A 111145-nucleotide genomic window follows, 5' to 3' on the forward strand; every position below is an offset into this window, starting at 1 on the left:
CTTTGCTACGTCCCCAATGGATATACCAGGGTTTGTGGACTTGATCTTGGGGCGGAACTCTGAGCAGAACAGGAAGAAGCCAGACCTGGGGAGAAGCACCAGAGGACAGGGATCAGCATGGCAGCACACCCCAGCAGCAGCCCTGCAGCACAACATCCTCACCTACACCTACGAGTGGACAACAAGTTGCTTTTTTAACTATTACTTTTTTGTAGTACGTATTTTGGTTTTACTGTGGGCCAAACATGCAGCCTTAGACCTTATTTTGTTTCTACTATGCTCTTTCTATCTGTAATTCCACCTTCGATGTACAAGTCTCACTGCAGCCCTGCCGTCCACATCCTTCACCACCGTGATTTTAAGGGTATGAGTATCGACAGCTCCGCCAGCATTCCACATGCTCAGGGTTACAGGCAGCCCAGAATCTCACAAAACACCTATTTACACCACTACTACTACTTCAACACCCACAGTATGTCCCACTCAACTCTTTTATCACAAGCAACAGGCAAGTTGTAAGGGCTGCAAGATGAAGCATGGTAACACCTTGTGTTACCTCAGGTACTTACGGTGGTCGCTTTGGGGCGTTGGGGTCCTTCTTCTTCTTGCCACCCTTAGCTGGGCCATAGTCCTTCATTTCTCTATCATATCGTACCTTATCAGCCTTTGCCATTTCATCAAATTTAGCCTTCTCCTTGCTTGACATAGTCTAGAAAAACACACAAAAACCACAAGACACCGAGCCACGTGACCACCCAATGTTCAATAGCTGGCAAACTTTGAGTACACAAGCCAACACATGCCAGCTCCACAGGGCCATTTCAGAATGTGTTTGTTTTCTAATGGACCACTGTGGGGACCAAGGTCCTGGCCAGGGCAGTGGCCACAGCCAGCACTGTACAAGGGAGGCGGCCAGGTTGGCACAAGAGATCACAGCTCTTACAGGGGACAACAGCAGAACATAGGGCAGGGACACAGCATGCGGACCAGAGCAGCAGTAGCAGCATCCCCCTCTGCACTCAGATTGGCACAAGCAACACAAGTGGATAACAGGACAAGTCATCACTTCCAATTAAGTACCTTCCACCTCTCCGAGCACTTCTTAGAGAACTCTGCAAAGTTGACGGGAACCTCTGGGTTCTTCTTCTTGTGCTCCTCACGGCACGTCTGCACAAAGAAGGCATAGGCAGACATCTTGCCCTTGGGCTTCTTCGGGTCACCTTTAGCCATCCTGACTCTGTGAGGCAGAAAGGAGAATGGAACGTATGAGCTTCAGAACACTCCAGTGTGTGTACAACATGCACCTGTTTGTACATCAGCACCCCCAGAAGCAACCTGCCCTCACTCACACCTCTTCCCACAACACCCCTGGCTCTGCAATTATTCTTCCTTGGGCTGCAGACCTGAGCCAAGTGGAACCCATCATGAGTGAAGTTTTACATTGATATGTTTACATTAAGCCAAAGGATGGGAGCTGGGCCATTAGGCTCACAATACTGCTGCCCATAAAGCACTACACGGGAACCAGTAGGAGGTGTTTGAGTTGGTTCCCACAGCAAGACTTGAGCCACATGTTCGGCACCAGCTCTGCCTCATCCCCATGCTGGGGGCAGCTCCCAAAGTGGAAGGGCACACGGATCCCACCCCACAGGAGTGGGATCTAAGCCCTAAGCCCTGCAGACAGGGTGGTACGGGTGGGTGCAGGCAGGCGAGCGTGCCTCAGCCAGCACAATGCTGGGAGCAAGGGGCAAACTTTGGGACCGAAGTCCCCCACCCTGTCTGCTTTTCCCTCGGGGAATAAACACATTCCCACAGCCACGCTCCCTGTTCACGGCTTTCCAGCTCTCTGAAAACCCGGTGTTTATCGGTGCGACACGGCGAGGTGCCGCCACGGGGCTGGAGGGCCCGGCCCGCTGCTGCCGCCGCTCGGGGCCGGCGGGGCGAGGCGAGGCGAGGCGCGGGACGGGCCGCGGCCTGGCCGCCAAGTTGGGGGCGCGCAGGCCCGGCCTCCTCCCGCCATCTTCTGCCCCCGCCGCCAAGGTCACCGGCGGCGGCCGCGGGCACCCGCGGCGGGGCCGGGCCGGCGGCACGGCGGGCGGGCGGAGGGGGCAGCGGCGGCGACGGACACCGATAATTCATCTTCCATTTTGTGCGCCGCCTCCCGATGAAAGAAACTGCCCCTGAAATGCGGCGGGGCGCCGGGCGGGGGGCGCGGGGCGGCGGTCGGGGGCGGCGGAGCGGCGGCACGGCCCGCGGCGGCGGCGGGGCTGGGCTCGGAGCGGGTAGCGGGAGCGTCGGCCGCGCCGCTCTCCCGGTCCGGCCCCGCTCGCTAAGATGGCTTCTGCCGGCGCGGCGCGGCGCGCTAACAAAGCCGCGCTCCCCCTCCGCCGCGCTCTGCCCCCGCGCCCGCCGCCCCCGGCCCCGGCCCCGCCGAAACGCCGCCCCCGGCGGGAAGGGGCTCCGGGGCGGCCCCACGGGCGCGGGGGCGGCCGGGCCGCGGCGCGGCGGGGGTGACCCGCCGCGACGCGCGAGCGGGGCCTCCCACTTATCCTACACCTCTCATGTCTCTCCCCCCCCCCAGGCTGCCTAGCGCAATGCTCTGTAACAAAGGCTCCCGTGCAGCCATTATAGCCGCGGCTCCGCTCCTCCGCGCCGCGAGAAAAAAGTGCCGCGGGGCTCCGGGCGGCCCCCGATGGCCCGACCGAGAGCGCGGGGCCACGGGGGGGGACGGCCCGGGCCGAAAGCGAAGGGTTCGGGCTCTCGGCGGGGCACGGGGGGGGGCAGCGTTCCCCCGCCGCGACCCCCTCCCGCCGCCGCACGTCTTTCTTCCCCGCGCCGCGCTCCGGCGCCAGCCATGTTATGCGCGGCGGGCACGGCCGGGCGGCCAACAAGAGCGCGGCCACACGAGCGGCCCGGGCCGGACCGGGGAGCGGCGGCGCGGGCGGGCGGAAAGGATCGGGGCGCGGGAGGCGGCGGCCACGGTCCCGGCGTGGGGCCGGACGCGGCGCGGCTCCCTGTCACCGCCGGAGCGACAGCCATGTTAATGCGGAGCCACACGGCGACGCGCCGAGCGCCTGCAACTTTCCCCCGCCGCTCCTCGCCGCGCCGCTCCCAGCCGGGGCACACACACGGCGACACACGGCCGGGGCCGAGCGGCGGCATCGGGCGGCGGGAGGAGCCCGGCCCGGGCGGGACGGGGCGGCGGTCCCACGGCGGGCAGCGGCAACACGGAACCAGCGGGTGGGCGCGGGGCGACCCGGGGCGCGGGGGAGGGGGGGGGTCCCGGCTGGGCAGCGCGGGGAACGGGGACGGGGCGGCCGCCGCGCCCCGCTCCGCCCGCAGCACCGCGCCGCGCCTTATGTATCCCGGCCCCGCCGCGACCCGCGCGAGGGGAGAAAGTTTTGGGGAATTCTTTTTTAATAAGGAAAAAAAAAATAAAAAGACGGAAGAAAAAAAAAAAAAAAACGAAAAAAAAAAAAAAAAAGGAAAAAAAAAAAAAAAAAGGCTCGGTAGAAGGAGAGGAGCGGGCCGGCAGCGCGGGGCAGCGCGGGGCGCGGAGCACAGCGGGCAGCCGCCCCCCGAAAAGTTGCGTTGGGGCCGCACGTACCTGTATTGTTCGCGGCAGTGTGCGGGAGCGGAGCGCAGGGCACGGCGCGGGCTCGGCGCGGCTCAGCCTCGCGTTGGCTGCCTACGAGAGCGGCCTGATTGGCTGCGGGGCTCCGGCGTTTAAAACAACCTCCTCGGCCGCCGATTGGAGCCCCGCGTCATGAATATTAAGCGCGGCCGCCCGGCGGTTGGCGGGCGCGGGTGAGGTCAGGCGTTCAAAACCGGCGCCCGCCGGGGAACGGGGAGCGCGGCCCGACCCGCACCCCGATATATAGAGCTACAGCCACGTGGCTGCCACGGCCCCGCCACACGGGTGACCCCCGTTAGGATGGGGCACAGCTCGGAACCGCCGGCCCCATGTGCAGAGTTCGGTTCTGGCAGGTAGCACAGCGGGTGAGCCCCGTCCCGCTGCTGACAGCATCATTGCTGCGGTACACGCGGCTCCGCATCACACAGCCGGGCTGGCACCGCACGGGCCACCAGAGCACCCAGAACCATAAAGAACCTCAACACACACCACGCCAGCGCACGGAATCCCGCTGCCTTGAAGGATGGAAGCTTCCTCCGCCGGTCTGCTACTGTGGCCGGCTCGGAGAACCGAGCTGTTGATCCAGGGCTGGGGTGGAAGGCACGTACAGATAACCAGAAGGAGCGGTTGCCCTCTTTAAGGCACAGATAGTGACAAGGAGCCCCGCCAGACAGCGGGTTCACTGCGAGCCCTCGTGTGTCTCAGCACACAGCTGCAGGTTGACACTATCACATCAGCCTCCTGCGTGCTGACCCTCTGGGAAGGCATAAAGTATCACAGAGCCAAAGTCCTGCTCCTTCTCAGCCCAAACCCAGTTATCGTCTGCACTCTGAAGCTGCCAAGGTCTACAGTGACCTTCCATGCTGCCCTGGGTCCTGCAGAGTGCCCTGCAGAACCAGCCCAGCTCTTCTCTCGCCCTAGTTCCACGTTCTCAAACCAAAAGCTCAAAACAAGGGGCTCATTCATGAACATTAATGAGCCCACCTGAGGGACTTTATTCTGTAGCATCATCATAAAATAACACAAGCAACACTACTGCGGGATGATCTCTTTGTAGCTGACAACATCCCTCTCACCTATTTTTAGGGATACTTTAAAGCATTTCAAACTAGTTGAATAATTAAGGCTTTATTATTTTTTTCTTTAGCTCTGGAGTTGTATGGTTTTTTGCTCTGGAGCACCTTCTTCCTCGAGTTATGACCGGCCTACAGAGCACGCCAGGGTGGAGCAGCCCTGCTCATCACCTCCTGAGCATCCCTCCCATTTCTCATAAGCCAAGAGAAACAGCCCCTGAAATGCTTGTTTTAGGAAGGTCAGGAAAATTCTGACAGCTGGTCAAGGGGCAAAGGAGACACTGGTAGCTGGGGGACAGCCGCGTGGAAGGCTTTTGTCCCAGCACGGTTTTGAAAGCACTGGAGGACTGAGTAATAAACAGGTGAACATAACACCCCAGGAAACACATCGACTCACCCCAGAGCCGCCACTGCCAAAACAAATACTCCCCCAGTGCACCATGCACTGCATCTGGCCCAGCATCTGAGCACCTTCCTGTGGTGCACCAAGAAAGCAGCACAGAAAATTAGCTGAGCAAACTTAGTGTTTTTCCACAACACCTTCCAGGCCACGTGATCCCGCTTCCTTCTGCAGCCCGGCTCTGGCACCTGAGCCCTGAGAGCCAACATAGCTCACTAACTTCACAAAAGCAGAGCCCCACACTTCACCTTTCTTTCTTAGATGAATTTTTTGCTGGTTTAGTGAACCAAACCAACGTAACGGGGAGTTGGGTGAGTCTCAGAGTCAAGGCAGCAAGGCTGCAGCTGTGTACAACCAGGACCAGACAGCAGTGGTTTGGATGGCAGCTCATCCAAGGACCAGCTCTACTCTCCTGCCCAAATGCATCTTAATGAAACACCCATGTCTTAGTAACTGGGATGAGGAAAGGGAAGGAGCCATTCCTTGTCTCCTAAGAAGTATGGGTTTGGCAGGTGCTAGGGTTCTCCATTTTCTTTTGTTAAATGCAGACTATCATGTCCTTATGCTATAGTAGACATGAGAAACAATTCAAAACCAGAAGAGACATCGGGATGCCTGACTCTTGAAAGGCTTGCAATGATGCCAGGATGCAAAGAGAGCTCAAAGCACAGCCTTGTACCCACCCTTCAGAAAGGTTGACCTGACCCCCACAGTCGCTACAGGGAGGCTTTATTCTGCAAAGATATGCCACATTTTAAAGCAACTCTAAGCCATACTCTGCATTCCACAGCAAGACCCAGGTCAGGAAGTATCTAGAACATAAGGACTGCAACATAAAATTGAAGGTGAGGTCCCATAGCAAGCAGACAGCGTCAAACACTTGCCGAGAAGACTGACTGCAAAGTCTTGTCCCAGCTGGCACTGCCAAATACTGAAGGCTTCCTTTCCCTGTAGGTCGTGTTGGTGTTTTCCAGGAAACAGCAGAGCTGCAAATTGTTGAGGCCAAGTCAATACCTGCCAACATGGAATGCCATCTCAGCTAGAGATGATTAGAACAGGGAGGCTGCTGTGAAAGAGTCTGGGAGCTACTGATGACTCCTTCAACAAATCAATGGATTATACAGCTACAGCAAAGCCATCCACAGTTACAAATGAAATTCTTTCTTCTGTTCCCCAGAACTGCCTGAGGTCCAGGTTAAGTTCACCTGCTTTCAGCCAACAGCCAGATCTTGTCTGAACACCAGCCACAGCTTGGTGGGGACGGGCATCTCAGCTCTGTCTGTCCTGTTCTAGTCGTGTCAGGACGCTGACAAAGTACGGCCCACCATGCACATAAGCCCCTCAGAAATCAGAAATGTTGAAAGGGTATTTGTGGAAGTGCTCATATGATGGGTGGAATACGGAAGCTGCATCTTCACCAGCACCAGCTCCATGGTTCAGCCAGCCATCCTTACAATGCACCTCAATCCCTTCTCATCAGTGAATCCACAAACATCTCAGAGGGATCTCACGGGACAACAACTGAATATGAAAGATTATTCCCCAAGACTTTCAGTGACCTTCTCTCAAGGCAGAACGTTTGCCCAACACTGATTTCCACTTGACCTCTGGCTAGCTATGCCATGCTTTGCTCAGCACTTGGGATGATTTCAGCCCAACAGAAGGTTTGAACTGGTGCCGTGTCTTTGTTGGATTCATCCAACAGAGGTCAGAGTGCTGCTTGTGTTGGCCACCTTCATCACAGGTAGCATCACCCGTAACACCAACAAGGTGCAATGGGTCACAGGAACAAGACAAGTACACACACTGCTGCTCACAGGGTGAAGCTCATGAATACACTCTGATAAACATTCAGTCCTATCAAGCGTGTAGTTCCTGTGACATGTTTATTCAAGAAACCTGGGTATCCAACATCAGCATGCTGAAGACGTGCCCAGGGCTCCTGTAGAAACACCAGCAGGAACTGCTCACCTCCATTGGGGGGTTACAGGTGCTGGCAAATGGTCCCTCCCATTAGTCCTGTCCCAGGCTTGAAGGTTCACAGTCAGTGTCACCCCAGCTCTGCAAAACACTACTGGTATGGATGCTGCAGTCTTAGTGTATTGCAACGTGCTCCTCATAGCGGCACATCAAAACCACCCTGCTCTTAGCTCTTCCCACTGAGGTTAGGAAGCTGCAGTTTTCGCGGTGTAATTACAACCATTTGGCACTTCCACTTCTGTCTGGATCGCATCTTTTCATAACCCTTACCCACTGGCAAAGTCCTCTAGTGAAGACTTGACCTGAAAGGAAAGGCTGATATACACACATCCGCAGGGTGCTGCCAGTAATTAGAAATGAAGGGGGGGTTGGAAATCCCTCCTAGGAACCTAACAAAGCCAGGAAACCTTTTTAAGCAAAACCAGCCTATCAGAGTGACAGAGCTGACATTTAAGGTTGGATGGACAATAGCGGCAAGAAAAGTGCTAAATGACCTGTTCGACTCAACAGCATATTCATTAGGCTAGTTAGGGAGCTGTTTGAAAAGCCTTCGGTCTGGACCTAGCTTCTCCTGTCTCTGACCTTCCGTGTTAACATGCAGTAGAGATGAAGAGGTCAGTTAACCATTCTCTAACTGGCATAGCTGAAAGCTGTTGGCAGAGATTTTAAGTTATAAGAATGTATTTGTTTATGACATCAGCAGTTTGACTGTAGTAAAAATGAGCAGCCATCCCCTCCTATCCATGTGGAACTTCCACGCGTGGGTTTTCTTATGCCTATAGTCTCTAAGGTTGAATTCCAAGTCCTGTAACTATTGTAAAATATTTGTGATTGCTCGCTGGGATCTCAGTGAATGAGACTATTTCCCTCTAACCTATTAAAACTGAAGAGTTATCTTAAATACATGCTGAAAACAGAAAATAAAATTAGCAATAGTGTTTAAGGAGCTTGCCAGCACCTAAGTTCAGAGAGACAGAGGTTAATCTGACCCACTTCAACTCTGAGAAACCTAGTGCTCCAACAATTAAAATATTAGACCAGATGAACAGATGACCCTCCAACCCCAACCCCCCGATGGGGCGGCGCAGCCTGTTATCCTGCATAGCCACATCCCATTAAGCTGACACCTCTGCAGGAGTAGGATACATTCCCAGTTGCACACACAAAATTAATTATTGTCAAACTCACTTCATGGGGACTGAGGTGAGAAACACAAGTTAGAATAACTGACAGTTGTATTAGGCAGCAGTTCAAAACCTCCTTGCAGCACAAATGCTGGTAAGACAAACACAAAAGGCTACCTTTGCAGGTGGGTTCTCTTCGCTTCTCATCACATTGTTCCTTCTCTTGGCTTTCTCTTCTTCTTTCTCTCCCTTCTTCCCTTCTCTTTTTGCTTCCCTTCACACCTCAGACCTGGCTCTTTCCCAGCACAAGCTGCCAGGCAGCGCAGGGGGTGGCAGCAGGCACCTTGCCCCTGCACACCTGCTCTGGGAGATTGGCTGCCGCAGCACAGCACCTCCCACACTACCAGATTCCTGGAAATTGCATGTCCCCTCATGCTGCCTCCTTACACTCCTTGTGCCTCTCTGCTCCCTTACCTAACACATCCCTCCCCCCCACGACAAGATTTGCTCAGTAGCCTCCTCCCATGCTTGGCTACCACGGGACCACATGTTTCCACGTATCTCTATTTTAAAGAGGTTCTACCCCAATGAGCAAACTCTTAACTCCTCCAGCTTCATAAGGGAGTTTTCTGCTTCCACATAACACCACAACAGAAAGTTAAAGGTAATGGAGGGGAGAGAAGGAGGGAAAAAAAGAACAAACAAAATAAGCACCCACCTACCTAGCCCACCAAAGCCAAACACTACATTAAGAAGCCAGGACAACTGGAGATGGGACAACTAGAAACATTTCCCATCTCTGATGCTGTTGTTGGTGGTTTCAGAACATCTCATAGCTGCTTCTAAAACCCCCAGCCCACACCCGCTCCCCCAAGCAACACCTGGACACAGGAGTGCAGCCTTCTTTCCTTGGCCATCTCACCACTGCCCACATGTCAAATAAGGACTAGGCCATTACACGGAATGCAGACCACCATCCACCAAAACCACCAGTATCCAAACTGAGGGACTGTCCCACAAGAGGCAGGCCCCCTCCAAAGGAAGCTCTGAGTCTGGCCGTAGCCTATTGCTGGTGTGTAACTCAGCTAGAGGCACACTGCCTGTGTGCCAGTGACTGCTGAGGTCAGGAGCTCCTCATGAACTCCTTGGTCAGGGAGAATGAGGAGGGAGCTGTGTCCCTCAGAACTGCAGGCTGAAGTAGACACAACAGGAGGCTGCAGTGTGACAGCAGCCCATGGGAAATACACTGCCCACACTGCAGAGTTTTAAGGCAGGTAAAAACGTAATTGTCAGAAAGAACAGACAGTGCTGGTCCTGCAAAGGGGGAGAGTAAAGCGCTTTTGTTGACCTGTGACCAGCACAACACTGCTCTATGAGACCAGCTGGGAAGCTACAAAACGAGCGCACTACCCATAGGCACTTACCCACATGAAATGCAAGGAAAAAATGCAAGCAAATTAATATTTACGGCTCAGGAGAATGCATAATTGGCTGTAAAAAGAACCTGCCACAGTAGTACTGCACAGGATGGTTCTTGGATCCTCTTCAAAGGGCTTGGTGTGCCTTCAGGTAAGCAGAAAGACAAGCGCTGGCTTAGGAAACTCCTCCGTATTCCTTAAGCTTTTATTCTTCCTTCTCTTTCTCCCCCATATCCTTTTTGTCCCCTATTTCCACTTCCATCTTGCTCGCCCCTTATAAATCTGTTCAGATAATATCGCATCCTTTTTGGTATCAGTTTGGTGCTATCATTTCACCATAGCAACAGGCAGAAAAGAGCAGCTCCAACAACTGGAAGCCGCTGGGCGGTTCAGGTAGGCCTCCTGTGGCAGCAGACTTGAGTGACTGCACTTCTGAAGGACTATCAGTTGCCTAACTCTAGATTTAATAATGCTACAAGATAATACACACAGTTAACTAAATGCCACCAATTAACCTATCAAGAAGGCAGGAATATTTTCAGTAACCGCACTTTGTGTGCAGCTAAACTATAATCAAGGTGAGGTATGACAGCCTCCAGCAGATGCACCAAGCTACACCTTTCCAGTAGCTGCTTCAAGTCCTGGAGATTGACACGGACCACAGATCCCATTGGAATATGCAGGTGAATCCCTTCATGTGTGCTGACACGGGCCAGACTGCCACAGCACCCAAATGCCAAGGCTGAGTGGAAGACCACAGCTCCAGGATGCTCCCAAGCAGCGCCCAGCAATGAGCTCAGGTCTGAACTGAGCCACCAGAGTTCCCATTTCTGTCAAGTACTCCTGAATTATTCTTCTTGCTTTACACTTGTTGAACTCCTGTTTTGTTAACATATTTAACTCCTGTTTTGCATAGGAGCATAGAAGCATCACAAAGAGCAAACAAACTTTCACTGTAACTGCTTGCTAAAGTGATATGGTTTGGGTGTGCACACTCCTTACAGAGACACAAATACATCTGTGTACGTACACTATGAACCATCATCAAGAAAAGTAAGCTTCCTCCCCGCATTTGCAACTATTTCAACTTTCTTTCAGGTTTATTAAGCCATTTCAGGTTTAAAAGACGTTTCCTATTGATACCAAGGGTTCATATTGTATATCCATCATCAAAGACTCCACTGAAGTCAATTAACAATTTTTTTTCTATTACTTCTCTTATCAAGATGAAGGCATTTGATAAAATCCTTCCAAAGCGTCTCAGCTTTGTTCTGTTCCCCAACTCAAAAGTAGATGCCTTTCCAAGAAAAAAAATAGCTTCAATCATAAAAGGAAGACAAAATGCTGAAGAGATTAAAAGGAAAAACGATATCAAAAAGCTCCCAAACTTCCTTCCCCGTATCATTAGAGGCGGCACACTTTCAGGACAGCAGCATCTCAGCGTATGTGGCATTTAAAAATACCCAAACAGTTTAGACCGCGTCACAATCCTGAGCTCCAGCTACAAAAGCCCAATTTAATGGAATTCCATAGGTAAAACATCCTATTTTCCTTGAGGAGAAGGGGAAAAAATGAAGAGAGGAGCAGTTATCTGGAAACGCTAAAGTTGTGTGTTCTTGCTGTGAAAATGGTACCTGTGCTCTCTAGTTCACCTTGCACTTTTTTCCCCTGCTTTTCCATCAGCTCATTTGTTTTCCATGTGGCTGCTTGTATAGATACAATTGTCTGCAGTTATCATACGTTGAATATTATTGTTATGCGCTCAGATATACTCCCAGCATGAAAATTATTTGAAAATGGGCGTAATGAGGGGAAAAACACAAACATCATCTGAGGAACTCGCACGGTAGAGCGTTCAAGAGCTTGCTTTCAGATTTGCCTTCCCTGCCAAGAAAAGGCATTGTAGTGACAGCCGAGAGGCGTGTGTTATAACAGGAAAATGATACGGGATGCAAAAATCAGAATCTCAATCACAGGTGACAACCGAGGCGGCTCAGAAGCATATATACAGCACTGCTCTTTTCTCCATGTCTCCCACCAAAAGTTGCAAGTGCTTTATCCTTCCTAAGGGGACGCGGCAGCCAGAGCCCTCCCAGCACTGGGCAGCACATCAAGCAGAGCACTGGCCCCCAGGCAGCAGCCGGCTTGAGGGCCATGAACCCAACACAGGTTACTGTACCTGTGTTTTCAGCCCCCAAAGGTTGGGCTCAGGGCTGACACCTATGCCCAGCTGAAGGCTCAGATGATGCCTGGTGATTTCAGGATCAAGTCAGTGCAGGTCAGACAAATCAGGTAAGACACCACATATACAGACAGTTATTTCTGAATGTCAGGTTACACACCTCAGCTTCCTCTGCTCTCAGCTACTAAGCCTTCCCTATCTGTTGTAGTAATTCCACCAGCAGTGCTTACTACTACTACTACTACTACTTTCCCTCTTAGAATAATCACACCTTACAGTACCTCTTGCAGCCTAATGTTTTACAATGAAACCTGAGCAGGTCTGAATATTCCTAACAGCAGTTCAGCAGCGGCACTCTCACAATTACTGTATAAAAGGTAAGTGTGCTCCTACTAGCTCTCCATTTAAATTTATAGTGATTGGTTCCATACAGTAATATGGTAAATGAGAAAATCTCATAGCCTTCATTTAAGAGGTCTGTAGTAAATAAGAAATGCCGAGGGTTGCACGTTGGCCCCCAGCCTGTCAGCTCGCTGTGCAGCAAGGGATTCAGGCTCCCTTTCCCAGCCAAGCATAAAATGCCGGGTGATATACTGCTCTGCGAGCACAACTGCAGCGACAGCAAGAGCAACTCACGCTGCTGGTCCTAAGGAAGGCTTCTGAGCAAGCCCAGGCTGGTATGGCTGAGACAGAAATCACACATGCTCCCCAGCAGCCTGTGTTCCCTGCAATGCCCCCACATCTTCTCAGGGCTTGGCACTGCGCTGTTTCCCAGGCACGAGGCTGCGTGGAGTCGAATCCCTGATTAATTTGGCGCACAGCGCTGTTACCGTATTGAACAAAGGCTGCCAACTCTGTCAGATGCGGCGAGTATTGTATGAGTTATTTTTTTCACAAGGAGCACAGACCTTGAGAAGGTTTTTAAACTATCTCCGGAGACTAAAGGCCACGCTATTATTCCGCACTGAGGCTGCAGTGGAGACAGACCCTTGTTCATGAGATTTTAATTTCAGCAGCCGCATGAGTAACTTCGGAAAATATACCCCGGGTCTGACCCTGACTCTTACTGAAGTCAAAGCCGAGACCAGTGCAAGTTAATGGGAGGAAAGGTGAAATTCTGCTATACGGAGCAAAATGTCTGGGAGTTATTCAACCCTATTCAGCTGAAAAGTTTGTCACTCCTGGGTGAAAACAGTGGTGGTGCCTCCTCCTTCATGCCCCTCCTCACCAACAACACATTGGGCAGAGGGAAAGCCTGCATTGCCTTTACATCACCTACGTGGCCTGGACCCTCCCTTGCCATGAGCCTGCAACATCTGCTTCAGATGGGGAAGGAGAAAGATGGTAGATTCATGGCAGGGGCTGGAAATGGGTGATCTTCACAACCCCTTTTATCCCAAGCAACTCTATGAGCCTGCTGTTCAGTTTTTCCTCATAAACACCCTTTTGCCAAGCCACAAACACACCTCCATCAAGCTGTTCCTCCAGCGGCACTCAGCACCCTCACACTGCTACAGCACCTCCACTGAGATCACAGGGCCGCCACCACCAGTGGGTGCCTCCCACCTGTGCCTACCTGGGCCCTGCTCCCCTCCCTCAGGGATACTTAACAGCAGGTGAACAGACGGTGGGATCAGCCCAAGGGAATTTGGCTTGCTACCATCAATGAAGATGGTCATCCCCCCCTGAGCCACCCTGTGCTGTCACACAATGGCACGTGGACCATACTGCCAGACTCTCCCCTCATTTATTTAGATTGCACTGCAGGACATGCATTTGTTTTTAGGGGGAGAGAGCCACCACCCAAGGACACACACCAGCCCTTGGCACAGCCAGCCCTGTGGGCTACCTGACAACCACTCTGCTGGTGTATTTTGAGACTCACTCCCTACTCACAGAAATCCCCCCTCCCTACATGAAAAGGCAAAGCAGAAGCAGCCGGCTTGCATCGTTTGAGCTGCACCAGGTTGGAGGATCAAAAGTGAGCCTCATGCAGGAAGGGCTCTGCAGAACTGCACTCATAGATCCATCTGTGGGCGAAGTTGCAGCCCCCTCCCCCTGCTCACAGCCCCTGTACTGACGGTTCGCCACTCTGCCGTATGCTCCCAGGGTGCCTTGCACATCTGCTGAACTAAGGTAAAACCGGACACTGCAGAGAGGTGATTTATATCACCAGGGAACAGCGTTGCTGGAGAGCCCCCTCCCTGCTGCAGGAGCACACACATGCTGTTCTTCACCTTCTCATGTATCCTGCCTTTACAACCACTGTTGGTCTGAGGGAAGCCTGCTGTGAGGACGGCAGCGCTCCCTCTGTTTCCAGCACCCCACAAGCCCGAGGCTGCTCTTCTCAAAGACCCCAGGATGAAGAAGAGCCTAGGCAGCCCCCAGCCCCTGCATGCATTACCCCATGGCCCTGGTGCGTGCAGCTTTCCTCCTGCAGGATAACGGGATGCTGAGGGCTCCATTCAGCCTGGCTGCCTGGAGAGCTGACACGGTGGGAGAAGGCAGAGAAAGGAGAGGCTTTCCTTTCTCCATTTGTTAGGCAACAGGTCTCGCACGCTTCAGGCAGATCCCAAAGCCTGCCTCTACTCTCACAATCCCTCTCTTCCTTTCCCTGACACTTTCCTGACACATCCTCTTGTGCACTTTGCTTGGCTTTCAAAGTAACACTCCTCTCTGCTTGTTCTCCTTCCCACTCCCTGTCACTGGAATCCCGGTGCTGTCATCACACTCCCATCAGACTTCTCCTTTCAACGGTGCGTTTCCATGCTGTCTCTCCCAACTGTCACATACGCTTCTGGTTCAAACATCTGTTCCTCCCCCTCCCAGGGATGTTGCTCCAAACTGTGCTGCTTTCTGTCTGAATAGCAGGAGAGATGTGTCTGGTTGTACACGTGGCACTACACTACCATTCACGCTCCGGAGTGAAAGCCTTCTCTTTTGTGATTCACTTACAGCAGTCCCAAGGTTACAGGCTCAGCCTCTCCTCATTCAGCCAGGATCAGAGCGAGAAGCACAGGACCAGCATCCTGCAGCCTGGCTGCTCAAGAAACCAGGCAGGGAAGCAAAGGAGGGAGATACCCGCTACCCCCCTCAGAAAGGTCTGCACTACACTTTTCTGCAAGGGGGGGAGCCGATGCCCTGCAAAAACAACTTGACATGGTGATGGTACAGAGAGTCGACACATTTCACAGTGCCAACAAGGCCGTGGCCATTTACAGAACAACACAACAGCCCACAACCTAATAACATCCCTGACCAATGCTCTGCAAGGGCTTGCATCATGCTATGGCTAGGCTGAGGTGCTGAATGCCGATGTGAGAGTTAGCCACTGAGCCCTGTGAGATGTGCTGCACTGCCTGACACACAGGGCAGGCTTGCAAGCATCGTAGGGCTCAAATGGAGCTTGTTTCCAGGTCACAGGCACCACAGTGCATGCACTGCTGGCTCTGCTAGCAGCCCTGATGTGCCCACCCTTGCTGACACAATGGGGCAACAAGGAGCACACAGGCAGTCCCTGGCCTCCCTGCTGCTCTGCTCTACACTGGCTGGAAGCAGGACTGTTGTACAGCAGCAGCACCATATCTCAGCAGCACTTTGTCTCAGTTCTTGGACAGACAGATAACTAAAATCTAGGCCAGTGCAAAATGCCTCAGTAGAAAACATTCCAGTCCTTGGGCCCTTCAATCACTCTCCAAAGCAGTTTGCATCACTAGGCAGAGACAGCAACTGGAGCAGCCAGGCTTCACCTAGCGAGTTTCTGCTTCTAGGAGGCAAACCTGAGCTGTGCATCCACCATCACAGCAGCAGGGGCTCCTCTGACACTATCCCTGCTGGCTCCTTCTCAGTTGCTAGCATTTTCTCCTTAACCAGGCAACTGCACAGGCAAAACCTTTGATCAAGCAGCACAGCTGAACACAAACCATTTGAGATAATGCAGGCAAAGCGCCTCTCGTTATCAGCACAGTCACTGATAGTCCCCCCTTGCAGAGGAAAAAATTGGTCACCTGGACCTTAAGGCACATCCTCAAACCAGGTGTCAGAACTTAAGAGCTGGAGGCTCAGAGGTGTTTTGTTAGCCGTGAAACTGGTGAGCTCTGACAGTAGTTGAAACCGCTGTGAAGAAACTGATAGTTAGTTTCTATCCTATTCCCCCTTCATCTGCTTGTAAGTTTCTCAAACACATTCCTATTCAGGGTGAAATGTTCAGTGCTTGGTCTCAGCTCAGAGATGATTTCTTTTATTTCCCCCTGCAGGAACTGTGGGCAAAATACTAAATGCAGTAGATTTGGAGTTTGGGGAGTGTGAGTAATCTGATATTTCCCCCTTGTTTCCTCTGATACCATATGTTCCAATTGGAAATTTTACACTTGCATACTGGTAACTTGTAAAGGGTGGAGATGATGTACTTCAAATGTTCTCACTGAGAGGCTGAAAACAAACCCAGATTTAACAGAGTAATTGGTTCAACACTTTTAAGATGAGTTTGAAATATTCTGATAATGCTTTTCCCTTCCCGGTGGGGTGGTACTGAAAAGCTGCCCAGCCCATCTTGTTTCCCCCACTCCACCCAAGGTCCTGTCCACAGCCAGGAGCGTGATCACCTCTGGCAGTTCACAGGTAACACATGCTCATTCAGCTAGTAATGTACCCTAATGACTCATGATTGTTACTTAAGTCCCACCTGCAGGCAAGGAAACCCCCACAGCAGCCCAGCAGCACTTTGGGACAGCTGGAGGCTCACCTCCCAGCTGCTGCTACTTCACACCAGCCTCACAGCACGTTAATTCTATGCCACTGGGAGGGGGAGAATGATCAAGTCCTGTGCCCTCACCTTCTCAACCACCAGTACTTCTCTGCTCTTCCTCAGACAGTACTTTATTCCAGTTAAGTTGGCTTGTGCATCCTTAAGCCCCACTCAGCCTTTGCTGCAATTCCTTGCAACAACTCCTGGAAAGGTGTTTTTCCCCCCCTTCCACTCCCCACAACAAATGAGCTTGTCACTTGAAATATACTGCCAATGCGTTCCATGTCCCACAGTGTTTGTGGTTATATTAGAAGTGTTTGTTTATAGCACCATAATTCAGCAATATCTTGATTACAGGAGAGATGGTGTTGTAACTCACTGTGGCTACACAGAACGTTATTTTTTGCCTTACCTTTAATGTAAAATGTTGATTTTTTTTGTCAGTGCATCAAAAGAAAAGAAGGGCAGTTGTTGCTCTAGTAACTAGCTGCCTTGTAAACCAGAAGATGTAAGGAACACAAGGTGTTAATCGTTCCAAGGGCTGCTTGTGGTCAGGGACAAAAGCTAGGATGATAAAAGCAAGATCACGGGCAACACCCGGGAAGATGAAGTCAGCAGGGAGAAAGGATCCCTGCACAGTGTTTCCTGCACGGGAGCAGGCCGAGATGCAGCACCCTCCCTGTCACTTACCTGCCTTGCCAGCGGCGATGCTCCTGGCCCGGCTCCTTCGGGACCGAGTCTGTAGCTCCAGCAGGATGCACGCTGGGAAGCAGTACAGGAGAGTTCCTTCTGCAAAGTCATTTACTTGCTCTGGATGCCCCCTAAGCCCGCCAGTACCTACATTCCCTCCGAAAACGAGGAGTGCAGCCAAAGCATCGTATTTATATGGTATGCCCCTCCCAGGGGCAGGGTTAAGCTAATCGGGAATCTCTGTCCCTACCTGGTGCGAGAGTCATGCACGGGGCAGTAACATCTGGTGGGAAAGCCTCAGGTCAGCGGTCTGGTGCTAAATGTGCCATGGCCAGGAGCAGTGTCCAGACACACAGCCCATGGGCACACGAGGATGGGGACAGGGCCAAGCTCCTGCTCTGACCTGAAGAGCAAAACAAAGCAACACCGGTGTTGGTACCCTCATGGGTTCCAGAGATATGTTACTGACATATCATTAGCTTGTTGGATTTCTCCCCCAGCTGCTGGAGTTTGTTCTTGGCCATAAACCCACATATCACAGTGTGCCATACCACAAAGAGCTCTGAGCCACACCACACAGCCAATGATCCTGTATGGAACCTATCAGTACTTTGTTATGCTGATGATGAAGGCTATGTCTAACTATGCTGTTGTGATACCAAATGAGAGTTTATTTCATCTCTCTTGCTCTCATGGTACAGTTCCCTTGGATAATGCAGCCACCTCATTCCCTCAGCGCTGCCCAGCGTAGACCTCTGCAGCTGACCAGGGCTGGGATTTCTGCCATGCATCCTTTACACTAAGAAAACACTGTCTGAGCTGAGAAACTGTGAGTGCTTCCAAGTGGAGAGTGTCTGGGCAGCGCTTCACATAGCAGAGCCGTGTTTAAACATGGGTCTCAGGGTAAGGCTGAAAAATAAAGATGAATGGGTTGGGTTGGATAATTAGATAATAAAATTGAAGGCTCTGGAGTTCAGCCCAGGAACATAATCCAGCATATGTGGCTGGCCAGTCTGCTCCCATTCCTACTGCTAGCAGCAGTGTCTTAACCTAGCAGGGAGTTTCACCCCCCAAAGAGTCCATAAACAGAAGTGCATATGGATTGCACAGCCCGGGTACAAGCACAAAAAGGGAAGCAGCTGGATTTCTTATCCTGTGCAAGCCAGAGATGTGTGTGCAGGACATTGGTGAGCTTGAATGCTTCAACAGTGCCCGTCATTCCATACAGGCAGAACAGACCCCAGGCCAGGGAACGGGCTGCACAGGATGTTTTGGGGCCGGCAATCTGGCTGATAGCCTGGGAGCTCCACAGGGCTGAAGGACAGCCCCAGTCACTGCTCAGACCCCACCTGTGTAGGGCTGGCTCAGGCTCAGAGGTGTTTTTGGATAGAGCCAGGGCTAATCCACAGGTGTACCTCATCACACAAGTAAATACTGGAGGTAGCTTTGTACAGGATGGTGTCCAAGGGTGGAAAGGTCACTGCGCTCAATCTGAAATGAAAACTGCTGCTGGCTTTGCTTTCTGAAGAGACTGCTTTCCTACCTTCAGCATTCAGATTGCTGCAGAACTGAAAAGGAAAGTGGAGGCAAATTCTTCTTAACTTGGGAAACCCTTCAAAACTAAAGCAAACCCATCTGAAAGGCAGACTTTGTCAGCTGCCCTATTTTCAGGATTGACTCCTACAGGTCCTTCCTTCTACGATAGCAGTTTTGCCTGAACAATGACTAGAGACTGCAGGATTGAGGCTTTTAATAAAGCAATTGTGTAATTAAAAATAAATGGGTCTCTAGTGTCACTATTTAAAAAAAAAATAAAACTTAGATCAAATAAGGCATTTCTTTCTTTTTGGTTTAGTCTGCTTGGATCATGCAGAGCTTTAATGACGCAGTCACAAATGTTGTATTTAAAAGGCCTCTTAGTTGCTGAGAGGAGCCCCAGGAGAGGGCTATTAACTGGCCAAATTAGGCTATTTATTTTTGTGAGTTTTGCAAGTTTGAAAAAGAGAGGCACATTTTCACTTAGGAGTGTGATATTTCAAATAGGTCACAGGAAACTCTGGCAGGTGGGGAGCAAAGCGGAGCGTCGGTAGGAAAACATTAACCAGAGACATTTTGCAAGTGTAAGCCGACATTTGGGTTCCTAATGGCTTCTGAAGTCCATTCAAAAATCTTTCAATGGACATAAAATAGGGGCAAGATATTGCAGCTGTGCAGGAGACATGGCCTAATCCTGAAAGCCTTTAAACTGGCAGAGCTGTAGCTGTGGGTGCTGCCGTGAGAGGATCCAGTGTTGTCAGCAAAGCAGAATGTGTTTGAAGGATGTGGGCTCTACCTGTTGGCTAGGAAACAGCTGGTGCTTGCACAGAACACCAGCCAGCACCGAAATTTTGTCGCACCTTTCCCTCCTCCACTTGGATTTCAGTTCTTCAGAGAACTGATAACTTTCATTTTAATTAACTTGAAGTCTGCTCAGGAATGATTCAAGTGAAGCTGTTTCACAGGGGACTGGCCTGTCTCCCATTGACTTCAGCAGCTCTGGATGAAGAAATTCGGGAGCTGATGAAACCCACAGGGCAAGAGCTGCCATTTGGGCCTGTCCCTTCTCCAGCAGCACAGAGGATCTGCCACACAAGCAACAAGCACCATTGCATTTATACCTGATTGGAAGGCTTTGAGGCATCATGACCAATATGAGAAATCATACAATAAGACATTAAAAGTGGGGTTCCTAGAAAGTAATGTCTAATGGATTCTTCTCAATGAATCATAAATCCCTACGAGCCATACATGTCAGAAAACAACATGAAAGCTGAACAATAGTAAGAATACACCTATTAGAACAGTCTTTCTCTTCCACAGTTTTTTTCCCTATATTGACTAATTAACTTGGGTATGTTGGAAGCTCCCAGCCCTCATTATTTGTCACATCAGTACTTTGGTCAATGAGCAACAAACCTCTGTCAAACACCTCTGTCAAACACCTTTGTCAAATGACTGTAGTGGGCCGGGCTGTCAGTACCCCATTCTCCTCCTACAGCTGGGTAGATGAGTGCAGCTGTAAACCCTTTGTGTCCAGCACTTCCACAATACCACAGGTTTTTACAGCACAGACAAAACAGCGTTTACCAGATGAGAATGAGGGAGTTGACAGTGGAGATGAGAGCCGAGAGGGAACAGTCTGGGGACACGGGTTTGTTTTTTGCACCCATATAAACAAAAGAGCAGTCATTGTTATATATGGTTTCCATAATGGATTCCACAGGTTTTAGCCCTGGCAGGAGCAGAGGAGGCTGCAGAGACACCTCAGCTCCCCACACCGGTGTCAGGACAGCAGTCATGTTGCCATGAGGTGAGCAGCAGGCCCTGGCCTACATCGCTCACAAGATGGCAGCTCCTGCCCCACCACCACTTCAGAGCGTCCAGCCTGGCACGGGCACCTTCGCCTTCCCTGTCCAAGTGTGAAGATGCTAATTCATGGTTGTGTTGCTGGCAGTGCCCCCCTCAGAAACCTCTCTTTGGCCTGTTTTCTTTTTGTCTCTGTTTCCCCATTCAGCAAAATGCTTCTATCACAACAGCTGCTGATTCATTTTCTGACTTGTTGCCGAGCGTGCCAGACATAACATTCGTTTGCTGCCAAAGTGGTAAAAACAATGACTTGCCAGCTCATTTTTCTTCAGTTGATTATGTTTGGTGGGGGAGGGGAAGGGGGAAAAGCATAATTAAAATTACATAAGGAAAAGAATAAATCCAGTGAGATGCAGAGAGTAAGGCTCCATACGGCATGAGAGGGAGAGAGCATCTCTGTGGGTGAGGTGACATTCATCACCCGACAAAGCAAAACAGAGGCATCCCTAGGAAGGGTGAGGGCATCCCTGGACATTTGCTGCTGTTCATGAACCTCGATTTTCTCACTATGTTTTTTGCTGTTCAGATGATTCCTGAACCAGTAACTTGGATGCGATATGATGTTTTGCAGATAGCTCCAGTAGGGGCAGATGATTATCTTTGATCTTCCCCACCTTTATTCCCCACTCCAGAATGAAGGAGTCACATTCCAGACATCTCTTTGCTTCTTAAAACACCCACTAACAATTTGCCTGGTAGTTAGGCCCTGCATCCACATCCATCCCATGTTTTGGAGGTGCTGGGGACAGTGGTGACCTGACTGAGATTTTGGATCATCTCTTAGAGGGGGGTAGATGTTGGAAACAAAAGAGCCAAGTCTGGACATGATGAACGAAGTCTGACCCGTTAGACTCTTCAGCATCTTTCTCAGTATTTGACAGAGTGTTTTGGACATATGGGAACAAAACTGATCCATATTCTCCGACCTCAGTCATTTGCCATAGGTCATATTTAGAAATGGCTCACCAGGTCACTAACTCTCGTGGCAGACATCCAAGGGACACTTAGATGCCAAGAAAACAATGGCACATGTAGCCTGACCACAGTACTGTTCAACAGGTGCTCAGCAGCAAATTAATTCCCTATCAGACTGGTCCTTCTGCAGCCAAGATGGAGGAAGCAGCACCCTGGCCCAGTTCTGCTAGCTAAAATGGATGGAAAAAACATTTAGCTCGCTTATTTAATTTCTAAAATCCTTCTATTGGGAGCTAGTATAGCTAATATAGCACAGTGAAATGTTTATCACCTACTGGAAGATGGAAGGCTTTTAGCTCCTCTGCCTTCAGAAAATGTCCAAAGTAAGCTGCTGTCCTCCAAATAATTCATTACTATAGTTGTTTCAGCTCTTATTGGGAAGAGGAGAGAGAGTCAATCATGTCGAGGAAATACAGAAGAGTCATGGTAAACTGTAGCAAGGTGAAGATCAACTATGGAAGGATCATCCAAAGCTGTTATCAAAGCATTGCTATTATCACCATGTCTAATGATAAAAGAGGTTACGTCATTCAGACCACTAGAGGCTGTTGAAGAGAATTTGAAGAGAGCTGAAGAATAGGCATTCCCAAAGTCTCTAGTGAGCTGTGTGGTGAAATAGTACGATTTAAATCAAGGGCTCATCAAAGACTACTGATCTAATGTCCAGTAACCAATCCAGACATGTGGGGAGGAAATGCTTCACCTCCATTGTTAGGAAGCCCTTGTATTCTTTGCTTTAGAAGGCTGTTTGCCCTCCTCACTTGAGGGGAATACAAAGAATAGCTATTAGGCAATGCAAAACGTAACATCAAGGAATTGTTCTTGCTCACCAGAGAAGATGAAATGGACACTAGAGAATCTCTTGAGCAGGAATGAAGGATTTTCAAGAATCCCAAACAAAGCACCTAGTTACCCCCCAACAAGGCATTGAAAAAGGCTGTCCATCTCCTCGGAATAGTTTTGGAAATCCATTTCATTATTTCAACTTCTATTCCAAGCCTGAAGGGAATATTTTTGCTACCATCCATTCAAAGAACTGTGCTGAAGAGATTAGAGAGCGCTCTTGGTTACTCTGTTCTTCCCTATGCCACACAAATAAATCACTCTCCTCTTAACTTGATTTACCTGTAAAATTTCACAGGGGCTTCTACACACTGTCCCTTGGATGACATTGCTGAACTAATTTGCTCTAGCAAAATATTAGTATTTTAAGAAAATCTCTATCTCAACCAACCATGTTACGACAACACCCTCTCAGAAAGATGTATCCCTCCAAACACCTTTTGGTGATGTAGATCCTATGGAGTGCAATGCTGTGCTACAGAAGCAACCCTCATGCTGTGAATTAACATTTCTGACCATCCAAAGACACCTTGATTTTCTTGGCTTCATCTGGACCTATAGTTTCTCAGCACTTTTGTGTAGTAAGCCTAGAAACTAGTGCATTAAATTGTATTGCTATATAAGGACCTTCATTTCCAGGCTTTTATCTGCAGGAATGATATTGCCATTCTATACCCTAAACCTGTTTTTGTAATACTATGGTTCATCAGAAGTTTTTTATGCTAATACTGAAACAGAAATAATACACATGTGATTCATAATAATCTAACTGAATGGCTGCGCTGAATGTATTATAAGAAATTCTGGTTAGGAAAAAAACTCATTAAAGAAATAGTGACTACTATTATCCCACTGTATACATTGTTCTCCTGGAAAGTTTCCTTGAATATTTTCTTTAATTAGCAATTTGATATTTTGAAATAGTGGAATCTCCACCACACGCACTTTGTAGAGCAGACTTGGCTGCCAACACAGAGGAAAACAAGCAATCTTTTCAGAGTTTGCATCTCTAGGGCATATCTTGTCATTTTCCAGCTATTCAGCTTCTGGATATATGTGTATAACACAGTGACACTGTTCTTGTGGGATTCTGATTTTTAAGTTACATAGATAAATAGCAGTTTTTACTGGACAAGTATATATTGTCTTTCCTCCTCTTCTTCTTCTTCTTCTTCTTTCTTTTGAGAAAATCATCATAAAAATATTTGCACGACTTTGGGCTGCTCAGATAGAACGTGTTTGACCCCAGCAGTATTCTAGTGAATGAGTCGTTTATGGAGGAGCTCATTGCACAGAACGTATGGTATTTTATCTTTGCTGGTGTTCTGCCAAACACAGACTGTAGCAATTTTTCCCCTTTGCCACATTTGCCGCTTGATATCCTTTAAAATATACCAGCTCCAAGAGTGAGAAAGCCAAATAGACCATGGGCTGCTCTGGATGAGGTCTCTATGTGCACATAGTCCCGTGCTGGCCCTGCAGCCCTGCTGCCGTTGGTTGGAGAACATCGCTTCCAGATCTGGTATAGCCTCACGCTGAATCCTTTAAATCCTTTAAATCAACTTCACTTGAGACTGCAGGGAATTGCAAAAGCCTTGGAGCGCGCTAAGAAACAAACAGGAGCTGCCCCAAAGCAGAGGCATCAACTTCCACTTCTCTCAGGCTTCCTCAGCTCTGTAGCTGCAGGGAAAGACAGGAGGGAGGGAGGGAGGACATTTCTGCCATAGCTGTAACTCCATTACGGCTCACCTCCAGGTGTCACTTAAGTGGTATTTTGGTGAGATATATTTCTACCCACAGTGGCAGGGAACATGATTATTTCATTAAATTATTGAGGCATTGCACGGCCAAACCCGCTATTATACTAAGTTTGATGTGAAACAGTAAGTGAGAGGTCAAGTTCTCCCAACACTGATCTCCTGGGGGAGAAGAGATAAGGTGTAACACAATGATTTCCACACTCCCACATGTGCAGATAAGATCTGAATGAGCAGTCTCAAACATAGGCTGCCTTCCTAAACATTTTTTATAGCTTACATTGGAAACCCTCGTACCTCTCTCTACATTGATTCCCGTAATTACGGTTTCCACGAGAAATTCAGAGCAAGATCTCCTCCCACGAAATTTCCTCTCACCTGCACTCCTTTCATCACCAGAGATGACTGTTTGTCAGCAGTACCTCTGCTGCTCAGAGAATTCACATGCAGACCAGCTCAGCTGCCAAGGCAGGTGAGAATATTCCCCCGCCTGCAAGCTTCTAAAACGCTCTGCCATGACTGTGTGTGGAATGAAGGTCTGTATCTGCATATTAGGAACTGTTTGTTCAGGATGTGCTTCCAGTCCTGGCGTCTTCTCTCCGTCGGATAAATGTTTGCTTTTACAAAGTCTGCTCCAAACGTAATGCCTCCTGTTTTATTCTGTCGGCCCACAACATCAGAGGCGGATATTGGTGGGATGGCAGTAGAGATCGGACCTTCCCAAAAATATCCCGTTGCATTGTGTTGCTGTGCAAGAGATTGAAGCAGAGGGGTGGTCTGACAGAGTGACACATGACATGGAAGCATGTGTGGAGCAAGGGTGTGTCATTGAATTCCTCCATGCGTTGACATCCATTGATGCTTGTTGAATGCTGATGGAGACCGAACAGTAAGGGCTGGGTGGTGTATTTAACAGTAGTGATGACAAGAGGCACATCTCTGTTGGTGCAGATATGTATGAGGGTGGCATGCAAGCTCTTGTTCATCACTGGTGAAAACATACAACTAATGGTGGTGACTATGTTGAAAAATCATGCTTTGTTGCTGAGAATTTGCTCTGTCAAACAGTGTTATTGTGCTTTGTTTCTGTTGTAATTTCCATGGAAATAAATAGGAGGCATTACTTTCTCAGTGACCTACATACAACAGACAAGATCCTCAATTGGGAGGTTGCTTACCAGTTTCCCAGATGCTTGCTCTGATGGTGAGTGCGGACATGATGCTGCCCCACAGATCTCTGTCATCTCAGCTTCTCCGTCATAGCAGGATCCCACTCCTTTACTCCCTTCCTCCTGTGTGGAGCAGAAATGTCACAGCTAAACTGACCACAGTTTACTGAGTTATACTGAGTACAGGCATGATGCAACTTTAGAAGTCATTGGTTAATTCATCTTTCAAAAGCAGATTATTCCTGGTTCAAGATACTTGCTCCCATCCCTCAGATACAAAAGCTGGTGTTTATAAGCTGCTCCACATGGCTCTCGCTGAGTGACCCAAACATTTACATTGACACATATGCCTGTGTTATAGGCAGAGTTAAAACACTGCAGTAATTACAGCTGACTATTGTACAACTCTGTTTTTGTTGCTCATAGCTTCATCTATAATTAATTGTTTGGGCTGAAAATTTCCTCGGCTGGGTTTGGCCTCAGGCTAAGCCTTTTCATTTCAGCTGAAATGGCTCAAGTCTTTCCCAAGAATATGACTGAGGAAAAAAAAAATTGTTTTCCCATGCTAAAAGGCCTTTTTGTCATTTACTGAAACCCCCTCACACTCCACACTTCTGAAAGCATTACCTTGAAACACTGGCAGGCTTGGCTGCTGTGACATACACATCTTCCCATGTTCCCAAGGGAGGAAAAAAAAAGATCAGAGTGTGGTTGTTTTCAGCTTCAGACTCATCTCTCTTTACATATATGTTTATATATGTACATATACACACACATGCATACATATATATGGACCTGTATTTGCTGCTAACATATGTGCAGCTGCAATCCAGCAGCCACTGTGATTTCCTTAGTGCTGAGACTGTTTAAGCTGAGTTCTCAGCACTTATAACTAACCCTTGAACAAAGAGATGAAGCTGGCTGGACTTTATTGCAGAGAAAGCAAAGTATGGCAGGAGGTCAGAGGAATGAGATGGTAATAGCCATGCATAGAGAGAATCCAAAGAGAGAGGAAAATCTTTTAATTTAGGTGAACAAATCCTGCACTTAACTGAACTCTGCTGATCCCTTCCTTGCACTCCTCTGTGATGTATGGGGCACTTAGCCCAAGGCTCTCACTAATGCACTTTCAGTTCTCAACATCCTCCTTCCTGAATAAGGGCCTCACATGGGAAGCTACTTAGAGCTGAAGTCACTGAGAGCTGAGCTTGGAGCTGTGGCATCTAACATCCTTGTACAGACTCTGGAAAGTGAGGTATCTGTAAGGGGGTGAGCCTTGCGGGCTCTCCCTGTGCCCCACCTCCCCTGTGAGGATACGGACACTGCATGTCACTGAACACCGGGGCACAAGTGAGTGCAGAAGGAACAGAAATGCTGTGGTACTGACAAGGGGGAAAAGAGCCCTTCCCTCATAGATGTAAACACTGCACAGAATCCATCCCCTTGCAGCAGAGACATGGGCTTTGATGTAGCAAATGCTCCCACCAGGGACAGTGCTGGCTCTGTGGGTGACGGGGACGGCAGGCTCTGCATCTGGAAAGCAGCTGGCTCAGCACAGAGCTGTCCTAAGGAGTCACAGCAGGCAGGAACCTGTAGGGCAGCATGTAGCATGCTATAGTCCTGATGCAACTAACAGCGAGGGGCCTAGCACAGGCCAGGCTGTAGCAAGATGCCAAGCAGGGCAGAGCCACAGGGAGCGTGGCTCCAACACCTGCATGGCACTGCCAGCCCCCCCTGCCTGTATGAGCAGTCTCTGTGCTGCCAGCCACGGGACAGCTCAGACGTGCACCCAGAGACTTACACTTAGAGTCACCCCTAAGTGTTTCGCATGACAACAATAAGGAAAACACAATCCAGACCGATAGTTTCATGTGGATAATATTCTAAAATCTGCAGCGCTCACTAACAGCGAGAGGGAAAGGAAAAGAGTTAAACTAAAGACGGGGAAAAAAATTCAAAGCTGTATGAGCTTAAAATGCAATCACTTCAAGCGTGTGTCAAAACAGTGTCAGATCTTTTTCTATTCATTAAGTTGGCGTTTAAACACCCACCAGCTCCTCTTGTTGCTCACCTGGGGCTCAGCCCCACCCGGCACGACGTGCCATAGGGCTCCATGCTAGAGCAGCTCCCATCACTGGGGCTGGGAGATGGTCCTGTTTTTAGGTGACGCAGTATAGCAATCCTCATATGCCCCCCATGAGCTTCTAAAACCCAATGACCCTCAAAGTTCAGAGTTAGAACCATCACAGTTGTACCTATGCAGGTAACGTGGGGTGTGCAGCCAGCACTGGACACCACCTCCAGCACTTGTTGGTTCTTGCTCCCTCACCTAGTGGTGTTATAGCGCCAGACACATAAATGCTTTTCCAGAGGGTTTTGAAGCTGTTACAAAATGTAATGTAAAATCACTGCCAAGCTGCAAAATGTTATGGCAGGTTTGGAAAAAGATAAAATAAAATACAACTGTAAGAATGACCCCAAACTCTTTAGATTCAATAAGCTTCGGTTTCCTTTTTTAAACTAACTTCTATTCACTTTATGGGACCTTTCTATTAAAAGCAGAATGACTAGCAAGTAAGCAAGCAAATCCTTCCAGCAAAGAGGTGACACTGTACAAGACAGAGTGTGTGTATTAGGCTGAGAGCACAGTCATTTCCTAGGGCTGAAATTAGATGAAATCTGTCCGTTTTCTTGAGGTTTTGGCCTCAGCGCCCTCCCCAGGGGAGGTGCTCAATTCAGCTCCATTCAAGGTCTCTTTTAGGCTCAGGGCCTTCCCAGTGGTCAGGCTGTGCCAACAGAACCACCTTCCCCACCCTCCAGTGCCCTCTGCACCAACCTGCCACACAGGTCACTCCTGTCCCACACAAGGGAAGGAACAATTCCAGCTCTGCCCAAACGCTGCCACACTTCTCAGCCCAAATAAAGCTGCATTATGCCCCATTTTATTATGGCAAGTCATGCTGCATGCTCTCAGCGACAGGAACCGGGCTTTTTGTGGAAGGTAGTTTGTTTGTCTAAGGCTTTTATTTCTCTCCTCTTTTAAAAACTAAACCCAAATGTCGCTGTTAGTAACTCTGAGCATTCCTTGCCAGCCCTCGGTCAGCCAAAAAACACACGGGGTCTCTCTGTAAAAACTCCATTCTGTGCACAAAGTTATTAACTGCTGGGAAAGGCAGAGAGTTCTTTTGCAGCTGTTGGCCAAGCTCTGGACGTCACCTCACACTCCGTCACCCCTCTGTGTTCTGCAGGCTGCTGGAGGCTGAGGAAAAGCGGAGAGCTTGGCCAGAGCAGTTACGCTGCTGCTCGAGACATGTTTGCTTTGGGTTCGGCCCCAGGTTCTCAGGCAGCGCTTTGAGTCCCTAGTGGGAAATTAAAGAAGAAAAAAAAAGAAAGAAAGAAAACAGCAGGTTGTGCCGCTTTTCAGGAACTCACACCACATCCCCCCAGCTGCCCTGCTTGGACATGGGGCACTGCCATTCCCCTGAGCCACCCTGAGCAGGGGCAGCCAGGCTGGCAACCACAGGAGATGCCTGGAGGATGCCCCAAGAGACGGCCCCAAACAAACACGCTCTCAGGGAATTGCCATCCCAGCACTACTCAAACTCCTTCCTTAAGGAGTGGTTTACACAGGGTGAGGATATTTGCAGCAGCAGTTCCACACAATGGGGAATATTCACAAGGGAATATTCATAACCACTCTGAGCACCTACTGGAGGCGCCCGGGGCCTCTGTATCAGCACAGATTCCTTCGGGTGTGACTCAGAGCACTACATTGGCTGCCTGCCTCTCAGCTCTTGGTACAGCTGCGGTCTGGACATCACACAGATCACAGAATCACAGACTGACCCGGGTTGGAAGGGACCTCCAGGATCATGTAGTTCCAACCCCCCTGCCTGGCAGGGCCACCAAACATACACCTTTACTAGATCAGGTTGCCCAGGGCCCCGTCCAACCTGGCCTTGAACACCTCCAAGGACGGGGCATCCACAACCTCCCTGTGCAGCCTGTTCCAGGGCCGAACCACTCTCCTAGTAAAGAACTTCCCCCTAACATCCAACCTAAATCTTCCCTCTTTTAACTTAAAACCATTTCCCCGTGCCCTGCTATTGTCAGCATATTGTCAGCATTGTCAGCCATCTCCTGCAGGTAGGGCAGTAATAAAACAAGCCGGTACGAAGGTCCCCACACACCTGCTCTGCAGAGAGCCGGGCTGGAGGCAGCCAACCCCAAACTACCAAAAACAACGGTATCATTTCACAGAACCATAGAATCGTTCGAGTCCGAAGGGACCTTTAAAAGCCCACGGCTCCGCACTGCGCAGCCCCACTCGTGCCGTGCCCCGCAGCACCCCGGCTCCACGCCAGCGCCCGGGCTCCTCCCCGCCCCGCCCGGCGGAGGCAGCGGCTGCGCCCCGCGGCACACGGCACAGCCCGAGCCATGGCCGCCCGCCGCCTGCTGGGGCTGCTGGCCGCCGCCGCGCTGCTGGGCGCAGGTAGGGCAAGGCGGGACGGGGCGGCGCGGGGCTGGAGCGCGGGGGCGGCCCAATGCCGGTGTGCTGCCGGTGTGTGCGGGCCGTGGGGGCGCCGGGCCCGGGCTGGAACCGGGATGGGCCGCCCGCCTTCCCGCTGCCGGGGCCCGGTGGGGATCACCGTAGCGCAGCGCTCGGTGCCGGTGTCGGTGTGACACAGCGCTGTGGGGCTGGGCCTCGCGTCCCGTCTCGAGATCGGAGTGAGAAAACGCCATTAGTCAGCAGCGAGGCTGTCGGCGTTCGGCGCTGAGGGGAAATGCCCCTGCTGCCATTCCCGGCTGCCGGGCTGCGGGTTCGGCTCCTAAACCTTTCCGGGCCGCTGTGCGTCAGCACGATCCCCGCTCCAAGGTTCCCCGGCCGCAATGGGGGGATCCGCGGCTCCGACCCCCGCGGCGGTGCGGGGCGGTGTCCGGGTCAGCGCTGCTCCGCGGGGCTCCGGCCGGGATGTGCGGGATCACGGCTCCTCGGCTGCCGCTGATCCGGGAGCCGGACGGGACAGCAGCGGGGCAGGGCCGGAGCCGGAGCTCCCGGCTGAGTGTTGGAGCGGTCGCTGTGAACTGAAAGCAGCGGGGCGGGTTGTGCTGCGCAGAGATTTACCGCAGCCAGGGATCCGCTGGAGCGGTGCTTGTAGTGCAGGGATCCGTGGCTTTTCCAGGAAGCGGGGAGGCTTGTAGCATCCAGTTGGCACAGGGCTTGTCAAGGTGATGCAGAAGGCAGCTGTTCAGGGGCTGCAAGCACTGCTGGTCCTCTTCTATATCTCCTTCGTTTCATAAGCCCGTACTGATAGCGCTGATGTGCTGCCATGGAAAGGTGGCACATCTGGTGGCTGAGGTCAGTGCACCCACGGGGAGCACAAGGTTCCCCCGACAGAGCCATCGGAAGGGATGCACACAGATAAGAAGAACCTGGAGCAAATCAGTGTGATGACAGGCGTGCAGTGGCTTGGCACATTGGTGGAGCTGCGGCACAGGCAGGCAGCGTTGTGCATCCCAGCCTGCATCTCACACAGCCTTCAGTGCCACCCCATGGCCCCGCAGCTGCTGATCGGGGCTAAAGCATCACAGATGTCTGTGAGCAGAGCTTTGGATTCAGCTGATTTCTGTACCTCTGTCTGTGTTTTAGGGCTTTTCTACCCCTAGTGACAGCGTGCTCGGAAGTGACCATCTAACTTTTGCTTAGTTTCCCTGTATGGAATTATCACTTCATGTAGAGAAGTAGGATTAAACAACTATATTCTGTCCCTTAAAACTATGGAAGACAGAGGGATGGAGCAGCAGCCAGGACAGTGGGGATGCTGTGGAGGGAGGCAGCTGTTATTAGGGGGCAGGGGGTAGCGGGAGAGGCTGGGCATGGAATAACTTCCACCCTGTCCCAGGGAGTGGTGGAGGCACTGTCCCGGGAGATGCTCAAGAACCATTTAGATGTTGTACTGAGAGTTTAGTCAGAAATATGGGTGGTAGGTGAATAGATGGATGATCTTGTAGGTCTTTTCAGGTCCTGCTGTCCCTATGGGTGCTGGCGGAGGTGGAGCTGCTGGTGCTGCTGCTGGCAGGTGTGGGACACGGCCGCTATCAGCCTCTCTGCAAAGAGAAAGTCTTCATTATGCAAATTCTCATCTTAAAGCTTTATTCATGTGCTTCCTGGCAGGCTTTCCTTTAATCTCAAGAGCAAGATTGCTTGGAATTACCATATACTCCTGTTAATTGCATGGGAAAAAAAATAATAATACAGCAGAGGTTGTTTTTGCCATAATCATTAGTGATTCTGATTAGTACTTCTGGAAATCAGAGTGTTTCCCTTGGAGCAGAGAGCTCGGCCACACCAGGAGCAGGGCAGTGCTGCATCCCACCAGTGCACATCTCACCTCAGCAGTGGATTCCAAAGGGGCCGGTGCTGCATGGGATGGTGCTGAGCTGGCACTGGGAATGGAAAGCAACACGCTTCATGTAGTGCAGGCAGTGAGTTACGGTGCTGTGCGCTGAGCTCTGCCAGACAGCGAGGCTTAATTAGATCATATGTAATTGTATGAACGAAAGGGCTGACGAGCACAGCCATGCGCCGGAGCTGCCTGCTGCAGGAAACAATGAGGGGAGGACACATGGTGGTGCAGTGCCCTCTGCCCCCAGCCTGCAGCCGGCTGTGATGGAAGCAAGCGGCTCAGCTTGGGATGCTGCAGTATGTGCCCATCCTGGCAGTGCTGCCCTGCTGCTGGCTGGTGTTTGCTGGGGCAGTGGCACAGCTGGGCTGCACACAGGGCAGGGGCAGCACAGCTTCAGGCATTGCTCTCCGTGAAAGTTTTCCTGCTGGTGGGCGCTGCCTCGTGGCTGCCATTGTCCTTGTCAGGAGGGCCGTAAATTTATTCATGAAGCACCACGGAGCTCAGGTGGCAGCAGCTAAATCCATTTAGCGATAGGAATGAGAGGAAAGCCATTTTAATGTTCTCTTGCGGTGCCGCAGCGCTTAGCAAACCCAAAGGATATTAATTACTCAGCATGCTCTGAGATGTAAAAGCATGAATTTATCAAGACAAACACATTCAGAAGGAGGGTAAGTCAACAGTAATTAAAGCCGGTGCAGGAAGAGGCGGAGCAGCAGGGCAGGCCGTGTTGGGGCTGGGCTGGGGTGCTGCGTGCCCCCCTTGTGGGCCACAGCACATCCCACTGCTGGATGGCACTGCCCAGCACAGCCCTTGGGAGCTCAGCCCTTTCACTGAGTTTATTTACGCTGCTCCGAAGGCTGCACGATGCTGAGCCAACGTACAGCTGTTGGGGAAGGCTGATGTCTTCCTCCCCGCTGGCGATGGGTCACGGTGAGCAGAAAACCCTCTAAAACCAAAGCAATTCAGGCACGGGCGCCTGGCCAGGCTGCTTGTGGAGGTGGCTGACGTTGTGTGGAGTGAGTAACTCCTGTGCCGCTTCTTTGTCTGCAGGTTGTGGGGATGACCCAGGGGAATTCAGCCTAGAAGATGCCCTCGGCCCCATACGGCGTAAGTCAAGTTCATTTACTCTTTACACAATAAGGAGAAAAATAAGATTAACAGGTGCCATTTGCCCACTGGGATCTCTGGGCGAGGTGGCGGAGGATACAGGCCGGCCTCAGTCCGCTGGGTGCAGATCACAAGGACACGGCAGCACCTGGGTGCAGCAGAAGCGTGCCAGCATTCAGATGGAAATTAATAGGAACGGAGCGGCTGCAACTCTCACTCATCATTTATTCATATACTTCATAAAGCTTCATAACCGCTGTTAATGGAGAGTGGTTTGCAGGGAAAATAAAAATTATGACAAAATAAATATAAACCACCTCCTGAAGCTGACGGCAGCTTGTTTTGCCCTGGGAGCAGTCGGGGCTTGAGCACTGGGGTGTCTGCAGAACTGCTCCAGCAGACTCTGGTATGTGGTACAATGCTGGACCTCCCTTGGGCTCCCACTATTGCATGCAGTTGCAGCTATGGGTGTCACAGGGACAAAGGCAGGGCATGGAGCTCTGTGATGCTGTGATGCTGGCGGGCTCACCCACCAAGTCCTAGCCTTGTGTTCTCAGGACAGAGGCAGTGTTTCTGGTGATGCATGTGGCTAATGTGTTCTTCCCCTTTCTATCACAGCCACACCCAAGAAACCCAGCAAGCCGGCCGGTGGGACAGGAGGGAAAGGTGAGATGTTCTTGGAACTTGTCATTTCAGCAGGTGTCAGCTGTGTTGGCAGGGAATCACCTCTTGGTTGGCCATAGGCTGTGCTCCAGCGGCTGCTTGTGCTGCCTGAGCTTCCCCTGCCTGCACTGCTTGGCGGTGCTTTCTCTACCATCACCACGCAGCCACTGTATCGCTTGTATCTCCCCTCTCCATCGTCAGCACTGCGCACCTGTGCCTAAGTAAATGCAGTATTGATGTTTCTATCTGTTGTGAAGGCAGCCGACACGAGAGCATTTATGGCCGCGACCGAGTTCTGCACACTTTGCAGTATTGTAATGGATTTGACACAGGTCACGGCTGAGCTCCATGAGGGCCGGCATTTCTGCTGGCTTCGATCCTGGGGAGGAGCTTTTGCTCCAGGACATACCCGGCTTTCACCGAACAGTGCCAGGGAAAACCAACTCCTATGGTGGGAGTCAGGGCCCTGGCTGCCCAGATCCCAGCACCAGCCCCACTGGAGGATGCCATGCCTGGCCCTGGCTGCGTGTCCCTGCTGACAGGCCGAGCAGTGCCATGTGCCATGTGCTGCTCACACACTGCCCCAGCACTGTGGCTCGTCCGTCCGCTCTCTCTGCAGAATTTGACCTGGCTGATTACTTCGACAACCCGGTGGAGCCCACCAACAGGCCAGCCAGGCCCACCGCCAGGCCCTTCCCACGGCCGGGGAAGCCAGGTGCGTCACCCTGCCCATCGCTACCCTATGGGAACTGGGGCTGCGTACAGCCAGGACCTTGTTTGGTGTGCCTTTGGGAAGCTAACAGCGTTTTGTTCTCTCCCCTCTGTGACACTTCCAGACAGTGGCTTTTGGGATGTCATCCATACCACCACCACCAAGCGGCCAAAAACAACGCAGAGCCCCCGCAAACAGAACCCAGGTGAGTGCAGCTTCCTGGCCACGCCGTGTCCAGCCCCAGTTTGTTCAGGTGAGAGCTGCAGGCAGGCTGTAACCGTGCTACTGCAGCAGCACTGGAGAGGAGCATTTCCTTGTCCAATTACTTGTCAGCATCAAGGAGGTTGCTAGAGCTGCTAACCCCATCTTGTTCTACAGGGAAGAATCCTTCGGATCTGGACTTGGCTGATGCCCTTGGAGACTGGGACGATGCGAGGGATGGCAGGCGGCCAGCTGTGAGGCCGGAGGAAGGTACGTGGGTTTCCCTCTCTCTGCTGCTCTCACCACCATGTGTTCCTGGGCCCTGTGGGAGCCCCCGAGCACTGGGTGCTCACTGTGGGGCACCCCCTCCATTAAAGTTGCCAGATGCTGGGGTTTTTTATTTTGTTTCTTTAAAGTTTGCACTCATTACTGAACCCCTAAATGGTTCAGAACCCCCCCCAGCCTCGTTCCCAGTCCCCTGTGCTCCATGGAAGCACCCATAGATGCTATGACAGGGACATGGGGCCAGCTGGCACCTGGCTCTCTGTCCCCTTGCACCCTGAGCAGACCTGCACTCTTTCCCTTCCCATTCCAGTCGTTGCTTTCTGTGTGGCAGCAGCACTCACCCCCTGCAGGGCAGCAGTAGGGGATGATTCCTCTTTGCTCTCCAATCTGAGTTTGTTGTTATTTTTCAAGGATTTTCGGACAGTGACCTGGAAGGCATTGTGAATGATGGCTACAGCCCCGACAAGAAGAAAGGTAGGGACGGCCCACAGGCAGGTTGGTGCCCACAGCATGGGGCAGAGATGGCCACAGCGCAGGGACCCCAGGGGGCATCTCCCCATGGCAAGAGACCCCATAGTGGATCTAAGGGGATTGGCAGGGGTACGTGCTGTCCTGGTAGCAGTGGCTGGCACTGGTGGCCCTGGCCAGCCACCTCATGCTACCACCACCAGCAGATGCCAGGTTGTCCCTGAGCACCTGGCAGAGGGAGTACAGCTGTAGGGATGGAATGGAGCTTCTTGGCCCCCACCCCCTGCTGTGCTGACCTTGTGGGGCTGTCACCCCGCTCCTCATGGACACCGTCCCTTCTCTCAGGATGCGACTGTTGGTTTCAGGAACAGGGAACCAGCTGCACTTGGCTCAGCCTGCACAGAGAGCTGCAGTATTAAATATTAAAGGCAGTCGAGTTAGAAATGGCGAACACCACCAGCCCGGTCGACATTTAATGAATCACTGTGCCAAGGACAAACTGCACTGGAAGCATTAATACAGTACTGACCTGCTTCTGTAATGCGGGTTAAGCAACTCGCACGGAGCTGCAGCTTCCAGCAGGAGCCATTTCTCCCATCTTGAGCTGTGCACAGTTGCCCTGACGTCATATGCAGCTGCCCCAGTGTCACGTATGGACACCCCCATGTCATATACAGGTGTGCCAGCTCACTGCTCAGCTGTCCCCTCTGGTGGTGTGAGGATGCCACACTGCAATGAAGAGCATCTCTGTGCCAGCGTGGGCTGTGGGGCTGTGTATGGGCTGGGCTGCTGATACATCTTTTCTCTTACAGGATCTGGAGGCAACACTGACAGCCAAGGTAGGGCCATGGGGGCTACGGGGGGAGCAGGGCCTGGGCTCCTCCCCACCACTCAGTGCCTTTCTGTGCCCTGCAGACAACCGGGTAGAGACGGGCACCATCGCTGGCATTGCCAGTGCCCTGGCCATGGCGCTTGTGGGGGCCGTCTCCAGCTACATCTCCTACCAGCAGAAGAAGTTCTGCTTCAGCATACAGCGTAAGCAGCTCAGGGTGGGGCTGGGAGGGCTGCAGGGGGGAGGATTGCAGAGTGGGACTTGGTGTGTGAGAGCAGTGGGGAGAGTCCAATGAATGCGATAGAACAAAACTCCCTTGTATTTTCCCTCCACTTAAATGATATTTTGGTAAGAATAAATAATTTTAAAAGAAGAGAGTGAAGGCTTTGATGAGGGGAAAGCTGAGACACACAAAGTCCCAGAAAGGCAGCAGGAAATTAAAGTTAATTATAAAGGAGGATTAATTTAAGCCATCAGACACGGCACGCTGGGCTAATGTCAGGCCTTAGATGCCTCGCAATGCATGACAGCAATCTGCAAGCCGTCAGCCACTGTGGAAATGGCTTTTCTCTCCAGAAGCACAATGGCACTGGGTGTCATCCCAGCAGAACACACGCCTGGGGACAGCAGTGGGCCTGATGTGTGGCCTTGCCCCAAAGCCGCGTCCTCCTGTCCGGGGCTGATGCAGGAGAGTTGGGCTGGGAGCTCTGCAGTGCCTTGAGAATACAGCACAGCTTTCTCAGCACCAGTCATGGTTTACCGATGTTTCTATGCTGCTGTCAGTGCAGGGGAGTATGCAGAATTGTCTCTTAGTTTCCAAAGGTAGGCCCGTTACCATAGGTTTTAAGCCATCAATTTCTGCTTTCTAACCTTCCATCTCACTTTCTTTATTGTTGCTTCTCAGAGGGACTTAACGCCGAATACGTGAAAGGGGAGAATATGGAAGCTGTCGTAAGCGAGGAGCCCCAAGGTGAGAGCCTGGCCACAAAGGGAGCCGCTCCGGTGACTGTGGGAAGGCACCGCTTGGGTTATGCTGCAGCTTTTTGTCTGATGGCCGCTGTGATGCTTTTCCTACATCATTATACACAAAGGGGAGCCAGGATGAGAGACCAAGGGTCTCATTCTGCAAACGGCGGCAGCTGATGTTGAGCTTTAATGTGTTCAGACGTGTGCTCCCTCCTTCAGCCCCAGATAAGGGTGGCTGCTGTAAAGGCTGAGATGGGATACAACCGAGTGGCGCTTCGCACCTGTTGCTTGCAGTCCTGTACAGCTGCGTGCTGCCATACTAATGACTTCTGTTTTCTTCCCCAGTTAAATACTCAGTACTGGAAACACAGTCAGCAGAACCGCCGAAACACGACGGTGCGAAGGTGTGAGGGCAGGGCCTGCCATCTCCTCCTGCTGGGAAGGGACCCGGCGGCAGCAAACACCAAGATCTCACCTGCTTGTAATTTAGCTATTTATTTCATTTGAATCCAAAGCTGTTTGATGTGTACTTAGGCTTGAACTGGCTTCTTACTGCACTAGGCTTTAGGGTTAGGATGGCACTACGTACGTGCTTCTTTTTTTTGTAATGAGATATGTTTACATGGAAGGAATACTGGAGGTTTGACTGCAAGTCGTATTCAAACTAACAGCAGGTGCTTCAGCAGCGATCCCGTGCAGGTTAAGGACGAGGTCTTTTGCAAGGACTGCTTTGTAAGAACAGCAAAGTGCCTGTTATTAGCAACCCAAAGCAAACCAGCCACCTCCCTCATCAGTCTCCCTGTGCCACAGCGCTGCTGCCCAGGCCTGCCCTCACTGCCTTGGTGCTGCTTCCTCCTCCCCGGCCCTCTCACACTGATGCCAAGACATGGGGACAGACACTTGCTGAGGCACTTTCCCAAAGCAATGGGAAGTGAAGGGGAAGTGACCGCCCAGTGTAAAAGGAACTCCCAGTTTATATGTAGCCCTGAAATATGTGCATTTTTGAACCTGTTCTGCAGATCCCAGATTGTGTGAATGTACGTGGACTACCAAAAGCATTTCTTTTGATTCAGAGCTGTCAGGCAAACTCACTGCCACAAGGCCTTGCCATGATCCCTGAGGTCCCTCCTGGCTTGAGCCATTCCATGACTCGATGAGCCTTCTGTCCCTCTAAAAGGAAATGGCCCAGTCACGTTTTAAGTGCTTTGCAACAGCTGCACAGTTCTTTATGCTCTTCTTAACACTTGTGTCTTTAAAGCCTTACACTCGCTCTAGCAGAACGACTACAGCATTTTATAAGGGAGATGAGTTCTAATGATATATGGTGCCTCACGTATTTACAGCACTTCGTCTACGATACTGCAATTAACCGTCACTCCTTTGTGTGTGGATTAGAAAAAGTAGTTCTCTCTTGTTCTGAGACTGTGACTCTCTGCTCCTGTGTAATTAGCAATAGCACGAGAAGGAAGGGCCTCGTATTGTGCCAGAGGAGGGTCAGGTTGGACATTAGGAAATAGTTCTCTGAGAGAGCAGGCAGTGCTGGAACAGGCTGCCTGGGGAGTGGTGGAGTCGCCATCCCTGGAAGTGTTTAACAACTGCGTAGATGTTGTACTGGAGGACACGGTCAGTGGGACATATCGGTGGTAGGCTGGACTGGATGATCTCAGGTGATCCAGCTTTACTGATTCTAAGACAGGTGCAGGATACGCTCCCTCTGTTTGTGTACTCAAAGTGCCAGATTTACCTGGGGGATGGTGGCTGGAGAATTCTGCTGGGCACAGGCAGGAGCTCCAATGTGAGGAAAGCCACGTCCCTGGGGTCAGGCTGTACTTCTCCCTTTCCCACACCATCACCTGTCTTTTCTCTCTTAGCTGAATGGATTTGAAAGCTGTAGCATGAAAAATGTTTTTACAAAGTACAGAAGGTGTTGCAATACGGTACCAATGAGCACTGGGAGGCATTTCAGATTAGATTAGCTGAAGCAAATGCAATCTCATTTCTCTTAGCTGATAACCAGTGTTGTCTGCAGATGCAGATTGTCAGCATGTTTCCATGGCCCTGCACCTTCTGCACACCCAGTGGATGGGATGGAGGGTGCCCAGGATTGCTTACAGGCTGTAACACTTAGTTACCGTCCTTTAGGGAATGGGTACAGCAGGACGTAGAAGAATCACACACTTAACTCACAGGTACTGCAGGTGGTGGTTTCACAGAGGAAAAACAGCCCTTTCAGAATTCAGAAGCGGACAGCACTTAAAAGTGCTCCTTTCCCAAAAGCCTTCTATATGACTTACGCCTTAATGTAACTTCAGGCTACTTGGTATATGGAAAAATGTGAACACGCAGTGAAAGAGATGACATTTCAGAAGCTTAAAGTAACAAAATTAGAAATCTCTCTCTTTGGGATTTCAGATGGGAAAATATTGGACAAATATCGCAGATAAGAAATTAAACTCAAGTCTTGTCTTCAAAACTGGACAGAAACCAAAGCCACGATGTGCTGAGTGCCAGCTAAGGCTCAGCTGGCTTCATGCAGTCTGCTTCCTCCTTGTCTGCCCAGCAGATGGGAGTGAGATGTGGGGAGCTCAGACCTTGCACCTTCACTGCTTGGGCCATTTCAGTGATGGGGTGCTCAGCTGTGTTTTCCTGGCAGTGAAGCAAGTGCTGAAAGAACGGACGCAGTGCTCGCCTCCATGTGTACATAGAGCTGACTTGAGAGCTCACGCGAGGCTGCGCTGTGGGCTCTTTTCTCATGACATCTCCAGCTTTGCTAAAGCTCCTTCTCATGTCATGGTTCAGAAAAGCTTTCACAATTACATAGAAAACAGAACTGAAGGAACTTAACCAGCTCTTATCCCACTGTTTACCAATTGCTTGCGTTTCCCTTTGGCAGTACTGCAGCAGGTTCTTCATTTTAGAATACCGTGCCATTGAATCCTTCGCTTTAGAATAACCCCGTTGTGAATTTCCTTTTCTTTTTGGTGCTTTAATAAACTCAGTCATTTTCTCGCAGCCTCATTATGGAATCCCGACAAGCGCTGCGCTGCCACTGATGGCTATTCATTTGTTGTGCTAACAGCGGAATTACTCCACAGTACCATTTCAGAGTCTGAAAAAGCAAAATGACGAGGCAGGGTAAGGCCTTCACCTTTGGTTCTGTAATAAAAGTGAACACAGGAAGCTCAGAAACAAAATTCTTGTGAAATTAGAGTCGTATCTTGTGAGCGGAATTCTGATCTCAGAGCAAAGCGTATTGCTTGCCCATGCAGGAAAAATCTATGCCAAATGAAGGCTGACTGTTGTGCTGTGCAAAGACTGATTGTGCTAACACTGACACATGTATGTAAGGGTCAGCGCGGGGAAAGGATCAGAATCTGACCACCTTTGGAAAACATTAAAACAAATTGTCTACTAAGGCATTTTGAGAGCTTTTTTTTTCTGTGTCGCAAGTCAACTGCAAATAGCAGCCCATGGCCTTTCTATACATAACCTCTTCTACGACACCACTAAAGACTTCATTAAAAACACAGCAGAAGAAACACCCTTCCCAACGCATCCCAAAACGGTCTCTGTGAGGGAATATGTATGATTGAGGGGCTGTAATGTAATGGTAGTAGTGTGTAAGTGCACACACTTAGTCATCATCCCTCTCCTCCTCAGGCCCCTGGTTTTTCTGAAACCAAAACACTGACACTTACCTACAAAGGAGGAAAAAGTGTAATTAAGCCCCGAAACAGGACTGAAGTGGCAAAGCGATGCTGATGATTCACTTAACTTCACAAGCAAAAACTCTTTCAATTGTTTACCATGCCTTCAGTTTACTCTGGTATGCCAGGTTCATGTTGTTTGCTCTCTTAAGTGTCACTCAAAGATCAAACTGAACTGCTTGCTGTCCTCCTGCACGTCCCCTTTATGACAACTCAAAACCAAACAAGTGAAGCAAAAGAAAATGCAGCGACTGAATCAGTTAGCAGTTTGGTACAGGGTACATCAAACAGGGAGCAGCATTCTGCTCTTGCCTTCAAACAGTCCAATACCACCTTATTAAAAATTAAAAGGGGAAAAAAAAGATGGACAGTTGTTAAATCGATAGGAAAAAAACATTTGAATATTGGGAAACATACTGAACGCATTCTGCTGCTCACCTCTGCGGTACACAACTCTGCAAACCACCCGTGCCATGTACACGTTACAGCAGGATCCTCGCCTTTCCGCTACCCCTGCAGTCAGGCAGATGCCCTGAGCTGTGCTGACTCTGATTCTGGGACCCGCGGATGAACTGGCAGCAGCAGAGGTACGTGGGAGCCTTTGTGGCACAGCGCAGTTCTCACACAGCAGCTCCAGGAGCGTAAGCTTTTAAAATCTCACAATGCCTAAGCTAATCCGGTCATCGCTTCTACAATAATTATAGAGGAAACGTTGTGACTATGAGCACCAATAAAGAGGAAAACTTCAAAAGATTTCCCTTAGCGCTGCATTTTAGAGATAAAATGCTTTGCTTTAATGTACAGTCAAAACGTCAAGGAAATCTGAGTTACGGTAGTTCAGTTGAATACCAGCTCAACATATTTTGGCAATGTAAAATTTACTGCTGGCATACAGTTTAGCAGAACCTTTAAAATAAAAACCCTAAAAACCATAGGAACATGAGTTATGTTTCTATAAAAAGCATGAGGTTTGGTAGGAGAAGCAGCATCCCTGTGCTTTGTTCCTGTAGGCAAATACCTGTTATAAAATGCTGCATCACAGAAGACACCTCCTGCCCCACAGGGAAACTTAAGAACACACAGCGCATCCACCTTTCCAGGCAGAGCTGCAGACTCTCACAGCTCACCTCCATCATTTATGATACGCTGTGTATATTAATGGAGAGAAACGGAAAAGAGCTGCCTCATATTAAGGGCAAAAGCATGGTAATACATTGTCTACTCACAGTGAGTAATGCACGCCATTCGCATACAGAACCGGCATGTTCTTAAGCACAGGGTTTAATTCCCAGCAGCAGAACTTGAAGCCGGAATTGGAAAGCACACCTGCAGCACTTCAGCACCTCAAGGAGAGGAACCAGGATCTCATAAAACCAGGAAAAGGAACAGGAAGGTTTTTGGCTTCCACCACTTCTACACCTTCTACAGAGGCCATTTCTACACCTGCTAAAGAGGCCACAGAGTCATCGCCTTGAAAAGCTGGATGTTCCAGCAATCAACTATCTGGTATTAACACCTTTAGGAAGGTTTCTGTTTTTAACAGAAAAAAAATGCTACCAAGTGTTTAAAAAACAGCCAACCGGCTTTATTTCAAGCAAACCAATTAAGCTCATATTTAAAAAACTTTGTCAAACAAAGTCATTACGAGTTAAGGTCTTCCAATGTGTTTGGGTAGGCAGGATCCGTTTTCTGAACTCAGAGCGTAAGAACCATCAGCGTACGTTGAACATCACATACACGTGTATATGAATGGACACGGCTCTGCATTTTGTGTGTACAGCTTAACATAAAACATGGCTAACAGCACGTGGAGCTATACAAACTATACAATTTACACAGCTGAGTGTCATTTCAACCCCCCAGTGCTACCATTTGCTAGAAAACATACCTGTATTCGAACAAGACCTTGATGTGATTATATCCACCCCTCGCTCAGGAGGCTGAAGCTGAACAATAAACTAAACCGTCAAAAGACTTTATTGCAACTTGTACAAAAGGCATTAAAAAAACTAAAATACGTGCTTCACCAAATATATTACATCATACGAGTCAGCATGGTGTATCTGACAAACCCAGTTTATCTTCATCCACTTTTAATGGCATATTTAGTTGAAATGCAAAACTGACTACACTGGAAAACATTACTTTAAAATCAATTTCCAAGTGCATCAATTTCCTTAAAAAAAACACAATTGCTCTACCAAAAATATATATCTATTGTATTACCGTGTGAAATACAGAGCTCCCATTCAGAAGAACGTTCTCAGTGTGCTGTGTAAGCATTGGGTCCATTTCATCCCATTCTCTCTAGCAGGCATGGTACCCTAGGCAGTGTGAGAGGCATCTTTCTGTCTGCTTGGCAGATGGATTCCCTTTTGAGGATGGTTAAATTGTTAGTTGCTCAAAACAAGGTTTAATCTCACAATTGATGATTTAAGTAGAGATGTCAAAACATGTGGGGACTGCCAACAAGACAAGACATCACATCTACTGAAGCTCTTTTTGGCCTCATCGTGGTAATATCAGACACAGTAAGGCATGTAGATCATAGCAATTACAAGCCACTCACAATCCCTGCGTGACAGGAAAACATTTTGCCCCCCTCTCTGTATTACCTGACCTGAATTGTTTCGCACAGCTTTAGTTACACATCACACAGAAGTGTGCACAGGTGTGGCTGAATGGGACGGAGATGAACCTCTGTCAGAGGAGGAGGAAAGGGACCGTGTAGCTGCTTCCCGCTGCAGATCTTCAACTTTCTTCTGAAGCTCAGTCCGGATGGCGAGCAGCTCCTTGAGGTTCTGATGGATTGGAACCTGTGGGTGAAGAAAGAAAAGGTTTACTTTGATCCATAATAACAAGTTATCTTCTCAAGTAATGCTTCCACTGTGTCCTGTGGTAACACCATGAATCCAACGGCTATGGATTTCTGTGTGTCAATATCTGGGGACAGTGTTTAGCCATATGAAAGGGAACATTCTGACAAACTGTTCCTTTCTAGCAACACACACCATTGGCAGGAAGCCTGTTCAAAACACTGTTTGCAAACCAAGTTGTTGGGATACCAAACATGCTCTGGTAAGTGTATCCCTATCCCTTACCATCACTTTCAGTTGAGCTTAAAATGCCTTCATAGAGAACTATTTTCCATGCCTGCTGGGACAGAACATACTAGGCAGAACTCACAAGGCTGGCTCCGTAGGGAGCATCTCATTACTGTTCTAACCAGGCACCTTTCCAAAAGCCTGACCCCTCCAGCACACTGGTGAGAAAAGCACAGCAGCCAAATGGATTGTGCTTGTGCTGGATCTCCTAGAGCCAGACACCGATACACCTTTTGTACATGTGGCTCACATGGGTTCTGCCTCTGCTTCTGACAGTGGCATCAAGAACACCAGAGACTTTGGCCATGGATCTGCATCAGAGTTCTGTGTGGTTGTCAGGTTCCTCCACATCATTAAAATCTGCTGAGGACAAAGGAAGACTCAAGTCATGTTGCTTTTTAAACAGCTGGATCCTTTTTTCTCAGATGAGCAGAGAGAGGCCTTCCCTTATTTCAAATGCCACAGAAAGGCCAAAAAAGTTTGCCTATTGCTTTTAATTTACCTCATCCTCCATCATCTCCAAATTGTTCACAGCTTTCGGAAAGCACAAGATGGGAAAATAAATTAACTGGGCTGGCCAGGCAACCATAGGAAGATGCAACATTGGGAAACTTGCAGATTGCTTAGGGAAAGCAAGTGACATGTCAGGCTTCTAGAACACCTTCACCCAGGAGAGCAGGGCTGACATGCACACCTGAGCAGGATGTTCTCATTCAGTGTTATGTAAAGAAAACCAGAGGGTTTCTCGCTACAAACACACAACAGAGTCACAACTCACAAGCCTTCCTCCTCACTACCCGTGCCTGCACTGCCCACACAAATTCTTTAGCCAGTGAGGCCGTAAGTCTGAATACAACAGCCTCCTTCACTAACCAAATGCAAAGCATCTCCTAGAGAAAGCCTATGTCTTTTTTTCTAAGGTGCTCTACAAAAAACCAAATACTCCTGAAAACATAACACTGAGCTCGGTTGTGAAGTTTCTCAAGATGCTGCAATATGCATTACAGATAAGACAAATAAGAGGTCTGGATGACACCAGGGCTGCCCAGAGCATTCCACTGCACAGAGCCCAGGCTCCCACAGAAGCAGCTCCATACAAATGCCTTCTGGGAACCAAAGCCACTGCAGAACGTGGCAGGCTGTGTATGTGCTCAGGGGAGGGTTGGAGTGCCTGCACTGCTCAATCCATCTGCATTCCCCTACGACTTGATTCAACAGTTCACATCTGACTTGCTGAAGTGCCGTTTTCCCCAGACTTACATCTCAAAGAACAGGACGGTGTTAGCATAAATTCTCTAAATAACAATAACAGTTTTAAAAGACGGTGCATATTTGAGTCACACAGAAAACTCTTCGATGCAAAAGCTGAATAATTATGCACTCAAAAAAACAGGGTGTCAGATTATTTTTCCAAACTTAGTTCAGCTTTCCTGTACACTTACATAGATAAACATTACAATTCTATTTTCTTTCTTGTATTCCTACTTTGTTCAGTGCAGAGTTTGATGCTACTCCACTAGAGAGCAGCTCTTCAATATTCTGTTGGTTTTTATGCAGTTTCTGACTCCACCCTTTACTTATCCTTCTGAAATTAAAATGCTCTTTTCCTAATGGGCTTCTCCATCCTTTCATCTCACAGTGAAAAACAGTGCCCTGCAGGTTTATGTTCCACAGACACCAGCATCGTTTGTGACACAGCCTAGATCACCCCAAAGAAAACTGCTCCACAGAATGAGTCAGAAGGGCTGTGCAGAACATAACGTACCATTACAGCTTAACAAGATAGCGTCTCTACCAAGAGACGAGCTGAATGCTGTCACCTTCTCCTTTTCAAGTGCTCAAGTCTAGTTCTGTCTAGCAAACAGTAATTTACTCACTAGTGATAAGGGTCCATGCTAGGGTCACATATGTGTGGGGTTGGAAAGAAGTGATACAGGCAGTCGAAGGATAGAAAATATACAAGTTCTTCCACTGTGCTGCTTTTCAGTGGTTTTGTTTTGCTCGTTTTTTTAAATAAGGAGCTGTATATTCTGCCAGATATCGTTAAGGCTGCTCCTGTAATTTCCCTTTCTTGAGAGAAATAAGCAGTTTACTTCCTTCTCATCATTCCTCCAGACTTACCCTGGGGAAAGCTGCTGCTGCCAGCACTTCCTCACACCACCTTGTGCAAGTTCTTGTAGATAAGTGACTACCCATCTACAGCTTTGCCATCTCACACCATTCTATTCCCACATGGCTCCTCTCTTAAATAAAGCTTTCTATGAAAGGTAGTGGATCCAAACATCTTCTCAATAACAGCCTAATGGTTTGCAGGAACGAAGTTCTTTGCTAAAAGGAAGAGCAGCAGGATTCTCCAAGACCAAGAAGCTCGGAGAAGACTGCTTATTAAAAGACCTTGTTATCACCTTATCTCTATAAGCGTATCCTCACACAGCACACGTCTTGCCTCCATGACAAGCTTTTATTACAGTCTTGTTAAGAAATCACATTTCTGACTTGACAGATGAATTTGTTGGCAGTCTGAGAGCAGATACTCTGCATCCTCTTTCACTGTGCCTCTCAAATCAGGAGAGGGAGCTCCAAAGATATACCCAGGTTTTGCTGCTTTACTCCATGGTAGGCTTTCAGAAAGGCATGCAACCACTCCTTTGCAGTGCCAGCTTCCCAGCCTATCACCTCAGTAATGCTGCTAGGCAACAGCAGGCCACAAGGGATGGCACCTAATCATCTGAGTTCCACACTCCAGGTAAAAGAGTTGTTTCTGCACGAGCAGGTTAGAAGATGATCAGTCAAAAACAGCACCGCCATTTACATCTAATACAGCTAGAAATACCAGCCAGGCAGGGACAACAGTGTGGACGTCAACATCCCTAAGCAGCAGAGATAAGGGACGGATCTTCAGAAAGTCTGTCCTTGCTCCAGACATTTACCAAAAAGTTGGTTCTGTCCAAGTCAGAGAATTTCTCTTGCTTCTCACTGGCATAAGCATTCTCCTTCTCTGATAAGCCCATACACGATTCTCTCACTGCAAGTGGTACTTGCAATATGTGGCATCCTCCACCCAAGCCAATAAAAACCAGCAAAACACTGTAAAATGGAGTGAGACAAGCAGAGTTCTTGACTTGGGAAGAGCTGACTGTAGGTTCCCACTGACAAATTTCATGTTACAGTATGAACTTGTTAAAACCGGTGGATGTTTATTTTCCTCATCAGCTACAGTTTCATTGCCCGTCTCATACAAAACCAGGCAGTTGCCTCTCCTACATCATACATATAAGGTGCCTACCACCAATCACGAGCTGAAAAATATTTACAGCACCACTGAAGAAACATCCTTTATTGCTCAAAACACCACTGATATGAGACCATTTCTAACTGAACTGCACACACCAAAGGCACATGTAGTGTAACTCTCACAACCCACCACTCAATACTTAGAATAAATTACTCTGCCAGGTAAGGACTTGAGGAAGGAAAGTGTTTGTGTGTTTTTTACCTTTTTCTTTATTTTAAAATATTTATAGTCGCGCAGAAGCTACAGCGACACTATACAATCTACATACTATAACACAACAACTATCTATGGACATAAGGCAATGTTATTTCCTAACAGTTCCAATCCTTCCTCTTCTCAGATTGACTACAGTTCACTTTCAGTACTGATTCTCAGGTTTTCATTTCCAAGTAACCCTTCAAGATCCTGAAGTGCTTCTGGATAACAAAATTTGTCAACACAAGGAGAGTTATGAAAGAAATTATAATAGCTACTCACTCACTGTACCGCCAAGTCTTAATTGGATATCTACCGCATATCACTGTACTAGCTCAAGGACAGTCATTCACATGAAAATTGTTCAACGGTGAATGCATTTTGTCTTGTTCAGCGAGTACACTTTATCTATTTTAGCAACAGGGAAGAAAGGCTGCAGAGGAAAATGGTTATTTTAAATTCATTGCTTTTCTCGAGACTGTCAGTATTTCCAAAAACCTGCTCTGTGCACTGCAAAGACAACAGTATCTTTCACTCAAGCTTTTTGTTCCGCTTCCTGACGAGCTGGAATTCTGACTTGCCTTTAAAACCTAGTTAACAGTACACTCACAGAAAAAGTCAATCTCAAATGATGAAAACAGCAGTTTCCTATAATACTATTTCCATGCTTACTGTAAAGGTATGCTCCCAAGAAGCCAACCAAACTCTCAGGCCTCCTGGAAAAGCAATGACTAGTAAATAGAAATTGCAAACCCTACTGTGAAGGATACACACTTGGCAAACAACTATATAGATTTACAGGCGCAGGAAACGCGACACGCTATGGACCGATGCCATTACTTGTTTAAACATACACTTCATTTAGCTTTTGACATATGAAAGATCAGAGTGACGTTTTAAGGGCTTGCTCTTCAGAACGTTAGAAACTCCCCAGATCATTTATACCATGTTTGTTTTTCCATCTCTGCACATGTTCTGATGCAGGGCTTATTACAAAATACCTTTTTTTTCCCTCTCCAATCACTACAGATTCTCTCAGAACATAAGATAAGCAGTTAGTCTGTATTTTACTTGCTATCAATCAAATGTAGAGGGCTCTACCTGCTGATGTAAGTTATATGCACAAGTCAGCCTCAGCAAACCTTGACTTGGACATGCAGAAGCGAGAAGTGATCAGGCACCGAGAGACACTTGCCTCACATCACAAGAAACTCTGTAGTAAATGCCGGCATGAAATCCAGCTCTCTGTGGCTCTCTCTCAACTACCCAATCCATTCAGCATCTCCTCTTCCTGCCATCTCCAGCTTCACTCTTCTATGCAAAAACAATAAGCTCAAAACCATGGGTTGTGGCCAGCAATGCCATGCACTTCCAGAGCCGTAGAGTGGCTTTGTCCTGCCACTAAATTATCTTGCATCAGATGCATCTGAACTTTGCAAGTATTACAAGCGATGTCAACAACATCAGCCAAGAACCCGCAGGGAAACTTGTCTGAAGGCAGGTGGAACTGCTACAGGCACCTTGGGGCCGCACTGTATGTCCTGTCCAGTACAAAGCAACACAAAGCACTCTGTAATTATGTTTTTCATTTTAACCTAAACTGTTTTTCCAGTAACACGTAGCATCTTATTTGTTCCTTAACATATGTGAATGCTGTGTTGACTGACACTGAGGTCCAGCTGACATTTAATCACTTCAATCTTTAACAAAACTAAGCCCCCATGGCAGCCGCAGGGACTGCCCACAGCAGACAGTCCTATGGCACCAGCTGGCCTGAGTTCCCTTGTCACACAGACAGTGCTCATCTGCAGTTCTGGATGAAACTCCACACACACAAAGAAAAAGGAGTGTATTTGAAAAACTCATAAGCACTCGTGAAACATTCTGTCTAGCACAGAGACCCATAAATCTATGGCTTTAGATTTATTTGCATCATTTAGGTGATGCAGATTTGTCAACTGAAGTACACTTCTGGGTACAAAGACTGAAAGAGCTCATCCTCCCCACGTCACACAGAAATACTCACTTCTCCAACCCAAGGAAAGGGCAAATAAGTAAAAACCCAGAAGGAAAAACAAAAAACCACCTATGCCTCCTCCCAGTCAATGAATTCAAATACAACAGGACTGAAATCTAATTTTCTTAGGACAAGAAGTCAATAATGATGTAACACCGCCAAACCAAAACCGAGGAACATTTCACTTCACTTAAGAATTAGAATGACCTTGTTGAAGCAGAGTTTAGCATAAAAAGGAATCCACAGAACCCACCCACATTTAACCTCAGATTTTCTGGATACCTAACAAAGGACTACATCAAGAAAACAGAGTAAAATGTGGGGCAACAGGGAAGTTCAGAGGAAATACCTCAGTGAGCAAGCAAGCAACCCACATTTCTCCAGTACCTTACAGGGTATTGCTCAGATGCTTGGATCTCTAACAGCGTACTGTCCTTGAAACACATCTTTTTAAACAGGCTCTGACTTGTGGGTGTCTAATAAATCTGAAACTCGTGTCTCTTGCTAACTGTTAGAAGATGAAAGCAGCTTTCAAACAGTCACTCAATGCAGGTAATTTATCATTAAGTCGCTTGGGGATACCTTGAAATGTTACCTTAATAAAGAGACAGAGTAACATCCTCAGATATATCACGGCTGTGAAACAAACATAACGTACACTCTCAGAATTCTGAAGATAAAACACAGCATTTTTCTGATGAGACTTAGAGATTTGTCTGAATAGGAGACATTACTTATAAGAACAAATCCTGGATGAATCCAGGAACACACTACAGGAGCGTTTAATCTTTAGCATGCCAGCCTGAAAACAGAAAGGTCAGTGAAAAAACAAATATCTGTAAGAAAGCTTAAAGAGTCCGCAAATGAGTTGGTATGTAGACAATTCCTTTAAGAAACTGCTGTTGTGTTTTATAACATAATTGCTGAGCAGCAAAACATAATCAAAGCTACACTAAACTGCACAAGAAGGTTAATGCAACAGATGCACTGGAAGTGTTGTAAAATATTACATAAGTGTTGTAAAAGTAATCTTCTGAAAGGAAAGAATGCCTATGTCACCTTTCACAATTCAGTAAAGGGATACTACTACTATATTCCACTGGTGGGCTTAATGAATACTGAACATCTTGCACTGTTTTAATATCTATCTCAAGCCTTGTTTTAGAAAAAACATCTTTCTTCCCCCCATCAGCAACAGACAAGAATACTTTTCCTGGATGAATTGGACCTTATAGAAAACAGTAATTATACCTCTGTACTTTCAGGGAAACATAAAAGTAGAACCTCGTACCTGAGGCCGCATCCTTGGGTTCCATCTGACGTAGTAGCTGACCCACAGTTCCAAATGGTTCAGACTGGCAACAGGATACAGGACGTGGTTCTCATAGTTGACATAGAAAGGATTTGTGAATTCATCTAACTGGCTGTTTATGTAGGACCACAGCGATACAGTCCTGGTGCTTAACTCCTGAATTAAAAAAAATACAGAAAAATAAGTACATGGATTGCAAAATGTTGAAACGTGAGGTTATTATCTAGCTATCAGTATCATTGTGAAAGTCACCTGACTGTAATTACACTGTCCTGTATTAGCTGACTGTAATTACACCTGCTGATGACTAAACCGGCTTAAAACTCCAGCAAAACATTGAAACCTTGTTCCCTTCCAAGGCTAAATGAGAAGGGAGATTCAGGTATAACATTTTCAAAGACACCGAGTTCTAGTTGAGGAAGAGAAAGCTGTCTTGGTTGTAACTTACTGCAACGTCTGTAGCTCCTTAAATCTACAATTATATGTTGACCACTTCAAAACGATTTAAAAATAAGTTAGCCTTGAAAAGAAAAATCAAGGTTTCAAAACGTGAATCTCAATTACATTCATCTTGTGATTTTACACCCCTACAATGAGGTTAAGCATGTGCTTCTGCTACCTCTATGTCTCAAAACTGCATTTCTTTATTGAGAACTGCATACGACTAATTTATTAAGAAAGATGTTGGGAAAGCCTGCATTTGCTGAGAATATGTTATTCAGCTCCACCTTGTGGTGTCTGTGTGCAACTTTTTCCTCTACGGAAGCAGAGACAAACCTGAAATAAACAGATCTAACTGCCAAGGTGTTGCTACTGGCTCTAACGCAAACGTGAAGTGCCACAAACAAAAAAGCATTCATGATGTATTCCATGGAATTACATGTCCGTCATGCCCTCAAAGACTACACAGCAGTTGTATCCAAAAACACAGCTTAAGTTTTTTTGGGCCGTATGTCCTAAGCACTTCCACACAAAGCCAACAAATTAGGATGCGTATGTCATCAATCATTTACCTCTTTTAGCCTTTCCTTTTCACAGTTGCATAAGAAAGTCCCAAACAGACAGCTATAAAGGTGATCCAGAATGGTGATCAAAAATAACTCGTTGAATTCAAAGGCTGCAGGAAACTTAAATAAAAACAACAAAAAAGGTAAAAAGATTTTAAGCTGTATTTTAAGCAGCAGGAAAGGAAGAAACAAATAAGAAATAGCCAAAACACTTAGATAAGATTTTTTTTCCCCTCTTATTTAGTGATTATTTTCAGGAAAAGTAAGAGGTTTCCTTAACTTCCATTGCAATAATACACTTCACCTACATGCTTCTTCATAGTCTTCTGAGACAAACCTTACATTCATCATGCAAGTACACAGGGTTGCAAGCACAGAAATGTTAGCTAGTGTGAAACTGGTGACACAAAGCAATTCATTGTGAGGAGCCCTATCTAACAGAATAAGCTTTATTCCTCTATGATGCTTAAGAGCTTCAGTTCTAACATGCAGTGAGGTGGATAATAAACACAGATATATTTTAAATGTTTCTTATACTTTTTACCCAAGTTATGCCATTTTTCTTCATCTCACCCCTTAAGTTTAGCATTGGCTACATACAGTGATCTTTTAATCCCTCTTCTTTCTATATTAGAAAGTAAATTCTGGATATCCACACTGAAAGAAGCGTTATTCCTCTGATACCACCACACATTACATTCAAAAGCAGAGGTTACCTGACGCACTCTAGAATAAACACATGGAAAATCTGAAAGCACACAGATTACTCAGAATGCATCTTAATCCGTAGTACTTCAAAAATCAGATGGGAAGAAATCAATATAGAAGTGTATGGGCTGCTATCTATTCAGATGGAAAACGTCCTTCAATCATATTCATGATAGGACTACATATGGCAACTGCTTCATGTGTCAAAATAACTTTTCCATCAGAATGAGAAGGTTTAAAACACAGATACGGAATGATGAACATTTAAGAGAATAAACAAACTTTAATGACTCGAAGAAAATGTTATAAGCAGCATTTCCCCCCTTGCCATGAGAACGAGCATCTTAGGAGACACATTTTTAGGACAAATGAAAACATTTCTTCATTTCCACCAAAGGAGTGAATATCTGCAGAAGTCTAGAATGTAATACTGCAGATTTACCACCAGGAATTTCCTCCTCTATGTAAAATTCTCAAGTCAGAATTTCATAGAATCATAGAATCACAAGGTTGGAAAGGACCTACAAGATGATCTAGTCCATCCACCCTCCCTTTACCTACAGAAAAAACACTAAACCATATCTCCTAGCTCCCTGTCCAGATGCCTCTTGATCACTGCCAGGGATGGCGACTCCACCACCTCCCTGGGCAGCCATTCCAGTACCTGACCACACTGAAGTTCCTTCTTATGTCCAGTCTAAACCTCATCTGATACAACTTGTGGCCATTTCCTCAGGTCCTGTTTGTTGCCTGGCAGAAGAGGCCAAGACCCTCCTCGTCGCAACCTCCCTTCGGGAAGTTATAGAGTGCAAAGACGTGAAGAAAGCAGCAGCCTGGGTTCAGTTGTGTGCCACTAAGCAATACCATTGCCTTGGCACCACTTTGAGAGAGACTTTAAAAAGAAAAGGGCAAGTGTAACTGGTAGGAATAACCTAGCAGTCATGGCTGGGGATGGAGCAGCTGATCCAGAAACTCCTCTTCAGTGTCACCTGTGGTTTGTGACATGATATTCATGATGAAAGTAAGGAGTTGAATAACATGCAACAGTTGTGCTTGTATTTAAACCAGAAAGATCTATGCTTTAAGCAATATTATTTTAAAAGAAGATTGTTCTTGCAGTGTTTGACTTAAAACCTCCTCCTTCTAAGGCTTCTCAAGCTAAGACATACCAGCTTTCACTTGAAAGTTCTGAGTAAGGAAATCACCAATATCATGACTTACAGAATAAATGGAGCCTCTTTCCTTCTGACCCTGTTATGGATAAGGTACTGTACTGTTCAACAGTGTGCAGTGCTCACAGTAGAGCTTCCTATATAAACCAGCAGTTTGCTTTCCATCACCAAGCCATTTTTTTTAAAGTAAAACAAAAAGGATATTAAGAAAGATGTAAGATAAGATGATCAAATTCTTTTTTTCCATCGAGTGCAGAAGTTATCGCTAATGCCCTCACTTTTAGGAACTCATGCTCAAACTCTACTACAGTACAACAATATTAACAACACAGCTATCATTTAAACAAAAACTAGGAGTGTAACCTGCTAAGCAGGTCATCTGGAACTAGCCAGGGGAGAGCCAGCACCACTTGGATCTCAATCTCCCACACCCGGCCCAGTGCAGCAAGCACATACATAACACAAAGATAACAGGCAAAGGATCAAAACAATGTTTGGAAGGAACTTTGAAGACAAAGCCTCTCCTAAAGGAGCTTTCCTTAACCAAAAGCTCTTAATGAGCCTTGTCACATTAGCGTTCTGTGATGGCTCCGTCTGCGCTAATCAGATGGATGCCGACATGGCCGCTATTCCGACCTAGCGAAGCATATTCAAAATTCCATACATCAGTGGTTGTGCTCCAACTAATTTATTAATAAGTGATAGCACTTTATTGAAACGCCGTCTTGAAATACAAGAGTTGCACTGTTGGAGCTGATGTTTCAAGACTGCAGAGCTTCTGTTATCGCTGCTGAAAAATCACTGACCTAAAAATTCTTTCCTCTGTAGTTCCAAGCCCATTAGTGTCTGTTTGAAGATTCAGGTGGAAAAATTCCCCAAATGAAAATTTACTTCCTGTCAAACCCACTAATTGAGAGAGAACATATGGGTCATTAAAATCTCCCACTTGATGCTTCTGGAGGGTTTGTTGTTCGTTTTTCTCATAAAGGAGGTATTTAAGAGAAGAATTCTGTTGCTTAAAACGTCTGATGATGCCAAGTGATATCTGACTCAAAGAGATGCAAAACAAACGTGTTTTTTTCATTTCATAATCGATAAACCAATTCTGTATCATGGCAACACTCAAAGTTTAAACATTTTACTGAACGGTGCTTACTATTGCAGAATTGAACTGACCCAGGTTAACTGAGCAGGGTATCATAAACGGTATTACTGAAATCAATGCAAAATGAACCTCCAGAAACTGGTGGCATCCAATAATGAACACAATACACCTTTTTAATCAACCTGAAATGTACCTTTTCCCCTATGAGGGAACCATGTGTTAAAGGTAGGAATGTAATAATTGAATTGCATTACTACCTGACAATTTTGCAGGTGTTTTTCATTTTCATCAGGTAACGTGGCCATTCCAACTTGAAATCTGCTTCTTGAAATCATTAGAATTTACAGACAGCAGTGGGAAATCAACTTATTTTTTCAATCTGCTCTCAATGTACTTCTCTCAAACTCCCTAACACTGTATCTGTTGTCATGAAGCCTGTAAAAATCTGGGAAAATATCGGGCTGTCAAAAACTAAGTTTCATTGTCTGAAACTGTCCAGAGGTCTGTATCCCAGCTCAAGTTAAAGAATCTCATGCTATATTAAGCTGCATGTTTTGAGAATGAAATGCTTAGAGCACAGAAGTAAATTTGCTTGCTTAGAGCCCACGCCCAAGCACGAGCCTGAATGCACATCCCCTCCCAGTCGCCGATTCTTATTTGAGCTTTGGAACACGTCACACATGTTTGCCACAGATTCAGAAGCAAGAAACTTAAAACTGTGTTATAAGTAAGCGAGCTACACAAGGATGAAATAGAATTCTGCTTCTCCCAGGTGTATGCCAAGGCAACCGCAATCTTCACACACATTCTCTAGATGCTAAAGTCAACTAAAAACCAGTGGCCCAGAACTTTTAAAGAACGATGTTTCCTATTTTGTTGTACTGTAACTTCAATTACTTTCCAGCATCACTGCTGTTTGAATTTCCCAACAGTATTTGGATCCATGTTTTGAACAGATGTGGTATTGGCTAAATGTTCCATAGCTCCGCTATTATTGTTTTTATCTCAACAAGAGGCAACTGAACTGTTAATAGCAAGAAACGGGAGGCAGACAGGGAGAAAACAAAAACAGAAGAGGCTGCTCTTAATTACGGATCTCCCCAGAGGGCTTCTGTTGTTACCAGGTGTTTAGAAATCTCTCTCTTTACTATTGTATTAGCCTTCCCTTGAGAGAAGGGCAGAATTCCACATTTATTTTTCTCCAGCCATAATAAACAGCACATTAATGCTGAAATACAGATACACAGAAAGTCTTCAAGGAACTCTGAACAAGGGCCCAGTACTGCAGCGGGAAGCTTTCCTAATGCATGTAGGACAACTGTTTCAAATACACACTTTAGAAAGCATGATGCAAGATTTTTGAGCACCACGTTCACTAGAACAACACTGAGGTGTTCTGGGAGCGCTCACATTGTGTGGAACCAGACCTTTATCTTCCTCGCCTCAAAACAATTCACACACTACGCAAACTTCAGTACAATGTATTTAACCAAGACAGCACAAAGACCTCAAAAATATATTCCTAGACACCTTACCTGCTTTGTCATTTGCCAAACACAGTCAATGAACTGAAGGAAAATGGGAGATCTGTCTGCATCCGCATGATCATCACCTCCGTGTCCTACTCGCTGAAAGACAGAATGAGGTTTTCACTCCTGCCCAGTGTATTTACAGCATTGTTTAAAGACAATACATTACAAAGATGAACAAGACAAGCAAATTTTCCACAACACCAACCTATATTTTTCAACTGCTAAAAACACACCCCAGTATTCACTTATTGACATGCTGCTGTTGTTTAGCAAAGCTCTCTCAGTTGTTTCATCCATCTTCAAAGTGTAGCTGCTTATGGGATCAGACTGGTAGGTTCAACTAAACTGAATCAGTGATGAAGCTCCCATGTCCACATGCTTAAGTATGTATCACTTCTCCTGAAACACTCTAAAGTTAGATGCCAAAAATGTCACTATATTATGCTTTAAAAAAAAATAATACAATCATGGTATTATGCCCTAATTTCCTGCTAGCCCTTCAGTCAAATGAATACTGCAGAAACTAAAGAGCAAAGTGATGTGAGAAAGCACACTATACAAAATTAAAGGGCTGAAGGTGACAAATAACATATGAACGCTTTCACCTTACCATTGCAAATCGGTGTCCAAAACTTATCCATTCCTTTTCTATAAGGATTTCAAAGCCCTTGATAGTTCTGTAATAGCTGTCCAGCATAAGCATAGCTAGTGCAGTAAGCTGTGCTGTTCGATCCCAGCCATCGCTGCAATGTACCACCACAGAAGTTTTACCAGATTCAATTTTATCTGCAATTCTTACTGCTCCGGCAAGAAGCATCTTAAATAAATAAAAACAAACATATTAAATGTGAATCAAAACTCCACCAAAAGGTATGATTCTATACTTTTAAACACCACATACTTGAAATTCGCAGATTAATTACGTAGTTATCTGGACAACACTGCGTTAAATCAGAGACTTTCCAACAGCAAGATGTATACAGCTGGAGGGACAAAAGCCAGTCCTCAAGCATATAGAATATATGTGAATACAGACAAAAGCCCTGTAATCTACCCCAAAGACAAAGGGTACAACAAGATCAGAGTTCATCTTCACAGGAAAGAATCACTCCTGTCTTCCACAGCTTTCAGTTCTCAACTGCTAGCACTACAGGAAGGGACTGGGCTACTACACTAGGCTGATCTCAATCAAAACACAACCCAAACAAAACCAGGGACTGCTGGCTGGGAGCCTACCCTGATCTGCTGATGCATGAAGCACACAGCATGAGAAACACAAGCCATGAATAAGGCCATGAATAACCTGGACTCAGAAGCACGCTGGGGGAACAAAGGACAGAGATGGCAGAGAACTGAAATTCACTCGTGTGAACCTGCTGTTTCTGTCTCCCACATAAAACATTCTCTTAGCTCTCTCAGACTGCTCTCTAGTTGTTTTGTTTTTTTAATACTTGAATAATCTCTCTCCTCTGGAGGTCTGCCCTAAAACATGAAACTGATAAATACGTGGGGAAGAAAAGCACCAGAATAGGACCTCAGAAAAATTCCTCTCTCTGCATTCCAATGTGAGAAAACAGAAAGTTGCTAAACACTTGCATTCTTCCCCTCCCAAGCATGTAACATGTCTTCTGGGAAGGAGGAAAGCTGTGCTCAATGCAGAAATGCACAAGACCAGTCTTCAAAGCAATTGCAAGACCATGCTGCATAGACAATCATCACCAACTGCATCTTTTATGGAAAAGGAAATATCACAAAGCACTACAAAAGCTTGTACAAGAGAAGAAAGCTTGCAAGAAAACAAGTTAACTGCCATTTACTTCAATTATGAAGCTGTGGAGTTACTCAAAGATTTTGGTCTTCAATGAAAGCAGGAAAATTATCTGTAAAATATACAGGTATGCAACAGTTTGCTCTGTGCTACCCTTACATAATATAGGTGGTAAAGCTGTGGATCTGTTAATTGTTACAAGTCAAATGAAACTGGAAAGGAAGGTAAGCACCACACTTACTGCAGCAATGACAGCTTTTAGGTAATCAGTTGCAATTTACACTGCTCACACTTTAACACTAAGTACTGTATAAGGGACAAAGTCATGTAGACTACAGTGTATGTACCAAATCTTCTAAGTAATATAAGTAAAGTTTCAAACTGCTATACTGTCATCTGTGAAATGATGGTATCACAGTTCATTTCTGATACTGTGCAAGCCCAGAAACGCCCACTGAAATCACTAACAATGAAAGGTGATCAGTGCATAAAAATCCACTTTTAAAACTTGATGATTATATTTAAGGTCAGGCTGGTTATTAAAAAAAAAAACAACAAAACAACAAAAAAAACTTTCCAGATACTCAAGATTCCCAAATCCCCTTGAAATAGACAACTTCAAATGAACACTGCTCCCAAAAGAACATTATGTTTGTTTAAATCTTGTGTAATAATGTAAGCATTTGCTCCCTCTACTGATTTTCCTGCAGCAGATAGTGCTTGCTATCTACTGAATAAGTCTAACTGATTAATTCAAAGCATGTTTGGCGTGAGTGACATTTGAGGCAATTGCTAATAAGACAAATTCCACTCCACCCATCCTCATAACAAACAGAGGAGTGAATATGATAATGAAATAACCTATTCTAAAAGCATTGCAGAGGTTAATGAATCAGACTGTAAAACTGTGATTTATTTTAATATTGCATTAACTAATAGAGCAGATTATTGCTCAGTGCAACACAGACTGTAAACAGCCCAGGAAAATGTAGGTGTCCAACACATGAACACCAACACTGCACTGAAGGATGAGAAAAGCCTGCTGCATTTACAGTGAAGTCCTCTTGGCACCAATTCAAACACAATCTGAAGTTCCCAGGGCAGTTTTCCAAGAAGAAGGGATAACCCTGGACTGCACACAAACATTTTCTCTCAAGAAAATAAAACCTTGTCCAACACCAAATATGATACTGAGGTATAAGGAGTTAACTCATTACCTACCAAGACATAGAGCCAGAAATGTAAAGTTACCAAGGTATGGATCTACTTCAGCTAAAATGCTAGGTTATTTTAAAAAAATAACACTGATTAAAGGCCCTAGGCATTATTTTAATAAGGTTTTCAGAAATGCAAGTAAATAACACAATTTTAAAACTATTTTTTCATGTTGAAAAAATTTTACCCTTATATATTCCAGCCAATGTGTGGAGTCCACGTTTGATAACCACCGAGTCTCATCAATAGTAGGGTAAACTATTTCTTTAAGCTTACGCAAGGATTCTCTCATTACATGTATATTATGAATTTCCAGGAAGACCAACTCTGCGTTTGGGTAGGCACTTTCACTCTCATATCCTCCACCTTTTGCCTGTCATAAAAGAAAAGCAAAAACAAAGAAAAGAACACATACAGGACTTCAGTATAAGGCTGAAAGAGTTGTTTCAGTTTGAGTTCAGGATTTTTTTTGAGAAAAAGGACAATTCTAGCACTATTAAAAACACCTTCTTGGTTTTGTTTTCTCCAAGAAGGGCTAGGAGTAGATTTTTTAGACTGAAGAAATCCTGTATTGTAGTGAGCTACATTTGATAATACAGCTATGTGCTTTCCTCTTGTTACTATTGAAATCTTCGTCCTTCTGCTGGTGATACTGAATTATTTCTCAGGAACGTGCTCATCACGCTGCCTTCAACTCCAAAATACACCAAACAACTCACTTCCCATGCTATGAATAGAGATCCCTGTTTGAATTTATTTTCACATCAAATTCCCTGTATCATCATCTCTTGCTCAATTTTCAGCCCTGTGGAATGAAGAGTGAACCATCACTGCTGTTCACAGTACCAACCTACCTTGTTCGTATCTGCGACACTATTTTGTCTGGCATCAAAGATGATAAGTTTATGTGACTGAGCATTGGCATCCATAATTGTCTGCAAATATTTTTCATCCTCTTTACAATGCTTATCATTCGGGCCTACCAACGGCTGGCTGCATCGTGTTATTGTTGCTTGGCTCTCCGGATGAATCCAGGATAACACCTGGGATAAAGCAAAATTATTTCATCTTACTGTACTAATATAAAAGCAGCAAGCCAGAGTACAATTAGACAACCACTGCCTACATGGCAAAGGAGGTTCATATTGGACATTAAGAAAAATTTCCTGACTGTGACAGCAGCCAAACACCAGAACAGGTTTCCATGTGGAAGTCTAAGGACCCGTTACAGCACTTTGCTAAGCAGACCTACAGCATGAACACTGTCACCCCTTCATGCATTTAAAAGGACTTTCTCACTACCTACAACATGAATCTGTTCTCAAGAAAACTGCTGTGACTGTAACACATTCCATACTAAATCAGAACACAAGTTAATATGTGAATTAGCACCAAACAATACTCCAAGCCTAGAAGCATTAACTCCAAACAAAAATGTATTACACAGCACAATAACCAAACAATTAAGACTCACATCTGAGCTGCTTTCTTCAGTTCTAAACTCATGAGGCCTGATTCTTCTTTCTTTGCCCCCTTTTCAGAAAGGAAGTGGGCCAACTGATGTTAAATAAAAGCACCCAGAAGAACTCTGATCATTTCTTACTAGCTAGAAAATATACAAAGCACTTCTAGTTCCTTGCACAAGTTTTACTTACTGGAACTCTGCCTTTTGCTCTGAACGCTGCCACTTTTGAGAGGTCATCATCCTTTACGCTGGTTGGCACAACAAGAACAGCAGGATACGTATCACAAAGCTCATAGGTGCTGTTAATTTTTGATATTTTCCAACTCTCATTGGGCAAGCCCTGGAAGAAAGCAAAATATTTGTTCTATTTTTCAGGCTAGATCTATACTTATCTGGGTTCTGTGATGAACATTTTGATATATTACACTTAAAAAAGTATGCCCACATTTTTATCTTAAATAAGCCATAAGTTTTAGGTCTATAAATTTTATTCTAAGTTAATACAATGAAAGACTTTCTTGCTGACTATCTTTAAAACTGCTATGCAAAACAACCATTTCAACAGACTGCACGCTCAGGTAAAAAGTGATCATGCAATGAAATAATAATGTTGCAACTGGGAAACTAGATTTGCTGTGACAAACTGAGGTTACTCCTTTGTTTAATCCCGCTTATTCAAAAGCAAATCTTTACAGAGCCTGTATTTTCTTAAAAGAGCACTTGGAAAATGTAGATTCAGGAACATGTTAGCACAAATCAGTTTGCTCAAGAAGCTGTTGTGACCATCATCTTTAGCAGGTAGTCAACATTCTCAAAGTCAGACCGCTTGTTTTTATGATCATAGTGTGAGACTGAAATAGTCTCTGTAGGCAGCCAGAGCTGAAAACTTTCCTATGCAACTTACCTGCCTCTTGTATTCTGACAACGGATCATATACTTTCCAACCATTAACAGGAAACTTTTCTTTATAGCTGAATGCAAAAAGAGGCTAAAGATAACAAAGCAGAAGTATAAATTATTATCTGAGGGGCTGTAAGTACAATAAGCTCCAAAACACAGAATCCTATTTCAAATGTCACATTTCTAGAACTCTTTAACAGCAGGTACAAACTTTTCAGACAAGAATGGACAACATTTTGCTAGAAAGTAAGTTAAAGACAGTTCTTGCTTTCAGTACGTGCCATGTAATTAATAAAATCAAGAAAGGAAAGAGGATGTTGCGTATTGTTTTACAAATGCAAAAAGGAGACAAAAGCATCATAGTAGCCTGCCTGCTCTGTAACATATTCTATAAATCAATACTTCAGTGTTTGTTGCCCAGCACTTCCAATTTCCCCACCTACAGACCCAGATACTTTTCTCTGCACCTTAAGACGTACCAGTCCATTAGAAACGGGAAACGCACGCGTTACAAGGTTTTCAAATATCTCCAATCTGTTCTGCTCTTCCTGTTTATAGGCAAGCCGCAAATTTCGCATGTCCTGTCAAAAATAAAGTCACATTATTTTATCCCATGGTAAATTTAAAACAGAGAACAGTGGTTATAAGACATACTACAGAAGGAAGGCATTTAAGTGATGCTCAGTCACTGACATCATTTGACCCACATCAGAATGGGGTTTCATAACTGTTTGTACTGGATGACTACAGTTGTTGCAGTATCTAGCAACTCTAATGGCAACAGCCATTCTTCCTTTCAATTCACTCTTAAGACAAAAGGCAGAAGTGCTGAAGACTTCACAAGTATCACAAGAGGAACTGAAAGGTGTTATCTAAACGAAGCAATGTTCAAATACAGGGAACTGAGCGGACAGAAAGCACACGAACGCCGATTCCTCTCACTATAAAACAAAACGAAAGTAGTTCTAAAATGAATGTATCTGTACCATGTCATACCTTGCAAACTATTTCTATACCACATGAGTTGTCTCCATGGCTTTGTACTCCAATTTTTTCAACTCTACTTATCACTCCAAGAGGAACGTCGACAACAAAAGGAGGATCCTGAAATTTGTATACAGAGCAAATGAATTTTGTTACATCAGGATTGGAACGCAATCTTGTATCATTCATGTGTTTCATTAGGATCAACTACAATTCCCATTCAATAGACCACTGCGGAACATCACTGTTAACTTACTACAAATCTGTCACTTTCTTAAAACTACTTCAGAAACACTTCAACCTGAAAGAAAATGCAGATAGAGAACTCTTACCCTTTCAACACTTTTGATATACATTCTGAAGTCCGTCACTGTCAGTGTACCGCTGACTGCTCCCATAAATGGACAGATGTACATAACGTCTTTAGCTGGAAAACAGACCAATTGAAGCTCTGTTTTACTATTATAGACATTTATTCCACAAAAATCTCTTTCAGTTAAAGAAAAGCAAGATTTTTGCTGTTGCATAATAAAGTAAGAGTCAGATACTCGAACCATAAGAAAGAGGAAAGCATGTTCTACAAATGCTACCCAGGACTGAGAGAGCTGTCCTTAACCAGGAAAAGAATTCCTCGCTGCTTCTCAGCACCTACTCACAGCCAGGACTGAGCTCAGCGAGTGTGTGTGGTAGGCAGGTAACAAAGCCTGGCATCCTGCTGCTACGCTGAGCTGCAGGCAGATCCAGTCCCTGCCCTGTGATGTAAGGTACCCCAACTCACCTCCAAGAGAGAGCATGCAAACAGTAGTTATAGTCATTGAGAAGTATGAGACTGATTTCAAGGTTACGTGTCTTCATGTATGCTTTTATTTGAAAGACTGCATCCTGAATCCTAGGTAAGTACTGTACTACTAATGCAGAGCTTGCCATCATAGGCCAAAGTGAAATAAATCTTATGTAGAACTGGAAATGAAGTTTCATGGAAATTTCTGTTCTTTGCTACCACAAATTAAAACATTTCAATCTAAGAAGCATTCTCAGCAACTCCAAACACAACCTGTGTTCCTGATATGGAATGAAGTCATCCTTGAAGTGAATGATGTAGCTAAATGGACAAAGTCACCTTCTGATCGCTCTTACTAGTTTACATTTGGTTTTAGAAGACAAAGAAAAGAAATCCACACCACATCTCCTAATCCAAAATGGCAAGACATTAAAAGAACAAAACTCAAAAATAGAATGTTATTTCCCTTTGAGTAAACAAACTAGTGGATTAATAGTATTCAGTGTAGTACTTGGTAGTGCGCTTACCAATAACTTTGATTGATTCGCCAGGAAAAAGCGGAGCCTCTTCCATCTGTGCTAGTTTGTTTCCATCCCGCAGCGCCTGGCAGAAACCCAAAACTATGAGTAAATCTCACTTTCCATCTGCACTGCATCGATATATTTTGATGAAAAGTGCTTTAACTACTCGATTACTGGAACACAAATAGTGCATCTTTTTTTCATAAGGCACAACTGTATTAAACAGGACTGTATTAAAAGAGGCAAGATGCGGTGCTATAAATATCACACAGACATACGTTAGTCATATATTAGTAACACAGCATTTATGCAACAATTAGTTTCACGTGCTGGCTACATATAGCATAGGATAGTATGAACAATACCAGCCCAAATTTGCAGCTATTCATTTGTTAGTCTTTTGCTAAAAGAAGCTGTTATTTTCTAATAGCAGTCAGAAACATCCTGACATGCTCTTTTATGGAAGAGGTCCATTATGGGAGTTGTGGGTCAGGAAAGTCAGATTAAGAACAAAGTAAAAATGAAATATAGAAGAATAGTTAGTGATTGTAAAACAAGGGCTAGTTTACAAATTGTCCTGAAGGTAAGTGGTTTCATTGCTGAATGACACAAGACTGACCCTCTGGGTCCTTTGTTGGTGGCTAAGATTTACTACAAATTTCAATGAACAACACAGTGGTTTGCGGGACTTTAAGGGGCCATGTGAGAAAAGGAGCTCTTTCAACATGATGAGACATTAAGGTTTCAGTTTCGTACATCTTGAATGCGATTAAACATAATGGACTACTTCACAATGAAGAAATGTCTTCCCTTGTAGCTCTGATCCACACAAAAATAATTGATAGGACTGGCCTGTCTCCAAACTAAACCATAAAACTACTGCAAGCCTGTATTAAGTAACTTCTAAAAATGTTTAAATTGATGTTGGGTTTTCATTTTCTTTATTACTACCAGATTTTTATATGTAGCATCCAATCACAAGGAAGATAACATGCAGACAAGGAGCCAACACTCACAAACTCAGAGGACACTGTGCTGTCAGATGGGGCCTTAAGTGCAACAGTTGGACCACATGCCATCAGGTGCAGACCCTACCTAGCACATAACCAAACACACTAAACACTTTCTACAAATCCTCTAAAAATGAGAAATACGAGGTCTCAATGTACTGCACTAGCGTAAGCTACCAGGCTACACAGTTAATGAATGAAAGAGGAGTAAAACTTGCCACCTGATCAGCTTCTGCTTCAGAATGATAGCCATTGTGTCCATCCTGAATCTCCTGCATTGCATGAGGCAGCAGTAGGGCAAGAGAAAAGTAACAGGAAAAATCATGCACACAACAGGTGAAAGGACAGAACCTTTTCTAGTTAACCCCCTATTTTCTATCCTTAAAGAGACAGCATATACTTTAACCCCAGCTTTGATCTCCAGAGCTCCCCACTCCTGGCACTAACCTCCCTCCTGGGGCTACCCATTGAATGTTATTTGGCACAACACAGAATTCAAAGCTTACCATCTTTTTCACTTAAGAGACTGGGCTGGTACACAAAAAAGGAAAGTATGTACTGTCTTTTTAAGACGAGCAACTTCATAGTGAAGAAAATGAATTCAAGGTAGGCCACATGCTTATCAACAGAAGAAATTGAGTACAGCCAGCAATAGTACCATTAGGACAAAAGTCATGCGGTCTTCCAAGGAAAAAATAGTTCAAATACAATTATTCAGTCAATTTTAGAAGCATGATACTGTATAAGCCACGTTTTAATTCACTTTCAGTTTCACGGTTTCACATTTATCCCACAACTTCTGCATTGCTATGAAGGTGACTCAGTAACTTTAAAGTTGCAATTACTCTTCAGAGCAAAATAATGCAAATGAGTCACTTTTTTTTTAAACATATTTGTATATACATTTCATATCATAATGGCAGCCAACCCTGAAGACTTATTAAATCTCTTTAATAAACTTCATGTCCCTACACACTCCAGGTAGCAGCACAGACATCACCGGGTCAAATGAAGTATCTGCTTTGACACGTTCAGCCCCAACTGTTCTTCCGTGTTCTTTCAGCACTAAGTAGAGACAAGCTGTGTCTGTGATATTCCAGTACTCCCAGCCCACGTGCAAACGTCGCTTGGAAGACTATAAACCCAGACTCAGTCTACATTTACAACTGTTTGCCAAAGTCAATTGTGTCTTTTATGGTATTTCTACAGAGCTCCCCAAAAAGAGGAATCGCCTTCAAATAATTTGGACTCTACAAGGGCTCAAAATGTTTTCCCTAGTAAAAAAACCAAACAACTTTCAAATTATAAGTAAAGAATTGCTGGTATCTAAGCATTGACTGAATTCTAGTAACTGGAAATTGCTTGCATTCCAACCAAACAAACTCTGCTTCCGAAATTAAAGCACACATAGAGAACCCTGAGAGAAAACTATGGAAAGGACCAGCAGAGCACACCAACAGAATGGAAAGCAATGAAGGACAGAGAAGCACAGCAGACCACTCTGAGATCAAAGCCCTTACAAAGGGCTAAGAAAAAAACGATGGCAAACGGTCCATTTCTGTTACTCATCCCACGTCAATTATTTCAAGAGCCTTCTATTAAAAACAAACAAAAAAAAAGAATCAAGTTGTGAACGTTGACTAAACACATCATTTTCAACATGTAAACAAGAGATAAGAAAGGCATCATTCAGACTTCTTTTCTTGATGCGAGACCGAACAAGAGCTCTTTGTTTGAATCGAAGTGTTAGACACATTTCATGAACAATGTCAGAACGCTGTCCAGATCATTTCTCACTCTATACATGCTACTGAGAGGGACAAAACAATGAAGAATAGGCAAGACCTACAAAATTGCCATTAAAAAGATGCAGGGCGATGCACCGGCATCCAACTTCCAACCCAGCCTCCCGTTCTACAACAGGACTGAGGTAATTAAAGTAGCACATGTACGAAAGCAAGAATGAACGTGAATCTTGTTCCATTCAACAGGCTGGACAAAGATGCAATGCTTTCATCCACTAACACTCTTTAATGCAGACACTGCGTTAGAGGTGCTCACACAGTACTCAGCAGTCAGAAGCACGTAAGCCTCAGCTGCAAGCTTTGTCAAAATACATACGGTAACACTGAAGTTAGTATTGCCCATTTGTAATGTAATTTAAATACACTGCTTTCTCACACATTAACTTTTATTGCTCATGGAAACATAGTAACGGATATGAAGCACTTCTATGGCAAAGAAGCTGTTGCATTGCATAGAAACATGGCCTGAGAGATCATAAAAACCATCAACGAAGTAAAGAAGAACGCTTGACACACCAAGATGTCACACAGCACAAAGGACAAACAGGCAGGAGGCCGTTTTACTACTTGCCACAGGTAACCTTACCCGAATATCAGGCCTCCTGTACACCTGTTAGTTAAAATATAACATGTTATCCAACAAAATGCACAGCTTTGATTCATTAAAGGTATTACAGCATTTGTCAGATTTTCAAGAGAACTCTACTTCCAAGCATGTTCATTACAGCTGAACTTAAAAGCAGAACAAAACAACCCTATGTACATATAGCAGCTCCTACTTGCAGAATTAATCTGCTGTTAAAGTATTCTAGCCACTTCCATTTAGTGCTGAAACAAATGCCACATTCTTTTGAAAAAAATTACTTATTTTACTTATTATTTTAGTAAATCACTCTTTTATTCAATGCTACTGTGACAAGGGAATAGCAAGCCCAGTAATTCTCTGAGGTAAAAATAAGAAGCCTGTGGTAACAATGATGAAATACAACCCCCAGATCTTCTGGATTCTAATGGCAAAACACAGACGGCTGCAGCTCTTCACTGGAATCACACAGAATCAAAGAATAGCCCGGGTTGGAAGGAACCTCAAGGGTCACAAATCTCCACCCCCTACCGCCCCCCCACCACAGGCAGAGCCACCAACATTTAACAGTAGACCAGGCTGCTCAGAGCCCCATCCAACCCGGCCTTCAACACCCCCAGGGATGGGGCATCCACAGCCTCTCTGGGCAGCCTGTGACAGCACCTCACTGCTCTCACATTCAACTCATTTCTGAAGGCAGTCATTATTTTTTGTTCCTTTGTTTCTAAGAAAGAGAGATAAACGCACCTAACTAGGCCTCAAAAGACTTAGTCCTCTTAAGTAATAACCAAGGTGAATATGCAACAGAGAATGAAGCTACTCAGAATAGAAAGGCAGTAAGGAGTGCCTTACAACAAAGGCAGAGGAATACCATGTAACTCAAGAGATAAACTGAGCACTGAGCTGACACACCTGCATTTTATCTGTACATTTCATTGTCACTACTCTAACTATGGAGGAAAACACAGATCACATTCAAAAGATTCCTATGCACAAATGAGACGCTTCTAGTTGTTAAATACTCTGAGATCACTGAAGTACTTACCAGCTGACACTCAAAGCAGCAAGGTCTTTCCTGACTGCTCACTCTTATCCAACACAAATGAACACACTGCTCAGGATACTTACCCGGTAGTCTCTGGACACACCTTCCGAAGGGACAGACCCAGAGATCTGACTGGAAATGGTAGCAGCTATCAGCTGTTTGCACCATTCAACATGCGACCCTGTAGGGCTACAGAAACAGAATACTTAATGTCGTTTAACGATCAATATCATACAATCAAAAAGGACAGTACAGTGGAAAGGCAATACAGGAGTGGAACAGCAAAAGGACTAGGGCAGATAGAAGGGAAAAGTGCTCACCCATCTCCAAAGACCTCAGCTCACAGGAAGAGCTACAGGGGAAGGATCTCTAACCGGAGATCCCTACCCAGTGGCAGTGAGCCCTTAAATGAGGTCTAAGGGAGGTGCAGCCAGGCTCCAGTTGGTCACCCAGCAGAACTGCCTTCCCCTGTGCTCCCAGGGCTGACCCAGTCCTTTCCCTAGGTGCTCAATCAGTGGTTCAGGCCATGATTCAACAGTTACCATACGCATTCAAAATATATATTGAGAATAACACGGCACAGCGGTACAAAACAAGGCCATAAGTGAGTGTTAACACTATACAAATCAGGTTTCTCTGGGGGCAGAACACAATTATTTCAATGTACAAAGGAGGTAAAAGAATTTTACTGGATCTTCACAGAGATGTAGAGCTGTCAGTGTGCCAAATGCATGCTTATGGTCACAGAATCACAGAATTACCCGGGTTGGAAGGGACCTCAAGGATCATGTAGTTCCAACCCCCCTGCCTGGCAGGGCCACCAAACATACACCTTTACTAGATCAGGTTGCCCAGGGCCCCGTCCAACCTGGCCTTGAACACCTCCAAGGACGGGGCATCCACAACCTCCCTGGGCAAACTAATAGTCCTCGGAGCTGCTCTGGGTTAAGGCTTTTTCAGCAGAGCCCTCTGCCTGCCCCCAGCACCTGCCCACCCACCGAGCCGTGCAGCCCGAGGTGAAACACTCGTGTTTGCGCCTCCGAGAAGCAGCCAACAGAACAGCCGGCTGCAACAGGAAAACCGCCTCAGGAGAGATAAGAAGCTCCGTAGGTTCCCCATAACCCCAGCCAAAATCCTGCAGGCAGCCCCAGCCTTACCGCACGGATGACGCTAATCGCGAGAAGCACACGACCGCAGGCAGGAAACTTTGACAGAGGAAAATCCGCCGTTTGTTAAAGCGGCGGGACAAAAATAAAGGCGCAGATTTGAAGCACCGGCTGAGCCCCGCTCCCACACGGCCGCCCCGGCTGCAGGAGGGCCCGGAGGCCTCAGCCATATGCGGAGGGCAGCGCAGTGCAGTGCAGCGCAGCGCAGGCCGCCGTGCCGGAGCCCAGCGGCGCATAGCGGAGCCGTGCCGTCCCGCTCACCTGTCCAGCGTCTCGCTGCTGGCCTGCCGCGAACCGGCCCCCGCAGCCGCTCCCGCCGCCGTCCTGGCGGCCCTCCGGCTCACAACGCCGCTCTCCGCCGCCGGCCCGGCCGCCGCCGCCCGCTCCATGTTTCCAGCCGCCGGCGGGACGCCCCGCGCCGCCACGATGGCGGCCTCCCGCCCGGCACGGCCCGGCCCTGCCGCCTCAGCCCGGGACCCGGCGGCGGCCCAGAGCTGTCACCTGGCGGCCGGCCTTACCCACAGGCCTCCGCGGCGCCGGGAGGGGCGGCGCCGGGTGGGAGCGGGGCAGGCCCGGCCCGAGGGAAGCGGCGGAAGGAGCAGAATGATTGTAAAGAGAAATCTAGAAACCTTTATTTCTTTATTCCCATCCACGCACATACAGAGCACACGGAGACCGGGCTCCCCTCCCGCCCCGCTTCAGAGCGGCTCTCATCGCCCGGCGCCCCACGGTGCTGCTGCAATAGGCCCAGGGCTCAAGTGTGACACCGTACAAACCGAGCTCCAACATACTTCCAAAGGAGGCAGTGTGAGAGGCTTCCGTAGGTAACACTCCTAACGGTGATGCTGGGATGGATAAGGCATGCAGCAAAGGAAGAAAGCAGTCTGCAGTAACTTCCCAGTACAGAACAGGGTCCGTGGAAGGAAGGATACAAGAGAAATAAAACAATAACACAGTAACAGAGCTCAGGCCAGTGTTTCACAAAGGACAGCACGGAGCTGTAGCTGCTGCTGGCTACAGCCCAGCTCTCCCTCTCCCAAAGCTGGCAGTCATTGCCCATCACTTCCTTATTCACCACCTCAGGAACTTCCTGGCTTGGACCTGGGGAGGCTCACATCACAATGCCAAATGACAGCCCAAATACTCATCTGGATGGAAAGGAGCTTCCTATGAACACTGATCCAAACCAGCAATATGAAGAATGGAATCTAAGTAATGAACTGAGCGCATAAAGATCTTTCCATTATGTTACATTTCCCCACACACAACAGGTTATCGTGTAGTGTAGAATTATACCTTCTGAACTTCCCCACACCGCTCAGAGATGTCACCGATGTATTCAACTCAAATACAGAAACATTAAATATTCTAATAAAATTAGCTTTATATATACGTATCTATATACATATAGAAACTACAAGTAAAAGGCAAAATATACCAGAATATGCATAGTTCTCAAAAGTGTATCTCAGCCAAGTATCTTCCTTCATCTGAAATAAATGCATCTTGTTTACCTCAACGAGCCAAGCTTTGGGATCACGGCATTTCTTGTTGGTTTGGAAACCACAGTGAGAAATACTGAAGGGAGAATGAAATTTAAAGGACAAAGAAATAAGTTGTGTGCATTTTAGAGCACACGCGCTGTATGCTCTGAGCTTCCCTGAACATAAAGTAGTGCAACTCCGTGTCTGCGCTGAAGCAAATGGAGAGGCAGCACATTTTAATTCCTTTGAAAGAAAAAACACTGCTCCTAAAAAATATCCCTCTAAACTTTGACTGACTCTGTGGAATTATAGCTTTAAACTTAGTTTTTGTATGCAAAATATTTACACATTATAAACTCGCGGAATTTCTAATAAAACTATATCATGTATACTTACACGCACCTTAATTTATATATAATACTATTATATCCTGCTGATCCAAACTCACTGCATGTACAATAATTTACAGTGACAGAAGCCTCGAGCATCAGAACATTTCATTTCAAATAACAATAGCAGAGTGCTCTACAAATTGGGAAATGCAACATTTCCTGGATTGCCTGAATATCATTAAACCTGTGGGAATATGCAATATCCTAATGAAATATCGGGTAGCAAGGTCTGTCTGTCATAAAGAAATGCTTGCAACTATTACAAAATACCTGAAAAGAGCAAGTTAAAGGTTTATAAAACGCCTCTGAAATAAAGACCTCAAACTAGAACTCAGTGGAGGGTTCAGTGCAAGTGCACGCACTCTATGAAGATCTCCTATACTGAAGTCCCTTAAATATTTAAGAATAAATTCATTAAACAAAAGTTAAATATACAGTGAACAGCAGACTAGAAATTTACACGTTTTCAACAGTATTCAGAACTGATAGTTTCTTTTTTTTTGCCTACTTTGGTATAAAAGCTCCTCTAAACAGGCACATTTATTTTTATAAGACGTACTCGAGCTTTAATACAATGGCTGTTGCTGGATATTTAGGCAGCGTCCCTGGGGATCTGCTTTTAACTCTATAAACCTTATTTAGCAATGTTTTGTTCTGTATTAATCCATAAAGTCAATACAGCCAATAGCGATCATTTGTAATATACTGCAAAACAGGACCTCTCAGAATCCAGTGCAACTGTCATCTCTTAAAAAAATACAATAAAAAACCATCTTTTCTTTTGATACCTGCTGGGCAACCTGCACTGTTTAATTAAAACTAGATCCTTCCATCTTTTCATTTATTTTGGAGCAAGAAAACGTGGAACTCTCGGATAACCAGAACATTTTAACTTCGTAACTTCCCTCTGAAATCTTACCACGTGATTTATTTTTGCCTCACCAAGTCCACAGCCGTATTCCTAACAGGAATAGACACGTGGTTACTTTGACACGATGTGAATATTCCTCTTGATGTTAATGGGTTTTATTCACAATATCCAAGACTGCTCATGAATTCCCTTACAGGAAGGACAGACCTATAATGTAATAAATTAAAGCATTCTTATGAAAACAATAAATCAATTTCATTTCAAACTGTACCAGACTTTCCAAAATAACTCTAAAGTACTCTGTAACTAGAAGTCAATTATTCCTGTTCCCAGTTTACAGGTTCCGAAAGGCACATAATGGAAGAGTTGGTTTTGTTCTGAAGTCCTCCTCGAATGAAGACAGTCTAAAATACTTTGTGTTAGGACAATCTAACGTAAGGCATTAAAATACTCTTCTTTATACTCTTAGATCTATGTTAAGCACCACTTGCTATTATGATATAGAAAGAAGCCAACGTTTTCTTCAAAAATGTGTTTGTACGTGGGACATCATTTGTGAGGGAGACGTTGACGAGGCTGATGAGTTGGATATCTTAGAGTTATTTGTGATCTGTAGTTCTTCAAGTCTCCTCATATAATCATCTCGCAACGCAAGGAGCTCCATGTAACGCTGCTCCACTGGATTTGGCTGCTAGAAAGAGATCTGTATTAGTCCTTTATCACTGTAGTCCAAATACATCCACACAAGCAAATGTTTTGTCTTCCCTGAAAAAGAAATGGTTAGCCAAGCTGAAGATCCTTGGCTCTGCTGATCAGATGAAGATGAAACCTTCAGTTTGAGTATCTGCCCTTACTGATAAAGTTCACTTCAATTCTTAAATAGTAACTTTGCAACTGTATGTAAATGGAGAAAAAATACACAACTTTGTGAACTCTCAGAGCACACCAGACCACTCACAGCCACAGAACCTTAACGATACCTATTTTAAGCTTAGCTTACTTTACATGGATGCCCAAAGCAGACACAGAGCCTGAGCTTACTTAGTTCTATCCACCCGTCAAGAAGTTGCTACCCTTTCTCAATTAACCCCCCAGAGTTAACAACAACAAAGTTGCAGAAGCAAACTTAAATACACAACCAGTTCAGGATCACCTGAATCACTCAGTCTCAGACACAACATTCCCTAGGTGCCCCAGATAAAGGAGGTGATAAGTATTGAAGCAAATGTGTAAGTAGGATCAATGACCGAGTCTAGTTACTAGGAGGACAAGAGACACAGGGTTAATGATGCAGCTTGTGACAGAGTAGACTCTTCAAGTCTGATGCCCCAGCACGCTTCTGTGTCACAACACTAACAGGGTCATCTCAAAAAACTGGCTTATGCTACACATTCACTACTCAGATACTTAACATAAGTTTCATGTGCAAGAGAACAACTGCTTGTGATTTGCACTTAAATATGGTGAAAATGAGGGACCGCTAACAAAAGCACAGAATATTGTATCACATAGGTCTGCATTTTTAGTAGGAAACTGCTTCCAAAAGCCTTTCCTGAATAATGGCAAAGAATTTCCAAGTTGATTTACAGCTAATTTTTTATGCCCCATAAGCCTTCATGTTCTAAATTTAATCACTGGATTCACTTTTGACAAAACGCCTTCATCCTGCACAGCAAGCAACAGAAGCTTCAAATGAGAACCTAAAATTCAAACTGGCAACAAACTCCTAACAAAATATAGCAATACTGTCTGGCTCTCTTACAGCCTCTGGAGTGCTGAAAATAATATAGATCAGCTGCAGAAGAGGAACTGCATTGTTTGATTCATTCCAGAATCTGAATTGTGAACACTGCTTCTGTCAAAGAAATTGCTCCTCTGCCTTATACTCAAAGCTATGCAGCTCGTCAAGCAAGACAAATAAGTCTCTGTACACTATCTTTTTGCCTAGATTTTTAGCAAGATTATAACAAAAAATTGAGCATTTACATATCAAGAACAAACATAATTTGATAAGAGTGTTCCTGGATTACTAATCTAATTCACTTGTAGAATTATCCATAATAGCTTTTCTCCAGTGTTTATACAGTGTAAACAACAGGTCAAAGCTTTAGCAAAAAACAAACCAAAACTTATCAATAGTCATCAATGCAAACAGCAGTTTTAGAAGACTAAGTGATAAGGTCATCTTACTTTGTAAAAGACTTTGCATTATCTGCCAGAAAAGGGCGAAAGAACAAGCAAATGCAATGAAGCAAACTTGTGATGCCAACACTTCTACTCCTCAGGGTTCAGTAAGCACTAAGTCTTGTCATTCACCCTCCAGTAAGATCCAGTACCATTAAGAATGTACTCCCAAGGAAAGGGGACTCAAAAGGAATTTGAAGATGACTCGATCCTAAGCAGTGAAACCAGCTCAATGTTCTGAGTTGGGTGATAAAAACAACAACAAAAAACCCCACCATTTAAATCAGCACTTTCATCTTTTTCCCTCCTCCCATCCTTACAAACAGCATGTTAGAAAAAAAAAAAATATATATATATATATATATTAGATTACAGATACTATTCTACATAGTTTTAACACAAAAATTACTTCCGAAGTCTTCAAATGTTTTAGACAATTTACTTACTTGCTGTCGGATTCTTGGGTTCCATCTGATGTAGTAATTGACCCAGAGCTCAAGGTGACGCATGCTGGCTACTGGATAGAGAGCTCTGTTTAGCTCTTTACTATAAAAAGGATTGGTGTATTTAGACTTGTCGCTGTTTATTAAAGACCACAGTGATAATGTTTTTTCAGTCACTTTCTGAAAAGAAATTGAAATAAGAACCATAAACATTTGCACAGAATCAGGGAAACCAAAGAAGTCATAGTTGCAGTCTAAAAATAGCATTTAGGATTTACTTAAAAGCACAGTAAGTTAAGAATATTTCTAATACAATCAAACAGGTTGGTTTGTTTGTTTTACAAGTATTGCAGTGACAGCATAGCCTTTAAGCTACCAAAACCAAGGCATTTACCATGTAATCTGTTCTGCAATAAGGTCAGTTCAGGAACACTAACATACAAGGAATATAATAGAATAGAGTCAGCATTTATTGTCATCATCTGCAGACAACGCAGCAATGCAATGAAACAATCAGTGGTATGACTGACCTCTTTTTCTCTAACAGACTCGCTGTTGTATAAGAAAGTCCCAAACCGGCAGCTGTACAAGTGATCCAGGATTGTAATCAACAATTGTTCGTTGAATTCAAAGGCTGTAGGAAACTAATAACAGAAAAAGACAATTTGTTCTTTAATTGCAAAAGCAGAGAGTGTTAGGAGACTAAGGAAGGCATTTGGAAGCCTGGAAACATTTAAGAAAAATTTAAGACAACACTTTCATTATTACATGGCAGAATAAATGTTCAGAAATCATGAAGCATTCACAGAATCACAGAATGACCCGGGTTGGAAGGGACCTCAAGGATCATGTAGTTCCAACCCCCTGCCTGGCAGGGCCACCAAACATACACCTTTACTAGATCAGGTTGCCCAGGGCCCCGTCCAACCTGGTCTTGAATACCTCCAAGGACGGGGCATCCACAACCTCCCTGGGCAGCCTGTTTGTTCCAGGGCCTAACCACTCTCCTAGTGAAGAACAACTTCCTTAAACTAGCCATTAAGAACTATGCACTCAAAATGTTCTGGTTGCCTCTAGTTTCTAAAAAGAATACATTTCTGAATTGTTACAATCATATTTATGTGTACTAGAGAGAACGATATTCATACTACACACTTTATAGTGCAACATCAAACAAGAAACGGGTTTAGCTCCTAATTCCTGGCCCTAAACAGACAAAATTGACTGCTTTGTTTCACTACTTAGTGAAGAGATGCTTAAATCACAACAATCAACACCTCCCTTTCTAAGCTCTGATGATACAACACTGCCCAGGTATATGAAAGAACAGATTCACAGAAAATGATGAAATGAAACAAGCAGGCCCTAGGCTAAGCCAGTTGGTCACAATCTCCAGTACACACTCCCTGCCTGCAAGAACAGTGCCTGATATGAAGCAGCATAAACACAGCTTGTATACAACTTATAGAAATAGGAAAGAGAAATGGCCTGCCTTAAAGGCAAACATACTATTTCTGACTAGAGTGTTGGGGCAGAGGTATGCTGTCTTCCTGAAATACTTTTTTGCTCAGTTGTTTAAAGATCTAAGTTTTGAATTCAGTAACCCCTAAAAGCCTTACCACCTGAAGAATGATATAACGTACCTGTTTAGACATCTGCCAGACACAATCAATAAACTGCAGGAAGATGGGCGATCTGTCTGCATCAGCATGGTTTTTATCACCGTGCCCTATTCTCTGAAACAAAGCAATGGGGCCTCTTGTTAACCAAAACAACACATTTTATGGCCAACAGACACTGTTTCTTATTTTACAATAGAACGTAACCACATCTGTAATATAGCACCCTGTTTTCAGCATTCGTTATTGTATCATGGAGGAGAGATTCAGGGAACTACTGCAAAGATATTCCAAAGTTGTCCTGTTATTAAAAAACAAAGTGCTAGTTAATGGAAAAACAGAATTATTCATCCTCATTGCATTAATTACATCACAAATAAGATATTTTGAACTACATTTACACACTATCAAAATCCAAGCTATATATTTTGTCTTCTTTTGTAATTATGGCCTCTAGAGATCCTGTATCATAGGAACTATCTACACTATCTTCTCTGCCCATCTCCACGCTTGAATCTGATGACATAACCTGAGATGGATAGGGAACAGAACAGAGCTCAAAGAAATGTTCATATTCTTGACAGAAAACTCACACATGTTGTACAAATTTGGGAGAGCCACCTTACTCTGAAAAAGCAACCAATGTAGCAATCAAAGACATTCTCCTCACAGATGAAAAATAGTAAGTTCAGTAAAAGCTATCCCCTTTCTTTTCACATCTAAGAGTTGAAAACAGATGGGGATTCAAGGAAAACAGATTTTGTAACTCCTCTCATTCTACTTGAACATACTTGCCTGGAGGATACCAAGGAAGAGCATGTATGTTGAACTACGATGTTGTCAATCTGCCTGTAAGATAGCAGGCAGAATGTGTCCTAAGGGCACAAAAAGTGATGAAACCATTACATCTCCCTGTAATATCTAATAATGTACAAGGTAACTTGAAATAATAGAACTGAATGGCAGGAAATGAAGGGAAATGAGGGGTTGCATCCAGAGTAAGGAGTTAAAACACACAAATAGTCCCTCCTTGGCCTCCAGTTTTCACAGTTTAAATTAAGTGATATCTATTAGCAGTCTTACATGTTCAGTAAGGAAAGTCCACTTCAGCCAGCAGTTATAGGATCTTGCTAAGGACTGGTATGGGCCCGAGTATCTTCTCATTTGTAATTTATTCCCTATCTCATATTTCTTGTAATAGAATTCATCATTAGAACAATGACATTCCACTTAGCAAGCTATGCTGCAAGCTGGATACTGCAATACATTCACCAGCTATTTTGCTTCCCCAGGTCCCCCATACAGATCTCCCGCAGCCAAATTTAAGAAGAGAAGTTCCACTAAGAGTCTGAAAAGTTTCCTAACGCACCAGTGCCCTAGACTGCATTACACACAGGCTGAATACATACAGCTACAATCTCCCCTTATCTTCTAAGTACCTAGAAAAAGACAGAACAGAACTAGAGTTGACGTTACCAGTGACAGCATTTTTATATCTATTATAACAATTTCTACAACATTTGAGATGAAGTATTGAAAACATCACCCAGTGCATTGCTCAGACTTGTTCAGCTGCCTCCCATGACACTTACAGTAGTCCATATGTGGGGGAAGCAGGGATAAGGGAAAGAAAAAAGCCTCAAATCCCAACCCAATTTTATTATTTTCTGGAACAGCTGGGAGGCCACCATAGAATCATAATATCTCCAGCCGGAAGGGACCCACATGGATCACTGAGTCCGACTCCTGGCCTAACCCAAAAATCAGACAGGTCCCAAACAAAAAAGCTCTGTTCATTTCTACGTAGATACGTTTTAAGTCAGAATCCCCCAAAATGAGAAGAATTATCCAGCGCTGCCACAATGAGTAGTTTAACATCAGAAACATTATACAATAGTAATGTAGCACGACCCTTATGATTATCTTCCAGTTCTTACCGATGCGAATTTGTGTCCAAAGCTTATCCACTCTTTTTGCACTAGAACTTCAAAGCCTTCAATTGTTCTGTAGTAGCTGTCAAGCATCAACATGGCCAGCGATGTCAGCTGCGCTGTTCGGTCCCAGCCATCACTGCAGTGAACCAGCACAGAGCTCCTTCCTGAGGATACCTTGTCTGCCACTTGAATAGCTCCTGTCAAGACAAGCTAACAAAGAGGAACAGACACCAAACAAAGGAGATCAGTGTTATCACTCTAAGAAAATAAATTGATTTCTTTTTATCTAGAGAGTATCTACATTGATACTGTTTCCATTAAAAGACCTACAGAGCATGGTGTAATTAACTGGAAAAGAATCTTCTAGGAGATAAAGTAAATTTATTGTATAAAAATAGAAGAACAGATTGGTTCCCTAATACCTTAGTAAGATCTAATTTATCTCACAGGAAATTCTTAAAAAATGGGACAGAAAACAGTAACCTTGATAAACTGAAGAACATAAGCTTCTTTTTAAAAGAAATAGAGGATTTACCATTGGAAATTTTCTCTATAAACTTTGTATTTCATTTGTCTCTTTCCTTTGAACTAAACTACTCAAGTATCACAGTTAGAAAAAGGCACCTCTACCCTTCTAATAGGCTTATTTTCCAAATATTAACTTAAAATGAAAATGTTAAGTAGGGTTCATTACATAATACACGAATAATTCTGCACAGCTGTACTCGATGCAAAAAAAGTTCTAAGTTCAATTAGTAAATACGTACTTTATTTATTTCAAATAGACAGCTAAAAATCACCTTTATATGTTCTAACCAATGGGTTGATTCCAGACTTGACAACCAGTGAGACTCTTCCACGTTAGGATAAACAATGTCTTTCAATTTCTTCAAGGATTCCCTCATGACATGAATATTGTGAATGTCCAAGAAGAAAAGCTCTGCATTGGGATATGCATCTTCACTTTCATATCCGCCACCAGTTGCCTATAAACAAGAAATGTAAAATTAACTTCAGTCGTACATACACTGTCATAGCTGCATTTTAACACAAGAGCAATGGAGGGATACTTTATGTTGCATAACTAGAAAATGAAATATAATTTCACTCAGTTGTTTGCTTGCTTAAAACAACAGACTCAGTTGAAAGCTCAGAAAGAGCAAATGCTGCAGAAAACATAATACTTCCACTCCTCCAAAAAGACAAAATATGTAAGTATGTAATAGATGACCAGAAAGACATTCAAACTACTGTCAGTCCCTTCAAAACCTCAGGGAGTAACCCTAAATGGGGAAATGAATTAATTTAAGACTAAAAAGTTGTTCATAGCATTGGGCCTGGAAGCCTTTGAATGAGATTAAACTTGCCAGGTTAAGTACAGTGGGCTGGCACTGAGTCAAGACTCAGAGTGCTTTCAGAATAAAAGACATTTGTACCTTCCTTATTACTTTTAAGACTCATCGTGGTAAACAGGTTTTCCTTGACAAACATTACAACACCAATGTTTTTTGTATCATTTCTGTTTACTTTTCCCACAAGAGATTAAGAAAACTGAAGATTTTGAGTACAAAAGAAATCAACTTTCTTCTCCGGCAAATTATAAAGGTTAAATTAAAACGTAGAGTACATCACACAAAGCAGCAGTTACTTGTAACATTCTAGATCAGCACTTTCTGGGAATAAAGTTGCTGATATCTTTGTTTCTATGCTAATTAGACAGAAATTCAATCAAAAGGATTTTTCTACTTCTGTACACCAGTAATTTAAACGAGAGCAAATCCTACATTTTCCAGTGCAAATTTGCTATATTTACATATACACCCACACACATACATACGTATATATAATTTTTATTGTGCTTACATCGTCTAGTTATTTAATACTGAAATTTGAACTGATACCGGAGTACATGAAAACAGTAAGATGTTTGGCCAAGTAGAATTAAATTTTAGAGTTCACTTGAGATTAAGCTAAAATTAAGAATTAAGTTTAAGAATATTAGCATCAGCCTCTAAGAAGTAACGAAGTAAAAATATTGAAGTTTACTTTAAAGTAACAATCCTACCATCAGTTTTTTTTTAATTACTGAAGGCTAAATGTTAAGATCACCAAGAAACTGAAAAGTCACATAGTCAAAAGAAGTCTATTATTCTGCTGCTCTCTCAAAGCATTTCTTCACCACCATAGCAGAGGATGCACATGGTGATAAAGGCAGGACAAAAACCACACTTATTTTAGGACAATGCCATGGATGAGATCTTCTGAAGATAGCTGCAAAATCAAAGTGCTTCCTATAGACAGGAAAGATGTGCCATGCCATTAATTGTGGTAAATAATTACTGTGTTTATAAGCCATTACTGCCACCAATTACACATCAGACAACAAGCTAAAGTACAGCACAGCCTTTCCCCATTAGTACCACCTACATTTCTGTTTGGTCGCGTCATATCCCTCTTCTATGCTCTCTACCTCCTTTCTCAGATGTGTGGATATTCTCAGAGCTACCAGGCTCTCTACTAAAGGAAGCAATAACTGTTTGTCTCTTTCCTTTGAGCATCCTGAAGCACAAGTATAGAATGGTTGTAATTTTAGCATTAGGACTACAGCAACTCCTCCTTACCGTTTGATTCTGACCGATGAATAAGCCAACTCTGTTTCATTGAGATCTCAAGCCCTCTTGAGCTCACCTGTCTCACACTCTTTGCTGCACAGAATCACATTTCACTAGTAAGTACCAGAGCTTGTTGTTGTCACTTGCACCTGAAGTTCATTGGGTAACAGTGAACCTTCCTTGCCCTGCTGCTGCCTCTCTGCTGAGGCAGACTATGTTACCAGTGGCCTTCTGGAGGCTATCACAGTACCTGAGAGGGAAGCAGGTACAGTGACTTATAAAGAAAGAGAAAATTAAACGCGTGCCTTTCACCTCCACAGCGTGATCAGAGTTTCTATATAAGCAAGGAGTACAATTATGCCTGCAGTGCTTTATGGCTAATATAAAACTGACACTCTGTGACCAGCATTATCTGATCACGCCTGAACAATCCAGACCTCACCAGGGTGGGGTAGGAGAGCTGGAGGTGGAAATAAGCTACAGGGACACCTTTCATTCTGATCCCATTTGGGCTTTGCTGACAGATTTGAACAGAGTCATTTTGTCAGATGGAAATACTTTTTGTAACTGCACTTATTATCAACAAGTACCTACGGAAGAATGCAAGTATTCAGGATTATGCTTATCCTGTTTAGAGTGTAAACCAAATGTTCATGATTGTTTTCTCTTTATTTGCTGCATGCTTGGATAAGTCTGAAGTGGTTTGTGTACAGGTTAAAAAGAACCAAACAAAAAGATGCCTACCAACGAACTTTGCTTTATATACAGCTTTTTCAGGATAGAATTTACACAGATGATACACGGCTATGCTTGACTAATAACACAGGGTAGAGAGTCTTGAAATCCATATATGGTCTTAAAACCCTACTCATGACCCACTTTAGGCACTCATGCTCTTTCACGGTCTTAAGCCTCATTATTTCGATTATGTAAATTTATCTACAGTAAGATTTTTACTGTTTTGAAAAACCTCTTCAAAGAAAACTCAAAATGAAGTCCCCACTGCATCTTCCTTCACAAGTAAGGCTACTAAGCAATCCAATTACCTTGTTTGCAACTGCATTGACATTGGGTCTTGCATCATAGATGGTCAGCTTTGAGATCTGTCCATTAGCCTCTCTGATTATATCAAGGTATCTTTCATCATCTTTATTTCGCTTCCCACTCATTCCAACCAGGGGTTGACTGCAGCGCATAATAACAGCTTGATTCTCTGGATGAATCCATGACAGAACCTAGTCACATCCCAAAAAACATATTAGAAGAAATAAATTTCACTACAAGCTGTAACTTAAAAAAATCACATTCCTTAGATATAGGTAATATAAAAGTTAACTAGTCGCATTTTGTTTCTTCAAAATTTAGCTCCCAAACATCTCTAATTCCCCCAAGTTTCATAAAATTTAATCAACTCTAAAAGAGTTCATTCTCTGACATATTTAACTCTCCCTGAAGTTATATATGCTTGTAAAATCTAATGCATTTTTTTCTAACGTGTTTCAGCTTTCACAATTAATTCTGAAACCTTTTGGCAGTAGTTTGAATGTTTCCCATTGTCCTTGAGGTGTATTTCCTTCCTTGGTCCCCTTTACAAAGGAGGGATTCTGAGGCACAGTGCCTGCTGCCTTCACTGCTTTGTTGCCCCAGGAATGAATTCTAACCATTAAGGACGGGCATCCTAAGACATTGGCAACAGTGAACTATTACAAAAGAATATTTTAGTTACAGAAACATACCCAAAGAGTCAAATGGGTTTAGCACACACTCTACAGCCCAATTTAAAATTAGACAGGACTAAGAAGCCCAGGAACTTTCTATAGAGACTATGCATGAGGTTTTGTTTTAGGTCTGACCATCAGAACTTTAAATGCCATGCACTGTTTACCCATGATAAGGATAACATTTGCTATCACGTCTCATGCACATCCAACAATGAACTAGTACAGATGACTATCCTAGGCTCATACTTCATTAAGAAAAGGGAATCTGCATCACTGGCAGTTGTTACTAGACAAATCAAGTTAAAACCAGTGAAGCTGGAATGCATGATTGTCATGGGGGATAACAGAAATGAATCTTGGCCACCACACTAGCTTTAAGTAGTAAGAAAAACCTAAGCCAATCAAAACTACTTTACCATAATCATTTCCAAATGAATGTTCTCCGCATCATGTTCAGCAAAATGCTGTTTGGCTGCATGCTTAAAACTAGCTACGCTGAAAGACAGTTTCATCATGCAATTAATACTCACCGGGATTCTATTTCGGGACCTGAATGCAGCAACTTTCTTAAGGTCATCATCTGTTGCATTATATGGCACTACAAGGAGCGATGGATATGTGTCACACAGTCCATAATGTTCATTAATAAATGTTACTCGCCACCGTTCATTAGGAAGTCCCTAAAAGGGAACAAAATTTTTCAACATGTATTTGACTGTACAACTAATGAATCTGCTCTCTAACTTCATGATGGTATTACAGCCACATGGTGGCAACAAGCTCCCAGTGTAACCCAATTATAGCACTGTTTCAAAACAGTAGATGGGACTGGGGAAAGACAATTACTTCCTCTTCTCCCTCAAAGCACCAGCTTTCTATTTTGCCTGCTGACAAGAAATTGTGGCCCTGAAAAGAGGGAGGGAAGAAGTCTGATCTCAGTCTTTCTTCCTTGTAGTCTGATATCACCTTCAATTAAAGTAAATAAATAAATAAAAATCAGTAGGGAGGCTGCCCTGAATCTAAGAAACTACATTTAGTCAGTCTGCTCAGTAAAGTATTTCACAAACAGCAGTCAGGAAATTGTGAAAGACTGATCAGCTCTCCTCATATGCACACATAATAGGGTTTGTGCAGGCATTTGCATCTTAACTTTTTTGATGTTTTCAGCCTCTACCTTGAACCAAATAGATCACGTGAAAGCCTGGATACACCTTATCCCATTAAAAAGACATAGAAAGAAAAGAAAGGCCATTCTTACTGTAGTATTTAAAGCAAAAATAAGTATCAATTGTCCAATAGTAAGACTATTACACAAGTTAAAATTAAACAACATCCTGTATCACTAATGTTTTTCCACAGCTGTTCTAAGAGCAGGGCAGAATACTGGCAGACATCAATAACTTATTTAAGCAATACTGTTTCTGTAAAGATTTTTCGAAATTAATATTATATTTCTGGAAGAATAAGATAAAATCAAATTTATACTCGGGACACTTTAGCTGCATACTTGTCACTTTCAATCCCTCTCCTCCCCCCAGTCTACTTAACAGAGGCACATTGTAAGTGGTATTAATAACTTCTTTCAAAGAGCAAACCCTAACCTTCCTACGAGATTCTACTTTCCATTTTAATCTTAACTCTTCCAGTATTTTCTTCCTCACATTTCTGCTTTCTCCCACTTCTCAGCTCCCTGTGCTCCAAAAGAGGAATCTACAGAAAAATAATTATTCTATGCAAGGTTTCAGATAGGAAAGGACCAGACAAATGAGACTTAAGTAACTCACTTGTCTCCTGTATTCAGACATTGGATTATACACCATCCATCCATTTTCTGAGAACTTTTCTTCATTTGCAAAGGCAAAAAATAGCTGTAGGATGTAAAGGAAGCTTATTAACCAAAGTGAAGCTGACAAACATAAAGGCTCATCATCATCAGTTACACCCTAATACCCACCATGAAACGAGACCAACTTCCTTACCAACCTCACTCTATCCCACTTAAATTTAATACAAAACATCACAAAGCAAAAAGCAAGAAATAAGAAACAGTGCAGACAAATAAGTAAAATAACAAAGACACGATAGTACTTAAAAGCAGAAATGACAAACTGCTAAAAAATTACCAAGTGGATGGATTTTTTTAGTTTGTTTGTGAAATGTTTTAAAATAGCTTATATTAGTTTCTTTCTAACATTTCATATCCTCACGTGAATAAAATGCTGTTTTCTCATCAAGATTTCTCCAACAGGTACAGATGCAATCACTACTTAAAGTATTAGATACTAAATTGAAAGCAGCAAGCATTTTACAACCCATCTCCAATTGATTCTTACTACCTGATATCTGGTTTGCTTTTATACTGCATGAAGATTAAAAAGATGCCAGTGAAACTGAAACCACGTATGCTGGTGGTGGGTTCCACTACCTACTTTCACTTTTCTTTGCTTTTGCCACTCTCCAGTCTCATTTATAAAACACAGCACCATTACTCAGGATTCTAACAACTTCCTCATACCTTGTAGCTCGTTTTTCCTTCTCCTCCCAAGCAGGCTGCACTACCTAGTTAATCCTTCTCTGCTTGGTTTGTTTTTACAGTTCATCATGAAAACCAAAGCAGTGTTTATTTTAGGAATCTCTCTCACTGAAAAGAAATGAATTATTTTCATAGCTTATGAATTCTTTGGATGCCAACTGGAGCATGAAACTAAGTTGTTGCAAAACACAGTAGAAAAGCATTTGCTGTCCTGAGCTAACAGAGAAACACAGAAAGCATTCAAGAGCCCCTCGTCATTTGCAACAGCACAGCTGAAAGTCCCCTGGCTACGCAAAGACATTAATAGAAATAACTGAATGCTGAGCAGAACATCCCAGAACTCTATCATTTGCGCAGGAGCAGACCTGAACAGATAAGAAGCCCAGGAAATATAGCAAAAAGAAGCAGAAAGACCCATGTGGTTTTAAGGTGCCATGATCATATCTTCATACAATGCTTCGCAAATGTACCACAGGTGCACATGAAGGTTTTCCTTAGATTTTATGAAAGCAGTAGTAATGGTTTACAGAAAGAACCATCCTCCCCTCCCCAGTGGAATTTGCTACATCCCAAACACAAACTATGCTAAGAATTCACCAAGAAACCAAAGACATGAAGAAGAAACCTACAGAGAAAACAGCAAAGCTGGAATAACAACAGATGACTTAAGAGATGTCTCTTAAGGGTTGACTACACTGCAACAAAAAATTATATGCAGTATGCTACACTGAGTTCCATACAGTTAATCTGGTTACTGATGAAAGTCTTATTCACTGAACAAAAGAGATCAGTTACAGTTGTGGGTTTTGTTTTTTTTTTTTCCAGCTACCAAGAGAAATGGAAAGAAGAAATAAAGAGGTAGGGAAAAAACAAACAAACATTAAATCACTACTTAGAAGAACTGTGGGATGGCAGACTTATGACTAATCAATATCTGCAGCTAGTAAAAACAATAACACATAATACATTAGTTAAGATTCGGCAAAAATCAGACTAAAATCTGTTGGCATATAATTAAAGTTGGGATTTCATTGCAAATCCTTAGTCTAAAAGCAGATGACACTTCAGCTAAAGAAAAGACTTTCAAGCACGTAACATTTTTTGTGAGCTACTTTTCAAGCTTCACTGTGCAAATAGTTCTGTTTACTTCCTCACAGGTGCTAACCCACTATTTCAACACATCGAGTCTCTTTTCCAGTCCTCCTACAGCCTAAGTACTTGCCTTCAACAATCAACTTTATCACTGGCATTTTTCACACACAAAAATAAAATCACAAACGATACACAACACAATGTAGTTCTGTGAGATAAAGGAGAGAGCAGCTGCAATGTGAATGCAGCTGGGCAGGCAGTCTACAAATAGTTACGTGTTCGCTTATAAAACTATAATAACATAAACACAACATACAATCTATTAGTTCTACCCATCTATTAGATCTACCAATCTATTAGTTCAGTCTATTAGTTCAATCTATTAGTTCTACCCATCTCTGCACAGTAAAAGAGAAGAAGAAGAGTTAAACAGGGGAAGAGGACTTTTTTCCCCTCCCTATTTCTAATTTACCAGTTTATGCTTTTTATAAATAGACCACAAGGCTTTAGTTTAGTGAAAAAACTGGCAGGTCCTTGGGGTGTTTGAAAACAAAGGTAGTGTTATCCTTGACTTTAGCACGTCATTTCTACATCTCAGCCTGCTGCATTCTTCATCTCCATCAGACAGGATCCTATCCCAGGTCTCACTGCTACCTCAAAATCATCCTTACAGATCCAATAACAACACAATCTGACTCTGAGGCCCTTAGAAGTTACCCAGAGAACTAGTTATGTCAGAGCAAGAGCTGTAAGTCAGACAGTACATCTAAGGTGTCACTCATCAAAACCAGCAACCCCACAGAATTCTCAAGGTTAGAAATAAATACATATTGTGCAGGTATTATCGTGGTGCATAATCTCATTAAAAAAAAAAAAGGTGACGTAGCTTCAAGATAAGATCAGGAAGGAAGTGAAGCAGCTGCTCTTCGTAAACTGAACAACAGAGGCTAAATATATCTTACCTTTTGTAGGGTACTACAGATGCACAATGTTGCTTTATATAATTCTGTTTGTTGTGTTTTAAAACAGTTAAAGCCACTATTTCAGCAAGGATTTTCTTCCAATTATCATATGATTGCAAATGCACGATAGAACTATGAACAGCATCTGTTTGTTCCACATCAACTAAGCTGTCAGATAAGCTATTAGATATTATGTTAGTGAACCTGATCTATGTTAAAACTGGAGAGCCAAGAAAAAGCTTTTGCAAGTAAGCACAAAGGACAGCACTGAGACTGACAAACAGTTGAGTAGAGATTTGTTATTTATTATAGGCTTTCAAACACTGCTGTTGGGATGGTAATAGAGCAAAACCTTGAAATTAATAAGGGCGTTCCATTCAGAAATAACGTTTTACCATATATTTACCCACCATTTGGCTAAGAAGCAGACAACATGAAGAAAACAGAAGCAATCATAATCTTTACTTTCCTGATGATACCTCCTTTCCACCTTAGAGATTAATAAGCATGAACAGCGCTGAACCAGCCAAAGATCTGGGATATAGTTCTACAACACGGTCTGAGCAAAATTACCAGCTTAATGCTGCTTTAACAAAATAAATAAAAATAGGGTGTTTTTTTTTCCCCTCCCTGTGCCCTGTACCAATCAACCCTTCCCTTGCACTGGTTCTGACACATACTAATTACAAACCAGGTCTCCTCAAATTATTAAAAATGGCACGAGGCTAACTCAGAAAACAGAACATGTTGTTCTGGATAAGAGAGCTATGCTGGCTTACTTTGTGATTATACAACTGTCAGCATGACCTAAAAGGAAGAACCAACTGCAGGGCTTGAAGGCAGAGCACAGAACACCAGAAAAAAAGCAAGACCTCAGCATTTTGGTAGCAGACAGCTGCCATCCTCATCCAGCTGTCACATGAAGCCACAGTGCTATCTTTGTAGATCTCCCTGCTGCCTGCAGAGCCACAAATTGTTGTGAACATTCAGAGCAGAAGGCAGACACACACAGCCCGGACGCTCATTCAGCAAGCAAAGCCTTGTTTTAAACCAGCCACAGAAAGAGGCAGTCCCATCTTCCCTGCGCACTCAAATCCATCTGCAAAGGAACACCTACAGATGTCCTCACCCCCCACCCCCACCCTCAGGCTAAGCTAACAAGACTGAGGAAATGACTCAGGGAAAGCTCTTATTTTTAACTCCTTGTTTGATTTTTGTTCATTTCAGTTCCCTATCCGGTTCATCCTGCAGCCTCAAAAACTCAGAGAGGCTAAAATACAGCAGGAATGAACAAACATGCAAAAAACACTCATTTTTGGCAGGATGAAAATGCACCAAAAATATCAAACACTTGCTGAGCTCATTGTAAAGTCTAAGGCTTACCCACAGTGTGACATTAGTAAATAAGTAGAGAGTTACTACACACATTACCACACATTACTCACTACCTCCACAGGACAGGAACACTGATATTTTCAATGACAAAGCCCAGCATGAGTCTGCATTTCACCATGATGTTATTCCAAACTCTGTAGTTGGGCTGGACAACAGAAAACAACTCCACGTAGGACACTCCTAACCCAGTTATAAGCTAATTTGTTCACAGTCACTCCATGGAAATTGACATAGGTCAATTCCAAGATTGAAATTAAATGACACGCCAGTAGAAAGGAACTCAAACAAAATTAAAAAGATTCATTTATGAAGCAAACTCTTTGGAAATTCAAAGCTTTATTTCAAAGTCACGATTGGACTGAAGACCATCTAAGCACAATACTAACTGCCCGTAAGTCAAGACAGTCCACAGCTGTAACTCAAAGAATCTCCATCCTGCTTACTGTCAAAAGCAGTGGCATAAAGTGTGGGTTGCCATGTGGTGTGAAGACAATGAAACTTCCCATTTCAGCCTGGAAAGCAGAACGAGGACTCTGGTGGGATACAAAAAACACTGAGATCCTCCAACTACTTGGGCATCCTGCTTCAATTCCAAACCTACACTGATCAGCTTTCACATCTGTGACATCTGATCAATACGTAGAGCTTGATGGCAGATCACTGCCATGCCAAAACACATAATCAACAAACAACCTGAAAGTCCAGATCAAACAAACTGGTCTTGTTTCTCACTAATACATATTAATTTTTATTCAAGAACAGAAATACGTTTCAAGGTTAAATGATTCACTTATTACAGCAAAGAGCATTAATTAAACCAAAGTGAACAGCACTGCTCTCCGCTACCTCACAGCTGACTTAAGTCACCAACTATAAATGGAAGTACAGAAAACAAGCGTAAAGCTTCACATTTCTCTTCTAAAGATATAGTTAGATGTACACAAAGTTACTGACCACATTCATGCTTGAATAATTGATTTATTTTTGCAACACATAAAATGCCAGAAACAACAAAGAACCCTTTCAGACCCCTTACATCAGACATCAAGAAGTCAGTCATACAGTCCAACACTACCAAGTATAACACTTATACGGAATTATCCATTGATTCATGTGCACCTTAGGAGAAGGGACTGAGACTGTTGCTGCACCTTCATACAGTCAACAATTCCTTGAGAAAAGTTCTTTAAAAAGTATGACACTCCAACATTTTGTTAGAGAGCTCCTACACAATTATCCTAAATATAAGCATCCCAATAAAACATAAGCTGAATTTTACATTTAGCATAATTTTAGCATTTTAGAGTAAAGAACATCAAATGCTCTACAAAGCAAAGAAACAGCAACTAAGGGTTAGCTTAACATTACTGCTGCTCAACTACTTCTAAAGGACATGTTTGGATACGTTTTCTCCCCCTCAGTAAATCTCTACAAATCCATTACTACATTAGTTGTCCAGTTCATCAATAACCGCTAATAAAGCAGGTGCTGCTTTGCCATGTCTTCATTTTTTGAAGAAAAGCTCTAGTTGATTCATATTCATCATTGCCTTAGAGACTGCCCAGTAGTTTAATGTTTTCAAGAAGTCAAGGCATGTACTATTATATTTCCTTACAAGGGTGGACAACACACAGTCTCTAAGCAGTGATATATATATGAACCAGAAGTGCTCAGCAATTTACCTGAAGCACATTATAAAGCATCCATAATTTCACAGATACATAAATGTAAGTGTTCTAACTGTGCAAAACAAAATAATTAACTCTATACTGACACCAGATTTTCTTGTTATTCTTCTTAGGCAGTTATGATATCCATTAGGGCCAACAGTTAAAGTTAATTGGCAACAATTCCACATTAAGATGATCCAGTACTATAAATAATATAACTTACCAGGTTATGGGACTGGGGAAAAGCATGTTTTGTGAGGACTTCAAATATATCTCTTCGACTGTGCCCTTCTTGTTTTAATGCAAAGCGTAAATTTCTCATATCCTAAAACAAAGACATTAGCTTTTAGGAGAACCAAGGCAGTAAGATACTCTTATCTGATAGACAAATGTATTATACACTAAATACGACTCAGAATCTGCTTGCATTCAAACTGCTGTGAATGCTCAGTTTTTTTCCTCATCCCACAAAACAGAAGAGTGCTTAAGAATTCTACAAAAAACATGGTATCACATTCTGTGCAGTACACACACTGCTTTAGCATGAAGCTACCCACAGTGACTCTATGTGATTCACTATAAAATCCCATGGGCTACTGAATGGGAGTTATCCAGTGTTTTCCAAATGAAAATCTGTCAATGATTGTTCTAGACTACATTGTCCCAAGTTGCTCACTTCTAAAGTTAGTGATGAGAAGCCTACCTGTACATTAACTACTGAGGAAAAAAAAACCAAACCAAGCAAGTGTATGTGCATACATACTCCATTAGCAAGTCAAATAAAGGATCCTGATTTATCCACTGGAAACTCCCCCCAGCTCTATTATCTCATGGCAACATGATTTTTTTTGTTGTTGTTGCAAGAATGAGGAAATAGAGATAGCTGCTACATCTGCTTTTCACTGCCCTTAGAGCTTAGAAAGCCTCTTTGAGGTGGCTTCAAAGATTTTATTTTTTTAATTACTTTTAGATCCTATGAAATAATTAAGTGGTGCAGGAATAACACCTCAATGCTGCCGTGCAAAATCTTTTGTCAAACAGCAATTAGGAAATGAAGACCAGTCCCTCCCCTCACATGCAGAGGCTGCAGTAAGTAGCCTTTTATACAAATGTACTTCCCTGTCCAGTTCTATTTTTAAATTCAGCTGTGAGGAATATACAATTCTCATTCCTGTAAGTAAACAGCAAGAAAAGGAATCCGTAGATTTCATTTCCCATTGAATTATTGAAAAGTCTTACTTTACACGTTATATCTAATCCATAAGAATTCTCTCCTCTGCTTGAAGCTCCTCCCATTTTTTCAATCCTTGAAATTACACCTAATGGAACATCCAATACCACAACTGGATCCTGCAATGAAATTTTGGGTGATGAGATGATTAATCTGAAAAGACAACTTAGACAACATGTTCTTACGCATACCACAGTAGAACAAAATACACAGAGGAAGCAAAAGTGTGTTTCTCGGTTTGATCAAGTCTCCCCCCCAACATATTACGAAGTCTTTATGGTCTACAGCCTTGAGCATCACTTCCATTTCTCATACAATTGGATATTTCATGCCATAAGACAGAGTACGCAGGAGAAAATGTGGCAGCACCCAAAAAGGTGTCAACTGTTACATACTTCTGATTCCCTCCACTTGCTGCCTTTGCTCTGTCACAGAGCAAGCATGAAGGGAACAGTTAGCAAAGAAGCTTTAGCAGACGAAAGGTAAAGTTCTCAGTTCACTAAGTGGTTTAACTGTAGTTTCACCATGAAAATAATCACACATTTACAACATACTCAACTTCAAAAACTTCCATTTTTGTAAGGATTTCTCAGTGGCACAAAGGCAATTACTGTTTAGTCATTAAACAATTACAGTATGGTTATTAGCAATGTTACAGATCATTTCAAGTAAAAAGCCTCCCATGCAATTCCACAAGTGTACGTGTGCCAAAGCTAAAGCAATGAACTGGCCACAAAATAAATCAAAGGCAGCAGGGTTGGATAGAACAGATTAAAATTCACTCATCCCTCAGAAGTGATTGTGGCATATTACTCACGTTTTCCACACTTCGTAGGTACAGCCTATAGTTTGTGATGTACACTCTTCCTTTAACGGGACCATTAAATGGACACATGTAAATAACATCCTTGTCTGTAAGAAATGCAGCATTTCTTAAACATCAGGAGAAGAAAAAAAATCAAATCTAAGGAAAACATCAATTAAACAGAAGTAAAATAAAGACAGCTGGACTCATAAGAGTCATTCTAAAGAAAGCTGACTGAATTAAAGTAATAAATCTGAGTTTTATCCACTTAAATTATTAAAAAAATGTGAAAGGTTCTTATAATAAACTTGCCCCAAATCCTCCAGCAGATTTCATTAGCATTCCCCAGCTATATTGGTGTTTTTCTTGGCACTGCGTAGGAAAGGGCAGGACACAGAGTGACAAGATTTAAATCTTTCCTGTGACTACTGAACTAGTTTCTTCACCATCCCAGAACAAATACACTCTTGTTGATACCATTACATCTTTCAGTGCCCTTTAACCAATCCTCCTGCATTACAGTATGTCGTTCACGTTGTAATGTGTTTAGGGAACTCTCCATCCTGAAGAGAACCATTACATTTCAATTTGAGGCAATCAATTGTAGCAGGGCCATCAGCACTTTCAGCAAGAATGGTTAAACAATGAGCACCAACACATACTACTAAAAATATACGTATATACACACACACACACACCTCTAACTAAATTAGTACCATTAAAGACTTAATGGAAGCAATGTAAACAATCCATTCCTCCCTGTCCACATATTTTTTTAACTCACACTACTTATCTGCCTTCCTCAACAAGAACCATCCTTCCAGCATTCTCTTCCAAAGCAGAGATAATTGTCATAAGGATTATACCAAATATTCTTCTTGGAGCCACATCCTCATCCTCCCAACTCTCCTCATTAAACACACAAGTACTTCCTTTGAATCACCACTTTGGTTTCTGCTTGGCCAGACTGGCTTACAAATTAATATAATAAACACTTGGGTTGGAAGGAAGGAGCAGTTTTGCAAATAAGAGATGTCTTTTAGTTGCACTGTCATACCTCATAGCAAACCTCCACAAGTGTAAGGCTCTATCCCAAGAAGAGCCTGTATTGAGTAAGGAACCACAGCCCACGATAATTAATCTTTTTCATGCTACAGTACCATATGGCAACGAAAACAAGTGTGCAGTAGTTAAGTGCGTGTTGTACCAGCAGTAATCACAACTGGGGCTAAGGTTGCCCACCACTGTATGAGATATCAATACAATACTGTGTGGCATGTGTGTATGGCATCTTTTGACTTCAAGATGCTGAGATGGATTCGCATCACTAGATACACACTACCCGGCCCACATATAAAATAATGATTCATGCTGACTTAGAATTTCAATGCATTAGAGAACCCACTGCATATGGAAAAAAGGATTTCAAGGTCTTAAAAAAAAATTACTGTTTGCAAAGTGTGATAAAAATTCTCTGAAGTGAAAAAAACTAATTCATGACATTTTAAAACAACTTAAGCCCCAGCCCAAACCATTCCAGATTATGGGAAGAAGCCACTAAAATAAAACACACACGCACACCCATACACACCAGACTACGCTTGAGAGCACATACCACATTAGACAGCTATACAGCCCCATACCTGTAACTCTAGTCTCTCCTGGCAGACGGGGTATTTCTTCACTTTTTTCCCAGTTAGCTCCATCTTTTAGAGTCTAAAGAAAGAGAAGTAGAACTGTACATTATATTTTATTTACAATTATTTTAAGTTCCAGATTTAAAAAAAAGGCTGAAATTTCACAGTAGAAATGGACAAGCTGAACCAAAAGAGGAACACACCCTATCCTGAACTGCAACTATTCATTATTTAAAGCTTGAATAGCTCTGTCAGATCAGCACGTCGTAGTCTCTTATTCCAAAGAAACAGCTACATGTATCTGCAGAACATAGGAACTGAATTTCTGTACCATAATTTCACATTTTCTATGTATTATCTTCCAAGTTCCTTGGCTTAAAAATGAAATCACTTAAGCGATGTAATCACAAATGAGTAGAGAGTATGTAATAGTTATTAATTGATGTTTAAAAATGATTAGCAAGCAAAGACAACACTAAGTATATTAGAATTATATTGACTTCAAGGAGACTCGTAACTTACATTCCAGAGACTGTCTCACCCATCCACTCTGACAGATATTTAAACTTACTTTACTTCATTAAAGCTTTAGCAAGAAAATTAAGTATGTACAATCAAGAAAAATACCAAATAACCATTCAAATATTCAGTTTTTCATCCATACTCGATCTCGGAGAACCATAATGTAGAAAACATGAAGAAGTTACGCTTACTCTTTTAATTGATGAGCTCTCCAAGGAGTGTGAATTATATTTAGGTGCTGATGATGAGGCCATACTGAGTATCTGATGAGAAAGCACAAATGGGAGAATTAAACTTCCTCTTAGAGTACATGAGATTTACTTCCAACAGTAACTACATATCACCATCATACTTCCCATTCGTTAGACACACGCTGCTCATCAAGCCAAAGCAACAAAGCACAGACCTTTTCATAGATATTATATTGAGGGAGAGCAGCAGGAGGTGATTACAGACTACAATATCACAATATTACAGCCTAAAATAAGCCTCTTCTCTCCCTACAACACAACAAACCAGGTTTGTGCATATCTCTGCAGCGGGACAAACCAGCCCATGCTCCTTCTTGCATGGCAGCAGGCTCACAGTGATATTACAGCACTCTTTTGCAAGCAATAGCAACAGATGGTACTGCAAGATCCAAACAACCTTTGAAGGTACTGCAACAATATGGAAGCATTATATTTTTTAACATGAAGTGGTAGTTTTGTTCACATTTTAAGTGAAAAATAGCATGTGAGGCAAAGAGAGGAAGGCACAGAAGTCAGCTGAGCACAGCTCAGTTCTTCCAAAGCAATGCAGCTGTTCTACTGGAGCTCCTGTTCACATACACTGAGGTTGCATCAGCAGTGCATGGCAAGCCAGCATAAACAAGCCCTAGAGAAGTGCCCTGGGAAATATGTGGCTGCCCAGAAGAGACATGCACTGCAAAACAGTGATGCAGCCTGCAACGAGGAGCTGGCAGCCCAGGCTCACTACCCACATAGAGATGCAGGTGGCACTGCCCAGCACCTCGGAGCCTTGGCTGACTGCCTGCTGCCATGTAACTCTGCTTCCAACCACTCCATTGCTGCTCACACAGGGAACAGAACAAAGAGTTTCAAAAGCCCTGAGCTTCCTTCTTTGCTTTCTGCAACATGTGAGCTATGCTTTGACCAAGCTGTGGCTCCACATTGAGGAGAGCTGTGCTTCCCTAACACCTCGCCAGGTGCATGCTCAGGGTACCAATGGTGCTGCATGGCATCCTTCCAACCAGCTCCTTTGAGCACACTTTCCTAAAAGCATGAACTCGCTGACTCTCACTCCTATACATTATTTTAATATAGCGCTATAACCAATTACGCTGTTTCACTTCCAGTGCTTCAGTAATGTAAATTAGACTTATTCAAACCTAATGAGAGTTGAATAAATATGCACTGGAGGTAAGGTTATCAGAGTTATATCTATCAATCAGGTCAGGGTTGTTTCTAATAATCCACTGAATATTCCATGAAAAAAAGTTCAAGTTAGTCCACCTTGTTCAGCAGCTCGAGTAGAAGAATTCTTTAAGCACTACCTAAGTTTTGCTCTAAAGCCAATCACACTTTAAAAGGCCTAAAACTACACAGCATGAGCATAACAACACAGATCTGATTACTTTATTATTAAGTGAACTATGGTCAACTGATTTCACTCTTCTCTACATGGCACCTATATATATATATGGGTATTATATATATAATATGGGTGTATTATATTATAATATGGGTATAATATATATATATATATATAATATTATATAATATATATAATACCCACCTCCTGGGTATTTCATATTTTGGACCCTCCATCAACGTATGAATACTGTGGAAATAAATGCTTTCAAAATCAACACCGCGTAGAAGCAAGAGTTGGAATCAATGACCCTTGAGAGACGAGCATCTGTGTTTCTTAGATTTATCATTAAGGCAAAGCCAAATGTTTGATGGAAGGTTTTCATTTGGAAATCAAATAGGAGTATTTGGTACCGTCACACAAAGGTAACAGTGACACAAGGTAACAGCAAGCTCCTCATAAACCTGCTCCAGAGGAGTAACAAAAAGAATCCGTGCATCTCCAAGGTCTCTCCTAATCACACAGCTACAAAATTAACACAGCCCCTTCACCAACGGCTGTTAAAGCAATTCAGAGAATGAAACCACTTCCAGAACAAATGATATTAGTTACTATCACCACACCCAAAAGCAATCGAGACATTGAGTTATTCATTTAAGCCTTGTGGTGTATCTGCCAGCCTAGATAACACTGAATAAAGTCTTATTATTAAATATATACAGGAATACAGAAGTCACAAGCAAGCTCTGCAGCAATGAAGGCAGTTTGCCAGCCACCAGCTCTCCCTATCCGAACAGCCCTAATCAACCACAGAAACACTGTGAGATCCAAGTGCCAAAGCCAAGCAACCAGGTCTGCAGAAGCAAATACATCTCTTCTGCATGCACGTAGCCAGGTATATTGTAGTGCAGAGGAACTCAGCAACAGAAACAGAATAAGGTATCACACATCTACAAAGCTGGACAAAGCCACACGCAAAAAATGTAAGGCAGAGCATTCCAGTATCAACACAAACATACTAAACCTATTGTTTCACTTAATAGCCATAAGTCACATTTATGCCTATTTACTTGCGGTCAGCATCAACTACCTGTTACTTGTAACACCACTATATCAGAAAGAAAGATCCACAAAGCATAAGGAAAACTCACCTACCTGCGAGAAGAATCACTTCAACAGCAATAGGCTCTATTACATCACTTCAAACAGCATTTACAGTTTCTTACCGTCAGAGTTCAAGGGTATATCATATTTATTCCATGCATCAACAAAACGCCTTTCGACATCAACTCATATGCTTCTATCTGCTCTTATTCCAGAGAGGATCACTGCAGTCAGCGTGGATTACCAGACCACAGAATCTCCTATTTCTACTTCGCAGTCACAGAGATGACGTGTAAAACCCTTCCAAGTGTTCAGGAACAGAGTCTGCAGCCTTTACCCTTCCTTATGATCCTACTGATCTCAGAGCAGACTGTGCCACTAGCAGTTCTCTCTTAATGTCTAAGTGATCTTCCCCATCCGTGTGCACTTAGTAAGTCTACGTAGCCTAGGGAAAGCATCTGAGCTTTCAAGTCTCTTTGAAAGCATTCTCAATTCAAGCTGTAACTAGAACACAAAAAGCATGTCAGCGGTACAAGCCTCGAGGGGATACGGTGTGTGTAGAACGTACAGCAGCGCTCGCCCTTTTGCAAGCAAGTTTCTAAGTCAGTTAATCAAATTCATCAGGAATGGAATATAAAAGATGGCTGTAATCTCCAGAAGAGAAAGAAACCAAAGAACCACTTAGAAACAAACCTGAAATCTGGAGCTACCTGTTAGCAATGCCCCTGCTACCAGTAAGATAAATGCATGGGCTTTGATCCTGGCTAGTATTTCTGACTGAAAATTACAAGCTCTCTCATAGGAAGATGATACAGTAGGGCAGGAGCCAGCAGGGACACTAAGTAACTTCTCTGCACGTGGACTTCGATCTGTTAGTCAGATATTTCTCATGCTTTATATCACAGCAATGAGGAAAAACAGCACCGACTTCAGTAGTAATAAATAGAATGATTTGCTAAAGCTTGTTTTCTAGCATTTGTTTGAGGTGCATTCCTTGTAAGATATGCCAGTAATTACTTCTACCCTCTTACTTGTTCCTAGCTTTTCCTGTATTTGTTCTATGCACAATGCCTTCCATTTGCTGGGATCTGTCCTCTTTCCCTATTTGTTAATATTTATTCTGGTGACAGATTCTGAACTGAAGGTTCAGTTATGTGAACAGTAGCTTTCCCTCTATCTGTGAGCCCTGTGCAACATAAGCAGCTTTTAAATCTAACTAAATTAGGTGGCAGGACAGAAGCGAGCGGGGTTTTTTTTAGGAACCATTTGTCACGTTACCTCTAGAATCAACATTACATCTGTAGGGTACTGATGTCAGGAGGCTGATCCGTGGCTTTATAAACCTACCCAAACTATTTTCTCTCCTTTGCATCCCCTGCAGGGAATGTATACCTCCCACACTGTCGAAAGCTGATGCAGTTGACAGCAATGCCTATGGGATAGCAAACACAGCTTCAAAGTTTTCTGTTAAGGAAATCTTCAGCTGCTCTCCACTCATTCTTCTTGAAAGATATCCCCTTAAGGCTGCTACAGCTCTGCTGCTAAAGATTTAACTGGTGATTCCACAGGAGAAATGGAAATTTTTACTGTTATACACTGATGTACTGTATTAAAATATGACACTATAATGGAGGAAAGCCTGAAAAGGGGATGTCATTCTAACCAACCTTCCTTTGAGAACACATACAACAACTGAAGCATCAAAGTCCTTGTGTTCTGCCTGCTGTGCGTGGTTCCCTCTTCCACTACACAGACTCCTTCTCTGAATACTGCACATAATACTATGGAGAAAGTGCTGTTCTGAGCTCATCCCTGTTTGAAAAGAAGTAGGTTAAGGGCTTGGATGAAGCCACTCAGCAACAGTTCTTTGCCTCACTCCCAAAGAAGGGAAAAACTGACAGCCCCCTGCTGAAGTTATTCCTTGGGCAGCACCATAGTTTTGGGTGTGCTCTTTCAAGCAGCTTTGCTGGATACAGAAAGATGGATACTTCCATATTTCACACCTGCCTCTGTATGTTACGCATTAATGGCTCCAGTCACATAGCAGACAGCCTCTGGCATACAGCCCTTCCATTCATCATCTGCAACCACCCAGCAAAGATTTATTGTGCAAAACACACATCCTACCTTACACCAAAGCGTAACACTTACTTTCACTTTTAGATTCCCAAAAGCTTCCATGTTTAGCAAGTCATTTCAGCTGGAGAAAACAGCGCTGCTCGCCTCAGTGTGCAATGAAAGGGCAACACAGCTTTCATCCTTCAACTTCCAAACGTTTGGCTTTGTGCTGTAGCTGGCCCTTGACAGGAATGCGACAGGTATGAAGACACTGCTACAGTTGCCAGATTATTCCATCTAAAATTACTTTTAAAATCACATCAGGATAAAAAAAAAAAACCAACCCAGAACAGTTGCTACTAAAACATTTGGAGAAAGCAAACAAACAGTACTAGTTCTTTGTCAGTTTTCTCATGTCAGCAAGTTTGGCATCGAGTTGTTGGAACTGAGAAGAGCTTCTGAATCTTTAAGATAGACAGCTCTGAAACGTCTCTAATGGGTAAATACTATGTAGACTTTTAACCAACCTTATGTTCCCTAGACATTTTTGGGCATCTTACTGCACGCTCTCAAGCATTTCCTCTGTCATCTGTTTCCAATGAATAATGGCATTTGTTTCTTTTCCCAGATACATTCAGGAAAGAATTTCACATGAAAGGTGATGTGTAACTAGGGGAAATCGGAAGAAACAAACTAAGAAGCAAAACTTATTTACACAATTCAAGTTTTTAGCAGAAATCAATATTGTCTCCTTTCAAGGAGCACCCGGACTGTTAAAGATTTACAGTTGGCTCCCATGAAAAGAGCCTTGCATTCTACATTAATACTAGCCTGGTTAATGCTGTAACTCTATGGCTCAGGAATACTTTAGCACTAGCTTGCTCAACCCTGGTGATGTTACAGCCCCTGCCTTCCAAAGGAAGCTTCCAAGAGAAGCACTTGCTGACCGAGCACAGAAAGATAAACAGTGAAAAAAGGGAAAACTCTGCCCTTCATTAAAATCACCTCTTTATCTCATCTCTTGTGATTTCTGCCACACAGCAAAACTACATACAGCCCCAAAAGTGCTTTAAGGCTTGATGCACTTGCTAGCTTTGTTAGTAACTGTACATCTGAACGCCTTCTTAACCATGCAAAACACAAAGAACGCTACCACGAAAGAGATTTGTACAGTGATAACATATAAAACCATGAGATATGCCCCCTTTAAATCTCGTTAGACAAATGCATGACTGCCGGCAAGCTACAAGCACAGCACTGCCCCACAACAGGTACCATGTGGTATGTCCATAGCGCTTTTTAAACACACACAGTCGTGATTAGTGTCTGTTAAGACAAGCCAATACTTGTTCTAGAGAACAACCACTGAATACTTCTCAACATCGATATGATCTCAGCACTAGATTCATATATGTTGCCTTCTACAAAAAGAACAGCTGAGATCTTTCCTGCCTCCTTAGTGACATGTGCATCTGCAAATATACGCACATAGGTTTATTTCTCTATCTTAGTCCTACAGCACGAAGCTCAGCAAGTAAAAACAACCTGCCAGCTGAAGAGCCATTTCTCATTCCGCACCAACTCGCCACACTTGCTGTGAAATGGAAGTCACACGCGTCACAACAAAACTTCAGTCAGTCCCAAACAGGCTCTAAGGCAGCTCCCAAGTCTGAAACCACACACGGGGCACACGGGGTATTTTCATACCGCGGCGAAGACGACAATTACGGTTCAAAGGTACCTCAGCGCTAAGTCACAGCAGGGTGGAAAGGGGCTGCGGGGAGCCGGGTGAGGCCGCAGGTGACAAGAGGAGGCGAGGTGGGCCGAGCCCTGCGGGAGGGCGCCGGGCCGGAGCGAAGGCCGGCGGGCACTGAGTGAGGTGGGGCGACAAGGGACCGGCACCGGAGGAGCTGGGGACGCGAGGCCGGAACGGGCCCGGCCTTAGTGGCGGCGCTACCCGACGCACAACCCCGAAACTCACCGCGGCGCTGCCGCCGTCGCCGTCGCGGGCCCGAGTGCGGCGCAGAGCGCGGCCCTCCCACTACGCGCCCGCCCCCCCGGGCAGGGCCGTGCCGCCACGCTTGGCTGCCGGGAGCTGTAGTGCTGTAGTCCTGTAGTCCCGTAGTCCAATAGTCCTGTAGTCCCGTAGTGGCGGAAGGCGGCGCTCGCGATCGGGGGGTGGTGTCTGTTAGGAGTCGGCTGAGGCCGCGCTGTGGGCGGGGTGATGGGGAGCGGCGCTGCTGTAGAGGCGGTGGCGTTATCCTGCAGCGCTTGGTGACGGTCACAGGCGCAGCCCGTCACACCAACCTGCTGGATGCGCTGTGAACTGCCGGCTTTAGTAAGGAAACAGCAGCGGGAGGGAGGTGAACTACACCCCGGTGCCTTTCAGTCCGGAGTGTTGTCCTCTAGGACGATTTGACCTCACTCTGTTAAGTAAAAACTAGATAGAAGTAAAAACTAGTACAGGGCTCTGTACTGGGACCGCTTCTATTTAACGTCTTTATTCATGATGAGGGGACTGAGCGCACCCTCAGTAAGTCTGCAGACAACACCAAGCTGGGAGGGAGTGTTGATCTGCCAGAGGGCACTACAGAAGGACCTGGATAGACTGGATCATTGGGCCAAGGTGAACTGGATGAGTTTCAATAGGGCCAAGTGTCGGGTCCTGTATTTTGGTGACAACAACCCCAGGCAACCCTACAGGATTGGGGAGGAGTGGCTGGAAAGCTGCCTGATGGAAAGGGACCTTGGTGTGCTGATGGACAGTCAGCTGAATATGAGCCAACAGTGTGCCCAGGTGGCCAAGAAGCCAATGGCATCCTGGCTTGTGTCAGGGAAGTCATCCTGCCCCTGTATTCGGCATTGGTGAGGCCTCACCTCGAGTGCTGTGTTCAGTTTTGGGCACCTCAGTACAGAAAGGACACTGAGGTGCTGGAGGAGGTCCAAAGATGGGCAACAAGTGGTAATTTCATTTACTGAATGCAGCCACGAGAGCCTCAGAAGTCCCACACCCACATAGTGAGATATGCTTGTAAGGTGCGAACTGAATGAAGCCTGTTCTGAGTCACCTGACCAATGATTCACCTGATGGCCATTTGGATCCGCAGGAGCATATGTTATTTAATTTTGGGGATGTTTTTTTGGCTATCTCTACAATTCTGAGCCTGTTCCTCATTCTTTTGTATTGCAGCATATGGTGCCTGGGTCATAATCAGCCCAGACAGCATGCAAATACTCCAACCTCCACCCAATCCCTGGGCCATCTGGATAAGAACTGGTTAATTGAGAACTTTAATTTCATTTTAAGCTCAGCATAGTTAAATAGCGTCGTGTCTTCTCCCACAAGAACTCAATGTATTACACTATTATCTGCCTGTATGTAATCATCTTTGACTCAGACCTTTTTGTACTCCTTTATATTTAGACTATGTCAAAATCTGTCCATACAGCTAAAATTCCCATCTTCTCAAATCTCAGTTACTGCGATATCATTTCCTTTGGCCTTGGAAAATATAACCTTGCCTTGCTCATACCCACTGAGAATGCAGCTACAAAGGCCATTTTTCTTAGTCTGTCATTTTCACCAAATTATTTCTCTCTTTTCATCTCTCCACTGGCTCAGCCTACTCTATCATGTTGATTCTTACTAAGGTGTCTTTAGTTTGAAAGGCCTGATAGCCTGTCTTCACCTTGCTTGCCATTTCCATTCACTTCTGAGGTCTTACTTCAGCTCACGATGCCAGTTTTCACAGCCCACCTGTAACATGTTTAGACATCTACCTCCGTGTGTTCTTTTTGCTGCCTTTGATTTCCAGGGATCCTCCAAACAGCCACAGAGTTACTGATCATTTGCCTTCAAAACATTACTTAAAACTTCTCTTTCTTGTAATATCTAATGTACAGTGTCACAATTCCTTGCGCTGCCTCTCCTGTCTGTATTCTGCACTTCTCCCATTTCTTTGTTTGACTGTGAAGTGCTTCAGGGCAGGAATCATTTGTGTTTACTCCAATCCACAACAGGGATTTGTAGCACTAAGGTAAATACAATAACAAATAATAAACATAATAAATACTCATGCAGAATGGAGATGCCAGGGAAAACATAGATATTATGAGACAGATGACTGCAGTGTGCAGTTTGGGAGCACAACCATACCTGATTATAGTATTAACAGATTTTCTCACTATTCTAGAGAGAAGAGGGACAAAAATAAGTGGAAGTGGAGATTCTTCATCTTTAAATCAAACCCATAAGTCAAAGTAAGGAAGATTTATATCCATCTACCTAGCAAAAATTTTTACTTGGTGATAGTTGTTGTGACAAAATATAAAAGACAATGCAGTATTAAATGTATATATTTATGTCCATATGTACACATGTACATTTTCCACCATTCATGAGTTAGAATCTATATTGTACGCCAGTGATTATTTTGCTGCACCATTCTGCACCATTTTATACCCTTTGTTTCCCTTTACTGTCCTTTGTTTGCTAACTTGATGTTTATTTTTGTCTCTGCTAAATAAAGACTGCCAGATTTAATTATTTTAAGCTGTACTTTAAGACCTCTTTAACCTATTTCTTTCTAGCTTTTCCCTCAATTAGCCTAATCATTTCTTTATCAAGTAACACATTACCAAATAAAACACCCTAAAGCACCCTAAAAAACATCTGCCCCTTGCTGCTTGACTAACAATAGCAATAAGGTGAGTTATATAAGAGGCCTGCTGTATTTCTGGATCCTGTGTGGCTGGAAATAGCAATTATGTTTTGGGAAGCATTTTCAGAGGCACCGACTGAATGTGTGTACTTGTTATTGTGAAGTCGGGCAGATGCTAGTTTTCAGATACCTAGGTTTTGCATGCACGGTACTGCTGATGCCAAATGCTGGCACATCACAGAATCACACAGAATCACAGAATGACCCGGGTTGGAAGGGACCTCAAGGATCATGTAGTTCCAACCCCCCTGCCTGGCAGGGCCACCAAACATACACCTTTATAGATCAGGTTGCCCAGGGCCCTGTCCAACCTGGTCTTGAACACCTCCAAGGACGGGGCATCCACAACCTCCCTGGGCAGCCTGTTCCAGGGCCTGACCACTCTCCTAGTGAACAACTTCCCCCTAACATCCAACCACATGACAACTGAAAGATGTGTACATATGTATGTATACACACACACACACACACGCACGCACACACACCTGTGCTGTGGCTAGTAGATAGACTTCTATAAGATGCTGATTTTCTTTCTTCAAAGACAGAAATAATGCCAGGCACTTGTTGATCATATACTCAGGTTAAAAAATCACTCAATTTCTTCATGCAAATATTAGAAGCAGTTAGTGTATTTTATTTGAGAAGTATCTGCATTTCAGAGGAAGGCAAACTCATTCTCAGATATATCATCTCTAATTTGCATAGTAAGTAAAAGGTTTTAAAAGCACTGGAATGAATTTGGTTGGAAGGAACCAAATGAATGGAAGTTAGTAATATCCACTGAATTACTAGAACTATTAGTAGAATTAATTTTAGTACCATTAGAACACTGTCCCAAATTAAGAGAAATAGAAGAAAATCTTCTTAAATGAAATAGCACACAAAGGAATAAGCTTCCAGTGCACTTAAATGTAATCTGCAATAGAAAGTGACCTGCTAAGTGTGTAAATATAGCTCATAAAACCGAAATACCCCTAATACTAATACCTGTTAAGTGCTTTGCTTTGGTCTGTGCAGAACTGAATTTCTCTGAAGGGCTGAGGTTTCATTCAAATCCCAAAAGAATCCAAGTGATGCAGGGCAGCTGAAACAGCAGCAGCAAAGTGGTTAAAGTTAAAATACCTTGTAAAACTATCTCATAGTTGCATCAAACAGTTTTATCAGTGTAAAAAAACCTCCATGTTATGTGACTCACACCTTCTTTCCTGTTCCTGACAAGGTTCACTCATGTACAACTTCAACTACAGTATTACCGAATACCTTAGAATTCAGCATATGAGAGTTATTTTAAGCATTATTTTATGTTTGTCAGTTAACACTACATAGGCTGTCAGAACAGATTCAGTCCATACTCGATAAATAAATAGCCTTTGTTTTACAGTACAAGAGTCACAGCAGCTAATAGAGATGTAGAATCATAGTATGGTTGGAAGGGACCTTAAAGATCATCCAATTAGAACCCCAACCCGTTACAGGTTACACTGGACCTGCTCCAACAGCTCTGTCTCTCTTATGCTGGGGGCCCCAGGCCTGGACACAGTACTCCAGGTGGGACTTCATGAGGGCAGAGCAGAGAGGGACTGTTCCCTCCCTGTTGATGGGCACTGGTCTAAAGATGGACCCCTGGGAGATACCACTAGTCACCTGGACAGAGAGCTGTTGACCATAACTTTCTGGCTGCGACCATCCAGCCAATTCCCTATCCAATGAATAGTCTACTCTTTCAATTTATATCCCTCCAATTTAGGGTTAAGAATGTAGTGTAAGACCATACCTTCCAGAATTCCAGATAAATGGTATCAGTCACTCTTCCTTTCTCTACTGATGCCACCACACCATCATAGAAGGCGACAAGATTGGTCAGGCAGTCTGGGTAGGTCAGGAATCCACAATCATTCACTGTTCACAACAGCATAATTTTGCATTACATAAACACAGTGCTGCCCCTCTCAGCAGCCATTCTCCTTAGAATAGGGGTTAGCTTCAAAATTCAGCCAAATCCCAGTCAGCCGTGGCTATACAGCGAAAAATCCTGAGTTCACAGGGCTCAGCAGGGAGCCTGTGCAAAGATGCACAATGGGAAAGCCCTTCTTCCTCTATAGAAACATGTATTTATTTAGATCAGACTATATTTTTGCTTGATTTTCATGAAAGTATTTTATATCACATCATCAACAGGAGTGGTTTCTTTTGGCTTCTCCAAAAACTCATGCTGAACTGATAACAGTTTAATTCAAGTTTTCCCCAGCTATGCTTTGTAAGGAAAATGGATCTGATCTTGTTATTCTTAAGTGTTATTCTTTACAATAAAAAAGAAAACCCTCAACCATAGTCAGTTTGCCTAAATGTATCACAGTGGGTGAGGAGAAATGGGCTTTCTGCTGCAATTTTCTTTCCCATTGTTAGAGGAAATTGCCACTTATTGGCAGGGTTAAAAACAATCTGGCACTCAAGGTGTTAGCAGGAATCCTTGTGTGAGCAGTAGCTACAGCCCACCAGACAGAGCTGTTCCACTTATGCGGTTGTGCTTATTCATATCTATATAAGCAGGAGATAATTGCAGAGTGAAACCATTAAGAAACTAATATACTTTACTCAACCTCAAGTGTGTAAATTACCAAAATCTTCCTCAAAATATTCAGCTCAGCTAAGTACCATCACCCCTCCCCAGGAATACTCAGCATAACTAAGCATGGCTGGAGTGCTAACCAGTAGGTCAGGCTGTATAATGGGCAACATCAGTAAACTCCGAGGCCATTAAGCAATGGGAAGGGCCCCAAGTTTGGCACTTACCTTTTTAGATGGTGCATTAAGGCCTCAGATAATCTGTTCTGACAGCTGCTAGGGCAGTAAAGGTTTTCCTGTTAACTTCCATGGGAACAAATATAATTCCTGTGATACTGAAAGAGCTGTGTTGCCGTGGATCAGCTTAGCTGCCCCATCTGTACACTTTGATGCAAAGGAGAAAATAATTTTATTGTGAAGCAGAATGCCTTCACTTGTTCTAACGAGTGAAACAAAATCGCTGAGACAAGTGTGGTCTTTGGAAGCCCTGATAAATCACATCTGATTCTGATATAGGTTGCTGCAGGCAATTAGCAAAGCTTCAAGCAGCCACCTGAAAGAAATAATGGCTTTTATTGGAGTTAACACAGTCATTTCTTCCATGAAGCTTCTTGTGAATAATTCTTGGTGGAAAAATTGTACATGATTTCTTTTCATTTATATTTTAATGCAATTTATTATACAACAGCGACCTCCATTCAAGGTTCAGAAGATCAGAGTACTTACAGTAATCTTCACAGCACTTTGTATCTCCAGCTACAGCTTACATTCACAGCATGAAAAGAATAAGAAATTAATGTACCAAATCAGAAAGTCTCTGTGTGGAAGTCTTAATCTTTGTGCCGAGTTATTATTTATTAGTGGCACAGTGGTAGCATCTAGAGACCAGGGTCTCATTGTATTGGCCACTGCATAAAACACATAGAGAATATATTTGCTCTGTAGAATAGCTTACAGCTTATGTTTGAGGATATGGACAAGAGGTACTACAGCTATCACTACAGCCACAGCCAGAGGCAAAACAATTTTCAAGCTTATTGTGGATGCTGACACCAGGAGTAAAATTACCAACTGACAGGCAATTAAAATGAAAACATTATTCTGGGATCAGAGCTCAAGGTGCAATAAGATGAAAAGAGCCTCCCTGTCTGATTTTATGCAAGGCCAAGCATGATTGCAGATGGTGTCTTTCTAAACTCTTGGGAACATTAGCCATCCGTAAGGAGCTCAAGAGGTATCAGGCATTTGAGCTTCTAAACCAGTCAGTTATGGAGATGCCTGCAAGCTGAAGCATCGGGTAAATATGAAGTATTTACATTTCCCTATGAACTAGATAGTGCTGGCAAAGGGTACACCTGTGTTGGTAGATCTACATGCGGCTTAGCACGTTGTAGTGGCTGGAAGTGTAGGCATACAAAGGGGCATCTCATGGAAAATCATAAACCAAAAACTTTAGCACAGATCTGTAGCTTTGAAGCAGAAATAAGACAGCATTCACTCTGCAAGACACAGAGGTGGTACTTTCAGAGAGACTGTTGGCAGGAATATTGGCCAAGAGGAATGAAACACTCAGGCTTTAGCTTACGCCCACGTTGCTCTGGAAGGGAGAGATGTGCCACATCCCAGGCTGCTGGAAGCCAGGCGATGAGCAAAGAGAAGAACTTGTGCAGGAGGTCAGGGAAACCAATGGCTCACCCTCCACTGCCTACCTGTCGGGCTGCACGCTCTTCCCAGCCAGCATGAGCCAACTGGCTTTGAGGTTGGAAAATGAAGACACCAAGGAACCTGACTCATGGTCTGATTTTGGCTTCTACAGGCTGTACTGAAACAACCAGCTAATTCTCTCCATGCTGTGAAACAAAGTCCAGACGTGCACAGAGCAGCCGAGGGTGATACAGGATACAGACCACTGGCTGCAAGACATGGCTACCGGTTCTGCTTAACTACACATGAAAAATCCTGCCGGTGTCTGTCTGCCTCATTAGATACTTAAACGTCTTTGGGATTTGAGTCCTTAGCCTTTTGTGCTTCACAGTCCCCCACTGCTAAGTGGACATCATAATCTCTCTGAAAGGGCACAGGAAAATATCTATATTTATAAAAGACTGTGGGACTTAAATAGGGGGTTAATGGGATCCGCCTAGACAAACAGTGCAGCCAGCAAATAGGTGAGAGGGAATAAGAATTTATGGGCTGAGAAGAGGAAGGGAGCACAGGTCTTGGTCTGTGGATTAATTCAGTTTCCTCTGCTGCCATACAAAGCAGGCAGGGCTGACAAGGAGCAGTGTGTGAACTGGAAACAAAGTGTGTTTCTGCAGTTGGATGGAGTCAAGCATAGCACGAGAGTAGCAAAATAGACAGACAGACAAATAAATAAATAAGAGATATCACAGCTGATTTGCCCTGAGGGAGTGAAAATAGGCTGCCTCACCCCCCACCCACCTGCTGGCCCATCTTGTCTGTCCCTGCCATTCATCAAAGGCAGCATGGCTGGGACATGAAACCCTTCCCTTCCTCTTCCCCTTTCCCTTTCCATTCCCCTTTTCCTTCCCACAAATTACTTAAATCTCAGACATCTAGTTGCAGCATCATTCACCTTGATAAGGACAGAAGGTAAGGGAAGCACTCAGCCCAGGAGATCCTCCCTACTCTCAGGCTGTGACACACACGAAGCTGGCAGCAGGGCTGTGCCACACAGCACAGAGCCCTTTAGGAAGCATTGCTACTGCAGCTCTGGTTATTTGAATTGATGCACAGCTGTGATGCAATCCAGACACCACCATGCCAACCTCCAGAATAAAACAAAAATCCAATTGCTTTTACTTCTTGAGTACAGAAAAGCAAAGAAGTGTGGCTTCATGTCCTCACCACACATGCGACCATGTACTGTTGGCCCCACAGAGGGTACACGAGCAACACAAACCTGTGCTAGGTAATTGGCTGCCTTGGGCAGAGCAGGGATGAAAGCCAGTCCCAGACCTGCTACATAATGGGAAATGGATTAAGACGTGCATAAAATAGCATACTTGTTCTGAGCTGTGCTACAAGACCCATCGAATGAGCAGGGAGGGAGCAAGGCAAATGTCTGCGATCAACTACAGCTCTCCTGGTTCAAGGAAGGTATCTTCAGTCAGGTGCCTTTCCCTGGCTCTGCTCAGGATTGTACACAGGAGGCCTCTTGACCAGACAGAGCTTTCAGTTCTCCATAACTCCTGCAGCTGCCAACTGGTACTTGGGTTTTACCTTGCCTCAGAGAGACCCTTATTGATATTTAAAACATACTGCCCTCTTTCAGACTCATCTGTATATTTCTCAAATTTGCTGCATATGTGGAGCAGGGAACAGAAGTTGAAGTGGGCATTAAGTTGCTATTAAGCACCAAAACCTGAGCTCAGCTCACACAGGGGGGTGGGTAGATGTGGCAAGAACAAGTGTCCCTGTGGGGCTGTGCCACCTGCACAGCATGCACAGCAGTCTGTGCCTCCCCATGCCTGCCTTCCCTGTGCTGGGCACCGCTCCAGGGCTCTCTCCACCGTGCATGGGCACATCTGCGGCACCATCAGTGAGTGCCAACCCCTGCCAGGTGCTCGCCCCAGCTCCAGGACTGGTGTAAATCAGGGGTTGCCCTGCTGCAGGCAATGGAGTGCCTCCTGATTTACAACATCCTACACAAGAGGAGAACTTGACCTTACACTTCAGCATCAGCACAGCTTCCTTTGTTAAAAGCTTCTTAAGCAAGACGTGCAATCAATCCTGGAGAGCCGCCGTGCAGCACGGCTCAGGTTCTGCATAAGTCAGGGCTGGGTTGCCCAGGGAAATTGCCTGATGGGCATCTGTTCCTAGGAGTTCTCTGGGTGCTTCTTTTTATAGGGATGAGTGTGTTTTCCTATTTTGCCTTTGTAAAAAATGGGCTGGCTTAGATTAATACAATCCACAAGGAGATTTCTTTCCATAATAAGTACAGAATTGTAAAGTCTGACTTACCTGTGCCACTAACCTTTCAGACAAATGAGCTCTCAGTGAGCTCGAGACTGTGGAAATTCTGGCCTTTATAGGTATTTGATGTTATGTTAGAGCCCAAGAGGAAAAAGCTTACAGCTTTTTGCCTCTGTTTTCCTGGCTGTAATTATGAGGGCAGTCTGGTGACGCAACTTGTTTGGGAAATAAATGACACCTTTCAACATTGGATGCTTCATTCCTGTAACTATTTTAGAAATCTAAACCCGTTCTATGCTTCCACAGCAGCAAATGCAGTGGGCCTCGGCTGCAGGCTGAGCTGACGTGTGCTCCCAGCTGTGCTCTGCCTTACTGCCTCACTGTTGCACCTACTGGCCTTAGTGATATGGAGCATGGAAGCAAAGGAAGGACCAGACTTTGGGCATTTTCACAACTTGAACAAGAGAAGAAAAGGGGATGGCAGTTTTCAAAGATACTTTTTGCAGGATAAAGCAGACAACTCACTGTGATGGCGTCATTGCCTGTTATTGCCTGCTGTGGATCAGAGGTGCAGGGCTTGTGCTGCATCTGCTGAGGCTCCCCACGGTCAGCCGGCACATGAAGGC

At 44.4% G+C, this 111145-nt stretch overlaps 4 protein-coding genes across 14 annotated transcripts in view; 1 reads left to right on the plus strand and 3 right to left on the minus strand.

Annotated features, from left to right (window-relative positions):
• Nucleotides 1-3740, minus strand: part of HMGB3 (high mobility group box 3) — a 6699-nt gene extending 2959 nt beyond the window's left edge. Inside the window, exons 1-4 of the mRNA XM_015860808.2 lie at nucleotides 3608-3740; nucleotides 1081-1237; nucleotides 570-709; nucleotides 1-85 (exon numbers count right to left, since the gene is read on the minus strand). The exon at nucleotides 1-85 is cut by the window's left edge and continues 90 nt beyond it. Coding sequence (XP_015716294.1) covers nucleotides 1-85; nucleotides 570-709; nucleotides 1081-1230 — 375 coding nt within the window. The 5' untranslated portion in view covers nucleotides 1231-1237; nucleotides 3608-3740. The remainder of the gene's footprint in view (nucleotides 86-569; nucleotides 710-1080; nucleotides 1238-3607) is intronic.
• Nucleotides 3741-29771: 26031 nt separating this feature from the next.
• Nucleotides 29772-40457, plus strand: CD99L2 (CD99 molecule like 2). Its single transcript, XM_015860766.2, has 11 exons — nucleotides 29772-29889; nucleotides 32855-32911; nucleotides 33530-33577; nucleotides 34194-34289; nucleotides 34411-34491; nucleotides 34665-34757; nucleotides 35184-35246; nucleotides 36053-36079; nucleotides 36156-36275; nucleotides 36977-37042; nucleotides 37384-40457. The coding sequence occupies exons 1-11, from the start codon at nucleotides 29835-29837 to the stop codon at nucleotides 37446-37448; spliced, it is 771 nt and encodes a 256-aa protein (XP_015716252.1). The 5' UTR covers nucleotides 29772-29834; the 3' UTR covers nucleotides 37449-40457.
• Nucleotides 40458-42306: 1849 nt separating this feature from the next.
• MTMR1 (myotubularin related protein 1) lies at nucleotides 42307-69890 on the minus strand. 6 transcript variants are annotated; one of them, XM_015860754.2, is made up of 17 exons: nucleotides 69697-69890; nucleotides 68353-68458; nucleotides 67228-67251; nucleotides 65058-65108; nucleotides 63833-63908; nucleotides 62857-62951; nucleotides 62537-62644; nucleotides 62020-62121; nucleotides 61545-61628; nucleotides 60831-60980; nucleotides 60030-60218; nucleotides 59363-59548; nucleotides 56803-57009; nucleotides 56196-56288; nucleotides 51682-51795; nucleotides 50648-50824; nucleotides 42307-43561 (listed from the first exon to the last, which is right to left on the minus strand). In XM_015860754.2, the coding sequence occupies exons 1-17, from the start codon at nucleotides 69822-69824 to the stop codon at nucleotides 43397-43399; spliced, it is 2055 nt and encodes a 684-aa protein (XP_015716240.1). In that variant the 5' UTR covers nucleotides 69825-69890; the 3' UTR covers nucleotides 42307-43396. The 6 variants fall into 6 exon arrangements, with proteins under 6 accessions (XP_015716240.1, XP_015716239.1, XP_015716242.1 ...); XM_015860753.2 differs by having other exon boundaries at nucleotides 65055-65108; XM_015860756.2 differs by lacking the exon at nucleotides 67228-67251.
• Nucleotides 69891-70045: 155 nt separating this feature from the next.
• Nucleotides 70046-101413, minus strand: MTM1 (myotubularin 1). Of its 6 annotated transcripts, none has more exons than XM_015860762.2 (16): nucleotides 101279-101407; nucleotides 99391-99538; nucleotides 94734-94805; nucleotides 94027-94099; nucleotides 92396-92490; nucleotides 91587-91697; nucleotides 90571-90672; nucleotides 84480-84563; nucleotides 83226-83375; nucleotides 82021-82209; nucleotides 79163-79348; nucleotides 78366-78572; nucleotides 76453-76545; nucleotides 75340-75453; nucleotides 74813-74989; nucleotides 70046-72870 (listed from the first exon to the last, which is right to left on the minus strand). In XM_015860762.2, exons 2-16 carry the CDS (start codon nucleotides 99418-99420, stop codon nucleotides 72706-72708), a joined length of 1848 nt encoding a protein of 615 aa, XP_015716248.1. In that variant the 5' UTR covers nucleotides 99421-99538; nucleotides 101279-101407; the 3' UTR covers nucleotides 70046-72705. The 6 variants fall into 6 exon arrangements, with proteins under 6 accessions (XP_015716248.1, XP_015716246.1, XP_015716247.1 ...); XM_015860760.2 differs by having other exon boundaries at nucleotides 70046-72873; nucleotides 101279-101401; XM_015860761.2 differs by lacking the exon at nucleotides 101279-101407 and adding an exon at nucleotides 101039-101256 and having other exon boundaries at nucleotides 70046-72873.
• Nucleotides 101414-111145: the final 9732 nt, after the last annotated feature.

Source organism: Coturnix japonica, chromosome 4, assembly GCF_001577835.2.
Source record: "Coturnix japonica isolate 7356 chromosome 4, Coturnix japonica 2.1, whole genome shotgun sequence".
NCBI lineage: Eukaryota > Metazoa > Chordata > Aves > Galliformes > Phasianidae > Coturnix > Coturnix japonica.

Bases quoted from the DNA above. Each gene is read 5' to 3' on its own strand.
- CD99L2 (XM_015860766.2), top strand. From the start codon at position 29,835: ATGGCCGCCCGCCGCCTGCTGGGGCTGCTGGCCGCCGCCGCGCTGCTG. The intron at 34,290-34,410 runs GTGCGTCACCCT...TGACACTTCCAG, and splicing joins CCCACGGCCGGGGAAGCCAG to ACAGTGGCTTTTGGGATGTC. The intron at 37,043-37,383 runs GTGAGAGCCTGG...TTTCTTCCCCAG, and splicing joins CGTAAGCGAGGAGCCCCAAG to TTAAATACTCAGTACTGGAA.
- MTM1 (XM_015860760.2), bottom strand. From the start codon at position 99,420: ATGGAAGCTTTTGGGAATCTAAAAGTGAAA. The intron at 94,100-94,733 runs GTAAGCGTAACT...CTCTTTCTTTAG, and splicing joins AGAGCTCATCAATTAAAAGA to ACTCTAAAAGATGGAGCTAA. The intron at 84,564-90,570 runs GTAAGTTATATT...TACATCCTACAG, and splicing joins TTCCCCAGTCCCATAACCTG to CTATTTTTTGCCTTTGCAAA.
- MTMR1 (XM_015860753.2), bottom strand. From the start codon at position 69,824: ATGGAGCGGGCGGCGGCGGCCGGGCCGGCGGCGGAGAGCGGCGTTGTG. The intron at 63,909-65,054 runs GCAAGTTTTACT...GGTTTCTGCCAG, and splicing joins AAGCAGAAGCTGATCAGGTG to GCGCTGCGGGATGGAAACAA. The intron at 57,010-59,362 runs GTAAAATTTTTT...TATTTATTTAAG, and splicing joins ATTGGCTGGAATATATAAGG to ATGCTTCTTGCCGGAGCAGT.